The 121,659-nt window shown below is 33.7% G+C and overlaps 18 protein-coding genes across 21 annotated transcripts; 3 read left to right on the forward strand and 15 right to left on the reverse strand.

Moving 5' to 3' along the window:
* Positions 1-1,432: 1,432 nt before the first annotated feature.
* Positions 1,433-3,223, reverse strand: LOC122579323 (transcription factor TCP7-like). Its single transcript, XM_043751476.1, has one exon. The coding sequence runs from the start codon at positions 3,089-3,091 to the stop codon at positions 2,288-2,290; it is 804 nt and encodes a 267-aa protein (XP_043607411.1). The 5' UTR covers positions 3,092-3,223; the 3' UTR covers positions 1,433-2,287.
* A 5,018-nt stretch (positions 3,224-8,241) lies between these two features.
* On the forward strand, positions 8,242-9,712 carry LOC122578438 (thioredoxin X, chloroplastic). Its single transcript, XM_043750402.1, has 2 exons — positions 8,242-8,743; positions 9,362-9,712. Exons 1-2 carry the CDS (start codon positions 8,393-8,395, stop codon positions 9,566-9,568), a joined length of 558 nt encoding a protein of 185 aa, XP_043606337.1. The 5' UTR covers positions 8,242-8,392; the 3' UTR covers positions 9,569-9,712.
* A 2,532-nt stretch (positions 9,713-12,244) lies between these two features.
* On the forward strand, positions 12,245-14,850 carry LOC122579730 (pentatricopeptide repeat-containing protein At3g29230-like). 2 transcript variants are annotated; one of them, XR_006320685.1, is made up of 3 exons: positions 12,245-13,867; positions 13,994-14,276; positions 14,575-14,850. XR_006320685.1 is itself a non-coding variant. In XM_043751955.1 (2 exons), exons 1-2 carry the CDS (start codon positions 12,336-12,338, stop codon positions 14,154-14,156), a joined length of 1,695 nt encoding a protein of 564 aa, XP_043607890.1. In that variant the 5' UTR covers positions 12,245-12,335; the 3' UTR covers positions 14,157-14,397. The 2 variants fall into 2 exon arrangements, 1 of the variants encoding a protein (XP_043607890.1); XM_043751955.1 differs by lacking the exon at positions 14,575-14,850 and having other exon boundaries at positions 13,994-14,397.
* Positions 14,851-21,163: 6,313 nt separating this feature from the next.
* LOC122578555 (WD repeat-containing protein 26 homolog) lies at positions 21,164-27,223 on the reverse strand. The gene is made up of 6 exons (XM_043750535.1): positions 27,121-27,223; positions 26,331-26,467; positions 24,069-24,947; positions 23,370-23,471; positions 22,552-23,181; positions 21,164-21,521 (listed from the first exon to the last, which is right to left on the reverse strand). The coding sequence occupies exons 3-6, from the start codon at positions 24,852-24,854 to the stop codon at positions 21,291-21,293; spliced, it is 1,749 nt and encodes a 582-aa protein (XP_043606470.1). The 5' UTR covers positions 24,855-24,947; positions 26,331-26,467; positions 27,121-27,223; the 3' UTR covers positions 21,164-21,290.
* Positions 27,224-30,123: 2,900 nt separating this feature from the next.
* LOC122579837 (GEM-like protein 7) lies at positions 30,124-31,233 on the forward strand. The gene is made up of 3 exons (XM_043752087.1): positions 30,124-30,377; positions 30,479-30,753; positions 30,844-31,233. The coding sequence occupies exons 1-3, from the start codon at positions 30,206-30,208 to the stop codon at positions 31,027-31,029; spliced, it is 633 nt and encodes a 210-aa protein (XP_043608022.1). The 5' UTR covers positions 30,124-30,205; the 3' UTR covers positions 31,030-31,233.
* A 1,041-nt stretch (positions 31,234-32,274) lies between these two features.
* Positions 32,275-33,375, reverse strand: LOC122579426 (putative GEM-like protein 8). The gene is made up of 3 exons (XM_043751599.1): positions 33,106-33,375; positions 32,738-33,012; positions 32,275-32,653 (listed from the first exon to the last, which is right to left on the reverse strand). Exons 1-3 carry the CDS (start codon positions 33,338-33,340, stop codon positions 32,468-32,470), a joined length of 696 nt encoding a protein of 231 aa, XP_043607534.1. The 5' UTR covers positions 33,341-33,375; the 3' UTR covers positions 32,275-32,467.
* Positions 33,376-40,012: 6,637 nt separating this feature from the next.
* Positions 40,013-41,008, reverse strand: LOC122580044 (GEM-like protein 6). The gene is made up of 3 exons (XM_043752314.1): positions 40,853-41,008; positions 40,472-40,746; positions 40,013-40,387 (listed from the first exon to the last, which is right to left on the reverse strand). The coding sequence occupies exons 1-3, from the start codon at positions 40,971-40,973 to the stop codon at positions 40,214-40,216; spliced, it is 570 nt and encodes a 189-aa protein (XP_043608249.1). The 5' UTR covers positions 40,974-41,008; the 3' UTR covers positions 40,013-40,213.
* A 1,541-nt stretch (positions 41,009-42,549) lies between these two features.
* LOC122580271 (putative GEM-like protein 8) lies at positions 42,550-43,560 on the reverse strand. Its single transcript, XM_043752548.1, has 3 exons — positions 43,346-43,560; positions 42,961-43,235; positions 42,550-42,874 (listed from the first exon to the last, which is right to left on the reverse strand). The coding sequence occupies exons 1-3, from the start codon at positions 43,503-43,505 to the stop codon at positions 42,698-42,700; spliced, it is 612 nt and encodes a 203-aa protein (XP_043608483.1). The 5' UTR covers positions 43,506-43,560; the 3' UTR covers positions 42,550-42,697.
* A 1,484-nt stretch (positions 43,561-45,044) lies between these two features.
* On the reverse strand, positions 45,045-46,058 carry LOC122580530 (GEM-like protein 4). Its single transcript, XM_043752804.1, has 3 exons — positions 45,810-46,058; positions 45,447-45,721; positions 45,045-45,361 (listed from the first exon to the last, which is right to left on the reverse strand). Exons 1-3 carry the CDS (start codon positions 45,970-45,972, stop codon positions 45,161-45,163), a joined length of 639 nt encoding a protein of 212 aa, XP_043608739.1. The 5' UTR covers positions 45,973-46,058; the 3' UTR covers positions 45,045-45,160.
* A 2,266-nt stretch (positions 46,059-48,324) lies between these two features.
* Positions 48,325-49,258, reverse strand: LOC122580261 (putative GEM-like protein 8). The gene is made up of 3 exons (XM_043752540.1): positions 49,083-49,258; positions 48,712-48,986; positions 48,325-48,620 (listed from the first exon to the last, which is right to left on the reverse strand). The coding sequence occupies exons 1-3, from the start codon at positions 49,204-49,206 to the stop codon at positions 48,456-48,458; spliced, it is 564 nt and encodes a 187-aa protein (XP_043608475.1). The 5' UTR covers positions 49,207-49,258; the 3' UTR covers positions 48,325-48,455.
* An 884-nt stretch (positions 49,259-50,142) lies between these two features.
* LOC122578617 (F-box/LRR-repeat protein 3) lies at positions 50,143-54,338 on the reverse strand. Its single transcript, XM_043750613.1, has 2 exons — positions 53,857-54,338; positions 50,143-51,316 (listed from the first exon to the last, which is right to left on the reverse strand). The coding sequence occupies exons 1-2, from the start codon at positions 54,236-54,238 to the stop codon at positions 50,427-50,429; spliced, it is 1,272 nt and encodes a 423-aa protein (XP_043606548.1). The 5' UTR covers positions 54,239-54,338; the 3' UTR covers positions 50,143-50,426.
* A 1,231-nt stretch (positions 54,339-55,569) lies between these two features.
* On the reverse strand, positions 55,570-59,922 carry LOC122578640 (transmembrane protein 53). The gene is made up of 6 exons (XM_043750644.1): positions 59,798-59,922; positions 58,090-58,209; positions 57,158-57,900; positions 56,955-57,060; positions 56,504-56,673; positions 55,570-56,031 (listed from the first exon to the last, which is right to left on the reverse strand). Exons 3-6 carry the CDS (start codon positions 57,871-57,873, stop codon positions 55,764-55,766), a joined length of 1,260 nt encoding a protein of 419 aa, XP_043606579.1. The 5' UTR covers positions 57,874-57,900; positions 58,090-58,209; positions 59,798-59,922; the 3' UTR covers positions 55,570-55,763.
* Positions 59,923-61,716: 1,794 nt separating this feature from the next.
* On the reverse strand, positions 61,717-63,503 carry LOC122579207 (transcription factor SRM1-like). 2 transcript variants are annotated; one of them, XM_043751322.1, is made up of 3 exons: positions 63,402-63,503; positions 62,671-63,043; positions 61,717-62,374 (listed from the first exon to the last, which is right to left on the reverse strand). In XM_043751322.1, the coding sequence occupies exons 2-3, from the start codon at positions 63,027-63,029 to the stop codon at positions 62,110-62,112; spliced, it is 624 nt and encodes a 207-aa protein (XP_043607257.1). In that variant the 5' UTR covers positions 63,030-63,043; positions 63,402-63,503; the 3' UTR covers positions 61,717-62,109. The 2 variants fall into 2 exon arrangements, with proteins under 2 accessions (XP_043607257.1, XP_043607256.1); XM_043751321.1 differs by having other exon boundaries at positions 63,392-63,498.
* A 567-nt stretch (positions 63,504-64,070) lies between these two features.
* Positions 64,071-68,425, reverse strand: LOC122579048 (replication factor C subunit 3). 2 transcript variants are annotated; one of them, XM_043751136.1, is made up of 9 exons: positions 68,132-68,422; positions 67,810-68,026; positions 67,280-67,359; positions 67,044-67,203; positions 65,946-66,027; positions 65,461-65,590; positions 65,301-65,364; positions 65,039-65,107; positions 64,071-64,400 (listed from the first exon to the last, which is right to left on the reverse strand). In XM_043751136.1, exons 1-9 carry the CDS (start codon positions 68,304-68,306, stop codon positions 64,301-64,303), a joined length of 1,077 nt encoding a protein of 358 aa, XP_043607071.1. In that variant the 5' UTR covers positions 68,307-68,422; the 3' UTR covers positions 64,071-64,300. The 2 variants fall into 2 exon arrangements, with proteins under 2 accessions (XP_043607071.1, XP_043607072.1); XM_043751137.1 differs by lacking the exons at positions 64,071-64,400; positions 65,039-65,107 and adding an exon at positions 65,123-65,216 and having other exon boundaries at positions 65,300-65,364; positions 68,132-68,425.
* An 857-nt stretch (positions 68,426-69,282) lies between these two features.
* Positions 69,283-73,897, reverse strand: LOC122578168 (superoxide dismutase [Fe] 3, chloroplastic). Its single transcript, XM_043750070.1, has 10 exons — positions 73,754-73,897; positions 73,464-73,596; positions 72,583-72,672; positions 72,395-72,484; positions 72,005-72,196; positions 71,072-71,243; positions 70,447-70,520; positions 70,336-70,362; positions 70,038-70,061; positions 69,283-69,606 (listed from the first exon to the last, which is right to left on the reverse strand). The coding sequence occupies exons 2-10, from the start codon at positions 73,569-73,571 to the stop codon at positions 69,481-69,483; spliced, it is 903 nt and encodes a 300-aa protein (XP_043606005.1). The 5' UTR covers positions 73,572-73,596; positions 73,754-73,897; the 3' UTR covers positions 69,283-69,480.
* Positions 73,898-74,603: 706 nt separating this feature from the next.
* LOC122579385 (katanin p80 WD40 repeat-containing subunit B1 homolog KTN80.4-like) lies at positions 74,604-82,640 on the reverse strand. Its single transcript, XM_043751552.1, has 18 exons — positions 82,263-82,640; positions 81,755-81,885; positions 81,425-81,542; positions 81,116-81,342; positions 80,896-80,998; positions 79,922-79,992; positions 79,731-79,805; positions 79,508-79,651; positions 79,186-79,411; positions 78,583-79,086; positions 77,815-77,874; positions 77,595-77,716; positions 77,375-77,497; positions 76,526-76,600; positions 76,325-76,437; positions 75,657-75,773; positions 75,197-75,265; positions 74,604-75,113 (listed from the first exon to the last, which is right to left on the reverse strand). The coding sequence occupies exons 1-18, from the start codon at positions 82,291-82,293 to the stop codon at positions 75,050-75,052; spliced, it is 2,373 nt and encodes a 790-aa protein (XP_043607487.1). The 5' UTR covers positions 82,294-82,640; the 3' UTR covers positions 74,604-75,049.
* Positions 82,641-86,284: 3,644 nt separating this feature from the next.
* LOC122609967 (guanine nucleotide exchange factor SPIKE 1) lies at positions 86,285-99,630 on the reverse strand. Its single transcript, XM_043782926.1, has 30 exons — positions 99,366-99,630; positions 98,147-98,233; positions 97,826-97,988; positions 97,463-97,551; positions 97,248-97,360; positions 97,097-97,152; positions 96,892-96,989; positions 96,634-96,771; positions 96,218-96,529; positions 95,530-95,778; positions 95,264-95,431; positions 94,943-95,178; positions 94,702-94,771; positions 94,311-94,472; positions 93,735-93,842; positions 93,587-93,624; positions 93,358-93,502; positions 93,127-93,253; positions 92,733-92,926; positions 92,438-92,568; positions 92,092-92,167; positions 91,889-91,999; positions 91,484-91,666; positions 91,210-91,353; positions 90,580-90,753; positions 90,133-90,480; positions 89,076-89,408; positions 88,514-88,699; positions 87,462-88,436; positions 86,285-86,880 (listed from the first exon to the last, which is right to left on the reverse strand). Exons 2-30 carry the CDS (start codon positions 98,219-98,221, stop codon positions 86,626-86,628), a joined length of 5,457 nt encoding a protein of 1,818 aa, XP_043638861.1. The 5' UTR covers positions 98,222-98,233; positions 99,366-99,630; the 3' UTR covers positions 86,285-86,625.
* Positions 99,631-103,463: 3,833 nt separating this feature from the next.
* On the reverse strand, positions 103,464-111,702 carry LOC122611326 (endoplasmic reticulum-Golgi intermediate compartment protein 3). Its single transcript, XM_043784340.1, has 13 exons — positions 111,562-111,702; positions 111,404-111,447; positions 111,183-111,325; positions 106,849-106,931; positions 106,672-106,747; positions 106,513-106,580; positions 105,939-106,023; positions 105,089-105,210; positions 104,885-104,968; positions 104,586-104,732; positions 104,190-104,298; positions 103,966-104,085; positions 103,464-103,710 (listed from the first exon to the last, which is right to left on the reverse strand). Exons 3-13 carry the CDS (start codon positions 111,268-111,270, stop codon positions 103,637-103,639), a joined length of 1,056 nt encoding a protein of 351 aa, XP_043640275.1. The 5' UTR covers positions 111,271-111,325; positions 111,404-111,447; positions 111,562-111,702; the 3' UTR covers positions 103,464-103,636.
* Between the last annotated feature and the right edge of the window lie 9,957 nt (positions 111,703-121,659).

The raw sequence follows: 121,659 nt of genomic DNA on the forward strand, positions 1-121,659 counted from the left end.
ATTATTATCAATATCAATTATCAATTTTTCTTGGTGGGCTAGTGCACAAATCCGGTTAAGAATGTAGTCTACTTTTAGTTGTACCAGTCATTATATGGTGAGTTATATAGTGGAATTTGAAATGCATTTTTCCAAAACAAATCATTAATCAAATTTGTCAAACTTTTAAGTATACGAGAACGGTCGGCTGGTCGCTAAAATTCCACCACTTAGAGCAGTTGTTTTCCGACCTAGACGCCTCCAAAATCGAAATGAAACCTGCAATTCTTCGCATAACATTATTCACAATGTTGGTTGTAAACAAACTAGAAAAACTTATTAAGTGTTGGCTTTAAAGAAATTGAACAAGCTAACTAACACTTTGAAATAACTCATACTTTTAATACTCCGTACTACCTATCTTGAATGACCAATATTAGAAATCCAACAACCAAAGGCAATATGACGTTGACATGACCTTCCTTGTTATATGGTAACATACACGATAAGGGTGTGGCTTATGCGTCTATATCCATTCATATTCCTTCACGTTATCAAAAGTCATATTCATAGTGGTTTATTATTGACAAACCAAGACACGATAATATTCTCGCCTGAAGCTTTATATAATCGAGCAATCGATTATGTAACATGTATTTGGCGATAGTTACTTGACTTTTGAACTCTCAAGTATGGTACGTTACCGTTAAATATCAGTGTAAACCGAAAGGATCAACGAGGACAAAACTTCATATGTTTGGTAACATATGATACGATGTGCTAACAATATCACGGGAGACCCTTTCGATTAAGAACTGGATGTCGTAGAAGCTAATCCAAGTTTTAGATGCCATAACTATCGCATTAATATTTTTGTACGATATGTTCCAAAAGTTGTATAGCCCTCTGGTACACCCCTCTTTTAGTCCTACCCCTGTTTGAGAATTTGATGAAATTGATGCATGCTCTTGAGCACAATATCAGAAAAGCCTAAAAAAAATGTTTGACTCCATGTCAGATATGCCCCATTAACTAATACTGTAACAAACTAATTGGGATAAATATCTTAGGACATGGTTATCAAAAAAACAATTCTGTATCCAGTGGACACAAATGTGCAATATACCATCAAGGCATCAACACCTCATTTTCAGTGGCAGCAAGTGTGTGAAATTCCACTATCAGTTCAATTGAATAGCAATGAATCTGCACATCCCCAACAGTTCACTCTGAACAATAATACACACATGAACTGTCTCCAAATGCAATAAATGTGCAAAAGCCCGTAAAGAGAAAATGTCATCGGATGCGACAGCAACTAGAAAGATATGAACATCGACAAGAGCAAAGAGGCCCGTATCAATTATCCGATTTACAATGGTGCCAAATGTTACCGATGCAAGCATAATGAATGCAGCAAGACCATAACTAGAAAAATCACTGATAACAGGGATACTATGCAACAGGATATGAATAGATAATCATTCCAATAAGCAAAACAACATGATGTGGTTATTTATTCGCACCACAGGCAACCCCCCAAAAAAATCTCACATACATACAGATGACAAGATTACATTATTTCCACGCATAAATTAGTCTAACAATGAAATCACAAATTGAAAGTAACCAGCCAACCCCACAAGTCTTCTATCGAAACTGCATCGGTCTCTTTGAGATCATATGATTCAGTTAAATACAAAACAGTGCAAGCAAGCAAGCACACAAAGATAAAACAGAGAACAAGAAAAACAACGATAACAAAACAGGATCATGAATCCACAATAGCATTCCTTTTCCTCGATCAATTTGCCCAAAAATCGCAATATATATAACTTAACTTCCACTTCTCAATCACATCCTTGTGAAGAAAAGCTGCCTTGAAGAATCCCGAACCATATGCAATAATGCCATTCAAAAGTTTCAAACCCTGTAGATAGATTTCTTGACCCAATTTTCTCTAACGACTTCAATATGGACCAGATTTTAGACTAGAAAAAAATATTTGGATAAACCTAATGCAAAAAAAAATAAAAATGCAGTGACAAAAAGGGGGTAAAAACTTAACCCTAGAATCTAAACATGCTTAATTTCATCAAATTGGAAACCTAAAATCACACAGCAGCAGCAGCTAACAATAACTAAAACCCTAAGTTTCTGAAACCCTAGCAATCTTCCTGAATCTCCCACACACAGATTTCACAACTTACAACACATGGATATATATAGAAATATATATTGATTTTATATATATATATTGAGATATTGACAGCAGAGCACATCAAAGCAATACCGATTCGAACCAAATTCAACGATTATCATCATCCTTTCCGCCGGAAGATTGCGGCGGAGCACCGGAAAGTGAAGCAAGCAAATTCAAATGTCCCTGTGTTATAGGAAGGTAATTCCCAACCCTGGCCGCCGAAGCTTCGCCCATAGGTTGCTGCTGATGATGAATATACCTTCCTTGCTGCGCCGTCATCGCGTTAGGTGACGTCACCACCATCTCCGGCGGTGCCGCCGCAAAGCTCCAGACCTGACCGAAATCAGGCCTAGCTGGAAGTGCCCAAAATCCACCGCCGCCGCCGGCGCTAACAACCGCCGCCGACATGTTTAGGTTATGATTATGGTTATGGTTGTTGTCGTCTTTTCCGCCACCTCCGTCAAGTCCGTCGTCTTCCGGCCGGAGACGTTTTCCGAGAATAAACGGCGTCGGTGAGATTAAGTGTTGGTGATGGTGCGGCGATGTTTTGTTATCAAGTGCAGCTGAGAGTGAAGAATTAGGGTTTGAATTCCGTACAGCGACAGAAACAGTCGAAAAGCTGGCCGGAGTTGTACCGGTACCGGTGGCGGCGATGATAGAAGGTTCAGCTTGACGTAATAGCCACTCGATAGTTTGACCATCGGATTTGTGACCAAGTTCACGAGTGAGTTGGAAAACTCTGGCGGCACAGATGATCGGCATACGGATACGACGGCCACGGCCGTCGACTTTACTATGACGGTCTTTTGCCGGTGGTTTCTTAACGGCTAGAACACCGTTACCAGGTTGTTGTTGGATGTTTGTAACGGCGTTAGGGACGCCGTTAGCAGTGCCATCAGAAGTTGACATGATATAATAATAAAAATAATAATAATAGAGTGTATGTATGTGTAGGTGGGTGGGTGTTTGTATGGGTTGAGAATGAATGGAAGAGGAGATAAGGGTTTTAGGGGAAAATGGTGATGCAGAAGAGCTCTAATGATTGAGCGGCAGGAGCTGGTGGAGACAGGAAGGCACATGGTATGTGGGCCATACCCTGAGGTACTACTCACACTCTACTTCACGCGCTTCTTTACACTTCGGTTTTCTCACGCATTCACTCTATCCTCCAACCTGGGATTTTCATTTCAAATACTAGTAGGTCTTTTTTGGGGGTTATTTTTGAGACAAGTTAATAATTTCAAAATAATTCGAACAAACAAAAAAATTTCAACTCATAATCACACTATCAATCTATCTTATTTTTTGAACAGTATTAATCTATCTTATTGTATATCATTTTTGTCATATCTCAAATACAACTTTTTTTTCATCTTTTAGAAAAAAAAAATACTTAAAAGATAGTTGAATTAATCTATCTAAGAATTTAAATTTAACAAACAAATAAAAATATGTAGCTCTTATATACCGAAATTTTGGTATATAAAATCTCTTAAATCTTGATTTTTTTTGTTCTATAAAAAACATAAGAGCTCAATCAAGTTTTGTTATGTAAGACCATTCATAACCGTTTACCTTTTTACTTACATTCTTTTCTGCCAAATCAATATCACCTTCTCATTTCGTTCACATTCTACCTTTTTCCTTAACCATTCACTTATCATTTGGTCCTCACTTTCATTTAATTAAAAACACAATACATTTAATCAATATATAAAAATGGACCACACATTTTGTCTTTTTAGATAAGTGATCATAATCACTTTCCTCCCTTCACCTTCACTCATCACCTACATCCCTTAGTCATTCACCCTTTTCATCTTTACCTTTTACCTACCTCTTTCACTTACATTTTACAAATGGTCTAAGGGGTTTTATACTTATATATATATATATATATATAGGTTTTAGGTAAAATAAAACAAGTATTAAAGTAAAACAAATAAAACAATAGGTATTTATTCACTGAAAATCACAGTGCATCATTAAAATCGCTTGTGTATCAATTGTTTCGTGAATTTTCGTGCTTCAATCTAACCATTATCTAAGGGTCAAGATCTTGTCTTATTTATTTTACTTTAATACTTATTTTACAACACCCAAATTAAAATAGGAATTGATATATATTTGTAAATATTGTATCGATATTAAAACTTTTAAGTATAATTTTCTTGAGGTAACTATTGAAATTCACATATATTAAGTATTAACATACTAGATATATATCATACGTGATACGCGAGCTTATTGATAGAATTTTATTTGATATTGTTGAGAAAACCAATTTTTTATAGATTAAATATTGAATCACTATCGATTAAGTGACAGAGCTACATGAAGACTAAGGGTTGTTGTGCCGATCTCAATATATAAATACATATATATATATATATATGGAAAAGTGAGTACGAGGTTATTACTCATCTAAGTGTAGATAAGAACCCTCATATACAAATATTTTAATATTTGTTTGATTTTTAAATAAATACATGGCTACCCATGATTTTTATGATTATAAAAACAAAGTGTGAGAAGTTAGATGGGAGACAACCCCATACTCACTTCCTTCATATAAATATATATACATATATATAAAAAGGTTCATGATGTGGCTATCGGATACCTGAACTTGGCTATAGAGTACCTTACATCGCATATATTTTAATTAATAAAAAACATGAGGGATCAATAATTTATCCATTCTAAAATAAAATATTTAAAAATTTGTATGTGAAAGATTTCATACATAAGTTTAGATACACGTGCACTTATCTCATATATATATATACACACTGTACTATAAAAAAAATAACACTTTATACGGGGGTGTTGAAAAATATGTAATTTTTTACTTACCATCTTTAAAATATTTTTACATACATTATTATCTTATTATTAATATTAAATTTACACTATCAATCCTTTGTCTTTTAAAAATATCAATTAACCCTTTAAATTAATTAGTTGTACATCATTTATTTACACCACTAGACGTCGCTTTCACCAGCAACATTCGCTCCAGCACGATCACCGTCGTATTGTGCGGGTACCTTGCTATTAGTATATTATGATAAAACAACACTTTGTTTTTTAAAGTGTTGAAAAATATGTAATATTTTAACCTAGCACCTTTTAAAATATTTTCACATACACTACCTTTAACATTAATGATCGAATTGCAATATCAAGCTTTTATACATATACATACTTGACAAATCATCATCATAGCTTTTATTAATATGAATAAATAGCATATTAAAAAGTCATAAGCATGATTAGAACCCACAATCTCAAGTTTTTTAAAAATAATGAGATTTTTGTGAAACATAATGTGAAACATAAACAACTTGATCTAATGAGATTTTTGTTTATATTTTGAAAAACATGATAGATATTCGGTCTAAAATCCCACAAAAAATTATTAAAAATATTATTTATATAATTAGATGACACTTAACATATATATAAAAGAGATATATTTTACTTCATTACATAAAAAAATATCTTCGTTATTCGATGACAGTTTCTTTTTATATTGAACATTTGTTGAACTATTTGATAGAAATTTATGTTATCTCGTGCAACGCACGGGGCTAAACCTAGTTTAATATATTTCCATGAATCATTTACATCAATTATTTACACCACTCAACGTCGCTTGCGCCAACAACAGTCGCCCCACCACCACACTGTCGCCGCCACAACCACCAGTGTCCACCACCATATTACACGGGGTACCGTATTAGTATATACTTTAAATGAGTCATGACCACACCATCGCCACTATAACCACCACTACATTATGCGGATAACATATTGGTATATATTTTAAATGAGTAATGAATATTAAATGAGTCATAATATACTTGATAGTGATACTCCAATAATTTCATCTACGAAATACTGTAGAAAACAAAATCAGTTCCAAACATATCTCGAAGGGTTTATAGCTGATTATTATCATACATCAAAAAGAAGTATTTATTGAATAATTCGCAGACTGTTAATATCAAAAAAGAAAAAAAAAACAAAAAATATTAGTTATAGTCGATACTCAAACAAGTAAACAACAAGTAAACACCAATATAATAATCATGCCTCCATGCTGGGTACATGGTGTAGTAACGGTCTAAATAGCAAAACAAGACGAGCAAAACATACATCATCATTAATTCATTATCATTAAACCAGGCAATGCTGCGTTTAACATTTTTCAAATGATATAATATCCAAAATCAAGAAAAAACACCTACTTCACATTCCTAATGCAAGTAGAATCACTAGCTTACTTGATCCAAAATTTAACCGAAATGCCACGTAAAGAAAATGATACTGTGGTAAATTAAATTTTACTTTGAAGAGTGTAGGTAGGTAAATAAAATATAGCTGCTCTCGAGTCTCGACGATGGTTTGGACTTTGGAGAAATGAGATTTTGCAAAAGGTATGGATGAAATGTTTTTAGTATAATTAAACTTGTGAACGTATTAACATGTCAGTATGTCACACTCAGATTAGACAAATTTTACTAATCGAAGTCAAAACTTGGAACCGTTGATGTATTAAGCAACGTGTAAATATAACTCACTCTAATAAAGTAATAATTGTTAAAAACTTCATATAGAAATACAAATTAATCACATTCGATTAACTTGACTATTTAGTAGGAGGTATAGTTGGCTTAGTTGCAATTTTTCTCCCATCATTAGTCTAAAAAAATGGCTAAACAAAGCCCTTAGGCTTTATTTAACGTGCATAATTTTTTTTTTACATTTTCATATTAAAAACATATCTCTTGAATCTTATGGTAAGTGTACAACTAATTAATGCAATTTAGAAAAAGCCGGTAGAGCTTTGTTCAGGAAAAAAAAAACAAACCATATGCTAATTAAAGCATAAACTGATTTGTCGTAACAAAAGAATAGTAGCAGTGAATTAAATTATACATATATAGTGTATGTGTATCCATCAACATCCATACAACTTTTCCTCTTCTTTTCCTCGTGGATATATGAGCTGTATTTGATTTATATTCAGTCACTGGCAATCACTTTCATAGTTTCATTTGCATGCAAGAAATGCAATATAAGTTTGATTACCCATTAATGCATAGTTTCAATGAGAGACAGGTCGTAATTAACCATAAATGTGAACCTTTCTAGCCAAAAAAGCTAATCTATAATTGATTGATTAACAACAAACAAGTACAAACATCACCTTGATTGACTATAAAGACCAATCTTATTTCTTTAATTAGTAGGTCACAAAATTAGATCGTATAGCGATTAGTACAAACATCAACCCTATAAATAGATGAACTATAATCAACATAATTTCGACTCTATAATATAAAGTTGCAAGCAGTAATCATAGATCTTATTTTCCGATCATATATCATGTCGAATGATAATAATATGTCAATAACTTCGATCAACTTGACCTAAAACAACTCCATATCGATTTATAGTTAAAATGTCAGGCTAATTGATACAAACTATATATATGAAACGAATACACACAAATATAATTGATTATAACTTAAACATGGATAATAACATACTCTTATTATTGAACATAAAACGATAGCATAAAAATTAAGTGTCCTCAACTTTTATTGAAAATAACTTAAAAATAAAGGCGCGTTTGATTCACAAAATGTTTTGGGAAGGAATGAAATCTGTTAAAAGAATTGGAATATGAAGGAATGAAATTCGACGGAATGTTTTTGATTTTTTAAAGACTCAAGTGAGAGACGGAATGAAATTTCCTTCCCTCATCTCCAAAGAATGGAGCTTCCATCAAATGGGTAATGTTTACATTCCAACATAATGTGAAAACCTTTATTTTTAACCAACCAAACACGTTAAAGAATGAAATTCAATTCCAATAGATTCTATCAAATTTTGTGAACCAAATGCGACCTAAGTGTGTATAGGATAGGGATATATATAAGATTTATATATAAGATGTATGTATAGGATAGGGATATCATTTTTCCAAGTTAATCCGTGGTCTATATTAATCAAAGCTCAAATAATTAGAGGAGTGGTACAAACAAACATAATCTTGGTGGGAAAAGATAACTAATTGAGAGAACGTAGGTTGGCCACGTCATCAAAAGACTTGTGCATAGCATCTCCTCATATCGCCGCCGATAACATCTCAAAACAATTAATGAAGCATATTTCATTACCCCCAAAATCAACCAACCGATGGACAACGCACTTACAATCGCATCTCCTTCTTCACCAGCGTCGATCCTCCGACGCCCTCCGCCGATCGTTCCCGCCGCTTCTTCTTCTAATTCATATTCATCTTCATTGATTATACGAAATCCGTTACGTATTCGGAATAATCACATAATAAAGCTAAGTAAGCATTCTTCATTCCAAAATCGATTTTCATCATCATCGAAAGGTGAAATAAAATGTGTTAGGGAGATAAACGAGAGTGAATTCGAGGACGTGGTATTGAAATCTGATCGGCCTGTTCTTGTTGAATTCATCGCCGGTTGGTGCGGTCCTTGCCGCTTAATCGCTCCCGTCATTGAATCCGTCGCTCAGGTTCCTACTCTCTCTCTCTCTCTATTAATCATTAATCATTAGAATTAAACAACCAATTATTACTATATTACATGCTTAATTAGTTTGTTGAAGTGTTATTGTATTGGAAATGGAGAAAAATCAGGTAGTACTTGGAAATGAACCTTAATTAACTAGACATCAAAATCCTATATGTTGATTACACAGGAGTTTAGATACTTGGGGGTTTAATGTCGGGTTAGGATGTTTTCTCTCAACTATGGTGATACGTTTTCTTTGGTTGGTAGTGGAGATGATCGATCAGGTGTGCTAGTGGTCTTTGACCGATAACAAATTACTATTAAAACGAAGAAAGTTTGAAAGTTTCTTTTACCTTGTACAACATACACTTGTGTTACTGGCTTCTTCACTATGTGTTACTGTATACAACTATCAAACTGTCCGTATCAAATGTTAATAGGACCATCATCCTAGTTTACACGTCGTTAGTCATGCTAATTGCTAAAAGATCAAGTGTATACAATTAAACTCATTTCTGTAGCAAATAGTTTAAAAGTTAAATGTTTACCATAGCAAAACATCTATATATATCCCAATGAATAATTAGGGTTGCGGTTGTGCGTGTTTGCTAAATTTCAGGAATACGAAGATAAATTATTGGTTGTAAAAATAGATCACGATTCAAATCCAGTGTTGATTAAAGAGTATAAGGTATTCGGATTGCCTGCGTTGATTATGTTTAAAGATGGAAAAGAGATACCCAAAAGTAGAAGAGAAGGTGCCATTACTAAACCTAAATTGAAGATGTATATTGATACATTGTTGGATTCGGTATCAATCGCTTAACTTTAAAAGCTACAGCATTATTATTAATATTTTTTTTGTTATCATTTGTTACATGATTAATTATGATCAACAGATCAAGAGACTTGTAATCTATGTGCACAAAAGAGAATTGTACAAAAAAATGTAACACTCTCATGTTTTTTACGCTCTGTTGTGCATTTTTGGTAACAATAGCAGTCTAGCAGATATATTGTAGTGGAAGTTTTGGATTTTTTTCTCCTCTCAATATGTATACTTTTTGGATGAAAGGGATTTTTTAATTCAATTACTGCTTAAATTGTAGACGTTTAACATTGACACGAAAGAACCAAACATGATCAAACAAAAAAGGTTTCTTAAAGTGAGATTTAACTTCTTTGAAATGATTTATGGCAAATATTGTCTTTTTATTAGTGATTATCATCCTTATGATTATTATGAAATGCATGTGTGTAACACATGTTTCAAACTTTCAATTTTTATACATCAATTTTACAAAAAGTTCCGTGGAGGAATCAATTCCAATTAAAAGCCTCCTAGCGAGTGAGCGAGTACATCAAATCAACTTTTTGTACACGGCATTCTCCCATTTTTATGTGGATTTAATATTGATGAAATTCGTTTTTATATATACTAAGTTACTTTTATGTGTTGATGTATTTAACTCATTGATGTATTTGTGGCCAGATGAGATCAAGATCATTTTTAAGTTACTTGGTAAGTCAAGTTGAGTTTGTAAGAAAGAAAACTTAAACAAAATATTAAAAAGAAACGGAGAGGGGACCTTCATTCGAATATGTGAAAGTGTATGTAAGCAATATGGGTTAATTTGGATAATCAGTCTATAAAGGATGGAAAGAATTCTCTCAAAGTTATCCCACTAGTCATGTTAAAGTAATCTTGACTTTTATATAAAAATTAAGGGCCAAAATTCATCGATGATCAATAAATCTTAACCCTTAATTTTTATTGAAGAGTCAAGATTTCTCCAACTTGACTCAGGTTGAAATATAACTTGAGAGAATCCTCTTACCCAAGGGTCAAAATTTTCTCAATTTAACTCAGGTTAAAAAATAACATAAGAGAATCCTCTTAAAAGATAAAAGGACCAACATTATTTTGAGTCATTGACTATGAAAGGATAATAATCTCTATCAAAGGTGTTTATTTTATTTTTAAAGTTCTATCAAAGTTAATTAATTAATAGAAAAAGTAGACATACTGGTTAATTTATGTTTATTTTTATGGGATGAGTATTTTAAGATATAAACAATTTTACATGAATTGTCATAGTATATATCGAATTTCAATCTTGTACATTGTATGTAACAAACTTTCAAATCATGTACATTGTATGTATCCGAGTATATGTGACAATCACATACGTTCCCACTTATAAGTTTTGGATTGGTCAAGTACATATAATGCACATGATTTGAAAGTTCATTACATACAATGCATAAGATTAAAGTTCGATACACACTATGATGATTCATGTAAAGTTGTTTACATTTTGAAGTACTAATCCTTGATTTTAATATATGATAAGTGAGAAAAAATAAATAATTGAAAAAAGGGTATGAAGGATTAGATCAAGACCATCAGTAACATCGATCGATGCATGGAAAAACGAAAAAAGAATTCACATAGGTTACGGTATCATAAAGACTTTCAGTAAGAAATTTTAGCATGATCAAATAATTGAGATATAAAACGATGTCATCATTAAAATTACATCATATTGAATATCTATACTCCTTAACAAAACAAATGCTTCTTTTTCAAAAATTTTTTAGTTAACCTATATACTTAAAACACTCTTAATATAATAAAATTTAACACATATATCTATCTTTTAACTTTTGGAAAAATTAAGAAATCATCTTTATATAAATTACATTTATATCAATAACCACACCGTCACCATCCGTCGTCGCAAAACCACACCGCTATCATCATCATCGCTACCACCGTTCCCACCACATCTCGCGGGCTTCGTCTAATTTGTTATAAAACTTTAAGCTGAAAATGATATGTTGTATCTTCTTTATATAATTAACATACTCGTTTAAAGCAATCGACACTCTTTACTTATATGAAAACTTAGAAAAAAAATACTAAATAATACTATCATATCTTTTACAAATTAAATAAATATAAAAAAAATTTCAAATAATGTTAATTTTCTTCAAAGGTCAAGATTGTTGATAAGTCATTAGTCCATCCGATTATCAAGACTTTAAGAGAAAAAAAAGACCGTTTGACCCAACATAAAACTTTATTAAGTTCTTCTATTTAGCCTTCACATATGACCATTCCCAAAGTAGGTTTTGTGTTCAAGTCTTGGGGAGAACATATGAATTAATTTCCTTTACGAGGGTTTAGCTTGGGTATTTCATGTTCAAGTCTGAGGGGCAAAGTTTACCTCTATTAATCATCGTGCCTTTAGGTGGATTAGTAGGGGGTTTTCCCCCATCAAGTATTTAAAATAGGCATTCTACTTCGAGGGATCTCTCTAACGTGAATCCGTTTAAAACAACGTATGTTAGACCACGCATTGTCAAATCGAGACACAAAGTTTCTAACGAAATTCATTCCCTTTTAAAAGTTGTCTTAACCGGGAAAAAAAAAGAACATTTTTTGGTTGAGAAGTCAAATTTTCAAAGACGATTTCACACAATATGATAATATTATCCCGCAAACACGATTCCAGTGTATGTGTATGCAGTTTCTGTTAAAAAGTTCTTAACCTCATCATCATGTATCTAATATTCCTCCCACGAAAACCATGATTAGCAAGCCAATCTCCCCTAAATTTTCATCACTAAAACCCCAATTTGACTACTTAATAACCAATTCCAAAACCCTTAAACAATTCAAACAAATTCATGCCCAAATTATCATCTCCCAGCTTCCATACTTTTCATCAAAGTTAGCATCTTTTTATGCACTTTCACCTCATGGAAACTTATCTTATGCGAAAACCATATTCAATCAGCTTCCAAAACCATCTTTACAACTATACAATGCACTCATTAGAGCCTTTTCAACTTCCCAAAACCAAGCCCAGGAATCCATTTTCTTGTTTCTTGAAATGTTACAAAATGGTGTGTTACCGAATAATATGACGTTTCCTTTTGTGTTTAAGGCTTGTATGGTGTCTTGTAGGACTAAAGTTGGGATCTTGGTTCATACCCATGTTTTGAAATGTGGTTTTTTGTGTGATTTGTTTGTGCAGAGTTCTTTGATCAAGTTTTATGCGAATGGGAAGTGTTTGAGTGACGCGAAACGCTTGTTTGATGAGTGTTGTGTGAGAGATGTTGTTTGTTGGAATAGCATGATTGATGGGTATGTGAAATGTGGCGAAATGGAGCTTGCCCGGAAAGTGTTTGATGAAATGCCGACTAAGGACGTGGTTTCTTGGAACAGTATGATTAATGGGTATGGAATCATTGGGAGGCTTAGTGAAGCGAAGGAAATTTTTGAGCGAATGCCAGTGAGAAATGTGATTTCTTGGAATTCTATGTTAGCAGGGTATGTGAAGTGTGGGAATGTGGAGGATGTGGTGAACATGTTTCGTGATATGCCTTGTAGAGATGTCGTTTCGTGGAATGCTATGCTTGCTTGTTATGCGCAGAATGGGAAGCCGAATGAAACACTTGCGTTATTTGATGAAATGAGGGTTGCTGGAGTAAGGGCTAATGAGATGACTGTTGTTAGTGTATTGTCTGCTGTTGGTCAGTTGGGTGTTTTAGATCAAGGGTTGAGCTTACATTTGTATATAATTGAAAAAGGTATTAAGATTAATTCAATAGTTGCTACCGCATTGATAGATATGTATGTCAAATGTGGTAATATTCCAGAAGCTTTGAAAGTATTTGGTTTAATGAAAGTGAAAGACATTCTTACCTGGAATACAATGCTAATGGGTCTGGGAATGCATGGACATGTTAGAGACGCTCAAAATTTATTCAAACAGATGCAAGGTGAAGGAGTCCTACCAAACGACATGACTTTTGTTGCTATGTTTGGTGCTTTTCGGCACGCTGGAATGACGGAAGAGGGTCAAAAACTATTGTCTTCAATGTTATGTGTTTATGGTGTTGAACCTAAAGTTGAGCATTATGGATGTGTGATTGACCTGCTTTCTCGAGCTGGAAGATTGGAGGAGGCCTTGGAGATAATAAGGAATATGCCCATGGAGCCCAATGCTTATGCATGGGGTGCTTTGCTTGGAGGCTGTAAGATCCATGGGAACGCCAAGGTGGCTCAGATAGTGGGAAAGCATCTCCTTGATTTAGAACCACATAGTAGTGGACGGTATTATTAATTTACCAAATATATTCATTCCCGTATATAGAGCATGCTTATTTTTGGTGTATATACATGTATATTTAATTTCATTTTATGTCGATGCTGATAAAAATACATGATGAACTCTCTCAGGTACGTTGTTCTTTCAAACATATATGCTGGAGCAAAACGTTGGGATGATGCAAGAAGTACAAGGAAACTTATGCAAGACAATGGTGTAGCCAAAACACCAGGGCTAAGCGTGATAGAGTTAAAGGAAGACATGCACGGTTCTGTGGTTGGGAATCAGTCATAATTTGAATAGACACTTATTAATAATGGTTGGTATGAGATCATAATGCACTTGAAGAACACAATTAGATGTTCGCCTGGTACAGATGAATCTCTGTTTCATAAAGAAGAGTGTAGATAATAGGTAGTGTCTCCGTCAATTTTATATCTTGTAACATTGTGAACATGTATATTATGTATATATTTATGAAAACACATGTATAGTTCATTAGACAAATATACTACCAATTTTAGACTTTATTCAACCTTTTGTTACCCTCATTCAGAGGAATTTGTATAAGTTCCACCAACACCGCTAAATATCAGCAAGTTTTGGTAAGAATGACAACCTTGCCACTTATAAAAGCCCCTCGCTTAGCTAACTAGTTTGTGTTTGCTTCAAGTCTCCATTCTTATGTGGGTTATTTATTTGTGTATTCTAGGGTTATTAATGAAGACCGTGTTATCGTTTTGGTCAGTCAGGGATATGTTTGCTTGTTTGTTTTTTTACTCTCCATTTTCTGAAGAGGTGGCAAACTGGATGGGTCAGGCAGTTAACAGTTCAAACCGAAGCGGACTGACCCACAAGCCCACAGAGTATACACTATTATGTGTGTTATTACGTTGGTAATCTTAACTTTCGGTCATTGATAAAACTGTTTAGAAGCTTCAATGGGTTTGTATACATGTCAGATGACTTTCAACGGGTATGAATTAATTGACCCATTCAGCTTGTTTTCATTTTAACTGTTTCTTATAGCTTAAATTATCTGACTTGTTAGGGATTAAACATAGCCCAAATCAAATCATTTATCTATAAATAGGAGGAATTGCCACCTCTAGTATTCCGTGATTGTTTTTGGCAAGTTGAATTCAAAAATCACAAAGAAGTTTATGCAAACCAAAGGGTTGCAGAGGTGATAATGTTGAAAGAAGCTATGTCCGTTTTTATGGTTGGGGACTGGTTATTACTGTATCAAATCTTAACTAAAAAAAGTGGCATGAGACTCCAATGCATAGCGCACCAGCAGATACATATGAATCTTTGTTTAATGTAGAAGAATAGGAGAAATAGCAAAGAATTTCACCACAGCGTATGGCTTACCATTGCTTATCGATTGCCATGCCTACACACAAACCATGCCTACATAATGGTCAAAATCCCGAGAGCATGCAGAGACTGCCACCAAGTTGTGATACTGTAAATGTTTTTCACCATTTCAAAGTTGGTGACTTTCCATGCTTTACACGTCAGGTAAGTCGTTGTGTTATGCACAATTGTAAAACTTGACTTCAAGATCTGAAAACATCCTGCGAAGATGAGAAGCCACCATGGAGGGAAAATATGTTCTTGCATACATACACATGATCACATATTTACCTAAGGTTTAGCTAGAAATCAAACTAACATAGCTCATAAGGTAAAGTAACCATCTTGTAATGTTATGACATCCTAGATTTTTATGAACGAGTTATATTCTCTGATTATCGTATGAAAGCTACGTAATCAAAGCATAAAATCAAGGCATTATTAAATCTCATTTGGTTTTGGCAACAAGACTTTTGATTGTTCGATGATTCTGAAGCACGAATGAACCCAAATAAGTGCTTCACAATGCTGGTAATAAGTCATATGAAAGGTTGTCATGTAGACTTTTAGTTATTTCGTTTCATCAGCAATTTGCATATTGTTCCCGAGTTTCATCATCATCTTGGATCTTCTCCTTTATTTCATCAGCATTTTAAATGTTGGTTACTTAGTTTCATCAGCATTTTGGATCTTGTTCCTTTGTTTCATCAGCAAGTTGTGCTTTAGTTATGGACTTCTAGTTTCACCAGTTTATATAAATACATACTACCATGAAAGAGCTAAAATGCTATTTATTATTTTTGTAATAGTTGCATATAATATTGTACGTTTTTAGGAGCGTGATAAAAGTACCACACTATTTTGATACATTTACTATAATGTACAACTGTTAAAACACATTGTACATTTCAACTATACATAAATGTGTTACATACATCAAAGTGGTATTGACGCAGTTTCTAACGCAATCAAATGGCTTAAAGATTAAAAAATTAAATCAAAGACCGAAATCATTGACAAAACGTCAAATTTCATATAAACTCAATAATAATCAACTCCATATTGCAATAACTTAAATCCCTATTTATACTAATCCTTACCCCATTATAATAAGAAACAAATCAATTCATAATTATCCTTATTTAGATAACTTATAAAAATAAAAGATTATTTAATAAAACCGCATTGTGGGTCAGGCAGTGACGGAGCCAGAAGTTTTTATTCGAGGGGTCAATTTTAAAAATTGTTTGTTATACTTAGAAGAGTTATATCCGAGAATATAAAAAAAATGGACCCTAGCTTGAGAAAAAAAAGGACCCTCAAATAAATTTATTCACCACATTAGGTGTAACACTCATATTTAAAAATACCAATTTTTTTAAATAAATAGAGATCACACATGTCGGAAAAAGTCTTATTAAATGAAAACTCATTCAACAATAATGTATGAAACCAAAATAATATACCTTTTTAGGAAATAACTGGCTTGTAAAATATCTTTTCTACATTACTATTATGATTATCATTATTAGTTGTTTATGATAAATATATATAATAATTTGAAAGAAAAATATTTTTTTCACAAATAGCTACACTATTAATGTATTACACATTTACATATTTAGATTAAGAAAACTTTTTTTTTAACCTTTCTTCATTCTTTTTAATAAAAATCAAAACAACTCAAGTTTTTTATTCTCATAATGAAAAGATCTATCTCAAAATTAATGTTTTGATGACCAATGACTTTCAAAGAATAGGCTTATGACAATGAAGATAACATTTGTATTTATTTCATACTTATTTTTTCTTACTTTTAGAAAATAACTACAAATATACCATTTAAATTGTGAAAAATTACATTATACTAAAATTGGAGTGGGGGCAGGTGACCCCACTGCCCCTAAGCTGCCTCCGTCCATAGGGTCAGGTCCTGGGCCGAGAGTCTGAGACCCGATGGTACTGCATCATTCTTCTCCTCTTCGAAAAAACTCGCCCTCGAGTTTTCTTTAAATTGACAACAACATCTGACCCATAGCTACCCAGGTCGAAGGGGATATCATCTCGCTTCCTGTTGTGTTTATTGGAAACCATAATATTTTTGAGATCACCTTGTAAATCGACATTACTGTTGCCTTTAATACGAACATAACTACCGGTATTAAGGATGGGAGGACTTTGAAAATACATATTTCTTGAAATAGATTTCAAATACGAAAAGACTTGGTCCACTATCACGTACAGTCGGCTTAGCCTTTTGATGGAATTCTCATTCTCATTCTTTTAACCCCAACTAAATTAAATAAAGATCTAAGGGTGATTTGTTACCACATATATTGCAATATAGGACTCATTTTGAATGTGAAGATCTCGAAAATCCAGAAGAAACAATCCATTCTCTTTGCTTATTTGATTTAAAATAGCATCAAGATTACCACCCCAAAAATCTGTAGCAAAATTCCATAGATTTTTTCTATTCATACCCGAAATCATCAAAATCCCCGTAATGTCGAGAGCCTTCAACATCTTTAATGCCTTCACATGTAAAGTTTTAAAAAGATTAAAATAGGTATTGTAGAGAGACCTTCCAAATCGAACAAACCATGACATTCCCAATCCTGCTTGATTATGCCCATAGTAACATGCTAGATCAAATATGCATGGAAGGCTCATTGTTTTTGTCACAATTAATATTCCGACTCAATACATCTCCATGTAATAAACAAGGCTCAATCTTCCCATCTTCAAACAAAGCTACTCCTCCTACTCGAAGTTCTCATCCCGGACGAAAGCCTTTGAGTCGGTTTCTTGAAACTTGTAACCATCCCCGTTTTCAGGATGCTTCTCTTTCCCAATGATCTCATCCCAGATGACATCTTTTGGGTTAGTTTCTTGGAACTTGCGATCTTGTGAATAGAACACGATTTCATCGCTGCCTCGTTCGGCGATTCGGCGAGTAAAAAAATTGTTTTCATCACACAAAGTCATTTGAATTAACCTGAGCTCGGATACCAACTGATGCAGTTTCTAACGCAATCAAATGGCTCAAAGATCAAAAGATTAAATCAAAGACCGAAATCATTGACAAAATGTCAATTTTCATATAAACTCAATAATAATCAACTCCATATTACAATAACTTAAATCCTTATTTATACTAATCCTTACTCCATTAAAATAAGAAACAAATCAATTCATAATTATCCTAATAAATAAAATGATAACTTATAAAAATAAAAGATTATTTAATAAAACCGCATTGTGGGTCGGGTCCTGGGCTGAGAGCCCGAGACCCGATGATACTGCATCAGGTATCTTGTTTAGAGCTTCTTGTTAAAACTTGTAATTGTATAAATGTGTTTAACAGAGGACCTCAATTACTAGTTTATTTAGTAAAATATAGTGCCAATGGCGGAGACAAATATGCCCAATATTATACTATTTGTAACAACTAATTTTTAATCCTATAACTAAAAGAGAAGGTTGAGCTATACCCTATTCTTAGCCTAAAACTCTCCTAATTACTCTAGCTTTCTCCTTTTTTCCAAATTTTTTTTTATTTTTCATTTACTTATTAATTAGACAATTATATTTAAAACTTTATCATAAACCTTTTTCTATTAAAACAAAACCTTTTAAATTATAAAGATATAAACCTAAATTTTTATTAATCATTCTCATTCATATTATCTCTCTTTCATATCTTTAATAAATAAATCAAATTCAGTAAATTTTATCAACAAAAAAAACATACGTTATTTTTTATATTACTTTAACTTTATTTTTGGTATTTTGTTCGTGTTTGTTTTTTATTTGATATTGAATTGTTATGTTATTGTTACTTTTCATCTATTTTAATTTAGTTTGTTGTCAATTGTAGTTTTATTATGGCTTCTTCTTTTTCTACTACAAAAGGGTTTAGTCTTTTAAATTTGTTTTATTCATGTTTTATTATTTTTCACCTGTTTTGTTATTTATTATTTTGATATTGAGTTTTGATATATATTTTGAGATTATTCGTTAATCAGACGGGAAGACTACAATCTTATTAACATTTCATATATAAGTTACGGTAGGCAAAAGGGTTAGAAGCTAAAGCTATTGACTAGTGCTTATAGCTTGAGCTCCAATTGCAGGATTCGTCCCCGTGGTTTACTCATTTTCGTGGTTTACATCCCTGTTAAGTTTTTTTAAACAAATCCGTCCAAACTTGTCATATTTTTTGCAAATTATGTCCCTGTGGCTAACGACGTTATTATTTGGTCGTTAAATCGATGCACGTGAGGGTAGTTTTGTAATCTGCGAACCACAAACAGGTTTGGAATTGCACGATTCGTCCCTGTGGTTGTCCGTTTTAGTGATTTACATCCCTACTCAAGAATTTTCGTGGGATAGATCCAAAGTACGCAAATTTGTTGTATATTCCATCCCTGTGGTTGATGTCGTCAAATATTTTTCGTTAAATGGGATCACGTGCCATAAAAAGTTTGATGGGTTTTTCGAAAATTTGCAAACCGTCATTGATTTTTTGATGGTGGAATTAAACAACGTTTGGTGTATACAGCTAACCTGTTGAGGGATTGGTTAAAAATGCATAATCTGCATTGGAACCAACCACCACCAAGCTCTCAACATTACCACCACCACAAACCACAAACCACAAACCAAGTTGTTTAGAAACCCAATCGCGGACCACCACTAATTGGCGTCTCTATTACCCGAACAATTACTTTGTATGTTGTTTACACACACACACACACACATACTTATGGGATTCTACGAATTTACATATACATATTAACATATATACCCACTATATATATATATCTTTATGGGATTATAGGCCTTCTGGCTCTATACGTGGGTGTGTATTAATATGCAGTTTCTTTTTGTTCGAGCCTTAACAACCTAAATATCACAAGAACTAATTTCAAAAATAACTGGATGAGAAGGAAATTGAATAAAGGTGAATTTGATGATCTATGAAAGATATGTGAAAATAACAAAGAAAGAAAAACTCAATTGATTTTGGTGGAGTCGTAAGAAGTAAGAAAGAGAAAAAGAATAGGTGTATGATTGGGGAGAATGTACGAAAATACCTTCACATGTGTGGCACATGATTCCATTTAACGGAAAAAAAATTGACTACATCATCCACATGGATGGTACATGCAACAAATTTGCGTACTTTGGATCTATTACACAAAAATTATTGAGTAGAAATGTAAACCACTAAAATGGACAAACCACAAGGACGAATCGTGCAATTACAAAGTTGTTTGTGGGTGACAGATTACAAAACTGCCCTCACGTGCAGCTCACGTGCGTCGACTTAACAACCAAATAATAACGTCGTTAGCCACAGAGACGTAACTTGCAAAGGATATAACAAGTTTGGACGGATTTGTTTAAAAAAACTTAACAGGATTGTAAACTACGAAAATGGATAAACCACAGGGACGAATCCTGCAATTTCTTTTTAGAAAGTTAAATGTTAATAACACAACATCAATGGAGCTAGGAATAACATTAAAATAAATAAACTCGATATGCAACATACATCTAATTAAGAGTTGCACGTAATCTACCAGTAAGTTGATATAGCTACTTTAAGTGGTTTATGAATCAAGATCTTTTTTTTTTTTCATAACATGCTATAAGTTTTGTGAGGTAGACAAAACTTATAAACTTACAGAGTTTGAAAGCCATAAGCTTAAATGCCCATGTAAGTGTAGTTTAAAAAAATCACAAAAAACCCTTGTAAGATCTGAAAGCAAGTAGTGCATTTGACTTCATGATACGACATCCTTAACCATCGTTGTTTTCAAAAACTTCCAAGCATATAGTATGTTGCACCAGCTTTTGAATCAGTGAGCGAGCTTATGCCTAAGTCGGTCAACCCCAACATAGACCAACATCAAAAGTAAATAATAAACTAAGCATTAGCACACACAAAAGCAGTAGAGAACATTTATTAGGATGATAAAGATGGATTTGAGGTTCAAATTACAATTACGAATATCCAGCGGTGAGTAAGGAAGTCAAGTATTTACACAGAAAACAAGTTGTTCAAATTGTATTTCCATTGCAGTAGTGATTCCCATTGTCTGTTGGCAATTTTTCTTTACCTTTCCGTTTTGAATGTAACTGTTTTAGTCCCCATATGCGTATTGAACGATCATCACTTCCTGAGGCCAACATATGTGGATTTGCTGGATTCCAGCTGATACAGTTTACAGCCCCAGAATGACCTTCCAGTGTCTCGATTAGCTCCCCTGATCCTCTGTGCCATATATAAACCTACAACCATGTTGCAGCAATCATACATCAGCCAAGTCTAACTATGAGGTAAATTACAGGTCTAATGGTTAGGACATGTCAAGATAGGTTGAGTTGGTTCTTAGCTGACCTGCTAACTTTTTCATCCCTACTGATTATTTTCTTTTGGAATTTATAGTATCAATATATTAAATATGACCCAAAAACCTATTATTACAATAACGATTAACTTCTTCTAGAATATATATACTTGTTAAGAAGGGTATAAACACGTGATTTATGTAGTGGGGATTGCTGGATAGGGGAACACTTTTAACCAGCTCCAGTTGTTTGACCCATATTACCTTAGCCAAGTATTTAAAGTTTACTTGTTTTGACTCGATAGCATAGAGAAATAAATATAAAACCCAAATCAATCCGTTTTCTTATTAATAGGTCAAAATTGCCACCCCTAGTAAAACCAAATGGCTTTGACTTAATGGTATCAAGCAATCTCAGCAGCGCCATTAGATTTTGGTTGCAAGTTAAGCATCTAAGTTTCTAGAGCACTTTCAAGAATATAATAGATCAACCGAAACCCAAATTACAAGACAATAACAGAATTAGATTAAGAAATAACTACAGAGAAAATGAGTCAATAGTCACTCAAAGTCTATATCTGATGCATACAACCTACACAATTGCTTCATTTATTTTTTTGATAATATTTCGCTGCACTCATATAAAAAGCACAAACTTGACATTTATTTAAAAAATTGGAGGGATGTTCTGGGTCTTCCTGGACTGGTGTAGTTAATTTTTCTTTCCAAACAGCAAACTCACACACCCTAAATTCTTCGGCGCTCATACCAAGTAGTATTTGAACAGCCACCACTTGGTTGGGGAGCACATAACCTTAGATACAACTAGCCAACGGAAAAAAGCGGTTTGGGGAGCCCAAGCATTGCATAGCTTGTTTTGACAAATACCAAAACATTATCCATTTAGACCCATACCCAACCTGTCCAACCCCCACATATTACCACATGTACAAGACAAAAACAAAAGATACCTGAGAATCTTCACTGCCACTAGCAATAAATGCTTGCTCAAGTCCACCAAAGCAAGCCCTAACGATAAAACGAGACCGTCTATGACCTTTATACTTTGCAACAAGACGAATATGGCCCTGGATACTCCAAAGATGTAATTCTTCATTCGAGAGACTAACCAACAGGTACTTGTTGTCCCTAGATAATGTAAATGAAACTATCATCTGTTCTTCCTCTATGCATCTTTCAGTTCTTGATTCTCTGTCAATCAGCAGTATCATGGTTTCCTTACAACCGGTAATTATCAACTTCCCATCACTTGTTATTTGCAAGTCAGAATTTTTAATAGTTTTTTGACCCTTTAAACATTCTATCTCTTTTCCATCCAAATCCCACATTATTATGCTTTTATCAGTCAACCCCGAAAACACACATTTACCATCTGGAGACCAACTACATGAGACTAAACCAAGAAGGCCCTTTTCATAAACATGAAGGCATTCACCAGAGTTAACATCCCAACGCCTGACAACTTCCTCTACACCACATGTGAGGATCTGATCATCACCTGGGCTCCATGAAATGCTAGAAACTGATTTTTGGTGGCCAATTAATCTATGTTTTAATGTGACTTTACCATCCAAACCAACCTTTAAGAAACCAAAGAAAGAGGATTATATTTGGATGAAAGTTATTAAAGTTTGCAGACCACCACATATGTGAGGTGTCTCAATAATAATAAAATACCTCTGTTACCACATATGTAAGTAACTAAAATATGGGGAGAAAAAAGGAATAATGCAAGTAACTAAACGTTAACAGGTGGAGAAAGTGTTACCTCCCAAATAATTGCTGAATTATCACTTGACGATGACGCTAAGTATTTGCCATTGTGAGAAAATTGTAAGTACCAGACTTCATCATGGTGGTCTTGTAAGATCTATAATGCCAGTAATTGAAAGAAATCAGTGCTCATAGCCTGGAAATCAAATTACCATGCAATGTAACACACAGACACACATATAGCTTATTAAACATTGAGAATAACACCACATTAAAAGAGATGGAAAGTTGACCAACTTACTAAATAATGGGTCAATTAAAGTAGTATTTTATGATATAGAGGTCAAGGGGGTCAAATAATAATATTTAGCTAAGAAGGAAATCGGTCAAACGGGTAAACCGTGTTAAATGTTACCAAAGTCTATTGCTAATGCATAAACATTAAAACCTCCTTAACTGTTTTTACTCATATATTTACATAATAATGGTAGGAGCTTCATTTTTTAATAAAATGGAGCACTTTCACTATTAAAATCTTTTTCCTTGAAATTGAACAAAAGAATATCACCGAACCAATTCAACTCAACCCAGCCCATTTTGACATGTAATAAAAGTTGACAGGTTCAATGTAGACCCATCTTAATATGTTACCCAACTCACCCATCTTGCTAACTCTATGAAAAGGAAAGCCTCTTAATAGGCTAATACTGATTGCTGAGCAATCAACTACAGAAACGTAAAAGGAAACCCTGACCTGAACTGTTTGTGAAGGAATCTGATCTCTTCCACAATGATGATCGGTGAACAATGACATTTCCCCAACCGAAGCATTATGAAACAAACAAGCTTCCCGTTGCAAGTCAAGAGCTTGTTCTACTAAATGTAGCAATCTTCTATCAGGTATCATGACAGTTGGAGGAAACAATTTTTGCAATTCCTCAAGTAGCTCTGAACGAGGCTTTGGTTTGACCTTTCGCTGATCAGACATTCCATCATTAATCTTGTATGTAGGAGACAAAATAAAGGAAGAAAGCTCACGAACTCTATTGCTGTTAATTGAAAGAGGCGAAATCTCAGTCCTCAGTGTTTTCAAAGCTTCCATTAGCTTTTCACTATCCAAAAGTTCAAAGAATTTCTGTTGTAGTATTATAAAGGATGCCGACTTAATTATAGATTCATCCACTAAACCAATTTTATGTAAAGAAGCTAAACTTCCATCCCAATTTCCATCAAGGACTTGTTGGATGAAGTTACTAACAGCAGATGAGTGAAAAGGTATTCCTGACTCTTCTTCAAGACAAGCTCCAGTTTTACTATACCCTAGAGAATATAATGCATCGGCTATAATTCGAACAAACTCTACTTTTTTAACTCCTTTGGAACCAATAACTTCAGTGTCCCCTTGAGAAGCAAGGGGTCGAGCCATCGATGAGCAACTTGCAGGTTCTTTGAAAGACAAGCCGTTTGAAAGACCTTTTAGTTTTCTAGTAGATGCTTTCATGCGTTTTGAGGGTGGTTCATCATCCTCTACACCTCCCATGAAATGTGCATTCAGCCCATATATGATCACAATAGGAAGTCAAAGGAGAACGGGAGGAACTTCTTGGGTAACTTAGTGAATCACAATAACTACCTGGAAAACAAACTTTTCAGAATATGTATCAAATATTAATATAATATCACATTAGATAAGAACACAAGAAAACTTCAAAAGTGATGGCAAATCTATATTTTAAAGATAATTATGTATTCCGCATGAGATGTGTGCATCTGTCAAACCACGCATAAACTACTTACAAAATGTTATACTCCGTATTATCCAAGTTAAAGTTTAAACTATCATCATTATTTTGTAAATCAATAAGCTTAATAATATTCATAGAACAATATGATAGAGAATGTTAACCATCATATTGTATATCTTAAAAAAGAAAAGTAAAAGAAAAACAAGCATGTGAAAAGTCCAAAAAACGAATATAAACTTAACACCAAAAAAAACCACAGGTTGCACTGAAGGCCTGAAGCACTACCAAAGAGCTATATTAACAATGCCTGTTGGTGGTCCATGCCCAATGATGCCTAAAGTGACTGACTAGGGGGTCGAACATAGAAAGGTAGATCAAACATAACAAAGTGATGCTTCTCTCCCAACTAATGTCGGTCCCTCTTCTGTAATGTCATTACAGTATATCAAAAACCTATTTTTTACCTTCTTGTCTGCAACACCCCTAATATCTAATACCACCACTTTCTAATATCCTTATTTGCATCCTTAATAATAAAAGCTACAGCCTTTATGCTAAAAACAAAACTTGCATTCTGTGTTAAAGAACAAGAGTAAGCCAAAACACGAGTTATCAAAACATGTCGTAAAAGATGAAGACCCATAAACAAAGAAGTAAACCAAAACACGGACTGAAAAAGCAATAAAAAAAAACAACAGTAAGCCCAGTGATGTGATGGCTTGTCAATGTCAACCAGGTCACGAAAGAGAAGGGTTGAGATACAGCATGGACATGCTGTGCTACAGAGAGAAATGAAAAAGTAAAGTAACTCTCAATGCCATCTTCCACGGGTTTTGAGATGTAGACAACCTTACCCCTACCAAAGGTAGAGAGGCTGCTTCCAGGTTCTACCAAAGGTAGAAAAGGACCTCCAGCCTTGCTGGGCACGAGGATCGAACCCTTGACCCCTGTTTCTAGAGACAAGAGCTCCAACCACTGATCCAACCCAGTTGGTTTATAGAGAGAAATGAGAACATCTAAAATGGCTATGACAACAATTTCAAATCGACTTACGTATTTGGATCCCCAAACATAATTTCTTCGTTACAACCCTGATTACCAAGTAAGATCGAAAAGGAAAAGCAGAGCACTTAAGAAAAAAAACGGTTCCCCATATTTATGTTGTAGGCCCACAAACTACATACAGAATAGGCAATACTCTTACACTTGCCACAAAACTTATAAATATATCATTACTTCTAGCAACTCTTAAGGAATATATGGCACAATACCTAGGCGTTTCACTTTAGACCATTCAAGCAATGCTCAGATTCTGCCTCTTAAAGCGCCACACTCTATCCTTGACTCTCACAAACTAATTTCAAAGAGCCGGATAGGTTCAAACAAGCCGAGAGGTCGCCTCTACTCGCTGCAATATAAGAGAAGAAACAAAGTAAGAAACCAAGTGGTAAAGTTATTGCTTTTCAATGTAAATAGCGCTAACACGATAAGAACCCACTGTTTAACCAATAAACAACAATACAGTCATCAATATCCAAAATATGCATATATTTCCTACACAGATTACAGAAACTATAAGAAAATGGGTTGCATATGCCATCCCAAACTTGAAAGATATTACGCGACTCAACTTGGAAATTGGAGAGAGTTAAAATGGTCCTACACTCGATAAAAACGAATAGCAGAGAATACAAAATGTTTCTACTTCCTAACCATTTTTTCTCAAAGTTTTGCATCGAAAACGACAATCCAATCTTTTATTGATCATAAACAGACCAGCACCCATATATCAATATTATTATATATTATCTTTAAACCAATAAAAAATCACAAATTTTATTAGAAAGATAACACAAATAAATAAACCAATCAAACAATAATATGATAAAGTATTGTACGCAACAAAATAAATGGCAGATCTAGGGTTAGAATCACAAGTTACGTGTATTACAAGAATACATCAATGAAAAATAAACAAATAAATAAAAGAATATACATATGTATAGATATAGATACAGATATAGATATAGACAGTGCGTGAGGAGAATGATCGAGATATACCTGACGGTGGAAAAAGATAGGAAACTGGTGAAGACTGGGGATGATGATGATGATGATGAAGGAATTAGACTAGTAGTGAAATTTGGCATCAAAGGGATGGAGGCAATGATGGTGATATGGGGTCACTTTTGGTAATTTATCCAAATGGAAATAGGTATATTTTGATAACAAAATTATATTTACTTTTTACTCTTTGAAAAAAGTTTAACCGACTTTTAGCCGAATATTGGAAACGTGATTAGGGTACTAATATCATAACTAAAGAGATTAAAAAGACACGAAGATATGTATTGTGAATTCGTTTTTATTTTGTTATGTATCTATATCTATCACCATTACATTATATCTACTTTTGTTACATTTGAGTGGTATAATCTCATAATTATGTGTATGATTTGATCGATAGGTGTTTCGAGATGCTTAATTGTCTTCATTATGACACATAGCTAGCACGCTTATGAGATATGTTTAGTGTGGCGTTTTGGTGTAATATATTAGATACTTGTAAATTTATAATTACATTTATATAAATTTAATTTAATCATATAAACTTTCGATTCATGTGCAACAGTTTCATTTGATGTAACGATATTAAATTTTTTGTTATATGGCGACTCGAAATTTCTAATGATTTTAGAGATATCAAATTTAATTTATATAAATGTATTTTTAAAAAGGTATAAATTTCTCTTTAACAAAAAGCCTAAATAAACATTAACTTCTTAGCATTGTATGATATTGTTAGCATGAACGTGCCTTTAGCTAAGAAAATATATGTTAAAAGTGTTGTGTCTAAGCCTGTTCTTACTATATCGGTTTATATTATTTGAAATGAAATAAATATGAGGCTATTTTAACAACATAAATAAGCTTATGAACTAATTGTGGAAACCATCATGCTAGTGACTGTTTAAATGAAGCTCGTGATATTAGGTTCAACAACTTGGAAACAGTTTTTTAACTTTTGGTAAGTGTAAGCTTGTCTATATCTCAATATTTTTTATACATTGTCAAAGATGGTATTGAAATCAAAAACTCTTAAAGAGATGCATTGAGAGTTTTAGTATGTCTAGAAATTATGATGTTTGAGGGAACAACATTTCCAATCGGACCAATCCGATGCATTTTGCATTGCATAGTAAATGGGCCATTATAATAAGCCCGCTACGAATATCAATCTTTAGTAGACACACAAGTTAGTTTGTTTGCAAAGTTTAATTTGGTGGGCCGATTTAAAGCTTAGCTCAACTGTTTTCTTGAGCAACATTAGAATAGTTTCTTCATGCTTGAAAGTTGAAATAACCTTAATACATCGAGAAGACACTATTGTCTATTGACCACCTCCAATTTATCTCAAAAGTACAAATTAAAAAAAAATAATAAATAAAAAAATCACTTGTGTTGATATTAGAATATAGAAAACATTCTTTAGAAGAAAGAAACTTTATTTATTTGGCACCAGGGGAACATACATTGCTAGAATCAAATGATATGTATCAATGTATCATGTCTCATTTCTTTTGACCATGATGATATGGCATGGCCTATTCCGGATTCTTTGAACGCTAGAAAAAGTTTCCATATAATATCCTTGAAAAGAGACCGACCGAAAGACAATAAATTATAAAGCTATAGCTACCATATATTTTCGCTACTTTACAACTCAACCAGCTGATTGATTATTAATCAACTTAAAGCCATGCTAATTACAACTTCCGTTTTCAGGTTCCTTAGCCTGATTAACAACTCTTTCATGGCAATATAGACTTTATATAATCCGCTTTTCCCAATCTATAATATAACTAAAAGAGGGAGTTGGGGGTACATTTGGCACCTCTAATCCACCTCCTTGAGTCTAATTCTCCCTCCTTATTAATCCTCTAATTTTTTTAATATTAATCTAAATTAATTTACACTTTTTGGTTTTCCATCACCAATTTACACTTTAACCCCAATCTAAAACAATTAATTTACACTTTTTGATTTTCCATCACCAATTTACACTTTAACCCAATTTAAAATAATTAACTTACACTTTTTGATTTTCCATCACCAATTTACACTTTAACCTAATTTATATTTAATTATACTTTTATATATATATAGTTTACACTTTTAGAATATAAAAACTGTAAATTTTTTATTTAACTAAAGTTGAAAAAAAGGGTAAACTGAAATCAATACTTATATGAAGTTAATTTTCGTATGTTTCTTCGTTGGGCGGATAACTTTTGGAGTTTTTTGACCGATGGAGTGGCTATTTAGCTAGCAAATTTTCAAGTTGATTTTGGTATATCTATTTAATAAATTTGAAATCCAACTTTTTAGTTTTGATTAATATATTTTGAGACTACCCGTCCATTGGACGGGCCTGACCACTAGTATTATATATACAAATGCATGGGTTTGAAAGATTAAAAAAATCAATATTTTCCATATATTGATGTCAAATTTGGGATAGAAAACATATAATCTAAAAGCAAATACATATTATAAAAGATAATCTTTTTTGGCACCTGGTGAGCATATACATTGCATCATGATTGATCTTATGTCGATCCCATGTCTCTTTTGATCGACACGGCATGCCCTATTTGGGATTCTATGAGCAGTTAGCAAAAAAAAAGAAGAAAAGTGTCTGAAGATCTGATGATGCCGCACAACCACCACAGAATGGAAACTAAAAGATATCAAAGCTTCCTTTGCCATTACTTTACAGCTCAAATTAATAAAGCCATCTTATCACTTCCATGTGTGACTTGTTGGCAAGTAGCTAGACCATAATATATGTCTTAGAAAGTATAACGATGTCATGAAAGATCGAAAAAGCCAACAAACAGAAAAAGAAAAGCTCAACCGGCCACTAAACTTTCTTAATTAAGCTAGACCTCAAGTAATTCAATGACATTACTTATGGGTTCATGTCTAACCACAAATTAAAACTGACGAGACATAGATGACTCATGCATCCACCTTTTGTTATCTTTATATATGGCTATATAGCATTTGGCTTCAAATATAATTACTACATCTAATCAATAGCTTATTGCAGACTTAATTTGAACATTACTACATCTGTCAAAATATGGATCCGGGATTCTCAAATCTTGTTATTGGAATTCCGGTCAGATCAACAAAGGGACTACTATTGTGCAAGCCATATCAATCTGATTACACTCTTTCTAACACTTCTACTACTTCCAAGATCATCGGTGTAGAGAGAGAAGACAGTTTTGCAGTTTGGATTAAAAACTACGGTAATTTTCTTCCTCTAGTATTAATATTAATTCCAACTAAAAACAACAGACATTCACTAAGTTCAAGTTATAATTAATCGCTTTATTTTTGTTATATGCAGTGAGTTTAGTACCCAAGCTAATTAAAGTCATGAAACACAAGTTGAGTCATGGAACCAAAATCATCCAATTCGGCAGCCAAGATAAAATGTTCAGGAAAAACTTCAGTATCCAAGAGCAAGAGAAGCTACTGAAAGCTTCTCAATGCTACTTGTACACCACGGCTGGTGCAATTGCAGGCCTGCTCTTTGTGTCTACAGAAAGAGTTGCATTTTGCAGTAACAGGCCCATCAAAACATATTCTACAACGGGAAAGCTGTTAAAGTTTCAATATAAGGTAGGGGACTTCAAAATATCAGTACCTTCAGTATCTCTTGCTCATTTCGTCTACTTTAACTTGATGACACTTTGATTTTTTTTTGTATAGGTTTCAATTCCGTTAGATAAGATTAAAGGAGTAGATGAGAGTACAAACATTCAGAGGACATCGAACAACTACGTGGAGTTAAAGACAGTCGATGATTTCAACTTCTGGTTTATGGGCTTCATAAACTATAAGAAAACTTTAAGATACCTTCATCATGCAATCAGTTTTGACTGCTTACGCAATTGACTATGAAGATTATAATTACATGTAAATTTCAAAATATAACTTGTATTATTTAGTTCTAATTAAGTGATCCTCTTTTTGTTGCATAAGTGTTTTCTTTGATGTGCGAAAGAGGTATGTCGATATAGGACTTTAATGTCTCGATTGCCATGGCAGATGTGTTCTGATGTATATTAAATCAAATTTATGAGAAACCTTTGTCAATTAGCTCTAAAGTTCAAAGGTTACAATTACATCAACTAATCAACCTAGTTATAGTTCATGTCTAGATTCTTTAGTCTTATTTTTAATTATAAAATAGACCTTGAACTTTTGGAAAAATTAATGGTATCCATGTTATGATCTATATATCACATGCATGGATTGTTGTGGTTTGGTTGCTCTGCAGATATGAATGCTGAAATTGCTGCTTAGTGTATATTCGATATGATCATGATATATATGAGCTGATAAAGATGAAATCTTGACTGGGTAGTTCAATTGAGAATATTGTTGGTATACTTCACCTTTTTTCAAGCTACACTACTCTTCCTTTATCGATATTGGTCGTTCTGATAAGGTTTATACAAATTACTTTCTATTCTCATGCTGACTACTCATCCATAGATATTCATCAGTTGGTAATGAACACAAGTTGGAAAACGCATAATATAATCGACAAAGAAACAAATCACATGCATATTACATGAGCAAGAAAAGGAAATAGATATTTAAGTGATGAGTTGGCTTTAATTCTGCAAACATAATGATGTAGTTTCTGGTTTATGGTTACGGAACATAAGATTTATTTGGATCTTTTCCAATCCATATGTAGGACACTATATAGTACCCAAAATTAGACAATGCATGTGCCATGTCATTAGTATAGATATCTCATGGCTATGTTGTGTGATTTCATGTGATTACAAAGCATTTGCATGTGTTCACAAAAAGTTACATATGCTGACTTTTAAAAGCAAATAAAGATTAAAAAAAACCTGTTTGAGATCTAGAAGATTCATGGTAATTTGTTTGGAGTTCGGAATTGTATGATATTTTAACAGTATATTCTTATATAAAGTTAAGAGTATAGATATATTCTCCATTACATTGCTAATCCTTTATACTTAGAAAATATGTATCCTGTAATTTGTTGTCAGAGCTCACTGACGGTCAATCTGCAGATATGTGTGTTGCTCATGTTTAAACTTCCAATGTTATACAATACTTAAATCAAGTGGAATAGAATGAAGTAGGAATTCATGACACTTAAACAAAACATAAGAAACGATTCTTGAAGTTAGAATTAAAGACATCCAAGCAAATAGACAATGAGAAATGAGTTATCTTCAATGTCTCACATCAACAAATATATATACATTTTCACTCCTTTTGGAAAGGTATCCGTACAACATAATGTTGCTATATTTACATGGAACAGAGAAACAATTAATGTTCTATATTAATTACTTAAGCAGTTGTGACCAATTGTCTGACGAATATATCTTAAAGATTTTTTATAATTTGGAAAGCCCAAAAACCAGAAGCTGAAATCATCCACCGTCACAAATTCCACATACTTATTAGATGGCCTCGTCCTGTTTATGCTCTCGTCTACTCCCTTTAACTTTCCTAACGGTATTGACACCTGCAAAAACAAATACATCAGCATATATGCAATACGGGTCTAAGAACATTTGCCCGATATGTAAATACTTCAGAGGCTCCTAACCTTATATTGGAACTTTAACAGCTCCCCTGTTGCAGAATACGTTTTAAGGGCTCTATCGCTGCAAAATCCCACCCTTTCAGTAGAAATGAAGAGGCTTCCTGCTATTGCACCAGCTGTAGTGTATATGCAACATTGAGAAGCATGTAGCAACTTTTCACAGTCAATGGTACTGAAGTTTTTCCTGAAAATTCTCCCTTCACGGCCAATTGGTATGATTTTAGCACTATAACTTAACTTGTGCTTTACAATCTCTAATAGTTTGGGTCCTAATTTACCTGCAACAAAAAGAAAAGGAACTCTGTTAGATTGAAGAAGAAAACTAGAAATGCTTGTTTATTATCAATGTAGTATTAGAGTGAAATAATTACCATGATTTTTAATTGAGACTGCAAAACCGTCTTTTCTTTCTATTCCATTGATTGTAGAAGTAGAAAGAGTTAAAAAGGGTTGATAAGGTTTAGAAAGAAGTAGCGCCGATGTTGAAATCGTCGGGATGCCCTTGACATTGATTGAGAGTCTCTTATCCATAACTTGACCTTCAGTTGCTGCGATTTGGATGTGCTTAGAGCCGAAATTGCTTGGTATGTAATGTCTTATGATCATGATATTTATAAGCTGGTAAAGATGGCATAAATCAACAACTTTTTGTTGGATGAGTCATCCATGTGTCATGCTTTTTGGTGATCTGAATGCGAGGGCAAAATATCAACTCTGATATGTTAGGACCATGGGCTAATTTTCCTTTATTGATCTTGTCACTTATGATAAGATTTAAGGTTTTACCTTTTCTTAGTGTCGCCATGCTGACTAATTCATTAGTTTTTTATACATGGCAACAAGTCATATCCAAATGACATGAGCAAGTTATAAGAACTGGATAGTGGGATGATGGGTTTGTTTTGTTTAATCAGATTGATGTGTAAAGTGGTATAAATTAATAAGCTTTCTTATCCTGTAATCTTACGTAGGTCATGGGATCTTTTTGATCTTTTTTTCTCCATTTGCTGCAACCAAGACACACCATGAATGGCGTCATATCACATGGCATACATAATGATTCCAAGTACCCTTTACGTCCCAGACATAGATAACTAAAATAAGGATAAAGGAAAAAAATAAAGGGCAAAGTCTTAATGGTCCTCATAAAAAGTGTTCTATGTCAAAATCAGGATGATGTAGATTTACTACTGTCACCAATAAAAAAATACAGGTGAGTTAAGTAGAAACATGCATTCTTAGCCCCATAAGTTTTGCAATACAAGGAACTGAAATTGTGAGTATAGTATTTTTCCCTTACACCTAAGGTAATATTTCCCCATAATTTGTTTTTTATTATTCAGATGTAACATGTTAGGTTTTTAACTGAAGAAGTGGTCTGAACTCTAAAGGTCTGCAATCTAAATAAAGAATACTGCTTGTTTTGTAAATTTTAGTTTGAATGAATGTATTTTTTGGTTATTTGTCAAAGAAACCCGAAAAGTCAAAATTGGAATTATTCTGATTAAATAGAAGTCATATAACTATAAATTATCTCAAAGTGGATATCAAAATACAATAATAGAAGCGAAGTATATATTAATAACCCGATACTGTCAAACAAAACTCAAAGTTGCAGGTGGACTATTTGACTGGCTGGGTGGAAACGTGACCTCTACACTCAGCGGCAAAATAAGTATATCATGAAGTTTGGTTCCATTGCTATGCTATATCATGAAGTTTGAGTTCTTACAAAAGAAGTCTATATCATGAAGTTTGGTTCCATTGCTATGCTAGCTAGAACACTACCAAAACTGTATGTTGTGTAATACTCTTTATATACTTACAAGGCATTTTCTTTGTGTTTAACGAACCAATTACAATATCTGCTGATATTAGAGTGTTAGAATAGAAGATTTCGAGATCAGAACAATATCATCATTTCCCGGAATAAAAGATTTCGTCTTCGGCAACAAGAAAGCATTCATTACAATTGATTTTGTTTCCCTTTATATTTCATCATTCTCTTGTATAAATAGAGATAAACCATAATGTAATCATAATCAATCAATATACAAATCAGTTTAATCGACATGGTATCAGAGCCAGCAAGCCTGGCATCATCATCTACCCAATAATCCCACCCACTGTATCACCGAAAATCAAACCCAAGCCACCATGACAGATACTGCCGGCGGCTCTGGGTCAGATTTGGCATTACAGTTAGCCAATCTGTTGCAAAATCATACAAATCAACAACCTCAAAACCCAAAGATATCTGATAACCTTCAAATAAATTTAAAATTAAATAACCACAACTACGCCTTATGGACTCGAATGATTCGAGTAGCCATTGGCGGACGTTCAAAGCATCTGTTGGACCATTTAACCGATAACCCACCATCGAAAACAACATCAGAAAAATATGAGAAGTGGGAACAAGATGACCTGATAATCTTTTCCTGGCTCATTCAAAATATCGAGCCACTTTTAGCCGGAAACCTTACCGAGTTTGCAACTGCTAAGGAACTTTGGGATGCATTAGCAACCACTTACAGCAGTGGAACTGACAAACTACAAACCTTCAACTTGCATGTTAAGGCAAATGAACATAAGCAAAGCAACAAAACCCTCGAAGAATTTTGGATCTCGTTGCAAGGGATATGGGGTGAAATCGATCGAATCGATCCCAATCCAATGAAGTGTGCAGACGATATCAAAACATATGCCAAAATCAGATCCGATCAAAAACTATTCCAGTTTTTGAATGGTTTAGATCGGAAGTTTGAACCAATCATACGAGAAATTCTCCGAATCGACCCACTTCCAACCGTGGAATCCGCTTATGCTACAATTCGTAAGGAAGCCGCTCACCAAAATATTTTGGGAGCAACAGTGAACGAATCACAGGGTGTAGCATCCGGCTTAATCGCCGGAGAACTCGACGGCGGCGGTTTTTCACCAAATGATGGCGGCGGGTTTGTGTCAAAGAGTCTTCGTCGGAACGATGGCAAGAAAAAGATCCAAGATGATAAATCTCATCTTAAATGTGATAAATGCGGTATGTGGAGACACACCAAGGAACAATGCTTCGAGATCGTCGGATACCCCGATTGGTGGATCGGACCGAAAAAGAACAATAAGTCTGTCAAGGAGAAAAACCCCATCCCTACCGCCGCAACAACCTCCAATAAAGACAGTGGAAGTCGTCGATCAGATGGATTTGGTGGAATGGCGGCGGCCGGAAAAGAGGAAGAAGGAGACCATTTTTCGGTGGTAACAGGTAACAGGGAGAAAAGGGGAAACCCTAGTTTCCCAAACATAACAAGTTTCCAAAAGAAAATAAGTTTCCAAAATAAAACAAGGATATCAAATGATATACCCTTATACCGATCGGCATCTCTCACACACACATATGGCCCATCTTTAAATATTGGGGATGGGCTTGGAATTAAAAAACAAAGCCCAAAGTTGAATGGAGCAGCTCACGTGGCCCAAAATGATCATAACAAATCTAATGGGCCGTGGATTTTCGATTGTGGAGCCACGGATACAATGACGTATGATTTATCTGACTTCACAATAACATCGAAACCTCGAAAAACCCACATTGAAGCTGCGAATAAAGGGAAAATGGATGTAAAAACTGGGGGAATAATTAAAATTTCTCCGGACATTAAATTGTCTAATTGTCTTTATGTTCCCGCTTTGTCACATAAACTCTTATCTATAAGCCATGTGACAAAAGAACTCAATTGCTCAGTTCTAATGCATCCAAATTTTTGTCTTTTACAGGATATCAGGACGGGACGGATTATTGGGCGTGACACTGAGAGAGGGGGACTGTATTATGTTGATGAAGTAAATTCAAGTGGAAGTGTGATGTTAGCTCATGGAACAAGGGAAAGAGAAGCATGGTTGTGGCACAGAAGACTTGGACACCCTTCAGTTAGTTATTTAAATACGTTGTTTCCTGAACTCTTTCCATTAAATAAGCATATTTCCTGTGAAACTTGCATTTTAGCTAAGAGTCATAGACAAACTTACAAACCCAGTAATACTAGAGTTCAAGTTCCTTTTTCACTAATTCACTCAGATGTGTGGGGCCCTGCACTAGTACTTGGGGGTCAGAATTTCCAGTATTATGTAATATTTGTTGATGATTGCACCCGGATGACTTGGATTTATCTTTTAAAAAATAAATCTGAGGTATATGATAGGTTCACTGTTTTTTATGCCATGATCCAAAACCAATTCCAACAATCTATCAAAATTGTAAGGTCAGACAATGGTGGAGAATATATAAACTCACAAATGTCACTGTTTTTCCAAAACAAAGGGATAATCCATCAAACCACTTGTCCACATACCCCTGAACAAAATGGTGTAGCTGAACGGAAAAATAGACTTTTATTAGAAATGACTAGAGCAATTTTAATCGAATCATGTGTTCCAAAACATTTTTGGCCGGAAGCTTTAGCCACTGCCACCTACCTGATCAACCGACTTCCAACAAAAATTCTCAATATGAAAACACCACTCAAAACCCTCACTAAATATCATATTCTTCCACCAACATTAACTCTTCCACCAAAAGTGTTTGGATGTAATGTATTTGTGCATGTCCCAAAATCATACCGTGATAAGCTTGATCCCTGTGATGAAAAGTGTGTCTTTGTGGGGTATGGAATAACACAGAACGGGTATAGATGTTATAACCCACAAACTCGACGTATGTTCACCACAATGAACTGTGATTTTCTTGAAACAAAGTATTTTTACTCCTCGCCACACAGTGGTCAGGGGGAGGAAAATCGTGACACACTGAGTTGGCTAGGATATACTTCGGGAGGAATTCCTGAAGTTAATAAAGGAACGTCTCTAGATGAACAATCTCCAGAAAATGAACAATATCTAGAAAAAGAGCCTCAATCTCCTGAAGAACAGTTCCCTCAATCTCAAGACATCAGTGTCACCGAAAATATGAGTCCAAACCTGATATCCGAGGTACGTAACTCTTCACTAAATGATAATGCTGTACAAGATCCCACAAATGAAAATGTGCAGGAAAGTGAAGAACAAGACAATACTGAGGCACCAGGAAAATATGTACTTCCAGCAAGATCAACTAGAGGAATTCCAGCAAAGCGATATTCTCCAGAAAAGACTTTGAGAAGTTCTAAATATCCTCTAACTAATCTAGCAAGAGGAAATTTATCCTCAGAAGCAAGAGCATTCGTGGCAAAGTTATATTCAGAAGAAATTCCATCTAGTGTAGAACAAGCTTTGAAAGTAAAAAAATGGAAAGATGCAATGAATGTAGAGATGGATGCATTAGAGAAAAGTGAAACGTGGAACAAGTGTATGTTACCTCAAGGAAAGAAACCAGTAGGATGTCGGTGGATCTATACAGTTAAGTTTAAGCCGAATGGTGAAATTGAAAGATATAAAGCTCGATTGGTTGCACAAGGATACACTCAGACATATGGCATTGACTACTCTGAGACATTCTCTCCAGTTGCAAAACTAGATACAATAAGGGTATTATTTTCTGTGGCAGCAAATCAGGGATGGCCACTTCATCAGTTTGATGTTAAAAATGCCTTCTTACATGGAGAATTAAAGGAAGAAGTGTATATGGACCCACCACCTGGGTTCTCTCAGAGTTTCAAACCGGGAGAGGTCTGCAAGTTAAAAAAGTCTCTGTATGGACTGAAACAGTCACCTAGAGCGTGGTTTGGTAGGTTCACACTGGCCATGAAGAAGTATGGATATAAGCAAAGTAATTCTGACCATACTCTCTTTCTTTATCACAAAGGAGATCGGATAACATGTCTCATAATCTATGTTGATGATATGATTATCACCAGAAATGATGAAAATGAAATCAAAAAGCTAAAAGGTGATTTATGTGCAGAATTTGAAATGAAGGATTTGGGAAATTTAAGATACTTCCTTGGTATTGAGGTGTTGAGATCACAACAAGGAATCTTTATTTGTCAAAAGAAGTATATTCTGGATTTCTTGGCAGAAACCGGGATGATTGATTGTAAGCCAGCAGATACTCCTATGATTACCAATCAGAAGCTGTTTATGAAGTTAGATGGAAAACTCGTTGATAAAAATGAATATCAACGAATGGTGGGAAAATTGATTTACCTGGCGCATACTCGTCCAGATATAGCATATGCTGTGGGAGTAGTGAGTCAATTCATGCATCAACCTCAAGAAGAACACATGAATGCAGTTCTAAGAATTATTCGATATCTCAAAGGAACTACTGGTCATGGGGTATTGTTTAAAGCAAATGGTCATCTAAATATTCAAATATATACAGATGCTGATTGGGCTGGAGATAAGGGAAACAGAAGATCAACTTCAGGATTTTTCTTTGGTAGAAGGTAATCTTGTCACATGGAAAAGTAAGAAGCAGAAAGTTGTTTCTCTATCAAGTGCAGAAGCTGAGTTTCGAGGGATAGCTAAATGCTTAGCGGAAGCATTGTGGCTGGAAAAACTTGTGACTGAGTTAGGATTCGCTCCCAAAGAAAGTATACGGATCATGAGTGATAATGAAGCTGCCATTCAGATATCAGAAAATCCAGTACAACATGATAGAACCAAACATGTAGAAGTTGATCGTCATTTCATCAAAGAGAAGCTCGAAGGTGGAATTATCAAACTACCGTTTGTCAAGTCTGAGGACCAACTTGCAGATATTCTTACAAAAGCGGTAGGAACCACTATATTCAGCAAATGCCTAAACAAGTTGAATTTCGGTAATCCCACTATTCAACTTGAGGGGGAGTGTTAGAATAGAAGATTTCGAGATCAGAACAATATCATCATTTCCCGGAATAAAAGATTTCGTCTTCGGCAACAAGAAAGCATTCATTACAATTGATTTTGTTTCCCTTTATATTTCATCATTCTCTTGTATAAATAGAGATAAACCATAATGTAATCATAATCAATCAATATACAAATCAGTTTAATCGACATAGAGCAAAGGGACGGATGATTATACTCCATATACACAGATGATTTCCACATTATATGATCATCAAAATTGTTGGTTCTTCACATTTATAGTGTTCTATCATGGTAGATAAGTTTTTGGCATATACAGCTCATCCTGTGAAACTGGGATAACGTATGATAAGTTCACGCAAGGAATACCCCAGTACGATAATGACTGCAGATATATATGTATGTGTTCATCTTAAATTCCATTAATGTATATACAACATTTGTTGACCAAGTATAATAGAATAGAGTTAGAACTGACAATAGTCAAACATATGATAAGAAATGATTCTTGCATTTTTATTTAGAGGAAATCCAAGTAGACGAACAATGCAAAATGAATTGTTGTCTATGTGCCGCATCTATAAACAAATATATATACACATCTCCTTCCTTTAAGAAAAAGAATCCAAACAACATAATGTTGTTATGTTTACATGGAATTGAGACCTAATGTTCTATATATGTACTCCTCTATCAATTGCTACTGATTGACTGACGAAGATAACTCAAAGTTTTTTTATAACTTGGAAAACCCAAAAACCAAAAGTTGAAATTATCCACCGTCACAAGCTCCACATACTTATTTGATGGCTTCTCTGTGTTCATATTCTCCCCTGCTCCTTTTATCTTTCCCAATGGTATTGACACCTGCACAAACAAATATGTCAATATACTACTTTAGAAATCTAAGCATATGTGTCCAAGATGTAAATACTTTGAGGGTCTCCCTACCTTATATTGGAATTTGAATACTTCCAATGTCACAGAATACGTTTTAATGGCCCTATCACTGCAAAATCCTACCCTTTCAGTGGAAATGAAGAGGGTTCCAGCGATTGGACCAGCTGTAGTGTATATGTAGCATCGAGAAGCATGTAACAACTTCTCACAGGGAGTGGTATTGAAATTTTTACTGAAGATTCTTCCTTCACGGCCGATGGGTAGGATTTTGACACCATAACTCAACTTGTGCTTCACAATTTGTAACAGTTTGGGTCCTAACTTAACTGCAAAAACAAGAATAATAAATCTGTTAGATTTGATGAGAAAAACAGAATGCATGTTTATCATGATTATTAATCGAGACTGCATGATTATTTTTTCTTTATATACCATTAGTTTTGGAAGTAGTAGAAACAGCGCAAATGGGTTGATAAGGTTTAGACAGAAGTAGCCCCCTTGTTGATATCATCGGGATGCCAATGACGACATTGCTTGACAGTTTATTATCCATAGCTTGACCTCTAATTGTTGTGATTTGGTTATGCTTAGAGCTGAAGTTGCTTGGTAATGCCTTCTGATCATGATATTTATAAGCAGGAAATGATGGCATAAATCAACAACCTTTTGTTGGATGAGTCATCTATGTGTCAAGCTTTTTGGTGGTTTGAATATGAGTGTAAATAATCAAATCTGATTTAGTAGATTCATCCCTTTTGACTTGTGAGCTCATTTTAGAAGGGCCATGGGCTAATTTCCTTTATTGATACTGTCTCTTATGATAAGATTTATAAGTTTACTTTTTTTTAGTGTCATGCTGACAAATCCATTAGCTTTTAATACATGTAAGTTGGACAAAAAGCATATTATAATCAAACTGGCAACAAGTCACATGCAAATTACTTGAACAAGCTAAGAAAACTGAATGGTGAGATGATGGGCTGTATTTTATTTAATCAGATTGATGTGTAAAGCCTGTAATCATAGGTCATGGCTACAGAATATGGGATTTTTTTGATCTTTTCTTGTCCATTTGCAGTGACCAAAATATGCCATGAAAGGCGTCATAGCGCATATATAACAATTCAGAATATACCTTTTATGTCTCAGATTTAACTAAAGGAAAACAATTTCAAACTTTTAACGGTCCTGTAAAAGATATTCTATCTCAAAAATCAGGATGCCGATACAGAATTGTCTCCAATGAGAACTAATGCAATGGAGTTACTATAGATATCCCCTAAATACCATATTGAAAATATCGATATCAATTCACTCTTAGCCCCATGAAAATTTTCAAAATATAATGAACTGAAATTCTCAGTACTTTCCCCCTACATGTGGTGACTACTGACTATTACACGCATGTCTTGTTTCACTCCATTGAAAACATTACTAGCTAACTGGGTAGAATTGTAACCTTCACTAGACGGTAAAGAAAGTAGCAAAACGATTTTCTACATCAGTTGTAGCCAGATTTGCGATACAACGTAAAATTCGAATCACAAGCTTTGTATTGTGATAAAATGTGATGAGATTGTTCTTGATTTTTACTGCAAAAGGCAGAACCTGTATTCTCTAGAGGTTTTGATACTGTATGTGTTATTGTGTATTTATAGACAGTTAGGTGGTGTTTGATAAACTCTTAATTAAAAAGTCATGACTTAATTTTAATTGTCTTAATCTATTAAGTCAAGAAAATATGTTTGTTTTTGACTTAATAAACCAAAAAATAACTATATTGACTTAATCTATACAGACATTGTATATCCATTCAGTCACTTTCTCCATTCAGTCACTTAAAACAAACAAGACACTCATAATCAGAAAGATAAGTCACCTTTTCCGACTGCCCTAACTGTTCGCAGAGAGGTTATAGGCAGTTTAGGCTTTACAACAACATATCAACAGCTAACTGATTACCCAACTGCTTCAAAAGACTGCCACAAGAGGCGCGGCTCTCTTGACCCCCGCAATGTGGGTCATTAGCACACAACCGATGTACACTCCATACCTCCTGACCCTTATCGAGTATAGTATCATACCGTCATATATTACACTAGAATACCAACACAATGAAATATATCATAGGAACCGAATAATTAATTAATTGTCATTAGTTGTCTTTCATCAACCAACAAATCTATATATACATCTTCCTCCCTTTAATTAGGGAAACCAATCGTACTACACAATGATGAATATCTTTAAAGTTTACAAGGAATTGAGAACATAGTTTTAGCAGTTGGGACTGATTGTCTGACAGAGGTATCTTAAAGTTTTCGTGTAACTCGGAAAGCCCATAAACCAGAAGCTGAAGTCATCCACTGTAACTAATTCCACGTACTTGTTTGATGGCCTCTTCATGTTCCTGCTCTCTGCTACTCTTTTTATCTTTCTCAATGGGATCGAAACCTGTGAATAAAAAGTTATGTCAATGCACTAATTATAAAATAAGCAATTGTGAACTAGATGTAACAACTTTTAATCTCCCTAGCTACCTTATATTGGAACTTCAAAAGCTCCCCGGTGGTAGAATACGCTTTGAGTGATTTATCACTACGAAATCCAACCCTCTCAGTTGAAATGAAGAGTATGCCTGCAATCGCACCAGCTGTTGTGTATATGCTACACCGTGTAGCATGCAACAACTTCTCACAATCCCCGGTACTGAAGTTTTTCCTGAAGATCTTTCCTGCGCGGCCAAGTGGTAGGATTTTGGCACCAATAATAAGCTTATGCTTCACAATTTCAATTAATTTGGGTCCTAAACTCGCTGAAATCACAGAAGAAAAAATCTCCGTTAGATTGCAGAGTTATATATATATATATATATATATATATATATCAATGCTTATTATCGCTGAATCAGTGTAAGACTATTACCATGATTTTTAACTGAGACTGCAAAACCGTCTTTCCTTTCTGTGGCATTTGTTTTGGAAGTAGAAAGAAAGTAATGGGGTGTATATGGTTTTGACAAAAGTAAGCCCCTTGGTGATATGATCGGAATGCTCATGACATTGTTTGAGATTATGTTATCCATCTTTTGACACCAGATATTGATGTAATTTAGCTGCCTTGCAGATATGTTTGGAAGCTTGGTACTGAAGTTGATGGGTAATGTGTTGTGAATCATGATATTTATTTATAAAGCCTATAAAGACAACTTTTAGTTGGATGAGTCATATGCTTGTCAACTCGTCGTATGTGGTGGCTGGATTGTGATGCCATACAATAAAGCTAGCCTGACTGAGTTGATTTACTAATTTTGACTTAAAAGCACATTTTAGATGGTATAGGCACATCAACCTTATCTGGAATGCTTCAGCTTAGTTGATACTGGTCTTTCCAATAAGGTTTAAACATCTACTTTTTATTGTCATGCTGACTACTCTTTTCATAGATATCCATTAGTTGGTGATGCAGAGAAGTTGGGAAAAGGATATTATAACCAACATGCCAACCAGCTAGTCCACATATATAAAACATCAGCAAATAAGGATCGACGCAAGTGGTAAGATGTCCTTTATTAAGCTTAATCAGCTTGAGGTGTAAGAGTAGTTGGAAGGTATCTTTCTCATCTTCAAAATTCTCAGTTGATGGTTCTAGAACTCAGATTTTGTGGATGTTTCATTTCATTTGTACTTGTAGCCCCCAAATTCCCAAAGATACACCAAGCATGCCAATGTCATTAATACACATAAGACATCTGGAACATGACATACATAATGATTCAATATATGCCCTTTCTGTTCTATGAAGAAAAAATCAATTGAATATAATGGTCTTGTATTTCAACAACATGTAAGGGTACTAATTACCCGTCGTAAGAACCTATATATACTGATCTCTAGAGATTACGAAGAGATCGATCACATTTGTTAAATTCCATATCCACAACATCCATACCTAGCCCCGCTTTTGTACAGTACATAACTAAAAGTTGATTGTAATTTTTCTAACTGGTTCTCAAGTTCTATATCATGGAAGTCGATTACTCGACGACATGAGTGGAATTACTACCACCGTACCTTATATGAAAGAAGCAAAAGATCGTTCTACCAAAGTCTTGGAGAAAATTTTCTTCAAGATTTTACCTTAGCAACCAAATATCTTGAATTTGGCACCATATATAACTGAACCATTGTTTCACTTTTAGTTCACTTCAGGTCTTAAGCTCACAGCAGATTGGATTGATATGGTTTAGACCTTGGTAGTCCTCTTCAAGATCTTATTGGACTTCCGTTGCATAACATGCATGTTCTGGGAATTTTCCATCAATATTTTAATGGAATAATATATTTACTTCACCAACTTTTTAGTTGGATGAGTAATATGTCTCATTGTTACTGGGAAGCTACTTTTTACTGTAAAATATTACTTTCTGTTTGGGTAATACGAAGCTGAGCAGACTAATGTGGAATCACAGTGTTGGAAATTTCGTAGATGAAATTAATTCATATCATGACTTCAATATTGGCAGCACAGTTGGTTTTTCCAATTTTTGACTCCTCATTAACGATGGGAACAAATATAAACAAAATTCCTCTTGAAGTAAAATTGTAACTACGAAGATGGTCACTGGTAATGATACATTAAAATCATATATGAATGAATATACATAAGTAGAATAGTTGTTCTACCAAAATGTGAAAAGAACTACAAAGAATTCATTTGAAATTTACATGAAATAACGGATCATTCTTCAACGTCAATTGAGTAAGTAGTCCAGACCGATTGCCTGATGGAGGTATCTTTTAATGTTTTCTTAATATTTATGAAGCCCATAAACCAGAAACTGAAATCATCAACGGTTGCTAGCTCCACGTAGCTGTTGGATGGCCTCTTCATATTCTTGGCTTCTAGTACTCCTTTAATCTTAGTTAATGGTATTGACACCTACAAACAGCACTCATACATCAAGACACTGTTTGGAAAACCAAGTATTGTGAAACACATAATAATACTTTGGAGATTCCCTTACCTTATATTGGAACTTTAACAGCTTGCCAGAAGTGGAATATGTTGCAACGGACCTATCACTGCAAAATGCAACCCTTTCTGTAGACACAAATAGAAGCCCTGCAATTGCACCGGCTGTAGTGTATAAGTAGCATTGGGAAGTCTGCAACAGTTTCTCTCCTTCTTTAACACTGAAGTTTTTCTTAAAGATTTTATCTTGGCTGGCAAATTGAACGATTTTGGCACCATTACTTAAGTTGTGTTTCATGATTTCAAAAAACTTTGGTTTTGAACTCACTGCATATTTCAATAACACCATTAGTTCAATAATATATAAATATTAGAACTTTCTGTAGCTGGAGTATTATAGAGAGTCTGCAACTACCTTGATTTTTATTTCTCAGGACATTTAAACTGCCTTCTCTGTCTATGCTATACATCTTTGAAGAAACAGGATAATGGGGTTGATTATAAGGTTCAGACGGTAGTAGTCTCTTTGTTGATTTCATCGGTACTCCGGTAACATGTTTTGGGAATCTGTGATCCATATTTTGATGACAGTTTGTGGTGATTTGGTACCTTGTAGGCCTTTTTCGTTACTCAAATGTTGTTATTATTGAGCTAAATGCTGAAGTGATGGTTAATGTGTTCTAAATGAAGCTTATAGGCATATAAAGATGGAATATACTGACACCTTTTAGCTGTACGAGTCATCCGCATCTCATCTTAAATTCTTTATGGTAAAAAAAAAAGGTAATACAAGTAGTTATTAGTTGAGTCTTTTTTAGGGGACTACCTTACCTTCTCGACATCGTTCTTTTGACTGTGTATGCTTAACCTTTTTTGCAATGCTGAGAGTTTAAATCAAAGTTATCAAATGGCTCCTCATTCACAAAAAGTAAGTAGTGAATAAAGATGATTCTAAAAGAGACTTATACATGAATTGATGTCTTAACTCACTTTCTAAACAGTTGCAGACTGTAACACCAAGCTAAGAAAACTAACAAGAAAGTGGTTAGGCCCTTTTTTTTTAATTTTATTTTAGTTGATCAGATTGATGTGTAAAGTAGTGGAATGGTGACTGTAATTCCCAATTTTGGATATAGGCGATCATATGCTACTTTTAAGGATATTTTCTTCTCCATAGCCATGTCATGATCAGACGTTAGTCTGAGTCAAAAGACTCGATCTCCCTAATAGTATCAATATATGCATCTATATTTCTCACTTACGACTTACTTTCCCAAAAAATGTCTTGTTTGATCATTTTGTGTTAACTTTTTTAGTTTTTTAGTGAGGTGTGATCATTTGAAAATTAAAATTTTCGTGAAAACTATAAAACTGGTCAAAACAAACTGTGATCTGAATGTAACACAAAGTGTTTTTAATGTGTTTTTAATGTGTTTTTAGAAAACACATTGTTGTAAGTTATATCATAGTGTGTGAACAATATTCTAAATTTTCACGCGTCATCAAAAACACACTGTGATTTAAAACTTAACACAATGTGTTTTTAGATTACACAATAAGAACACATTATGGTTTTATAAAACATAATTAAAACACATTGTGCTAAATTCACATCTTTTGTCCAGTTTTATAGTTTTCACAGAAAATTTAGTTAACATTTTAATAACTTCTTAAACACTAACTACATCCCATTATATTATAGTATTCATTAGATTATAGTATTTGATTATGATTTTTGTTATTCAATATCAGATAATCACCTGTATAACACATCCAAACATACCCTATATGTTTTCTTATTTTATTGATTGTGCCTCTAATCAGAATCATCTATTGTTAAAGGATCACATTTGATACATCAAGTTTGTATATTAATAATAATAAAAAGAATAAATGGGGGAAAGATGTAAATAATGAAAGTTGGAGGGTCATTTGTGTACAATAGAAAGAAGTGTTGTTGGAGGCGGTTACTAGCCGTTGTGGCTATATGTATATAGATATACGTTGTAATTCTCATTTTAATGAATGAAATATATCAGATAATTCTCTCTCTTTCCTTTGATTCATTTCTTCCATATCAACATTGCATCAAGGAAATCAATGTTAGAGGGATCCCATATATTAGCGATAAACGTTTTTGCCTACCAAGGTTTGTTTAAGTTGTCATATACAGCATAGTGCCTCCCTGACCCTCCACTGGGTAATATCTTGACTTCAAGGCCATTATAATGCTTTGTGAAAGTATGTGGCTAATGATCTTTAGGCTTTTAAATCATCCCTGAGTACATGTTCAGTTGTGATAACAACTTATATTTGCTTATAAGTTCATCTCCCACAATGGTTTCCCTTACAAAAAAAGATATTACAACTGACTGAGAACTAGAGTTGGCAATGTTTCAATAGTACCTCCCAATTTGTCATTCACGCTATATAACAACTTCGCAACATAACCAACTCACGGTGTTGATTTGATCTTGAATCTGAATATGAAACTCATATTTAACCAAAAAATTCTGAAAACCAAACAAGTCCAACAAACAAACAATTTCAAGCAATAATATGCAGACAAAAAAAATACAAAACAGAACTGATATGATGAATAACGATTGTTTTTCAGTTGGCAGGATTGTTAATGAACTACAAGTATCAAATTAACACATCGGCCCCCACAAAACCCCCAGTAATCCACTTTAAAAGATTCAGGAAACCTCAAACCAGTATCATTATAACCGTCTATAAACCATATTTTGACCACAACATTGGGCGATTTGTAGATGAAATGAACTAATTTTTTGATTAGAATGTTGAGAGCATGCAGGATCAGTTTTCCAATATGCATGTTGGATCATATCACTTAAACGGATGACAACACATATACTCTCTATCAAGTAGACAAAATCAACTTGAAGCTCAAAAAGCTGATGTCAAAATACTCTTGAATAATGAGATATCAACTTAAATAATAAGATTTCAATATACACCCTTTTTCTCATATGAGAAGTTTACCAAAATATGGAATTAGCTACAAGAATTTACATTTGATGAAATCAAGGATCAAATTTCAGTTCGCAGGATGGAGGTATCTTAACGTCTTTTTAGAATTTCCAAAGCCCATAAACCAGAAGTTGAAATCGTCTACGGTCACTAGTTCCACATAGTTGTTAGATGGTCTCTTCATATTCTTGATTTCATGTGCTCCTTTTATCTTAGATAATGGGATTGAGACCTATATACAATACAAAGTATATGTCAGGACGCTGTTTAAAAAACTCAAAGTATTGTGAAGCAGGATGATTATACTTTGGAGGTTCTTTTACCTTATATTGAAACTTTAGCAGCTCGCCTGTCGTAGAATATGTTTTAATGGACTTATTGCTGCAAAATGCAACTCTTTCTGTAGAAACAAATAGGAGCCCTGCTATGGCACCTGCTGTAGTGTATAAATAGCATTGGGAAGTCTGCAGTAGTTTCTCTCCCTCTTTGATACTGAAGTTTTTCCTAAAGGTTTTACCTTGGCTGCCAAATTGAACAATTCTAGCCCCGTTACTTAACTTTTGCTTCACGATTTTAATTAGTTTGGGTCCAAAACTCCCTGCATATTTCAGAAATAAGAAAAATATAAGATCACCAACAACAATTGACAAAGATGGAATCATTTGTAATCAAAGTACTATAGAGAAGTAATTACCATTGCTCTCCCAATGAGTTGCAGCAACAGGGTAATGGGGTTGATTATAAGGTTTAGATGATAATAGTCCCCTTGTTGATTCCACAGGGACTCCAATTACATGGTTTAATAATCTTTGATCCATATTTTGATGATAGTTTGCTGTGATTCAGCTGCCTGCTTTAGATTGTCTAATGTTATTTTTAAGCTGAATGCAGAAGTTGGTTAATATGTTTCTGAATGAACAAATTTATAGGCATATAAAGATGACAGAAATCAACAACTTTTAGTTGGATGAGTCATCCACATGTCATCTTTACTGGTGGTTGGTAGTTGAATCTTTTATAGGCACTACTTTATTACCTTGTTGATGCCATTGCTTTTGACTGTATATGCCAAACTTTTCGTGTCACACTGACGGTTTCTGTCAAATTAAGTTATCCTGTGGTTGCTAATGCAACAAAGTTTGTAATAAATATGGATTAGCATGAAAATGTGGAGTACACCCCTACTTAGTTTGTTTAACCAGGCTAGCTTTCACTACTTAGAGGCTCAAATCATTCACTTATGTCGTGTCGAATGTATTAACTAAGACGCTGAGCTACATAACTTTCACTACTTCGAATTTCTGCTGACTAGTGTTTTGTCAAGAAAGCTAAAGCAAGTGGTTAGATGATCCTTGTGCTACTTAATCAGATTGAGGTGTAAAGTAGTGATATTCACTTGAATTCATATATATGGATATATATAGGTCGTGTCACTCTATGGAATTAACACCTTAGATATTCGTATATAATATAAGACTAAATCAAAAAATTATATGTAATTCGATCAATAACTTTCTCTATGCACTATGCTACTACTCTCTAGTTATGTACATATATCTTGCACAACATTTTTATTACAGTTAATGATGATGGACATCTGCCTAACAAAGTTGACACTGTTTTGGATATTTGTCAATTGTCATATCCAATACATTTTGAACATGAAAAACCAGCATGGGTAGAATATCATACGTAAATGCATAATATGTTACAAAAGTTGACAATATCTCATCAGCACCAACAAGGCAACAATGTAGCTACTCAAACAAAACAACACTTTTAAATTTATAATCTAAGAAACAGCACACCTGTCAGGTTGATCTTGAATTTGAATCTGAAAAAATTAACACACTTTTCAAAACAGGAAACAATCCAAAAAAAAAAAAAAAACTTTAAACAATTTTGACCAACAAGTTATAATCAGCATAATATACATACACAATAAAGTACACAAGAGAAGCAACAAATGACCAACGAACATCCAGAATGCCACATCCTTCCGTTGGCTGGACCATAAATATACTCCCATCGCGTGTATTTAAATTAATACATCGGGCTCCACTAAACTCCCAGTATAATTCACCTTACAAGATTCAGGAAATATCAGTCCAGCTTCATCACAACCGGCTTTAGTAATATGAGGACATGACCGCACATCAAGATATTCCAGTGACCTGCATGACTCCAAAACCATACTTATTCCCGACACAGTAATCTTTGGACAATTGCTGATTTTCAAAACCTTCAAACCCAACTCAAACCCCTCATTCCTCAATGCCTCAAAAGCAGCATCTGTCACCTCCTCACAGCAGCCAATATCAAGAACCTCTAGACAAGTGCATTGTGAAAGAATGCGATTTAATGACTCATCTGAAACATTTAAACACCAATCCATTCTTAAGATCCTGAGACTTTGAGTAGAAGCAGACAGTGATGTTATTGATTCACTGGATAAATCCCGACAGCCTCCAATTACCAGAGTCTCAAGATTTTTGCAGAGATTAGCAACAGTGAATATAGATTTGTCTCCAAGTTTATAACAATCGAGCAACTTTAATGTTTTCAGGGACGTTGAGCAAGCTTCTGCAATGGTGGATATTCCAATATCTCCGATATTAGTACATTTGTTTACATCCAAATGCTTTAGGTGTTTACATCCGTTAACTAGAGCTATGACTCCAACGTCAGTAATGTTGGTGCAACCTTGCAAACCCAGTTCTTCTAAACTACGACAGTTTTTAGATAGAGATTCTAAAAGGATGTCCGTAACAAAGCGGCAACCAGCAAGATGTAAGCTTTTCAGGTCATGGCAACCCTCTGCAACAGCTGATAATCCTTTATCCGTTAGCTTCCTACAGTATGAGACATCTAATGAGTGCAGAGATGACAGACCAGATCCAATGGCTGCCATTCCAGAATCGGTGATACCTATAAAATCATGATCATTGTTAGTTGTCAAGAACTTAAATTAACATGCTATTGAAGCATAATGATTTACGAAGTCTGGTGGTATGGTATCTGTGGATGAAATAAACAAAATTGATTTATTTTCATATAAAAAATCGTGTTATTAATCAAAGGTAAGTACCATTTATCAGGAGATCATAGCAAGTTTCTGTGCCATTCAACCACAAGGTTCAAAAGATCATATTATGTCCTATCTTGAAATCGGTATAGTACTACTAATTTAATGAGTCTTTTGTTTGAGTATTAGTCAAACTTTGACATAAGAACAAGAGAAATAAGCACAATTATAACAGTAAGCACTTTAGCAAACTACAAAGACATGCCAAACAATAGTATTGTCACCATGGCTTATGAGGGAAACACAAAATGCCAGACTCTGCTCCCCAGTCATAAATTTTAACCAGATGAGTAAGATCACCATAAGAACCAGTTGTTCAACACACATGCAAAAAACATATAATGAAACTTAAACAGGAACAATCGTTAAAAAGTTTCTGGTAAAAAGATATAATGAACCCTACCGAGCCACAAATATGATTCCATGAATTCACTCAACATGGAAACTATTAGCCAGTAAAAGTACCCTAATGACCCTGATGATAACAAACCCTAATACCCTATAAGTGCAAAATAAGAAACGGTTAAGCAATTACAATAAGCAAAATTTTCACTCCACAATTCAACACAAAAACATTCAACCAAGACACAGGCAGGAAACAAAATTCTTGACCCCTGATATAGATGATCAACACAGGTAAAGCACAAAAAATTGCAAAGTGGTCCATCAAGCCGAAGTCAATGATACAAATCTACAAATGAATGAGCATTTCATGTAACTTATAGCTACGGTTCTAAGACTTCCCCACAGTTAAGTCAAAGAGCAAGCATAGCATTTAAAGTAGGTGATCATATTCAATAGCATTGGAGTGTCAATACAACATTACTTGTTCCCACAATCAAATAAAAGAATGTGAGGACTCCCACAATAGGTTTACGGTAATTCAGGTTAGAGAGCGGGAGTTCTTGCAGCAAAAGGTCTGCAACCATATAAATAATATGCAATGCGAACAAAACCACTGTCAATATTCTAAGACAAGTTCAAATGCAGGACGTATACAACCTAAATATATTCAAGTTTTCAAAGTATTCAGAAAAATCAAGAACTCTTCATCTTTGATCTTTGGGTACAAAAACCACTTTAGAGATTGCAGGATCGTAAATTTCAGCATGTTTAGCAACCTGGTATAGTAAACCAACAAATACTTCTCATTTCTTTCAAAACCACTTAGAGACGAATGGAAGTAACAAGTTGGATCATAATCAATAAGATGAGAAATGACAAACTTTAACAATTTGGTGGAATGCAACTGAGGAATGAAATTATTTTTTCTTTGGCATACTCTGTGTTAAGTTCTTTTTCCCAGCCTATGAGCTTATCAACTTGACTTGATGCCCTTTTTAAGCCCATGAGATCGAATTGATAAACTCATATAAGCGAATTGGCTTTTGTAATTTCAATAAGCCAATAAAGACAGAAAATAACGTAAACTTATATAAGCTTATTGGCTTATAGAATTTCAATAAGCCAATAAAGACAGAAAAACGTAATACAAACACACCATAAATTAGGCTAAAAGTCTAAAACCTCACACAATCCTTAACTTCATACAACCCAAATTTAAGAATACCCTGCAATCAAAACCATAACTTTCCCATGAACCCTGATTGACCAATCCACAAAAGGCACAAACTTTCTAATGAAGCACAATTCACTACTAATTCACAAGAATCACAAGAACTTTTCCATGTCACCAATTCACAAAAATCACAAAACTTTCCCGCAAACCCCGATACACTAATCCACAAAACTTTCCCAAAACCCAAATTCACTAATTTGCAAAATAGCACAAACCTTTCAGCAAACCCCAATTCACAAGAATCACCCCAAACTACCAACTCACAAAAAGCACAAATTTTACTTAGATTCCACTTTCTAGTCCATGAAAAGCAAACGGGTTTCGCCCTACAATTTATGAGGTGACCCATCGGCTAATAGGTTGTATATTCTAATCCCATGATTATGTGAGGTATAATCGCCTTTATAAAACTTACAAAAGCACAAAACTTTCCACGAACACCAATACTTTCCCACAAACACCAATACACAAACATACAAAAAAACACAACTTTACCACAAACCCCAATTCACCAATCCATTAAAAGTACAAAACTTTCCATAAAGGGTCTTAGCCTCTTAGGCCTAACGGCATTTCAGGTAATTTATCAGCTTATAGGCTATGGATTATAGTATTATGACTGAAAAGTTGTAAATATATGTGAGATATAATATAATCGCCTTTCTGTTATGAAGTAAACAAAAACCAATCCACAAAAGCACAAAACTTTTCCACAAATTCCAATTCACATCAACACAAAAAGCACAAAACTTTACCAAAAAAACCATCAAAAAGAAATTATAAAATATAAAAAATTGATCCAACCTTTACAATTCTGAAGCTTGAGCATCCTCAAAGCAGTAAACCCAGAAGCAATAACAGAGAGATCTGAATCAGTAACACCAGGATAAAAAGATCTTGATGCTGACTGACTCAGATCAAGATCTTTAAGGCGAGTGAATCTTGCAGCCATCTTTCGAAGCATATGTGGGCCTGCACGTGCACAAAGCTTCTTCCTTTCTGTGCTTTGAAGATACAACCATTTCTTACAAACAAGACCAAATATTTCCTTATCCTTATCTGATTCAAGTTTACATAAAACTGCTCTCAGTTCATCATCTCTTAATCTATCATTTATACAGCAATATATATTTTTATCATTATTGTTATCATCTTCTACATGTTTTTGGTTGATTTTATTATCCATTTGAGAATGATTGGATTGAGGGAAACAAAACCTAATGAGCTGTTTTGTTGAGTTTGGGATGAGTTTGATTGTTTAGTGAGTGAATGAATGTGGACCCAACAAAAGAGGTTGGATCAATCACTGACAACACCCACATGGTTTTGTACTTTTGTGATTTTGTTCGGACGCTACGTTTTTACCTTCTGTAACAAACTACAATATTATCAAGATTATTATAATTTATAATCGTAGTTATCAACTCCATATCTTGATTCGACTCGAAATCTGACTTTTTTTTTCTATTATGGTTCGATTCAAATTCTAAGATATTTGATAATATATAACTTTATAAAAAAAATTATTATAAAAATATAATATTGTATTAACATATTAAGTTAAATATAATAAACATTATTAAAATAAAAATCAAATTAAATTATATAAATAAGTTATGTTTTAAAAGAAAAAGAAATATCTAAAAATAAAAACTTTATTTTATGACTCGGATCGACTCGCACAACAAAACACGAGTCATGCTACGAGTCTAGAGCAAAGCCGAGACATCCATTAAGTCGCCTCGTTTTCATTTGATTTGACTCGAGTGGTAATAATCATTTGAAAGTTAAAATTTTTATAAAAATTAGAAAAATTGGTCAAACACATTGTGATTTGAAACATAACACGATGTGTTTATAGCTAATTAGTTGCCAACACTATTACCACCATTGTCAGAAATTGTGATACGGTACGGGCGAAACGCTTAATTGAATGGTTGCGCCGTTCAGGTGGTTTTGCAATTCTCGGTAGCCTACCTCGAGTCATTTATAAAGGGTTGGAAGCTGAACATATGAGAATTGTGTGAATTTGATGGACAACGATCTAAAAAATAGTTTGGTGGTTTAATACGGTACAGGCGTTGTGCCATGGATCCACCATGGTGTCGGGAGGAGCAGAAATAGAGAGATGGTGGTGGTGGTGGTGGGCAGATACAAACACATTGCGTTAAGTTTCAAATCACTTACTAGTAAATGGACATTTCACATCAATATAATTAAAATAAATTTCTAATAAAAATAGGGTAAGAAAAATGTTAATGGAATAATTACACATGTATTTTTTTTTAGGTTCCTTAAACTACTGATTGGTATTAAGTATTAACCCGACTTTTCTTTTTTTTCCAAAAAGAGTCTTCATTGACCACCATTGTAAAGATAATTCCGCTATAAAGATCTCATGTCTATTCAATTGTAGTACGTTAAAAAAAAAAAAAAAAAAGATCTCACCTAACGGTATGAAAGGAAAAAAAAAAAAAAAAAAACACATCTCCCTTGTGTATATTTCACATCTTGGAATCATTTCTAACATCATAATTTCATATATTGAGTAACGTCAATTACATAAAGAATTTAATTCGAGGGTAAGTGTTAAAAAGATGACACTTATTCTCCCTTGTGTATATTTCACTCCAAAAAATAACTTGGATTATCATGTCAGAAATTAGAAAAAATGAAAAAATTGAAGGTTGTGATCAACCCGTCATCATGTTTCAATTTTGTCTGCAAGAGTTAAGCACACACTCCTTGAAAAACTGTGAGAGCTGAGTAGTGTACAACTCGGGTTCATGCCTAAAATGATCAACATGTGGTGTTGATTTAAAGTTGCATGACCTGACCACACGCCCCGTTCTCTGCTGTCCCTCTATGAAAGACTCCACTGATCCTGCAGGAATGACTTTGTCCGCGCTGCTATATATATACAACTGTGGACAGCTTGGTTGTCCAAATTTCAGTTGTAATAATACATTTGAGAGCCTCCTGGTAGACAATCCATTGTTAGCTGGTATTATTGCAAAAGCCAGATATGTGCCAAAAGTAGTGCAGGCAATTTCGATCTATTTACTTATGAACGCATCCATCCGGATTGAATTTTATCTCAAACGAGTCAAAATAACTCTTGTACTGCAGATCAAATAAGCTGAAAGTCCCCAAAAGTCTATTTCAAATATATACAACCTCTTAAAAGCATTCTATTAAAAAAATCCAGATTATGATCGCAATAAAAGTGTTTTCTAATCATAACCAACAAATCAACTTAATTACAAATGGACAAAGAGATGTTAACTCAATAAAACCCAGCCCCTTTTGTCCCATACTACAGTACTAGAAACCGAACTGTTCCAAGTTTCCACCTCAAGTCATGAGTTGTGACATAACTCTTGTATGTATGTTGTTGATAAACACAACTAACATGTAGAGGTCCAATAAATGCTATGATAACTCAACTTACTTGTGAACTGCGGGCAAATTTAAAATCACGTCAAAGAACTTCTCCAGAATCACTAATAGAGCTGCTTCGCTCATTGCTGGTTTGGCAGCAATGTCGTGTGCATTTCTATAACCTTTTGATGCAATACTGTTCTTCTTCAGAAAAGCAGCAGAGAATCCAGAAGCCCAAACCTTCAAGGAAAGTATATAGTCAATTCATCATACACTGAAATGAAAGAATAAATATGAGGCCTAATATTTTCTGGATGTAAATGTGTAAATACCCTTGTAATAGAAAAAAAAAAAAAAGGTAGTCAAATTTGTTTGGTCACAAAATCAAAATGCATTTAGCATTACCATTTGTTTTTATAATACAAGTTAAATATACAAAACAAAAATTCTTCATAAAAGTCAGATAGCCGATGAATGTTTTTGTCAACTGTGAAAACATCAAGAGGAAGTTCACTTTATACCTGTGAATCTGCGGCGGCGACTGGTGCAGAATCCACAATACATCCCTTAATTCTTCCCATTAAAGAATTGTCTTGCCTCTGAAACTTCTCCAACATAGCTCCATATCTGATATAGAAACACACATACCCATTTTAAAATTTGATCAAAATAAAAAAAACAAATTCTATACATATATTAAAAAAAGAAGTCAAAAGGGTCTTACATTAGCCATCCTGTATTACTAAATGTGTGGAAAACCAAATTCTTTTCACACTCGTCTTCCAACCATTCAGCAAGATGGTTTGCAAGTGAATCTACGTGTTGTTCGGCTTTCCCTCCAACCTGATAGCTTAACACCTCGCTCATTGGAAATGTAAAGGTAATCACATGAAATCCTTTGGAGGTATACCAATCAGCATATTTCTTAAGGTGCTTCTGTTTAGCACCTAACCACCCAAGTAAAACCACTACCATCTTAGACTTTTCGGATAAATCAATGGCATTAGGATGTGGCAGATGCCATCTATAAACCACATCCGTAGACGCCACGTTAGGTAGAGAAGAAACATAGTCGACGGGTCTAGGAGCTTTTACCAACTCTGCTGACCGATATGCGTTAACCAAAGAAGGAAAAGATGCAACATTAGAAGCCATGTTATTTGAAAGATGATTATTGCCTATATCAATCGAGGGGAATCTAAATTTGGGAACAGGTATTGAACTAGTCACAAAAGACCTAGAGACGCTCATATCCAATACCCGTGCCCATTTCATAACACTACTCGAATCTGAAGTACATCCGTTCGACTGTTCTGATGAAATATAATAATCCACCGGGGTAGAAGGCCAGACTTTGTCACGAATATCAGTAGAAACAGAAGCTAATGCAACAGCAGAGGCTGCAACAACCGGTCTTTGAAGACCAGACAATGAACCCATAATCTTGGAATCAGCTATGCAAAATCTCTGATACATAAAAATACAACTTTATTATAGATCATATATACATACACAAGACAAATACCCCACCAACCCAGAAGGTACAAAACAACCTTGAATTAGTTGGAATGTAACAGCCATGAAACACGCGGATATAAAGTCAAATAAAAACGTGTCTGTTCAATATTTGACTGCTTGAGAAACATAACTTCTTACCTGTAGTGGGTCTAGAAGTATTCTTTTGGGCTGCCAATAAACGTGTGTATTGACAGCCCACGTGAAGTCTTTTTATATACAGAAGTCAGCTAAGCTAAGCCAAGCCAAGCTTCTTCCTATCTACAACAACAAAGATTCTCAATAAGAATCCGAACAACACAACATAAAATATAAAAAAGCAAGCTTTTTTTATCAACATAAGGTGAGAAAGAATTTCATGAAGCAATAATATTGAAACAAAAAGGGGTATAAACTATAGAAATATTCTTGATACTGAAGACAAAAATGTCATGTTGGTTTAGAAGGCCATTTTACAGCCATTAAAATTGCTGACCTTTAGAAGCATAATAAAGGAATCCAGGAAACGGATACCAAACCTAAAATAAAGTGGACAAAGTATGGGCCAATGAATGTGATGGATAGAACTAGATATGGAGAATTACACTATACACCCCCAAAATATTTAGGATTGTACATTTTGTAAACACCTCTAATAATACTTGTGGACACAACTCAAAAGCCACAAAACAACTTGTTCCCTAGTCAGGAGGATACATACCATTTCTTTGGTTTCTATCTTATCCAATTTCTTTTTATAACTCAGTACCAAACCCAATAAGTATCGATTTGAATCGCCGTTTTTCATTTTTGTTACTCTTGTTCTTTCTATATCGAGTAAAGGTTATTACCCCAAAAGTAAAAAGGTTAACTGATGTTTGAGAGCATCTCCAAAACATAATCAGCATTCCAAAAAAACAAGTCTCAACTTACGTCTTAAAAATCACATTTTTATGAAAGAAAACACAAAACAATCACTAATTTTCAGGTGAGGACAGGATGATCATTCTAAAATCACTAATAATCCAAAACACACTCCAAATGTTAAAATCCATAGAGCAAAGTTGCACCTTAGTAAGTACCATTTATTGTCATGAGGCCCAAATATAGTTGTTAAAAGAGTATTATTGTGAAAGAATGGAAATTTTGCATATAAATGACATTTATTTAAAACATGAAGAGGGTACATATAAAATTTTGTATACACTGACACCTGTAAAAAAGTCACTAGCCACGACGTAAGACGGGCTTTTTTTATAAAAGTGATTTCTCTATTTATTTATTGAGCCACCGCCCATCCCTAGTCCCTACCAATAATAAACAACAACAATAATGAAAATATGTTTTGAAAGGAAGGAAGGATTATGCAAAATGAAAATGATACTTTATTTGTCTTTAATTAAATAATTAAATTAAATAATAGTATACAAGTTTTCTTACGAATGTGATAGTGCACTTTAACGATAACAAAAAATAATAAATAATCATGTTATGTTATGTTATGTGGTCGTCAGACTAATAATATAACAAGATTTTCTTAAAGACACTAATAATAGTATTAATTAATGGAAAACGTATAACCCCCTGCGTGAAAGCAAAGTGTGCAGAAACGTGAAAGAGTCTACCGCTTTAAACGTGTTGTACCGTACAACAGCGACATCAATTCATTCTCGCATTCACCGCCGCGCCAACAAAACTTTCATCATAAAATAGAAAATGTAGCTTCTTTTTATATATATATATAATTAGATTTCTCAATCCAGCGTTTCTTCTTCATTTCAATTCACACACATATATTTATACAGAGATAGAATGCAATTATAATTGAAAGAAAATAAATATTAAGATAAAACAATGGGGGAGGGGGTACCTGAGAGAGAAGCGACGGCGGAAAGTATAGAGGAACAGAAAATATGTTTACCGGAATTTGTGTGTGTGTTTGTGTGAGAGAAAAGAAAGAAAGCAGAGAGAAAAAATGGGAATTATATGAATTTTTTATTTTTATTAGTTGAATGAATAGGGGGTGGTTCCAGAAAAATAGGGGATTTTGACAACCTTTGGTTGGTTTGGAAGTTTCATTTTTACCCCTCGGTGGTGGGTCTTTTCGTTTCAACTCTCCTTCCTTCTATACTCTTTTCCCCCACAACTCCTCTTCTTTATCTTTTTACCCACTAAATATGGAATTTATATTTTTTTTAAAGAAAATATGGTTTTTTTATACAAGATTTGTTTCTATATATAAATGTATATCTATAACTATATAACCTATATTGACATCTTATATTTTAAGAAATTCAGCATTTTTTTATATCAAAAATACCCTTATTTCTTAATCTTAATTCCCTTATACATCTAATATATACTTTTATACTATTTAATAAAGAGTAAACGACCGAAATCGTCCTTTTGGTGGTGGAAGCGGCGTCGAGTGGTGTACATAATTGATGTAAATGGTTAATGGATATATTTCAAAAAATAAAGAATTGATAGTGTAATTTAATCATTAATATTAATGGGCTAGTATATGTGAAAATATTATAAGGGGTGGTAGGTGCAAATTTTATTTATTTTTCAACACTTTTTGTTTATTTTATAATATAATATAGATAAAATAATAAGTTATGAGATAAAAATGTGTCTGGTAATATTGAAATGGTTTATAAACATAATAACATGAAATATATAATAACATGACTTTCTAAAGTTTCATCCTCTTAAATTTCTCCATAATTTAGTGTCTATATTACTTATAAAACTAGATTTACTAACCAAATAAGTTTATAGTCTGATAAATGTCAAGGTTATAGATCGATAACAATGTTTATTACTGGAGACACTCTCTGAAAAAGTAGACTTGATCTACAACAAAATAGGTAGAAAAAAATCCTTATCGACCCGTTTCAATAAAGTAGACTTGATCCACAACGAAATACATGAAAATGCTCTATGAATCGTTTTAGATCGATAACGATGCTTATTATTGTGGAGGCAAAATTTTTAGGTTATATATAGTTTGTCACGTAAAGTTGTAACTTTTCAGCTAAAATTAACTGGCTTTGGGGTGTTCCTAAAGGTAATGAATTGTGATTCGTCATGAGCTTGATCTTTCGAAGACATTTGTAATTTTTCTCAAGTCTTCGTTTATATTTTGTAGCTTAGTTGGGTGAATCTTGGGGTTTTACCAATTAGATCTGAGTTCAAGTCTTGGTTGGCATATCAACATCATGGATACATAATTAATTCTTTTAAATCAAAAATCCTTCTCAATTTCTGGATTCTATTATAACAAAAATGATAAGTACATCAGCTTGTCTCTCCATTTTCTGTGAAAGAGGGGACAGAGAATCATTGAATCCCAAAGAGGTTTCCTCTCTTTTTTACATGTTAAAATTATTTGGCTTCATCTAGAACTAGAGAGCACAACCATGAATGTGCTCTTTTATCTCTAGCATTAGTTAGTTTTCTACAGAACGGTAGTGAGACTTCCACCGCCAGTCATGCCTTCTGACTGACTGTGCTGGTGACGTGATCGATCTCTACCAGACGATGAAGAGGCATACCGTTGAGTCCAATCACCACTGTTGTTAAAAAAAAATATAGTCTAAGTAAAAGACCATGAATTCAAGTGGATACAATAGCAGAGTGGACCGAAATAAAACATAAACAACAATAGTAGAGATAAAAGTGGGAACAATCAAACCATATATAGTCTCATTGTAGAAAGATTAAGCAAAGGAGTTATATGTTTCGTGACAACAGAAAGAAGATTCAAACAACCAATCGATAGTGTCACACAATAGTGCAGACTCGCACATGCTTCCATTTTCATCTGTACAAGTGTTCACACATGGTTCAATCATAAAAAATGCAACAATGTTCCGGTGGTCATATTGTCACGCTTCATGGTACCACACTACCACACGAAGTGTATAAACATTTGGTGAATCCTTCACAGTTCTTCCATATTTGTTTAGGGTCAGTCTGCGGAAATTTCACAATTCAGGCATTCTAGCATAGAGTGTCATATGATATATCCACTATATATTTAAATAAAAATCGTCAAGCCTATCTAATACAACTATGTTCTCAAAAGTTTTGTCACACCGGACTACAAATGGAAGATTTTCTCTGTAGCTATATTATTAGAGTTGTAAAGAAAAACGGCAATACGTCCTTACATGCTTAACCATGATTTGGTTTGCTTGGTTTACCTACAGAAGAAGTGTTTGTTTGACCCGTGATTGCAGCTTTAGGAGCTAATGATGTGTCCCCGTTAGTAATATCATGAATGCTTGATCGCTTCCTTTCTCTGTTGATTGAATTCAAGCGGATGAAATACTTTTGGGCATGACTTGCAACTTGAGTGGGTGTTCTTGTTAACACATGTTTCCTGGATATACTTCTCCAATCGCCTTTCCCATATTCTTCCAAACCAACAAGAAATAGCCTGTTATGAAATCGATTGATTATCAGGAAAAAGAAAAAAAAATAAATCTAAAAGTATCATTAGTTGATGGCATTTCAACCAAGATGATGCATATGTTAGGAATATCAAGAAAACCAACATATCACATAATATATGTTTCTCAGTACCAAGTGGTCTTTTAGGTATTCTATTATTTGTTGAAAGCCATTTTAACGTGAATTCACGAGTTAAACATATTAAGGGGCTCAAATAGACCTCTAACATAAATATATATATATGAAAAAGAAATGATTCTTATAATGAAATAACAAATTAACCTGTGTTCATCCTCGGTCCAAGGAACACCTTTACGACGCTCCTGATCTGCTTTGGAAGCCTTACTTTTATAATTGTCATTGCTGGTTCCATCATGATCACAACCAAAATATGATGAATGATGAGCAGAAGAGGTGGCTGTATAGCAAGGCAGGGGAACTACACCGGACTCAATACGGTCCAAATCATCAAGTAACAACTCATAGTGATGCTTAACTTGTTCTACCGATTTTCCTGGAACTTTGGAGGCAATATTATCCCACCAATCTTTTGAACCCTCTTTTTCTTCAGGATGATCATTTGCAACCAAAGCATTCTCAAAAGCCAAATCCTGTTCTCTTCTCCATTTGGAATCCATCATATATATATATACTCCTTGCAGTGCGAATATGTTTTTAAGTTTTTAAGTAGTCACCAGTAAAACAAAAAACTAGAAAGTTTCTAAAATAACAATTAAAAAATCATGCAAATAAATAAATAGGGAAATGATAGGACTCAATCACAATGATATATGTCTGCATTTTCCAAAAAAATAAAATAAAATCACAATGATATACTTTCCTTAGACAATAAATCAATCTAGTCATCATTTACTCACATATGAATATATCATTTGGCGGAGCCAGTTGTTTTTAGTTGTAACAAATATATGTGGAGTATATATCAAGAAAGATCTAATTAACCAAAACTGAAGATAAGATGAGATAATGACATATTACATACCCTTACTTACATCTTATACATGATGACGTTTTATCAGCAGGATGGTCAGCAATGGTTGGAATTAATGTTGTGTCGTAAGAGTTTTTTTTTTTTTTTTTTAATACAAGAAACAAGGCATATACATACAAGTGAGTCAATTTGAGGTGTCAGCTATACATAAGAGTTGTTTTTTTTTTTTCCCTAACTATGCCAAAAGAAAATGGTGTGAAGAGTTGGCATCTTTGTTTGTTTGACTAATAAATTAATTTATCCTCCATTGGCTGTGATTCCAAAAAGCGTCACTATTATATGATTGATTCCTGTTCAAACTCAATACCATACGTTTTCATTTTTACTTTTATTTCTTAGACTACTAAAAACGAAAAAGTTTATTCTGCTTTTTATCAGGATTTATTCCTCTTTTGGTAACGATTGGAACGATATTACCAGAAAAGGATAAAAAAATATATATATTCAACTTTTTCTAACTACACCAGATAAGGATACTATTTTTTTTTTCCCAACTGTCTCAAAACTACATGACGTTGGTTTTACTATTGTACATGGTGATACTTGTTATATTTAAAGAACTATAACAGAAGTTTTATTTTAGTGGACCTAAGATAAGTACATAGATAACCCTAAAATGGCCACCAAACAACTTTTCTTGCTTTCGACCGACTTAACTGAGATTTGAGAATAAACCAGCCCCCGCGAACGAGAGTGATTGTCCAAAATACTTACTGCTCACTACTACGGAGTACAATGCAAAAAACAACCAATCAACAGAAGATGGTCACTTAATAAGGTCTGAATCCCTACAGATTCAATGTAGAAAGACACACTTGACAAGATCACAAGAGTTTCAAAGCTGATTACATGGTGACCCATACTATTTTCTCACAAGATGCTAACCGGTAGAACAATTCCCTATTTTGCTGCAGCAACAAGTGCGGTTCTAGCTCGGGTAAAAGTAGAAATCACAGACCCCAGTTGCAACTTGTCATTGCACCCAAAACTCAATCTGTACCTGCACAACCAAGTAATAATCCACAATAATAAATTTCAGCAACAGAAACTTTGCATCAAGTTAAGCTTGTCATAAACAAATTTCAGCCACAAAATAAGAATTTGTGGAGTTTGGCATAAACAAAGTTAACCAATATATGACGCTTAGAAGGAATTATCCATCTCTACTACAAAAGCCACAAGATAGAAAAATAATTACTAAAAATGATGCATCAAACTCCAAACCTTGTCAAACCATTTAACGATAAATGTGTCGGGTTAAATTATTCTACAAATGGGTCAAACAGATATAAGTAAACTTTCAAGCTATGATAGAATTGGGTCTAATGTTACCAAAGGTGTATTCAAAATTCATAAACCAACTGAACAGTTTTATTTCTAAAATATATTACTTATGTAGTTATGTAATATTACTTGATATTCAACATCTTTATTATCTAGAGTTTGGAAAACAAATCAAAAAGAAGTGTTTATGAGCCAGCCCAACACAACGTCTTTCCACCAGTACAACAAAGCTGCACTACCCTTGACATGTTACCAAACCCATCCACCCCGGTCATTTTCCACCTCAAGTAGACAGGAACTTGTGTTCTGCTATCCCATGAAAAGATAAATGAAATGAAAGAAGAAAGCACATACTCGATATCAGCCAAGTCATTGATCAGCTGGACTCTAACATCCGAAGGCATCTTGATTCTAAAAACAAACCTGGAAGCAGATATATTCTTGCAAGATGAGCTATAAACAAGTACTAAAACTTACTAGTGAGATATAGATATATTCTAACATCCGAAGGCATCTTGATTCTAAAAACAAAACCTGGAAGCAGATATATTCTTGCAAGATGAGCTATAAACAAGTACTAAAACTTACTAGTGAGATATAGATATACTAGACTTACATAGTTACTTCTCTTACAATGTCCACTAAAGCCAAACCTTTTGTTGCCTTCATATGGGATATTTCTACAAAGAGTTAAGCACAAACCAATCAAAATCACTAGTAAAGATAAGTAAAGAAACTCCTACTGTTAAATACTACACATGTTCTTATAACAATACTTTGAAAGCTATCCGAAAATGGCTCATTCAGTAGCCAGTATGATATTTGCTCAATATCCTTGGGCAATGGATTGCCAGTGCAGAGATAGACAGCTTCTTCAGTTATCTGCTGAGAAGCCATATGTGTTGACTGCATAAATCAAGAACATTGAAGCTATTAGTTTGACTATAAATGTGAATCATCATCATAGTTAAGCTAATAAACGAATCATATTCATTTTGCAGACTATGTATGTTTGCATATGTAAATACTTCAAATCCAATGTGCTAGACTACTAAAATTTACACGTAGTCACGTATGTAACTTCTTACTTCATCCATGACAGAATATTAAATATATGATATAAAAAGAAGAGACCTGAGACCCAAAATCAACAACTCTCCATTGGCAATTAGAATAGAACAATTAAGATTACAATATATACATGCACAAAATCAGAATTGAAGAAACTGTAATTTAAAACAAACAGTAGACAAGAAATGACCTGCAAAATGTTCAAAGACTTCCTCATATCACCATTGCTAAGCCGTACAAGAGCTGTTAATCCGTCTTCCGTCACATCAAGCCTAGATAAAAAGATTTACTACTGAATTAAAACCAGTGCTTTCTTGAAAAGACATGTCAACATTACCAAAGGCCAAAAACATAAAACGCTTGACGTGAATAATGTGTAGTTTTGCAGTTCAAAAGAAAAAAAATGTAGTGCATAGTCAGTTCTCAGTTGTGTATCAGCATTAACTTTACCGGAAAAAGAAATGGTGTCGTAGTTGTTATAAAAAAGTGGGACATGATATGATCTTGCAAATATGTTTTACTGACTAATTGGCAGATGTAAAATAAAAATTTTATTATCGAAACAGGTTGGTGACGTAGCACTTCAGAAGTGAACATCCAATTGTTATATCCCAAATACGATGACACTCACCGACTTCGTATTACCAGTGAGGTAAATATTAAATTGAGTGTAAAATGAAATATTTGGACTAGTGAACATAAATCATTGAAAGGTCAACCTTCTATAATCCAAAGCTTATCAATAATTTAAGAGGCAATATGTGAAGTAAATGTTTCAATATAACTGAAAACAGGAACTAACCAATAAAAGCCCTCAGAGATCTCGAGCAAGGGTTAAATACTAGAGCTGCTAGTAGAGGACAGTATGGTCAGGTTGGGTAATAGATTAAATAAGACAATTTTGTGTACAGGTCAATTGGGCCAGCTATACCAACTTTATTAAAAACAAATAATTATTGGCTGAAGGTTCTGTAAATAAAATATTACAAACTATAGTATCAACACAGATCAAAATGCCCCAATTGGTGCATTAACTAATAATCAGATCAAAATGCCACTTCTAGATGTTAGGTATAACGTTTACTAATATGCCAAAAGCATAGTAAAGTAGTAAAGACATCTACTTACAAAAAGAATGTGAATCAAAGTAACTCTAAGTCTAATAATGTCATAATTATGCACTATGGAGAGACATGAGTAGGCAGTAAAAAGAGTATAAGAAGGATCATCCAAACAAAATGTCAAGATTTACTCATTTAAGACTTTAAAAGAAAGTTCATAAACTTACCCTTCGGCAGTAATAACATGTTTAAGTCGCTCATTGACATGGACAGCATCCAAGGGAGCAAACCGAAATCTAGTGCATCTTGACTGCAGTGCTGGAATAATCTTGTTTACATTGTTACAGATAAGTGCAAACCTGGTGCTTTTCGTGTATCTCTCAATCACTGCAGTAGACATTTATTGGAATGAGCACACAGATTATGGAAGTCCAGCTAAGTTACTTTAAAATATAAAAATTACCTCGACGAAGAGCAAATTGTGCATCCTTCGTCATTGCATCTGCCTCATCCAAAAGAACCAGTTTTACCGAGGCTTTAGCACTGAAAAAAGAAACACATTAAGGAGTGACCACTTGACTATAAACCCAAAAGATGTCATCCTAAAGAATAATCAAGATGGTAAGGAATATAACAAATGTAGAGAAACAATTTGGAAATTAACGATTCTGAAGTACGCTGCGGGTGATGTTTTCCTATACATGGCAGCAATCCTAATTATCTCATAATAATATATATCAAACAGGTAACAATAACTCCAGAAGTATAATATAAGCATATTATAAACAAGTGTTACTGTTTTTGAAGGTATCTAACTTTAAACAAACATCTAATATATGTAAGCTACGCTACGTCTTGCAACCGTATTTAATTTATCAGACTTTATGACCGATATCTTATATGGTTGTCAAGTCAACAAAAATACCAGTTACCAACAACTAAAAGTTCAATACATACTGTAACAAGTTTTAGAAAAAAGGAGCAAAGAATTACCCAAAAGAAAAGCTTTGAGTACTAGCAAAATCTTGAATTTGTTGTCTAACAACATCAATCCCACGTTCATCAGAAGCATTAAGCTCCAAAACCATATTATGCATCTGACTCCCGAACAGCTTTCTGGCAACAGCAAGGATGGTAGACGTCTTTCCGGTTCCGGGGGGTCCGTAAAGTAACAAATGGGGCATTTTGTTTTCACTGGTAAGCCTGTCAACTGTTCACCGAAATGCCCCAAAGAAAAAAAACACACAATTTATAACTTTTTCAACATAAATTAACAAACTTTAAAGTCAAATAAGAGCTAGTAGTGGAGTATTACTTGTATCGATGATATCGCGATGAGCGGCGACGTCGGCGAGAGATTGGGGGCGGAATTTTTCGACCCATGGAGTGGCTTTAGTGTGGGCCGGTGGGGAAGTGATTATGGATTTGCCCTTGTTGTTTTTGGGCGGTGGGGATAGAGTGTCGTCATCGATTTCCATCACTTCCGCCATTTTTTGATCTGTCAAGAAAGAGAGAAAGAAATGGGGAATGTGTGTGTTTGGGCGGGAGGAAGAAGTAGACTTGATTGGCGCCAGACGAAGGCCAAGCTAGGGCACCAACTCAATCAATGCATCTATATAACACATTTTATATCTTCAATCTCAAAAAAATTGCAACTAAAAAATACTTATTTTTTTGAACAGTCAGATGTAGACCATAGCATAAGCCGTTACAAGTTATCCAAGGAAAAAACTCACGGACTTGTCACTCCTAAGAATTGAACCCAAAACATGTTAAAAAAACCAGGAACGCATCGGCCAGTTGAGTTAAATTTCATTTGCAACTAAAAAGATACTTAAAAAAATGTTTTACTTATAGTTATACCGGTGGATTGTGTGTTAGAACCAAATTAATTAATTTTGCTAGTTCTTTTTATTTATTAACTTTTATTTTATAAAATATAACATGGGATGATAAGTTTTTTTTTGGTAAGTTGTAATGTTACTGTTTTAAACATAACCACTTTTTTGGTTAATATATTTATTTTTTTAACCGTTTGGGCAATAATTTAGTGGTCACTCACTAGTCTGCAGAAGCCCGAAAGGTTGTATAGATCAAAATGTTACGAGTTTGAATTTCAGACAGTTTTCTCAATTACTTTGTGGGTATCATGTGAAGGCATTTCACAGATAGTGATGATAGATACCAAATGGTATACATGATTAAAATGTTCTTACCAATCCAATTTTTTTTATTATTCTAAATACTAATGAATTTTGACTTGGGGAGTGATCAAAGAATATTTAACAATGATTTAAATATGTAGTTGAATATAAGAGTTTATATATAATGAAAAATAAAACATATGTTTATATATTTATTATTATATGTGTGTTTGATTTATGAAAAATGGGTATGAAAGATAAATGTTAAATGTTTGGTTAATGGGTGGGTTTGAAAATTGGGTATCAAACCCATTAGCCAAAGTGAAAGAAGAATAGTCCAATACTCAAATAGTCCGAAAGAAACAAATAAGCCCAAACAAGATTACTCGAGTACACTACGAAGTACAAACTACGGCAGCCTCAAAAATTAGATGGTCAAACAGACATTTTCCTAAATAGAAGTTACACTAATACTGACAAAATCTGCTATCTAAAAAGGAGAGAGAAAGAAAGAAAAATGCTAAGCAACTGGAATCTTGGGTTCTCCTAAATTTACAAAAGCCTGTGCACGAGCCATGCGAGCCAAAGCCGCATTCCAAGATACAAGATGGTCCATGAAAGTGTTGGCATACCGGGCTTTGTCATTCTGTTGACAGAAAAACAGAAACAGATAAACATGACCACGTGAAACAGGCAAGTACAGGTGGTACATAGGCAGATTGAGTGACAATTGTTAATGGTAACATTAAAGCGAGTCAAGCAGGGTATCCTTTTGCTCCGAACTGTAACCATTCGTTTTATCTACAAAAGGATATTTGACAATACTGCAGCCCATATTTAAATAGAGTGATAGGATGTTTAAACATATGCATTGCATAGGCCTTTCAAACGGTTTAACTCATTTTGTCACAATTTGTTTTAGTCAACTCTTATACTCCTATAGTCCTATATCTCTTAACCCATTTCAGGTTCTTTAGATAAAATATAACCAAAATGGATTAAACAAGTCAAATTTGGTGCCATACAGAAAATTCATTGTCTGGAAAGGAAAAAAAAAAGATGTTTGGGAACATGTACCTTATAATCCAGATAATAAGCATGCTGCAAATTAGAAGAAACGTGTATTAGCACAAACACTCAATGCCATATGAACTCTCAGCCCCAAAGGGGAAACTAAAAAGTTTACTTCCAGATGTCTCAAACCATATTGAACTTATAAAAAAGTTGGGAAAGAATTACAAGTTCATTTTTGGCTGTTATTCACTACTGAATACTGATTTTAATATTTGGCTAATACAATGGTCGACCTATTCTAACGATGCGTGACTTAGAGAGAGAAAAACACACATAGACACACAGATTGAGATTGCCATACCTCCCACATATCCAAACTAAGAAGAGGCTGCACAAGTAGAGGAGATCAATGAGTTAGTATAAGGAAAGAAAACACATTCACAATATAGCAAGATACAGGGAACTCGCTTACAATATCGTCCCAAACAATTGGAGTTATAGCATTCGTTGTTGTAGCTATTGCGAGTCGTCTCTCATTCCGCTTTACTGAAATGGGATAACAATGAAAGATAACACATAAACCAGCATTTCAGACCAATTTTACCACACAAAAACAGATAATACAACTCGATGATCTTCAACAAAAATTGTTCAATCCCCATGACTATAAGAACCATTCATCTTGGTTATACAACTATATACCCTCCAATAGAAACTTGCAACACATATATACACTAAGATTGCCTGTATATAGCTAGTGGCCCTCCTGAAGTTGTAACATGAAGGGATCAACTTATATATATCGCACATCTTCTCATAATGAAAAGTGCAGAAAATTAGTGGTGGCCAAGCTACACGTGGTAATTTAGACCCATTAACTCAATAATGACTCAATTCAGTTACGCTTAATCCCTACCAGAATATGTTAAATTAATAAACATACCATAGCCAGGCAAATATCTCTGAATAATGTAGCAAGAAACTATCATATACGGAGTAACTTTTTTATAGTGCAAGAACGAAGTAATTACTAGATATCTAAAATGCTAATATATTAAAGTAGAATAGGATATAATTATATGTAGCAAGAAACGTACAAACAAGCCAAACCCAGCCAGAGCCAAATAATGTGACGGCAGTTTCAATGAACTCTTCTCTGAAATTTGAGAAGGAGCCAAAATCCTTTTCAATCTGCTTAAGGAGACCCAATATCGGTAAGTTACCACCTCCTGGTTGCATGGATTCCCAGAAGAAATCATGATTCCAGACCTGAAAAGTACGATTTTCTAGATGATTTAAAAAGAAAATCATATTACAGGACTCAATGAAACTAAGCAACCTAATAAGATTCAAGCTGCATCTAGATTTCTAAGTAGAATAAGAATGAAAAAAGATTTTGATGTTCCATCACTATCATCTAAAATTAACTATCTGTTCGTTGACCTGCTATACTAATTCAAGGGCTTATGATGCATATTACTTAAATATTACCTTTTTGTGCGAATGACTTGGAAACGTTTGTGACCATCATCTTTAGTTGGATAGAAATCTGAAATTACCTTATTCGTTTGGAACACTTTAATGAACTTTTAAAGCTTATGTTTGAGAGGCTTTATGACATGTTCTATTTTGGTGATCCACACTAATAAATGGTGCTTGCAGAAATGCTAACCGAATTACATACAACTAAATTAGGCATACATCAACATATGGGATAGCTGTTACAAGCATATAATAGTCAACTATTTTGTATGCATGTACATGAAAATGATGAATTGTTTTCTTAAGTAACAACATATCTGAATCAACCCTTTCACCGATGATCCATTTAAATAAAAGCTTAAACATCAAGGGACATAGAAGGGTGATGTCGCCGGACCTATAACAACCTAACTGAATCAACCCTCTTCGCTGTTAGATTTTCGGGGGCTATAATTAATGAATTGATAACAGCAAAGAAGGGTGATGTAGCCAAGACGACAAAGCGAAAATTCTGCAAAATTGAAATAAAATTTCTGAGTTGTTCAAACCTGAGCAGCAACATTAAATTCTGGTAATGGATTTCCATTGTTGTATGTTATTCTGATCAATTCATCCAATGTGTATCCGTACATTATATCGTCTTTCTCTAAGAACTTATTCAACCTTTCAACATAACCACGGTGATGCTCTCCCCAGTGCACCTCAAGAGTCCTTTGACTCATATATGGCTCCAGAGCATCCTGGAAATTGTAGAAGACTATCAATAACTACCAAATATGACATAAAGGTGAAGCCTTAAATTTCCTACCCCGAAATCAACATCTCATATGTTCGATAGCTTAAACAAACAGCGTCTCTAATATTCTTATGTCTCAGTACACCAGTCCTCAATTCCACATTTGGCAGTATATAAACAGGAAGATAATAAAGAAGCTTACGAAATTATAAGATGGAGGTTTCAAGCTATAATAAGCATAGATGTTGTTTGGCTTATTCAAGACATGACTTTTCCTTCTTTGACCTATATCCTGACATTTCATAAACCAATAAAGAATCATCAAATGAATCTGGCAAAGGTAATCAGAAGAGCCAAATAAAACTTATAGATAATATTAATAAAACTTACAAGCTTAAAAGATGTTGGTCTCAAACCATTGTAAGCAATAAAACTTGTTGGGGTTTTGAAGTCATGACCTTTTTTTCTTTGCTCCTTATACTGCCATGTCAGAAAACCATCAAGTGGATCATTACATGAAACTAGTCAAGAAAATCAGACTAACCAAAACCACAACCTGATATATTCAACTTAAACTGTTAAAAAAGTCATATCCAGGAGGGCCTAGTGGTAAGGCATCAGAAGAGACCCGGATTCAAACCTTGTTGGTGATTCTAGTGTCATCAGTCATTTTGTGTGATTGTGATTTACTTGAGACTTGAGGATTTCGGGTTGATTTTGAATACAAGTTAGAAGAGTGCAGAGTACACACTCGTTTTAGCTAATTCAACTCACCAAAAGTATAGGGTTGTGTTGGTTGGTGCTTTTTCACCATAAGAGACACCTATTTGTCAAATGGGTGCAACCATTCATGACACATCTTTACACCAAAGGGTGTAAACTTTCATGTATTTTATCGTCCCAATATTTGATACAAATTTCCACACATTTACTCTTTGTTCTTAACTCTAATTTGAATTGCCTATATTGAATTTGTAACCTTTATCTTATCCCCTATAAAGATTTCATGTAACCAAAGGCAATACTGTATATAGTGTCAAAATACTTCATTGCGAAAGTGTTTACACAATTGAAAGGTTTATCCGGTCCTCTCCGAATTTCTTAACTTCTTAAAGAAAAAGCCAAGTCCTTTAACAAGATATAAGCATAATATGGACCACAAGGCATATAGAAGTAATAGAACACAATAACAGCACAAAGTGGATTAAAAGTTAAAACACACATATGGTTCAAAAAACTTCGGCATAAAGAAATGAATTCAAAATTCTCACCTCACAAGCCAACTTGCAGCTATTAGACCTTGTAAGTTCATTGGAACTTCTAACAGAGCTAGAACTTGAAGTTGATATGCAAAGATAGCTACTACATGACCAACTCATATCTAGCAGCTTGAAAGAAACACAGCTGTAATCAAATGGGCATAAAAATGTCAGTTCATGTTATATATATAAAAAGTAACAAGAAAACATATAAGCAAGTTATCTGTTTAAGACATTGTCACAAACAGGTGGTGTGCAAATAATCTAAAAATGAACACCCAGTATGGAACTGATGTGCAAACCTAAATAGCTTTTATTGGCTTTGGTGTGTTGGGTAAGGTTTAATGATTGTGGGTGTTTCAGCTTTTGTTGGGTATGCTTGAAATATAGAATGGAGTGTAAAAGGAGGACCTTCTTTTTAAGTAGAGAGATTTTGACTTGCAACATATGTAACAAAGGGTTTACGTATATGGTTTTTAAATTGAAGGCAAAGTTTCCTCAAAGCTTATCCATTGACAAACAACCGGGGTGGGGGTTCAAATCATATGTTCACTCCGCTATCTTCAACTTAATTGATTAGCTTAATGCTAAAATTAAATTTAATTACCAATTGATTTTGTATGGGTCTTAAATAATTGAAACATTAATATCTTCTCTTAAGAAAAAAGAAAACATCTTGGGTAGAAAAGTTGCTTTCATTTTCTATCTAAATAGTAGAAAAAAAGTTGTTTTCATTTTCTATTTAAATTTAAATAATAGAAAAGGCTTTTAACTTTTGTATGAAATAATAGCCTTAGTTAAATTGCGTACATACCAAAAAATTAAAAAATGGACTTCCAAATTTTTTGCATTTTTTTTTGTTCAGGGCTAACAATGCATAATTAATTTATAATAATTTTTTCATTGATCATTTTAAGATCAAAAACTATTACTAAAATTAATTTTTCTTGTCCCAATAGTTTAACAAATCTCATCTATCTCACCATCTTTTAAAATGATCATCATCGACCAACATTTTAAATACTTACAAGCGCATGTGATATGGAACAAGTAAAGCCATAATCGGTGGCTGTGTGAGATCTATCTTATCATTGGAGTAATGGATGCCAAACGAAAGTGAAGCGCCTAGAGATCATATGACAGGTCCATGTGTTTTGAGGAAAAAGTGGCAACATTCACAACTTAAGATATCCTTAGCCTACAAACAACTTACACAATTCAATTACATTTAAGGTTACATCAGCACTGAAAAAAACTCGTATTTCATAAATAAACCAATGGATCAACTCCTCACTCGAATTGACACGTGAACTCAGAATATTTACTGGATTGGGGTTGGGTACGGATGGATACATATGGATTAGTCAGCTGTTCCTCGACCAGAAGTCAGGTATACATGTCCGCGGCTTGGCCTCCAAAACTCAATTACTCTTTGAAGGATATAGCTAGTTAATGCTTCTTCTGCACAAGTGCATAGAATCAAATGTACATAAATCTCCCATCAGCGCAACACCGCAGTTGAGTCTTCAATTTCCTATCCTAAAAAGAGACCAAATAAAAAACCTAACTTCTATTTTAAAACAATCCTTCACTCAAACTCATGAGACTTCTTGAAGTGCAAGATTCAACTCATGCGCTGACTTGGCAATCGATCCGCCCCTTCTAAAAGATCATGAAATATCACATTTAGATACATGTATTTTACCTTTTAAGAAGAAAAACAATTAAGTAAAGGAAACACCCACCTGGTTAGGAGTGCCAAGGAATGCTTGACCTTTTCAAGCTCTAGATAGCAGAGGTTGCAACGTTCCAGCCTGCAACCAGTCATTTCATTAGTACGAGTACAGAACAAGTAGAAACTACTCAACTAGGCAAAAGAAGTGTGGGACGGGCTGACTAACATTTTCTCTTTTCAGTTATGTATTTAATGTACTACACGCAATGAAGTAACTGTACTACTACAATCCTAAGTTTTGAAATATAATATTTGCCTATTTGGGGACATCCATGCATTTATGTATGCTTTTGGTGATGACTAGCCTTTCGACTTGCTTGTCCAGCCAAACCTATATCCATTTTGCTCTTAACTTAAATGTCCATTAAAGTCGAACTGTCGAAGCATAATTTGAATCGACCCAAAAGTAGCTAAAATTACCATTCCTACAAAATAAAGCTAAGTTAATTCAGCGTATATCCCAAGCATACCTTTGTTCTGCCTCGATGTCAACACCAACAGAGGATGACGCTTGTAAAGACGAATAAATCACAGAACCAAATATCCGCACCAGCTTAAGCAACAATTCTAACGATACTCCTCGATGCCTAAATTGGAACCATGTTAAAACTGGCATCATAGTAATGATATGGTCGGGGAGTAATAACATGAAAGGAAAGGGATATGTTTTTAACCACTTAAGCAGCAACCAAACAACTCTATTAATTAGGCTATTAGGAAGTCAAATGTTGAGCTTTGCTTTTTTATTTTGCATTTTCTTTAGAATGTTGAGGTCTAGATTTTTGCAGCAAACAGCTTTGTAAAAAAATCTAATCAAGTAAACAAACTTTTCTCTATAGTGTAAAATAATCATGTTGTTCAGGGGGGAAAAAAACTGGGGAAAAATAAATAAAAAATATAAGTAGTGTGGACTGCGAATCCGACAGAAACCTTATGGAGTTTGCTATCCATAGCCCTCGCAGTGAAGTGTTGTACATGGCGGATGATAATTACTTTAGCGGGTGATTAGTCTTATATAAAACATTTTACTGCATATTATTCAAAGCCGTAAGGGCTAAAAATAGCAGAATCCAAACTTTATAAGTATATATAAAACTTACAAAATACTAAAAGTTATCGGATAAGACCCATTACATACCTATCCATGTCACTATCAAGGAGACTGGTGAGAAGAGGCAGCAGACAAGAGCAAATATCCAGGGTGATGGAGTCTATTTTTCCTGTCAAAAGGCTCACTATATCTGCAGTTACCTGCATTGTTATAGAAAAGTAAATGTGAAGACACATCTAACATGAGTGAAACATAAACAAAGAGAGATTCTATCAAAACTTTACTCACAGCATGATCAGCCATTCTCTCCATTGCTCTAATTGCTCCTTTAATATCATTCCTATCCCAGCATCTATGAATCATCTGCACACAACATAAGTTAGCAACTGATTTTAAGTATCCTTGCTAAAAAAATTAGTTCATTATTCAGAAAATTATAACCTTAAAGTCCTCAATTTTAAGCCTGTTAAGATATTACCATCAATATTATTATTTTTCCTGAAAACAAACTGGCCGGTCACGGGTCACCGTGTTGACAAAATAATAATAATAATATCTTACCCAGTTTCTAAAATCCAGTGGCCAAGCAATCACTTTTCAAGTTGGTTAAATGAAAGTCAATACCATTGAAACTCTTCTGGTAACACATAATACATATTGGCTTTCAATTTTCAGATTCCATTAAAAAAAAATTCACCCAATAAGATTCTTTGTGAAATAGTAAATTTGTACATCCCCACAACTTTTCAAAAATTTGTGAAATACTGATTATCTGGGTCCAAATTCCAGAAGATTGCATTATTTTTTCATAGCGGAAAGGCAATCTTCTAATCTTGTCGCCAGTCAAAGAAATCCATCCATTAAGCTCTGTTTTAAGGCAACATTACAATCTTCATAGGACCGACCAAGTATTTCTTAACGGAAAATTTACTCTTTGGATATTTAAACCAATTCTATTGATCTCTTTCAGACCAGGGAAAAGTATTGATAGGAAAATAAAAAATATCAAGCATGGAAAAATGCTGTGAACATTAGGTCAGCGCATGTCAGACCCACGTTGTGGAGTGTGACAACACATGAATAAGAGAACAAAACTTTAGAGTGCAGTGCAATAAATAAGATTAAGATAATACCAACCTGTAGCTTTGCTAGACGAGACTGCATTGAAGATACAAACTGATCGTGTCGTCCCATTATCTCTGCAAGAGCATCTTCCTCTGTAACAGGCTGAGTTTCCTTAGTAGGTTCAGATAATTGTTTCTGCAAAGATTGGGTATTATAGCAGGCAAATAAGAAAGTGAAGACATTCTATATAACAAAAACGAGAAGTATCTATCAGCTTCAAGAAGTGGCATACCACAGAACTTGGTAGCATGTTGACGGCAGAGACGCTATCAGGGAGATTTCTGGAAGAGAGACTCTCATGATAAGAAGACCTTTCTTTCCTGTCCCAAGTAGAAACAAGTGTACGCGTTCTTCCTATATATATATATATATATAAATTGAATACAATCACAACCATTCACACTTGTTAATAACTTAAAAACAAGAAACATGAATAAGAATCGGTATAATACCTCTTCTTTTACTTTCCATAGAGTAAGTATCTCTAACTGGTCGGGGCAGACGTCCTTCATCTGCAACAGATTACATAACAATGTAGTTACTTAGCAAATTTGTAAATGATGCCAAATTATCATGCCAAGCTAACAAGTAGCTGGAGGTGCTATAACTTTTGGCAAAAAAAAACAAGGTAATTGTAGTTCTTCCCCTACGTAGTTAGGAAACCAATGGCAATAGCTGACATTCGTCAAAATGAGGAAAATGAAATAATAGTTTTTACTGTTGCTTTCTAATCAGATTAGAGAACAAAAACACCCACTTGAAATGACAGTGATGAGCCAAAACTCATGAACGTCCATATAGTGGAAAAATACATCTGATTAATTAACTAATGATGTATCACCTCTGAATATATGAAGCTAAGAGTCTCTTTTATTTATCTCATAGCTTTCAAACTGTGATGACTTTAACCTACTTGTATAGGATACCAAACAAGAATAACTTTTCCATAGTAATGATAAAAGATGCTAGTGCAATAATGACTGAATTCTACCATTATATAGGCTATTGGTCCATCAAGACCCTGTTATATTAGTAGATAAGAATCTATTCAAGAAAAATACGATGACGGCCACAAATCCTAAACTGGTGCACTTACATATAAATGAGATAAGCACTTTCAAAGATTATCATTATAATTCCATACCCCTTAGAACCTCCAGCCAAGCACCACCTATATCTTGTAATGATTAAAACAAAACTTTGGAGTATTAAATACGTACAAATTTCAATCTGGTTGCTTGGAAGTGACTCTGTCACTACATTCGGTTCTGGCTTTCCAGAAACCACGCATCTGTCATCTTCAAAGCCTGTCCCCTTCGCAGTTTTTCCAAAAGCCGAGTCTTTCAGTGAATTGAAACTAATTCCATCAGCAACTCGACTTGAATCAATGTCACTTGCATCAGTCACAGACTGCACAGAAGATGGTGGCTTTTCTGCTTCATCCTTTATATTTGAGAGCTTTCGAGAATCTGGAGGTTTTGACATTACCATTGTTGGTGTCACTCTTCCAGGAAGACCTTCTCTTCTTGAATCAACATTGTTTCTAGGCACAATTACAGGTGCAACATCTAATCTACTAAAAGTTGATGATACATTTTGTGTTGACTGGCTCTTTGCACCACTTCGCTTTAAAACTGCCGGGGCACTTGGAGACGAAATTGAACCCGTTGGGCTGATCTTTTGGACAATATTTGGATACATCTTTTGAGGGACATTTCCTGTGGCTTCATTAAGCACACAACATATAGTAATGTCGTAAGCAGCCTTAAATAAATTACAAGGAGACATTGAAGAGACAATAAATTCAAGAGAACAAGACATACATGAAAAGGTTTTAGAATCCTTGTTGGTCAGCTCTGAATTTTGAGTAACTGAAAGCCTACCCAATGATTTTGTTTCCTTCACAATTGGATCTGAACTTTGTGAAATGGATAGCCTGCCTGAACTGGTTTTTGGGGTATTCTCAGTAAGAACTGAAGCGTTTCCACTTGAGTTGGGCATTTGTTCTTGACGACCATTAATCTTGGAAACCTTATTTGGTTCAGTTATCTGCATGAAAACAAGAGTTGTACAAGAAACCTCGGTATAAATTTAAAAATAACAAAAAAAAAAATGATAACTCATATGCATAGATGAACCGATTACCGATATATCTACAACCCAAACTCCTACACAGCTTTGATTGTAAGAACAGGCGAGAAGCTTCCCTTCATGCATATTAAGATCTAACAACTTTGACCATCCCACATCCACAGCATCATGAGTTCTGATTGGTTCCCATGAAAACACCTGAAGCACGAATGGTGAGTGTACTTAACATATATGCAACCTTTTAAATAAATAAAAAATGTCTATAAGAATATCCGACCTTCAGACTTTCATTCAGACCACATAGAAGGGTTCTCCCATCAGGATTGAATTGCATACAACGAACTCCACTAGTCTGAAATAAAAAATAATAATAATAAGTAGTGTAGGAAAATCATATACATACAGATACTCATATTTCAAAATGGAAGAAATGAGAATAGACTGGTCAACTTGACCCAAACAATTTACCTCTGGACCAGCAGAACCTATAAGTTCCAAGGTCTCAAGGTCCCAAAATTTAACAGTTTTATCAGCAGAACCTGCCATTTAGGATATCAAACTAAGTGAATGATGTAATTGGATAACAATGTATTTATCCATATAGAGATATCTATAAAATGAGACTCTGATAGAAAATTCACCTTTGAATATCTACAAAAGGCATATTATTAGTTTATTACAATCATGTAAAATTAGAAGGAATAGGAACCAAAAAAAACTAACAATCTAACATTTACGGAGTATTTATCTTTTATTCTAATTGTCGTAACGGTAACATCGAACAACAATAAAATCAACAACAGCTAAATAAGGAAAAATAGTGACTACTGACAAGTTGATAGAAGTCTATCTGCTATCATGAGCTGCCGAATTTTACAAGAAAGTAGTAATTGCATTGCACACATCGCTTAATAAGATATGCGGAAGTGATATTCGTACTACACAACTTAATAAATCTACCATAACTGTGCATTAAATACTTGTACAGTATGTTATGAAATGTATACAGTGTGATAAATTGATCAAATTATGTGGTGCAAATATCAGTTCCCTTAGATAAGTGCAGTCAGTTATTATCTAATCGACTCTGTAACCAATATTTGCAACTACTGTGCAAGTGAGTATAAAAAGAACTAAGATTCAATATGATACTGTCAACCACAATATATCGCTCATCAAGTGTTACCTAAGTCATATATTTACGTAGGTAAATATTGATAGAAAAATGTGTTGCTCGTTGACATCATATAGGGCCAACAATTAAAGGTATCCTCAAAATTAATCACAGGCGAACTAGTTATAAGGTCTAACAATCACAAGCATATTGGCAATTAGATAACAGAAAGATAAAACAACAGACAGTTCAAATTTCTGATTCTCTCTACCAAAACAACAATATTAAAACCAATGAAAACAAATGTTTGCAACACATAGGTACCAACCTGTGGCCATCAAGAACTCATTTGGATGAAATTCTATACATTGGACCTGGCCTTCATGAAACTTGAAATCATGTAATAGCTTTCCGGCTGTTAAATCCCATAGCTGTCATAAAAAAAACCACAGTTATGGAAACAGTGGTATTTGTACAGATAATATGATATGAAGCACACAATTTATATTCTACAAAATCCATTTGAAGATGAAAAGCATTGGTCTGACCTTCACACTGTTGTCCTCTCCACCAGATACCACCCAACGACCATCAGGTGTAAATCTTATTGCATTGACCCCCCGTGTGTGACCCTTATATGTATGTATACACCCTTTTCGCCTAATATCCCATATCTTTAAATTCGTGTCCAGGGACCCAGAAGCAAAAAACTCCCCAAACGGATGAAAGTCCAAAGATATGCAATTGGATCGATGACCAGTAAGAGTGCGAACAACTGAGGAAACCACAATCAAGTTAAGCACATTCTTCAACACAACACACAAAATCCACTAACAAAACTGTAATAACTAGCATACTTTTTGCCTCGTCTAAATCCCACAACTTAATAGTACCACTTGCAGCTCCAGCAGCTACCATGTCTTCAGAAGAATCAAAGCTTACTGAATCAATTCCACTTGAATGGCCAGACAAGCTCTATGACAACAAGGTAAGAATTCAGATTCAGATATAGAAGATACTACAACACATGTCATGACTCGTGATTAACTAACATATGTGTACTTGAAAGAAAGGCTGCCCACACATAACCAGTCAGAAGCAAAATGAAAAGCAAAAGAAACAGAATCCATAATCGCTTGATTATAAATAGAACCGAACGTGTGAGAAGGATAATGGTGGTAGATTACCAGGATAGGATTCGGTTTTCCGATAGCCCATAGATTAACCTTATGATCTTCTCCACCAGTAACAAGTACTCTCGAAGACTTCCTCCCAATCTTTAAACAATTTACACTTGATTCATGAGCTACGAATTCCTCTATATATCGTAACTAGTCAAGTCTCACAATCATATCCACATAATAAACATATCTCCTAACCGAAAAAATAAAGAACACTATTTTTGGTGTGTGTGTGTGTGTATAAATATATTTATTTATATAGATGCATATACATATGTGTATATATACACACACAAAAAAAAATAGATCAAAACACGTCCATAGATCATTAAAATGCCGGCCCAAAAATAGATACATACATAAACAAGAATACACACACACTTTAACACCCCCCCCCCCACCCACCCACCACACACACACACACACACACACACACACACACACACACATATATATATATATATATATACAGATATATATTATGTACAAAATGTAAGAAGATATAAAAGGATACGTAGCTTATAAGCACGTTTTGTAGAAGCCATGGATATGCAGAATCAGAAAGAAACCCTAGATCTCCATATTCACATACATTTGTAGCTAATAACTCCAAATTCTTTGAAACCCCAGAAGATCTTAAAACCCTAGAAACACAAACTGCCAGCCAAGCAGCTACCTTTTTCAACTTATATATATAATCTATAGATACAGATTTTATATTGAGCAAGAACAACAAATATACTAGATTCAAGAATCAGTCACCTGAAACACAAGTGACTATTTAATTTGAATTTTTTTTTTTTTTTTAAATTATATTTGGAAATAATATAATAATAAATGAAATAAAAGGAAAGGAAGGAGGGAGAAAGAGGGGTTTCAAGTTATTTCAAGATCTCTGAAACACACAGTGTGTGTGTGTGTGTGAGTTAAATTTATTTATTTAATAGTAAAAATAAAATTAAAAGTTTGTTATGTATTTTATTTTAGTTAGTAATTGATTAATGGAAAATGATATAAGTGAGATGTCTTTTTTACCACCAACCTTACAAAGATAAAAGGTTTAGATTTATAATGAGAGGGAAAATTACTTAAAATAAATGAACGGATATGAATATAATGATAATGATGCTTATAAGTTAAAGATGTGACCCCATGAAAACTTTTAAAAAATGATAATTAAAAGTGAATCTAACCATGGGGAGTGGGGTGTGCAAAAAGCCAAAAACCAACTTATGCCCACAAAACTTAATAATAATTTAAATTCCAACTACATCATATCATACTAAATTATCTATATGGTAGATATTTTTAATTTTGGTTTTAGGTTATTGAGGTTTTTTTAAAAGTGGCATTTGGATTGTTGTAGACGTTTTCATGGGTTAATTAACAAGTTTTAGGTCACCTTATATGTAGTTTGTTATTTATTACAACATGGGTTATTAAAATAAATGTAATATATAAAATTCGCTTCAAGTGTATTTATGTTTTCTTGTTGTTTTCGTGGCAATAATACATTGTTTTAAGTTTTAAGAGATAAAACTTATTTTACATTAAAAGTTTAACAAAATATGGGGGAAAAAAAAAAGTATAGAATGATACTTTTCAATTCAAGAACTTTAAAAAACCTTAGTGTGTAAAGGTTGAGTATGGTGGATTAGTGAGACACGGATTTAGTGTTGATGTGTATGCATATAATAACTTTTTATATTTGATAGCCGTTTGAAAAGGAAAATGGTTTATTCTATAAAAAATCGATTTTCGGAGCCTATTAGAGCCCAAGCAACTCGGACATGATGTTATCGCATAGAACTTTGAGGAAAATTCTCACAAGTTTGTTACTCCGCCGGATAGTTAAATTCAATATTCGTGGGGAAAAGGGATATCAAATCTTTTCATAGTCTCCTAACAATTGTCAGTTGATTTATGCTTCGTTGACAAAAATAAATAATAAATGATTTGAATATTAGATTAAATAAAATAAAATACCAATAAATTTGGATCGATGTTGAGAATCAATGTACTATGAGGATGACATATGGTCAAGATACATAAAATTGTCATATTTAACAAAAATTTAATTTTCAAAAAGTAAAATATGAAAAAATAATCAAAGAAAAATAAAGCATAAGATACATAATAATTTGGTGATATCCTTCACGTGCGAAATTATAGAAGATCTCCTTTAAGATCAAACAATTCCCAACTCTCGATAGTCTTTATCCAAGAAGATAAATGAGTCCCGTTCGGCGGAAGAGATATGTATAATATCTTTTGTTTCGCTAACTTATGGTCATGGAATATAAAAGCACAATATCACATTTGAAGTGTTGCTTACTATTTTTTGGACTACAGATAGTGAGATGACTTTGTCTAAATAACTCCCAGACGTCCGTGAAAGATGCTCTCCACACTAACCAAGGGGCATTTTTTCCCAAAAAATATCCCTCTACAATACATATAATTTGCCCAAATTCTCCCCCACTTTACACGTGACACTATCTACTCCCCCGTTACTTTTTCACATTTCTATCTTTCCAACCAATTATACAATGTCACCTGGCAACTAAGTAGTTAAGGACCGAAATTTCGATATTTCGGTCAAGGACCGATAAGCAAAATATCGGTTTTTTCGGTGATATTTCGGTAGATTTAAATATTAATATTTTATATATAATTTTACATACTTCACATAATATATCTATGATATTTTAATATATAGAAGTTTACATATGATATATATAGTTTAAATAAGAATTTTAAGTATTTTAATAAGCTAATTTAATATATAAGACACATATAGTAGATACTATACCTAATTACCTACACATAATATTTCTACATTTTTTATTTGATGATACATAATCAAATAAACTCCAAAAAAGAAAAGTTGGCAACTACATACTCTCTCTTTTAATATTATTTATATAATTAATGTAACATAAGTGGTTTTTTTTTTTTTCTTTCTAGTCTTCATATCCGATTGAAGATGTAAACTCTCCGTCTCTGTCTCTTCATTCTTTCTTCCTCTTCTACTTTAGAAGAATCAACTGCTGCTTAATTACTTGAAGAAAAAAAGGTTAGGAAAAGTTTGTTTTCTTAAATTTGGCTCAAAATAGTCAAAAAAAAAAAAATCATAACCAACAAAAGCACCGGTACCACCGAAATTGGAAAGGTTGGATTTCGATTAAATTTCACTCAATACCACCGATAATCTCGTAAATGAAATACTAACCGGAATTTGAAACCGAAATTGTATGGAAGCACCGAAAACTGGTATACCACCAGTATCGATAACATAGCTTGGCAAAAGTTGCCTCCTACAAAGTTGCTTCACTCCATCAAAATATGTTGAAAGAATTAGCAAACGTTTGTATATAACAATTGGGAAGCATTAGCTAAAAAACATCCAGTTAACTATGTGTTTTTTAAGATAGAAAAATATGTATGAATGATTCAAATTTAAGTGAAATTTATATTTGAAAACTAAATTTGTGTGAAAACAGAAAAGTTAGTCAAACACACTTTAATTTGAAGTTTAACTCAATGTGTTTATAGGTGTCCACTATCACCACCATTATTATCTCTCTCTTTGCTCCTCCTCCGACGATGTCATGGCGGAGCCACAATAAGGGCAACACTCATACCGTATTAAATCACTCACTATCTCTTGAATCGCCTTCTATCAGATGCACATCATTCCCATATGCCTTTGGCTTCCAACACCTTTATAAATGCCTCGAGGTAGGCTACCGAGAAGGGCGAAACCCCCTTGAAAAGCGTATTCGTTCAATTAAGGGCTTCACCTGTCACATTTTCCGGCGATGGTGATGGTGGACAACTATAAATACGTTAAGTTTCAAATTGCAATGTGTTTAGCCAGATTTTTAGTTTTCACACAAATTTTAGTTTTCAAATGATTACTACCTTGAGACCTCAACTTAAAATAGTAAGAATGAACTTTTAGATTGATATAATAATCATTAGTTATATTCATTGATTTTTATAAAAAGCTAAAGTTCTTTAAAAGCCCAGTAAACATTAGTTAACAAATCCCATAATAACTATAACTATTATATAAAAAAGATTAATGACATTTTTTTTTAACATTAGTTATTAGAGATTATAGATAGAGGATAGTCGACTATTTAAAAAAGGGTAAATGGGTCGTTTAAAAAAAAGATGACTATTTTAAGACACCATCATCCAATGTCTGACGAAATATAGTTGGTTCGTGCCAAACATGCAGTCACAGCCATCAAATTATATGTATTTTAATCATGATCATTAGTTAACATTTCCTTTGATTTGATATCACTTAAATTAAAAGAGAAAACATCTATTTTTATTTGGATACACAGATAATAATGAAAATTTATATAAGCTGGGAACACGTTTAATGACAATATATTTGAAAGGGACCCGTAAAATGTCTGTTACTCGTATGTATTTGTTTTGATTATAGATTAGCAGGCCACTGTCAAAGCCGTAATTAGACAAACCAGCAATTCTTAAGGCCAAGAGCCCAAGACAACTAACTTAAAACAACCCTAAATATGAAGTCAAAACAATTACAAATCATTAAGTATCGAAGTTATTGCCCCTGTATGGTTGTATCACTTGGTATGCTTATCTAAACCCTGAAAAAACCAATGACTAATTGAGGACCTGATTACTCACAGACGAGGCAAGCCAACTATGGGGATTTGCTAGGGGGGAAATTATACAAATGATAAAATATTCTATTTAATAATATCCAAAAAACCCTACAAACATTATGATTTATCAAAACCTTGATACATGGAAAATGGCAGAAATGTAAACAAGCAAACCATCAAACAGCTGCTGATCAAAGCAGAAACATTGACACCATGATACAATTAAAGCTCAGAAAGAATTGCTGGGATGTAATGGGACAACTCAGCTGTGAGTGACTGAAACCCATTGACCAATTGTGTGTGGAAATCCTGGTCTTCATCACCAATGAGTCTAAAATGTACGCGTATAGCACGCTTGCACACAGCCATGAATTCAAGAAGAGCAGCAATGAGTTGCTGCAATTCTTGTGATCGAAGTCTTGTCGCTGGTTCACCCGATAAGAAAGCTGTGCAGACACTCAGTACTCCACTGTTCACCTGAACACATCAGTTAACTCATTAGTTAGAATTAAACATATTTTATCCCCTTTTCAACTGATAAATATAAGATTTGGGTTGTGGTTGCTTAAGTGAATGGAGGACGCAGAAGGGAAGAACTGTGAACTCTAAATATTGTCTAGAACCTATAACACAATGGAAACTGGACATATATTAAAATATAAAGAGAAAAGTGAGTATGGGGCTGTTATGCACCCAACTTGGGTAAAAAAAACCCTCACATACTAATTTTTAATTATTTTGAATAAATATTTGGGCCCCCATGTTTTTTACCTTTTAAAAAAAGGTATGTGAGAGGTTTTTCACCTAGCTTGGGTGCCTAACAGCCTCATATTCCCTTCCCAAATATAAAAGACTTGTAAAGAGACTTTAAGCAATTTCCATTGATATAGTCAAAAGGACATCAACCAATATCATGTTATAGCGGGGTAGTATTAGTGGGTTCAGCCACAGCACTTAATGCTCTTTTTTCCATACACTTCACTTCTTTTTTCCATACACAACTCTAGTTATAACAAGATACTAAAAAAGGTACAATTGTTTGGGTAAGAAAGACTCACTTGAACTGCAACGGATCCTTGAAGTATCCTCTGCAAACTCTGGAGTCGTGGAAGCTGATCACCGTCAGAGCTACGTGGCTCCTCAAGTTCATTCCTTAATGCAGCTGTTCTAGTTTCAATCATACCAATAGCATTCTCGACAGGAGAAAACTCAAGCGACTCAGATTTATTAACCAAAAGCCTGTTAACTAAAGCCGGAAATGAGCCTTCAGTTTGAACCACAGTCCGTCGTTTCCATTGGTCTTCCAGCCCACCTTGCGTCTTACCATTTTTGGTAAAAGGAGTATCAAACAAGAACCGATCAAACACACGTGCACGAACTGATCCAGTAGAAAGAGAAAAAATCCTCTCCCTCCTGCTTCCAAGATCCTCATCTTCCATCACCGGATCTACAGCTGTGATTTGCAAATAGCATACACCGGGCTGCAGCTCATCAGCTTTTACTTGTCTGGAATCAGGAATTATGTGTAATGTATGATTACCGTCCATTCTCAACTCATATATATGACTAAGTTTTTCCATTATGTCACCTAATCTTACGTCACGGGGCTCTCGGTACACATATTCTTTTTTATCAAGTTTCCCGAACTTTTCACCATAAAATCCAACTCGATAATATGTTGCATCTGTAAATGGTATTGGACTAGATTCTTGTTCTAGGATTGATTCATAAATATTTGTTAGCATACTGTGGCATTTGGCTAGTTGTCCATAAGATCTTCTGCTCTTATAAACTGGAATTACGAGTTCTAAAATGCTTCCACAAAAATGATATAGTTCAGCTTGAGAGAAAAGTTTATTTGCTAGCTGCAAGTACTTTACAGCAGAATCAACAGTTAGTTTTGAAGCACCATATCCTTCAACTTCTGCCGCAGAGGTCTCAGATGTGATCTCAGTGCTAACCATCGGACATATTTTGCGTAAGGCAGTCACGTGATTATTGCTCCAGACTCCATCATTTCTGCTAACAAGAGCCTACAAGAAAGCACACCATATCATACTAAAATAATCTACGCATCTATTATTTTCACTTATAGTAGTTCGGTTATTACCTGCATTACAACGCCAGCAACTGCAACAGCACACTGTGCCGCTTCAGCCCATGATTGCATCTCCTGATGAGCATCACATAGATGTAATAACCACATTATATGGAGATCTGGCACCGGAGCAAATGCCATTGCAAGTTTATAAAAACTTTCGGCAGCTGCATATCTATCTGTGTTCACAAGTGATCCCTGTAGTACATCAACTAAAGTTAGAAGATCACCAAAAGAAACTTTCAAGGTTGGTAAAATCCAGGGGTCAGGTAAGACGAAGTCAGTAAGTTCCGGTAGGAGTCGCACTCGGTTGACCAAAAACATGTTTACCAAATGCATTATCACTGTTTGTAATAATTTAGTGTGAGCGTATGTTCTGTTATATAATTAATAGCCTAGTTTTCTAAATCATACTGATTTTGAAGGATTTAAGCATTAAAATCACTCTATTAAGCACTTTCAACCCTTTTCAGTTACTTGTAAATCAATCTTTGAATAAGTAACTCGGCCAAAATAGCTATCTCCACAATTTTTTATCTGTTATCAGACATAAAGTAAAGATATTCAGACTTACCAAAAGTGCATGTTCCAAGCTAGCATCAAGAGCCAAAAGGAGACTATTAGATAGAAACTTCACTTCTGACCATGACCACCGACTTTCTGCGGACCCTTCGAGTGCGTTAACAAGCGATGCATCTGGAAGCCCACATTCCTTTAGTAAACCATCACTCTTGCTTTCATCTGCCATTTCTTCTAATGATTTTCTAAGACGACGTGCTTCACCACTTTCTTCAAGTGTTCCATCAGACTTCATTTGAGTCACTTGAACATCAGACATCAGTTCTGACAATGTAATTGTAAGCATGGCCCTTAGCCTTGCCGTTTGTGTAAAGTGGGAGAAAGAACTCTGCCAAATTTAAAGCAGACAAGTAAGCGCAAGTAGGAGTTCTAACACAGGATTAATCTTATAAAGATTCCTCATCTACTTAGCAATGGGTTGATCCGGTTTATGTGTTATTCTTGGCAGAACAGCTTACGACAAAAAAGGTCAAATAGAAGGAATGAATCGAACGTCATCCAAAGTGTATTATTATGCAAATGGAAAAAGGTTTTCCTAACAATAGCCCTAACGGCTATGGTAAAGAAAACATTTTCATGACCATTATGGGAATATTGGTGCAATATCGGGTTTTATCCAATCACAAACAACTCGTAGTTACGCCTCACCTTTTTTAAGGTTTATCGTCTAATGATAATCATTCTATAGTTACGATGCTAATATATATTTACTTTTAAACATCACTCGTAGTTACGCCTCACCTTTTTTAAGGTTTATCGTCTAATGATAATCATTCTATAGTTACGATGCTAATATATATTTACTTTTAAACATGCCCGTAAGGGTAGGGTAAGCAAAACCAAAAATTAATTATCTTTCTATTAGTAAAGAAAATTCTGTGATCTTAGATGGCACACAAATTATTTCAAAAAAAAAAAAAAAAAAAAAGCTTGGACAAAAGGTGTTCCCAGTCAAACCAACCTTACCCATACAAATAATCACCATTTTGACCCCACCCTAATTTGGCACCTTTAAATTTCTAACCCAATATATTTGAAGTAAAAGAACATACCCTGACAAGGATTTGCAAACCAATGACAGCCCTTTTTCTGACATTTTCATTACGGAAAACAGCAAGTCTAAGAAGATGAAAAGCAATTTGTTTTAAGAAACGGTCGTTTTCCCTTGCCATTAGTGTTGATCCGTGAAGCTGAAATACACTATTGAATACTGGAAATAGCGATTTCCAGAAGGCAAGTGATTGACTGCGTGAGAAGATACTGGTAAATATGGATGTAATGCAATCCAACTTTCCATAATCAGTTGCAATACTATGTGATGCAGCAGCCTTAGAGAATTTTTCTGTAATTTCCAAAATTTGGAGACTGATAGCAGCACTTAGGTTTTCTTCCCAAAGTTCCTAAAAGACAACCATAATTTTATTGTTTACAGTAAGTATAAAATTCATCATAAATATTATGTACAAGATTCCGATAGCTGCATATTTCATGTGACATACAAGTTTTTGCCTCAAAACTGGATGCAGTGATTCCCTCAGTGCTTGGCTTGAAGCGCCAATTCTGGAAGACTGTGCCTGAGCAAGAGCTTCCCTTAAGGAAAACGGCTGGCTCGGAGAGCTCAATTGGGAGTTCACTCTTTGCCATAGATATCCATTCTCAGATGCACCTTGTGGCTGCATTTAACAAAACAATTAATTATACAATAACCATGCAACAAAGAGGTCGGGCTGGTTGAGTAAGGGTCAGAACAAGGGCTTAGATTAAAATGATCCACTTTAAATATGGGCCAAAAAGGCTAGGGAAGAACTAAAAACACTTTTTTGTCCAGCTTCTTGGTTATGATATACAAAATAGTGCATTAGTTATGATTACAAAAATGATACTGTTATAAAATATTTTCTCTGAAAGAAAGAATTTAGGAGTTTGTATGTTAAAAAACAAAAAACTACACGCGACTTTTAACCCATGTGAATCCTTTAATATGAATATAACCCAAATCAACCCATTGATAAATTTATGGATTGGAATTACCACCTAAACCAGAATGCCAAATATATATGACAGCATGCAATAGTATTATTAATTCTAACTTTCTTATACATCTAGATGAAAGATTATATAACATATACCCGAATTTCTTGACGAGATGCCTCAGATAGATACTGATTAATGGCAGGAGAAAGCCTATCAGAGTACTTTGCAGACATAGGTGAATCAGCTACTGGGCTCCGAGAACTGCCGCCTATAAGCATGCTATCAACACTTTTTTTGTGCTGCATTTGTACCATAAACAAATATAAATCACAAAATGACAAGTATTCCCCTCAATATAAGCTTTTGATATCTAAAAGTTACTTCTAACAACCAAGTCAATAGAAAAATTTTGGTAGTAGGTATCATTACTTCAAAAAGAATAAGGCAATCCTCCAGTAGTTTAAAAAAAAGTCTTGTTCGAGCAATATTCTGCTGCCAAGCCTTCACAAGTGATGCATCATCCAGATTACGTAATATTTGTAGAACTACAATCAACACTTCACGTTTTTCAACAGCATTCAGGTTATAAAATACAGGCATTTCATCCAGCATCTGCACAAATGTAAGAGGGTGTAAAAATAAAATATTCACCCTATGTATTCGACTAATGAAACTACCATGCTCACAAATGCACACATGCTGATATAATGGAGTGAAAATGACAGCTAACGATTTATATAATTAGTTTACTTCAAGCCAGGAAAACATTTTAAATAGAAAAATGAACTTCTCGATAAGTATGCAAAAGCGATTTTCATAACAGAAGGTATTTACCTGTCCCACTAGTGGAAAATACAATTGAGCAATATATAACTTATCCTCCGGCTTTTGGTAGCGAGAATCAAAATCATGCTTGCATAAGAGGACTACCAAAATCCTAGCCGCCTAGGGACAGTAAAAAAAAATAGCAATGAGTGAAAGCACTAGCTTATTAGAAAGGATATCCATCCTGAAAAATGAAACATTATTGATCTCACTTTTGCCCGTTGAGACAAATCATCGTGGTCCCATGTGAGAAAAAGTTCTTGAATTAAAACAGATGATAGGTAGTTCCTGTAATAATAGCAGTCAATGTCAATTACTTGCATACTACAAATGACATGGTGCTATTAGTGAAATGGTAAGAGGCTAAGAGCACAAACATTAAAAATAATCAATAAAAGAAAATACCCCAAAAGTAACTATATATAAGTGAACCATAACCACAAGGGATGGCTAATACGTCAGACCACTAAATACATCGGACCTACCTCAAAGTCAAAATTAAATCTAGTAAAACTGAACTAACTGTGAAATAAAGTAAATTACTACCAAATAAAATACCTATCAGACGGATCCCGCCCTGGCATCTCAACAAATAGATCGTGGTCACAGATGATTTGCAGAAAGGTAAGCTTGCAATCATGTAACACTGATTGACATACCCCAGAAAACTTATCTAGGTACAATGACACCTGCAGTGAGAAGTATAAATACATCATTCAAAAGGTTGATGCAATAAATTGATTGCACCTATCTAGATTTTCAGCAAGATTAAAAAATAATGAGACTTTACAGTGATTGGTTGACAATTGTTATGATACGCGAAAAGATCCTAAGACTGAATAGCAAAACCTACCAGTTCAAAAACTTGGCGCGGCTCGATGGTTGACAAAAGATCATAACAAAAGAAAGCCAGACTGCTGTTTAAACGTTTCGCTAAACTTAACCCCCTTTTACAACGCTCATGCACCTCCGTCAAAAGGCAATCATACAATTGCATGATACACCTAAATACACCTTCTTTTAACTGCATCGGTGGAATATCTTCACCTGCCATGCAAAAAAAAACATTTGCTTGATAACATCAACAAGATTGGATTCAGCTGATTAACATGCTAACATTCATAAATAGTGTAGATTACTTTGTGTCGGCTAAACAAAATACGGAGTACTTCGGAATATTCCTATGATAAATTCTAAACAGAATGAATGTATCAAAAAGCTCCATTAGAATATTCAGTAAAAGATACCTAGAGGCAAATTATGATATAGCAGTCGAGTCTGCTCTAGTGCCATGGACTTCACAATCAATTCAAGGAAGAACCAAGCCATCGACAGTACATCATCGTATACCGGTCCAACCCGGTAGCCTTTGGCCTACATTTTAAATTATAACTTAAGTTAGTGGAGTACGCATATGAAAGCATGTCAAGTAACTAGAGAAACCTTGGCTTCTATACATAATTAAAAGAAACAGTTACCTTGCTACGGGCCAGACTTCCCCACACAGTTGACAAACCAGGATATACTGGAGTTTGCCGGCCACCAAAATCATCAAAAGCATAATCCACATAATTGACCAAAAATATATTTCTTTCAGCTTCATCCACCGACTCTTGTTGTACTCTACAGAATATAAACAAATTACTTTTGGATGGTGGAAAGAATAGTATGTAAAAAACATTTTAATCTTAAAAATATCTCGCATACCTTGTCAAAATATTAACCATGGCTCTGAAAGCAGCAACCTGTGAGAAGGCAGATAATGAACCTAGATCAAAAATCAATGATGAAGGACATGCATTCACTTGTATATCCCAATTATATATAACATATTCAAAAGAAGAAACTGGTTAACCTGTAGAGTTTCTCCACCATTCCCAATAAGATGGAGAAGCATATTCAATATTGGGTGAAGAAACTGCAGCAAAGCTGTCGAATCAACATTTTTTAAACTGTTGATTGCCTGAAAAGGAGTTCGAAGCACTTTAGATTGCTATTGGTTGATTAGAGAGCATAAAAAACCCATCTAATATGCACATAGATACCAATGCTCTTTTAGTGGAACAAATAGCTTGTACAATCCACAAGCATGTGATTCTGTATAATACAAGTTAGCCGTACTATCAAAACATGTGTAGAATAGGAGCACAATTAATCAGACAACTTGTACATTTGTAGGTAATATCTATATTGTTTTGATCATGAATTGCTACATTCATACAATCAGAATTCTTTAGTGCAATGCATATCAAAAGATATAACATAAAGAATTGAAGAAAAATGTATTTTACCATATCACAAGTCACATTCCCCACTGCCCCCCAATAAGAGATTTGTCAGAAATCCGTACAGCGGTTATTAGCAAGATAAAAAAAAAAATATAACAATTACATTAAATATTAGGAATGTAAATAGGAAAAAGAAACAGTACCTCAAGGAGTTCAGAACCCCAAGGTGGGCTTGTGCGGAGAGTGTGCCTGTCATATTCAAGGAAAAAATCTCTGATCCGCTCACTAATAGGATATAAAGATGAGCAAAGCCGTAACCGTAGACGAAACACACTTTTCCCGTCTTCCAAATAATCCAGCCTCTCCTACATGATACATATACAGGGTAAACTACAGTAGTCATATAAAATAATAGTTGTGCCTAGACAAACTGTTAAACTCAAGATTAGCAATTTGCATTTAAATACCCATGGTAACAACTGTTATAATTAGATGCAGAGAGCAACGAGCAGAGAAAAATAAAAAAGATGATAGATAGTAGGGTAAAGAACAAAGTGACTGTTATATAAAATAGCACATACAAAAGTAACATACCTTGCCACTATCTTGAAGATAGTGTGGAACCAGCTCTTTCATGATTGGTAGATTGATGTCGGATCTTAACCTACACCAAAATGTAAATATGAGCAATTAGCTTGAAGTGTTGGACAATAATGTAATGAAAATAATGAGACTGTTATAACATGATAGGAACAGATTACAAACACACACAAAACTGTTTCCCACTGTTAGCAATATTCTATATAATTAAACAGACATGCATGTAAGAACTTACTGGGCGTGTGTTGATAATGGAAGAGCCGCGTATCCGATTATTACTGGTTTTGGAGCCTCCAACTTTGTCTGAAGGTCAACATGGAAAAATGTGAACAAAAGATGATGTTGTGGTGTCCACATAGAAGGAAGTGAAACTTTGATCTCATCATGATAGCTAGCCACCCTACTTCCAGGAGCTACTTGAGTGTGAACCCATTTTTGTAGGGACCCTCCTGGCTCCCTTGAATATATTGCCTGTTTTGATAAAATTATATTTCATGTTCGTACATAAAGAATTTTAAAGGGAAGTACTTGTTCCGTATAATATATTTTCACCAACCTCAAGTGACTGCTTTCGAACATCAGCATCATCCTTTCTGAGCTCAATTCGTATAAACAAATTTCTTTTCCTACTCAAATGAACAGTCAATGGATAGACATATAGACAATGAAAAAGCTGTAAGAAAGGCTCGTTTCTTATTGTTGTACGGAAGTCAAAAGCATGAACCTGTAAACCCAAAACAAATCCAAATATAAACATCTTGTTTACACTATATATATATATATATATATATGTTATATGTGAAATCTTTAAACAAATCTTACATCATTATTAGTCAAATCTGCATGTCCTGTTGCAATAGATCCATTCAATGGTTGTTCTTTATGTCTACTTGAATGAATGTTGCGCCACTCACTAACAGTGGAATCAGTTAGCCGGTCCCCATGGTCCAATTCATTGGTTGTACTGGCATTATCAGAAACATTGTCATATTCGGAGTTAGGAGCTTGAAGCTTTTCTATTTCCAAACGCAAGACACCTTTCACGGGTTTGTGGACCTTCCGTTTGGGATCCTACAAATGATCAGTTTGAAAAGTAATTAACTTTCATCAAAAAGTAAGATATACGAGTTAGAGGTAGCAATTTTAACCACTGATATGTAAACGTGTCAACTCAGTTCATATTTCATTAGAACAGGTCAAACATAGAAGGAAAAAACAGGGGTCAAAAGTTGTCTAAAGTGTAGTCAAATACTTACAATCTGGAAAATCATTTATAAGGTAAAATAAAATAGATTATTAGGTTTATAATGTAGCATTTGTAATTCTAATTGAAACATTAATTACTTCAAAATTTCCAAAATAGTGTTGAAATCGTCAACTTTGGCCCACCTTGATCTGAACGTAAAGCTGTCCGCTTTGAGCCATTACCCAACCCACCCAAATTGCCCATGCTAGCATCTCTATATAATAAAACACTAAGTACAAAAACTATAAAATATAGAAAGTTTACCTGGAGAGAATCCTCGGTGTAGCTCTCTTTAACTTTATTTAGGTTCGATACTTCCACCACAACAGAATTTCCACTTGAATATCCCAACTGACTATCTAAGGTGACCTTTGCAATAGGCTCAGAAACACCTTCCTGCAAACTTGCTCCTGATAAACTATGAGCCAGCGGACTGCTGGGGGAAGCAGATCCACCAGAAGCTGGACCAAGGTTGCTATCAAATAATGGAATAATTGCCCATGAAAATGATTCTCTGTAAGGCATCATCCGAGACCAAACTTGTAGTTTTTGCTTTTCTCTCTCGGTGAGATGGACCTATTTCATATCACAAGAACAAAACAATAACAAGAAACTCATAATTTATTGCACTTATGTTATACACATATATAAAAGGTAATGTTAAATTTTGCAATGCATACAGGTTCTTTACGTGAATAAACGGATGGAGTCACTCCGCCTTCTTCAGTAGCACATTTCTCTAACTGTATAAGCAGGCAGACTGATGATGACGGGGCATCTAGATAAAAAACTCCACGGGATTCAGAAGAAGTGCTAGCCTGGTAGGGTAAATAAAAGGGTTGCAAATACTTCAGCTCTTGACATGAGAGCCACTTATACACATAACTAAACATAAAGTTGAAACAAGAAAACGAAATAAAAATTTAGCTGATGCTTACATCCTGCATTTCAGATGGAAGAACACGAAACATGAAGTCCTCCGAGAGCTTTTCTCTTCTCTCTTTATTATACAATGATATAGTACCATAAAACGGTTCTACAAAAAAAATGCTGCTAACATCAGATTTAGATACACATAAAAAGCAATCACCAAAATAGGAGATATTTGTTGAAAGAGTTTGTCAGGAATGGCCAGGAACTCACCTACCAATCCAGCTTGAAATGAAAGAGAAAGGACTTTTACAGAAATCTTCAATCCACTACAGATATGAGAAATATTATAGAAATATAGTTGAGGGGGAACAGAAAAAAGCAAAACTTGTCTGCATATTGCTAAATTATAGTAGTTTTAAACCTCATAGACTGTGGCATATTAGATTCTGGAATTCTTTGTCCAAATATCATTGACCTCTCATTTTCCCAGTCAAATACAGGTTCATAAGCAGGCAAGGGGGATTCACCGTAATGCTGCATAAATTTTGTTATTACCACAAAGGACTTTTATGCAACAACAAACAAAACTATCTTACACATCCATATTAATATGAATGAGAATTTGGAGCAACTAACCTCCGAAAGTTGTCGACCAGAGGTGCTGGGTACATCATCATCAGTGTTGTCTTCAATCTTATCTTGCCTAGCATTGGCGAGATGCATTTCTGCGAAGTTTGATAGAAAGATAAAAATATAAAGGCTGCCAACAGACATTACATCTTTGCAAGAAATAACATATACTAATAGTAAGTACGGTTTTTTTTATTGCATTACATATGTTACTCTGTTCACTCCATATAAACTGCATGAACCTTTTTTGGCACATATTTATATGAGTTCCTCAATACGTTCACACAAACTTTTCTTTTGCTTTAATAAAAATGTTTCATACTTGCACAGTATATAACTGAAAAAAACTCGATTTATTACTGTGTTCACCTGTTTCAATATCAGTATCGGGCCCTTCAAATATCTGGTTCTGAAAGGATATACTACCAACACTTTCATAGTGCCCATACTTGTTATCATCCTTTATCCAGTCAGTTTTGTAGCACTGAACAAGTTCATTTAAATGAGGCCATTGCTCTAGATTTTCATCAAGCTGCCAATAAGCATATACAATGTCAGCAAACAATAATGGCCACTCAATTTTCCATAAAACAGGGTCGTGTATTGCATAGCACACATGTTGATCGTTGAGTCTTGATAGAAACCTAAGCCACCTTAATATCATAATATAATATAACAATTGTGGCATACCAATGAGTCAATATTCAAATTCGCAGCAACTGGTTGGCGTGGCTTTCTTCTAAAACAATGACCATTAGATGACATGTTCTATGTGGCCTGAAAAAAAACGTTCATGAGTACAGTTATAAATTTCAATCATGAAAACATCCGCTCAATGGCGTTTCTCTTCTCTCTTTCTTTCACAGTTTCCATATACAAAATATCAAAGAATATTCACTACCCAAAAACTACAATACAACATAATATGATCACACTTCAATCCAACCCATTAAAATTCCATTACAAAAAAGAAGGAAAACACTTTCCCAATGTTGTAAAACTACGCAGAGTAATCGATGATTACTCGTTACTAAGTCAGTGACAAAGGCAAGTTGAGCCTACTTGGCCTCAAAAGATCCGTTTGGTCCAAAATTTGGATGAATCAGTCGAGTGTTCGGTCAAACTTGGTCAAAAACCGGTTAAAGTTTTTGAACAACTGTGTTACTGTTCATATCCTATAATTATGTATCTGTGTAAACATACGATTTCAAACACTCATCTTTCTAAACACAGTTTCAAACATAAAAAATTCAGGTGGGGGTTCCTCAACTAGGTCGAGTACTGGCTCCAAGGTCCCCAACCAGTCGAGAGCCAATCTTTTACAAGCTTGCACTTCCCTACAACACAAATTTTCCAAGTTTCTATTTTTCCTACAAGTATTTTTGTACGCTCATGCCTTCCATGTCAAAGTAAGCAGTTCCATAATCACATCATATCTATAATCATATTTATGTCCTTCAACATTCCGCTTTCATTTTTGGTATATAATTCGTATTTAGATACAGCTTACCCACATTAAGTAAACAGAAACGATTAAACAGCTACGTTCGACATAACCAACCACGCTCTTCAACATCTTAATCATTATTATCCAACCCTCCAAAACCCTAACCCTAGTTAAAAACATAATCACATCACAATGCAAACTACTTAACCATCACAAAACCTAGAAATCAACATTTATTTATAATTATTATTAATTAATTGTAATAAACAACAATAAAACAGCAGAAATGCGGTCAAAAAAAGTCAAACACAGTCAAAGAAGTAATTAAGTAGTAAAACCTAGGCATTTGAAAGTAGCAATAGATCTGGAAGACATATTATAGATATAGATATACATATATATATATAAGAATGCAGTGTATGTATGGATACCATATATATATATATAATGGAGATAACTGACCTGCAAAATGAGAGCTAACTGAAATGAAGTTTTGAAGTAATTCCAGATCTAAGAAAAATATATAATATAAATAACTGGAGGAAGTAAGTTGAGATGAAATGGCTAAAGTTAGTAAGGGATTAGGAATATAGATTAATGGAAGTAGCTGGAAAGTTGGGTGAGAGTATGTAGTCGGATGATGCTTAAAGCTTGCTCATTCCCCATACATACAAAGATATAGTTTTTGTTTTTGTTTTTGTTTAGCTGTCAGTGGTGATGGTAGTGACCCTAGTGGAGTTTGGTAATTAATGCTTCTATAGTTCTATTCATTATATTTTGGATTTAATACCGTATATATCTATTAGAATCAATTTCATATATCTCTTCCCTAAACTATGTATATATCAGATATATCCAATTCAAACTTTAAAATATTAAATTTCTCCATATTAGAATTAAAAAATATCATATATCCCCAAATTGTTATTTTAATTACTATTAAATCTCAAAAATCATTAATATTAATATTTATATTTGATAATGACCACAATACCCTCTTGATATATTCCATGAAATTTATAGTACATAGGTCGCGTTTGTTTCCAGAATTTAATGAAATCTGATGAAATTGGAATTGAATTTCATTCCTTAGTGTGTTTGGTTGTTTAAAAAAAGAGGAATCTCATTCCATAAGAATGTAAACATTTCATCATTTGATGAAATCTCCATTCCTTGGGCATGGAGGAAGGAATTGTCACTTGAAATCTCAAAAAATCAAAAACATTCCGTCAAATTTCATTCCTTCATATTCCAATTCCTTCGAAAGATTTCATTCCTTCCAAAAATATTATGTGAATCAAACGCCCCCATATAATTTGAAAAAATCCAAAGCCTATAAATATATAATACAAAATAAACATAAATGTACGTATGATTTAATTTAGTGTTTTTTTATTGTATTTTCTAATACCCCATAATATAATCAAATTAGGATCTTAAATTATTATTTTTTTACTCGTTCCCATATGCATGAATATTGTTGGAAGTAATTTGTTTTTATGTCTGTTGGGGCATGCTTGATCGAGAATTGGAATTTGGTTTTATGTCTAATTCAAGGCTAATGTTATTTATTGTTTTGTCGTATAAGGTGGAGGCCATTGGGAAACATCATGAGTCTCAAAAGAAATCAAGCGAAAATTGAATTACTCACCTTCAATGTCGAGAGTTTTTGTTTCTATCAAGAGGGTGTGGAGGTCATTAACATCAATAGGAGATAATATTATTGATTTTCTACATTTAATGGTCATTAAAGTAATAATTTGGGCAGATATGATATACTTAAATTTAAGATGGGGAAATTTGATATTTTAAATTTGAATTTGGTATATTTGATATATAAATAGGTTAAGGAGGGTATATATGAAATTCTCTCTATTTATTATATTATTTATTATACAAATATGAATTTGAATATGAATATAAATACTCCTTATGTCCCATATTAAGTGTCCTAGTTTATTTTTTGAATCTTTTCTTTCAACTTTGACCGTATATATTTTTGTTTGTGATATATAACACTTGGTATGACATATATGAATTGATTGAGTTTTAAATGTACTTTCCATTAATATAACTTTCATCAACAAATATATAACACAAACAAATATATTTACGGTCAAAATCGGAAGAAAAAGACTTGACCAATCAAAATATAACAATTAAAATAGGACAAAGGGAGTATAAATTTCGTGTGGGTCGATAATGACGCCTGCGAGATGTGGGAGGTGAGCGAAGACGAATGGTGGTAGTGGTGACGGTGATGGTGATGGTGATGGTGTCGGACAGAAAATGATATTGTGGGTATCAAAAGTGTTCTATGTGATATTATAAAAAGAGGATAGTAGTAATTTAATAGATGAAAAATAAATGATATAATAAATAAAAAAGCTATTTTAGACATTTCAAAGTATACCAAAAATAAAAAACCATATAAAAACCAATATGTATTAATTAAGATATGTGTCCATTAAGAAAAGTGAATTTAAATTTAAGATTTTGGAAAGCATTAAAAGTGTTTCGGGAATGCTATATATAACATTTCATGCTATATAACAGATGCATGAAAGTGTTATATATGTTAGTTAAAAACTCTATTTGATAGATAAATATTTTCAAGGATCATGAATTACATCTCAAATATTCGTGTAATTTAAGATTAGAATTGAAATAGCATGTCATTAAAAAACAATGATTTTCATATATAACAAACACTATAGAGTATAGTTATTCATAATCATAAAAGCTAAACCATCGATAGATAAATTGATATGTGAGGAAACATGAAAATTTGAGATTTTGGATTTAAATTTATGAAGATAGGATTTTTTTTCTTCGAAAATAAGTTTTTTTAAGAATTGTTATTGAGTTTAAGGAGGAATGAATCCAAATTTTACATTAATTTTTTTTTTTTTTGTTAAATATATACATATTTAATTAAGCGTTATCTGGTTTTTTTAAAACATATTTATACGCATTTGATCATGAATGAATGTATTTTAGGTACTTATTATTTACATAAGTGTTTTCTATGTAAAAATAAAGATTGAACAAGAATCGGTGAAGATTCGGATAAAAAACAAGTCAAATGGAAAAAACCCGTCAAAGCTGCACTAAAAGACAAAAAAGGAAGACCTCTACAGAAGGATTTGGCCCCATTAGAGGGACGTGCAGATTCAAGATTTTGAATTTAAGTTTCTCGTCGTTTCTGCATGATTTGATTTGACTACACTCAATGGAGTTGTTGAAGACTACCATTATTGTTCTTAATAGGGAACATGTTACCCCAACAATAACATCATAGTGACAAGGCTTGTTTGCTTTCCGTGGCTATAAAACGAATAAGCATTCGAAGATGAAGAGTGTGCACCGGGGTATCCAAAGTCATGTACTACTAAGTTTTCAGTCACAAAACAATTCCAAATCGGTGCCAAAATTATTACCCAAAGTCTCGTTAAGTTTCGTTGACCATTTCTAAGTTATCATTAACGACCGCGAAGCTCTTGTTCTCAAATCATCAACACCTAAAATCATTTTATATTACTTAGTTACTGCATTTGTAGTATATTTCAACATACAACAAGTTGTTTCGTTAAGTATAGCTCTCGTTTGAAGTTTACGAAAAACAATTGTTTGTAAATTTCGGTTTAAGTTTGTGTAAAATCTATAAGTCAAAATTTCGTTCTGAAAAGTTTCTTTAAGTTTATTTATGATCCATATAGTTGTGTAAAGTTTAACGAAGTTTCATTACGTTTGATTGTTCGCATGAAAAATATTTACAAGTTTCCTTTCGTGATTTTCAAAATAGTTTATGGGTTGATTGTGAAGGATATAAGGTTGTTACTTAGTTGATTTAGATAGATTGGGTGCCTATAGTATACATGTGTGAAAATCGTTTCGTTGTAAATCAAGACAGTTGCAAGTTATTAACAATCAAAGTAGTCCGCACGAACAAGTTCATACTTGTTTGTTGACTCTTAAAAGTCATCTGGGTTTTGTGATAATATTGCCGAACAACATTCAGCTTCTTATTTCCATTCATACACAATCTCATTTTCATGAGATATTGCCAAAAAGTTAAGTTTTCAGTCCTCAACCGATGACTGCTCCAAAATAGTGGGATAGGGTCATGACATCAGTGAGGGTGCACAAGTGATGATAGTCTAGTTATGGGCATCTAGTACTTATGATTTGATGTCTAATTCAATGGGATGATGCACTAGCTAAAAGCCTAAGATGCATCAGCGTTTTCAAGCATAAACAAAATAAAACCGATCATGATTTTCAAAGATTTCTAATAGCAAAGCAAATGGGCCATCCAAATGAAACACTGGCAACGTTTTAGCCATAGTTCAAATCCCCTTTCAAAAATGACCAGACTTGAGAACTAAGTGATAATTGAGAACCCCACTACAGATGCAACTAAATGACATCTGAAGCAAAACCCATAATCCTTATCATACCTTCCTTCGTTTACATTGCTTGATCTCGTCCTCCTATAACCTACGATGTGCGGATTTCACTTTGTTTCCCCTATTGTCACAGCCAACACCCTTAACCACAAATCGAAAAATGTTGCTTTGATTAAACCAACAGATCTGTAGTTAGATAACACATTTACCAAATAAATATTGCTACACAAGGATATCAAATACTAAAGTTGGTAAAAGGTAAACGGGGGCACATTTTCTCTGATATGGACTTGCTTTCTAATTTCCCAGCAACTTTGGCAATTTCTACCTCATGGAACGCCTGGAATTGGGTTTTGTCACAGACTCCAGAAATCTAAACATCCACCGGTCAAGCATTCCTGACAAAGATAGTACCAAAATTATACATATACTTGTCTCGGTAAATATATTTAGCAATTTTTTTACTTTGGGACTTAGGGTTGTCCACATTCTACATGGAAAGAAAAAGGGGATTATCACCTAAAGAATGGGTCATTCCACAAGCACTTTTTTTTCCCTCTAATGTGGGTCCACCTGCCCCCTTTTGTCACCCCTCTTATTGACCATTTACCTTAATGAAGGTTCTAACCTCTAGTAAAAGAGCTTGGACAAACCTGTTAAAGCAAATGTTCCGCCAAGCACTGCACATAACCGAGTTATGAAGTGGAGAAAACTGCGTCGTTCTTCCTTGATGGTAACAGTAATTGGCGAGAGGTCATACAAGAAGTAAACCGCTGAATCACATAAAAAACAGTGGTTAAGACCCCCACATAAACAGGCTTTTCATCAGGTATCATAATAAGCAAGTGAAATGGTTAACCCATTTTCGAAAACAAACCTGGCCATGTCCTGTCGTATTCATTCATTGGAGAGAAATACTCGGTAACAGAGAACTGATTGGTAGGCAAGACTTCTTTAGATATGTATTTATACTCGGTTGGAACAATCTGCAAAACCATATTATAAATATCATATTATGATAAAAGTAAAGTTAGAAAATTCTGTAATAAAAAACTAACAAATAAAAGTAGAATAAGAAGAAAAAGCCTTTCTTGTAGAAATATGAAATTGATAATTCCTCAGTAGAAAATTATATACGATTGAGTTAGAAAAATACAGCTGAGTAAACACACCGAAATACAAGTTTCAAGAAATATCGTGTATTCAAAATCATAAGAGTGGCAGTCACAGAATGGAAGGGGAATATGGAAAATGATAATCACAAGTTAATTACCTTTATGTAGTATTTAAATGTTCCGCTTGCACCATGGAGAATTCTGTTAGTATTATCAAGAGGATTGTGCAGTCCCGGATACTTTGGCCCAAAAGACAAATCATGAATCACGTGGCTAACATTGACATGGGTAGCTCCTTCAAAAATCTACCATAATCAAGCGTAAGTTGACTTCAAGCAAGTATCAAATTCAAAAACAAGGTCAATACAAGTAATAAGTGTGACCTGGGAATCATTAATTGGCTCTGATACTATACCATTATTGTAAATAATAGATACAAATGTCATGTTTTATTTACCATCTGTGCAACAAAAATGTTCAAACCATGAACTGAAATATGGAAGTTTCCAGCAACTCGTTGAACATCCAACACTCCATAAACCTAATTAAGTTAAATGAGAATATAAGTGCCTTGATTATTAATGATGTGGATCCAAAAGACCATACTACTATTACCAGTGTCTTCAGCTAGATAAAAGTTACAAATCTGTAGAGCACATACCCGGCAACCTTCTCCATTAGCTAATGCTTGTTTGACCTTCTTAATCATATTTTCAGCCTCATCGTCAAACTTATCCAGATGAACCTTCTTGTCTGAATCATCGTGATGATCAGACTCATTCCCTGGTAAAACTAGAATGTAAGAACACTGCCATTAACAGTATACAGTATATATATGCACTAAATATCACATTCAGATTCATTTTTGAGTAAGGGGTGATAACTATCATATAAAGCAAGAAACAATTGAAATATTATAAGTAGCATTTAGGCAAGCTTATGTCTATAATATAAAATAGGCACAAATAAGACTAATTTATACTGCAGGTAAAATACATAGACTGCGCCACTGCGGATAAATTCTAACATGTACCAAATAATACTTAATTAAGTATGAACACCAAAAATTATAACCCTCTTTCCTCTGAAATTTGTGTTGCCGACAAGTGAAGCAAGGAATAACAGCTTTGTCCTAAACACTCCAAACAAAGTGGATGGAAATATGAGAATCACCTATAGATGGTGGCTTTTATTGAATTAAAAAGACATAAAATAATTTCATATGCTAACTTCAATAAATCAGCACTAAGTCACTTCTGATGTTTCATTCAAACCTTATTTGGAATATGCATAAATGAATCAATATTTCTACCTCAATCAAGAGAAGAGGTCATTTTAAGTTAGCACTAAAAAACAAAATGTAAGAAAAGGGCTAAAAAACAACAAAGGCAATAGATAATATGGAAGCGATGTCAAACTCATATATAGATCAAACAAGGAATAATAATGAAATAAACCAGATCACAAATTCACAGTTACACCAGAAAGAACTAAAGGAGAGAGGCATTTACCATGCTTATGAGATGTATGCCCTTTTTCTACTAGATCAGAAATATACTCTGTCCCGATGATCACTCCTTCTTTACTCAACCGAAGCTGCAATAACACTTATCCGTTTAATGAAATATGTATCAAGTAGGACAAGGAGAAGGAACTAAAGAAAGCCTTTAAAGGGGACTTGACATTAGACAGTCAGGGGCATAAAGCCCTACTATCATGGCTTGCAGGCTTGGGAATCCTAATGTCACAATATGAAAAGGTAATTATCTTATACTACTTGGGTCAGTTATATATAAAACTAAGAGAAACAATAAAAACCCAATGTATTAAAATAATTAGAAGAGAACACACAAAAAAGCTTATTTCAGGTCAATGATGGTTTAACCAGGTGCATGCTTAAGCGCAAAAAAGAGTGGAACTCTCAATCAACCATCAAGTTGATCACAATCAATCTCTGTTTGATATAGGCAAAACCCAAATAAATCACTACTTATAACATCCGACCTCAGTAGATGTTAAAATATGCAAACTTTGTGCGTCTTCATAGGAATACATTAGATTCTAACATCATCACGAAAACCATACCTTCCATATATTTGTATCTAAATCCACTTCATGTTTGCCAGACATGTCAATAGCATCTACGCTCAAAACTGACATAAGCAAAACAGAGAAACTAAAACGTTAGTTGTATAAAACTATCAAACTAAACACTGGAGTCAAATTGACTTGAGAATTCCTAACCTTGACAAGGTAAAGAAGGGAATGACATGTTTATATGAATTGGTAGTGTTTCTCCACGTTTCAGGTCAACTGACATCTGCCAACATATTAAGTTTTACATGAACATGTGTTCGAATAAATTTGAAAGCATGCCATCACAACCTAATAATTATAACAATACAAAGAGAAAGAACAAACCTCGTGAACTTCATACGTAGATATATAGTATGTCAACTCATGCAGAAATAACGTTACCATTATAATTAAACCTACGATTGAAACTGGACAAACAAAAAGGGTCAGAGAAATTAATAGACTTCAATTACTGGTACAAACGATTGAACAGATTATAATGACAATAATATATAACAAAACGAAACCACTTCAGATGCTTCTATATTGTATGACTTTACTAACATGACTGAAATTCCAGATAATCCTATCAATAACCGATGTATATGCTTTTACAACTCATAAGTGCATCATAATTGAAACACCATAGGGTCGACAAATGTTGACAACTGGCAACAATAACCGGTCTACATGAGCCTGTCCAAGAACAATATGTGGAAGGAAATCCAACTAAACTCAGAGGCCACTAAGAAGATTGTCTGCCCATCCTAAGATACATAAGCATAAGCTTATTTGGGAAGTCGTCCTCTTAGACCAACCGGGCGACACATCTAACGGCTAGCCCCAAAGTTGTAGCCTACGGGATTAAATTTGGGTCTCCACAGGAGAATTCCAAGTTCCAAACCACTAAAAGATAATGTACATCATCGGACAGTGAAATTCAAATAAAGGAGTGTTCAGCCTAACCTTTTTCGGAAGAGCTAAATCTAACAGAATGCATTTAGGGGTTTACAAATGCTTATACTTATATCTGTATGATTAATTTATATATCTATATATATATATAGGCACATTTACTTAAGCAACTTATTACACATATCAAGAAAATTCTAGCATTATTTATATATAACAAATAAGGAACCCTTAGCTACAGTAGCTAAGGGTTAATGACATTTTGTCCCTTATCTTTTAATAAAAGATTAAATAATATTTTTGGCTTTAATTTTACAACTTCCAGAAGTTTCTACCTTCTTCACCTCTTCTCTCCAATCTCCCCAACCATATTATCCCCTCCCTCTTCTTCATGTATTACATCAAAAAAAAAAAAAAAACGGCCGACGGATCCATTATCAGCTTTTTCTCTATCTTCTACTTCATACTGGTGATTACTCCTCAATATATCCTCAGTGCCACTCTCTTCTCACATACAGAATCAGGTTAAAGGTAAATTACTTAAACGAAAAATGATGTTGGATGAAATGCTTTTAACCAAATTGTTTGTAATCTTATTTAATATGTTGTATTTTACATCGCATGAGGTTTTTGGTTTTTGTTTTCTGCGATATTTAAAGGGAGTTGTAAAATTGCACCCCATGTGTTTGATTAATTGTCTCAAGCAAATATAGGTATGTAACTTTATACTTAAATACTCTTTTAGGTCTCTATGGTATTTATCTGCGAAGTATTTATTTTCATGTTTTACTTTAGAAATTGATGACTACAATGGGGATAAAACTACATCGTATTTTCTAGGTATAAGAGATTTGTAGAGGGAAATGACAACCTTGGTGAGTTTGATAAGGCTATTCGCATATACAACGAGAAATGTGCATAACCTATGTATGGATGGAGTATGGGAAAAACTGATGGCTTGTGATAGAAGAAGTGTATATTTAAGTAGCTCTTGCGGTAAGTCTTCTGTTTTTATGGTGCACATTAGGTTTTCGTGAAAAAGCCTAAATGAATAGAATTGAAATTTTTGTGAAAATATATATGTGTGTATGTGTGTGTGCAACTGTTGTTGTGTAGGTGCATGGAATATTGGCCAATTACTCCGTTTGATGGGTGTCCAAACTTGCTTAGTTGCTTACCATCAGTGTTGTCAAAGGCGAGCGCCTCTTGCGCCTAGGAGCAAAAGGCGGGCGAGGCGCACCTCCAGCGCCTGAAACCCTAGGCCCAAGTCGACCATGAAAAAGGCGGTCAACGACGGTCAACTGTGGTTGTCAACGGCGGTCAAAATGGTCAAATGGGTCAAGATTCGACCAAATCATTCAAGATCCAACCAAACTGAGTAACCATAGTCGTTTAAGAAGATAAAAGAAGAGAGTGAAAATATAAAATGGGGGGAAGAAAAATTATGATATTGTTTATATATGTTTATAATAATTTGAAGTTTTTGGTTGAAAAGTTTGTATTTTTTTGAATGATATTTGGTTTTATAACTCACATCTGATTTTTTTTACTATTATTTTTCACTATATATACATATTTTATATTTGTTTACTTAGTGTGCCTTTTTTTCCCGGGCGTGCACTTTTTTTGCGTCTCTCGCCTTCGCCCTATTTGGGGTCTTTGCGCTTTGAGGTCGCCTTCGCTTTTGACAACTATGCTTACCATCAGGTTAATTTTGAGGCTTTCAATATTGTGATCATTGGGTGATCAGTTAAACCTACTTGGTGCTTATTGTTGTCTCTCAAATAATGTTTCGGTCTACAGAGGTTTGTAGTTTTGTTAAAAATTAGGTGTGCTTTTTTTAGCTAATAAGCATGACGTCCCTGGGTTACATATATACCATGGTTTCGGTTTCAGGCTGGTCTAGATAAATCATGCAAGCTTCGCAAAACCTGAAAAATGCAGCTTTTTTCATCATAGTCTTAATATGTATAACACACTTAAAAGTCTTCGATTTAAAATTACTATGGAAGAATGTAATTCTTAACAGTTCCTTAATGTGGTTTCTTCATCATCTCTATGCAATCTTAATTCATTTTTATGTGCTTCTACTTAATAAATGTAAGATCATGGGGTAAACTATTCTATTTGGTGTGAACATATTATCATTCTTATATGCATGAACCAAAGAACAACTATTGATTTTATACAAGAATATTTTTAAATCAAAGAAAGACGATGATCATCTCCCAAAAGTTATCAAAGGTTTGTGCTTCCAGTTTTTTGTTTATTAATCTTTTTTGTCTATATGGGTTGTCCGGTAGTGAGCAATTTACAGTAGATGCTTATACAATATGTGGTTGTGGTTAGTCTTCTACAAACAACATGATGTGTGGGTCTAACTTATTCGCTAATGTTTGGATCAGAGCTCGGGTTACTGATGTGATTTTGGGGTTCATCAAGCTTCTAATGTGAATGTTGTCACTATTTGCTGTGTAACCTGTGTTCAACAGTTACTAAAGCTACTAGTGCGGTTTTCGTCAACTATGGTCTTGGGTCATGATACATATTCTTCAAAGAAAATGTATATTCGTAATTATCTAAGGGTCATTCAGTTACCTACCACTATCACTACCACTTTCTAACATGAGTAAGCAATACTGCTGTTGCTTTGGTAAATTTTGGTGAGTTTTGGGATGTTGAAACTCTGTTTGATGGACTGATGATTTCTGCATTTACGTTTTTGATTTAGTTCCTTAACAAAAGTTTTCAGTTTTTGTTTGGAAATTGGCTTAAAGGATTCACTTTTAGACCTCTTCTTTATACCAGTTATTAAATATTTGATTATGTTAAGGTGTTTGACAAATTGTGTTAAAGAAACCCAGGGCTATTGAAATTGATTTACTTTGTTCCATTTAAATTTGAAGATGAGCTCATTTTTCAGGTGATATAAGTGAATCAATTCTCATATCAATCACAGAAGCATACTGTGAATGATGTAAAGGTAACAAGTCTTCAACCTTAGCTTTCTTTGTTTATATATGTTGCTTATTCTATAACTTTGCTATCCAAACTGTATTCTACTTTACCAGCTTGAAGCTCTGTCCTTTAATTTACACCATGTAAATGTTATAGTAGGCAAATGTACGCTCACTCATGCTTATATTCTTATAATTTTGCTAAATACTTTTCTTATTGACCATGTGATTCACATTCTACTTCCGAGAGTGCTATCTACTGTTTATCAGTTATTTTAATGCTAGATGAGTACATATATCTTTAAAGTGTATACGAGCATATTTCAGGTACGGAGCAGTAAAATTGTACAAACCAAAATGCCCTGCTGCAGTTACGAATGACTTTCTAAGGAAAACAAAAGCCAACCTGCTTATTTCTGTAACAGTGAAGGTAAATTTCATCTTCTATGATAACTAATACACATACATAAATATGGAATCAAATTTATTACTTTCTTTGGAAGAAGGGATATAAAAAAATGGCATGGATCGCTTCATGCCACATGGTTTGAGGTTATGACACAGAATTTCAAGCAACAATATGGCCATATAGTTCCACTCATGCTAGAAAAAGCTTATTGATTTAACTATTCCTTAACATTTGTTTCCCAAGTCCAAATTCCCTAACACTCTACATCTTCTTTATTTTCTAGAACTTAAGGACGATACATCTTTCATGGATAACAGCGAAGACTCGATAGGCTTGGATGTAAGGAATGGTTAACACACTAGTTTAACATAAAAAAAAATAACACATACATACATACATACCTATAGCGCCGGATTGTGTTTTCTGTAACAAATGTTCTTCTGCACGCGGAAACGCATCCAGATTCTTTATAACTTGTTTCACCCCCATTATTATAATACAATTTCTATTTGATCCTTTCTACAATAACTTACAGTACATACACCTACAATCAAAACTAAATAACAATTAATTCAACACAAATATTGAAATCAATAACAAATTCATCATGGAATCAAATCACCTTATCAGTCACGTTTTCCGTGACGCTCAATTTTCAACCAAATCCTGTGATCAAACACTTATATCAAAATTAACTACAAATCTATATATTATTATATAGAATTAGGTGTGAACATAATCGTAAGGGATACAATTTGTAAGAAAAGAATATGCGCTGACCTGAAATTGTGAATCGAATAAAATAAAGAGACCGGGAAGGGAGGGGAGGAAGGATTTGACCGGTGATAAATCCAAAGAGGAAGATGATTTGAAACAGAAGCAGCCTTTGTGTATTGCTACAAAGTCCGATACTGATGGTGGGTTGTGGGTCGGAGATCAATTTTAATTATTTTATTTTTATAATATTAATATTCATACTTTTTATGATTATACAAAACCTTTAAGTTTAATTTACACTTTTTAGTTTTTTATCACAAATTTATATTTTTTACCCAATAATTTTAATCAAAAAATAATAGCTAATATATATATATATATCCTTTAAATTTAATTTATACTTTTTTGTTTTGCATCGCAAATTTACACTTTTTACCCAATAATTTAATCAGGACATTAAAAATAGTAGCTAATGTATATATATAATAGAATAATAGTTAATATTATTTTTTTAATATATTATTATATTAATAGCTAATATATATCCTAACTAGATTAATAGTCGCGTAATACGAAGAAACATATATAATTAATGACATATTAAATTTTTATAATATCATAAGTTAACAACTGTATACATATATGAGACTCTTATTTTGAGAACCCATTTTTTTGTATGAACCGTGATAACTCTTAAAATTCATACTGGAACACATTTTTTTTGTTCATTCACATGTGAAACGTTATAATAAAGGTTCATATTTCTTTAATTATGAATTAATGTTTCTATTTAATATACATTTAAAGATAATAAAATAATACTCTTTATCTTCTATCTTATCCAATAGAATAATAGTTATGTCATATAAAAATTTCAATTAAAATATTTAAGATATGTTTCATACAAAATACATAAATCAATTTTATATTTATAAAAATAGTAAGTTATATTTTAAACCATAATAAAGTAAAATTGTATATTAATAATGTTGTAACACTCTGTATCTACAATATTATATATATATATTGTCGGTTTAGTCAAATTATCAATGACAGTGTTGAGAAGGCTGAGTTCATCTTAGGTGAGTAACAACTTTTGGAACATCAACCTTTAACATTTATCTGCAATTTTGGAGCATGTGGTGACAGAGAAGTTGCGCTCTATTAAATAAAATAAAATAAATTATCGAAATTAATGATATATAATTTAACTTGTAAATATGAGTGGCTATTGTGATTACTATTATAAAAGAGTTTGAAAAAAAATATAACATTTTTACATACAACTATATTATCAATGTATAGTACATTTACCTAAACAAAAAAAAAATTCAACCTCTTTTCGCGTTATACGCGAGCTAAATTATATAATTAATTACACATGATTTTTATCATAATGTATAATAAGTTATTTAGCTGCATTAAAATTTGTATTTTGTCAAGCGAAGATTCAAAGGGGTGATTTTTATGTATAAAGTATTACTTTGTATGCATGTAACAAGATATTAATGATAATCTATAGGGCTTTTATTATCATTTTCCTTGTCATTATGATAGTGTTTTATAATAAGCATAGTCCAATATCAAATTACATAATTTTTATTTTATTAAGAAATAAATATTTACTTTATTGTAAAGTTAAAAAATACAAGTTTCAAAACAAAATTTTAATAGAAAGAACAATCTTATAGATCAGATATATGATAAGATATTCAATCTACATTTTTAGTAGAATTTGCAATATATATATATATATAAGGAAAATGATCCGTACTACATACTTTACCTAAGCTTATGTACTGTTACTTTAAAAAATGTTACAAATTTATAATTTCATATATTATCGTACACAATAAACATTATGTCTTTTGGGGCACGTCCATGTGATAGATAAGAGTGCATTAAATGTATAACGTTAATACGTTATCGTTGTCATTTGTTTTTTCTCTCTGTTTTGTCACACTTTCATTTCTTTATGTTACTGTAACCATTAAACGTAATATTTTCTGGGGCAACGCCCAGGTAACATATCTCGTTTTTTCTAATTTTCGTGTCTATGTTTCCATTTTAATTTTTAACTAGTCTTGTTAATGTTGAATTAGGGGCGTTGATGGGTCGGATTAATTGGATTTCAAGTTATTTGGGTTTAATGAAATTATATATTAACCCGTACCCTAAACTGAATAAGATTTGAATTATTTGGGTTAACAACCCATAAACCGAATAACCTAACCCGTTTCACCCAAACCTATTCAGGTTGGGTTGGATCGGGTTATCTGGGTTTCGTTATTTTCAACACCCCTAATTAATAGGACATCTCCTTATAATGTTTATCATGTATCGGTGTATGAAAATATATGTAAAAGTATATTTTGTTTGTAACAATATATAATGTATTATGAAATTGACATATAGCAATTATAAAGATATATTAAGATGACAACAAACTATATGAAAAAAGAGAAATAAAAATAGTTTAGAGATTAAACAAAATGAGTGGCGAATCCACATTCGTCTTAGTGGGGGCTAAAAAATCTTCCACTCATGGATATTTGAATAACGTTCAATGATTTTAGTTTAAATAAAGTAATGGAGGAAACCCTAGACCGAATATTATAATAGGATATCCATCGACTCACTTTGTATAAGCTACATGATGTCGGTATAAAACAATCATTTTAATCCCCACATGATATAGACACCCAAAGGATGCATTTTTATAACTTCACATGTGAGCTTATACTTTATTGATAACCGGTACCTTAAGGAAATTCTTATTTTTGTATCAAAAAGGGATCGAACTTGAAACCTTAAAACCACCAAATACTTCCATTATCATCAAGTCAACTCCTTTATGGTTCAACAATTTTAAATATACATACATATATATATATATATATATATTTTCAACGGCAAAATATTTATTCTATTTGTATAAGACACCATCCAGCATAATGCTAGGGGCTACAAGATACAATTACAACAAATTCTAGATACCCAAATAATTACACTATCTAGAATCATTCCGAGACTTTAACTGCAAAGATTATAAAAAGGTTGAAGAAAACTTGTATCAAATACAGACACAAGAAAAAACCCCATCAACAAAGGTCGAGCCACCGGTTTTCACTTTGTGATGTTTTTGTTACAATCTCATACAAGTCTCGAGGCTCCTCTAAATGAACAAAACCTACAACAAAAGTAGTAGGAAAAAAAAAGAACAAGAACTACTACCTATTCAAAATTGGATTCTTGCACCAGCTTTCCCAAGAGTAGTGGCCTTTCCTATCTCAACTTTCGATCCACAAAAACGAGCAGGTTACAATAGAGTTAAAGATATTGTAGCCACTTTCACGAACATCATTATAGATCAAAGAATTTCTTGCTTTTCATAATTGCCACCACCAAATAAAAATGATAGCTTGGACTCTATGTTGAATATGCACCGGTTTATCCAAATTGTTGCACCATACTAAAATGCCTTCTGGTGGAAGACTTGGAATCATACAATTCAACCAGGTTGCCATGAGTTGTCTGATCTCAACGTTGAGTTCACATTTATCAAAGATGTGTTCAACGAACTTGACATCATTATGACAGAATTGACAATTAAACGAGTTGACATCAATACCTTTAGCAAATAGGTTGATACTTGTCGGGAGACAGTCTCTTATAAGTCTCCAAATGAATAGTTTAATCTTCTTTGGAACAGGAGTATTCCAAACCGTTTGAATGTTGTTATTTGGCAGCCGATATTTATCCAAGGACCTGCGCAAAACATCAATAGAGAAGTCTTTTTTACCGTTAAGAAGCCATGTCCATTGGTTATCATCGTTTTCAGCACCATAGGGAGTCTGTTAACAAGCTGTTGAAGTATGTCTCTTTCCCGATCAGTTCTTAATGCCCTTCTCCAATTCCATCTCCAATTATCATTTCCCTACCAATTTGAGATAAGACAATCTTTATCCATTTCTAACGCATACAACCGTGGGAATTGAATTCCAAGAGAGTAGTATTACTGCACCATAAATCTTTTCCAAAACTTTGTACTTCTGCCATTTCCCACCTTTAGAGTTGTAACCTTATCGGTGATACAAGGGATGTCATTGATGTTCTTAACAACTTGAACTATGTTGTCCCATAATCCTTTGCATTTGGCGTTGAGGTTAGAAAAAACAATCAGCACCATGTATTGCACTTATAACCCGAGCCCAAAGACTATGTGGATCGTTTAACGCTCTCCACCGCCACTTACAAAGGAGCCCAAAGAATCCCATTTGATCCAAGCTATTTTTCTTTTATCCTTTGTACCCCCCCCCCCCCCCCCAAAAAAAAAAAAAATTGATCTAAGTGCCTCTAGAATGTTGTTTACTTTCTTTGGCATTTTAAAAATAGATAAAAAAATATATCCCCGTCGACCCTAGTACAAAAGTAATGAGAGTAGACCTACCACCAATAGATAATAAATTGGCTTTCCACTTGGATAGCCTTTTCTGAAATTTGGAGATGACCGGTTCCCAAGTATTCACCCTCACATAACTGCCTCCAATCGGAATACCAAGGTACTTGAAAGGAAGTGTCTCAACTTTACAACCCATAGAATTCGCCAAAGCATCAATATCAGTAGAAGCAGCTACAATCCCAATAATAGAAGACTTTTCAAAATTAATTTTTAGCCCCGATATGTAGAAAAAGAACCTGAACGCATTGTTAATGACTTTGAAGTTTCTTTTGGACCATTCACCAACCAACATAACATCATCTGCATAAAAAAGATGAGAAACAAAAATATTGTTAATGTTAGCACTTTTAAAAAACCCTTTTGAAACCATTTTCTCAATCGCCACATGAAGACCCCCCATAGCGATAATGAACAAGAATGGGGCTATTGGGTCTCTTTGTCGTAAACCTCTCTCAATATGAAACTCATCGGTAGGGCTACCATTAACAAGGACCAACAATCTAGCCGAGTATAAGCACGCTTTTATCCATTGAATCCATTTATTGCCAAATTTCATAGATCTAAGAATAGCGAACAGATCATCCCAGGAAAGCGAATCGTATGCTTTAGCAAAATCGATCTTGAACAACATCAACTTCTTTCTTTTCTTCTTATACGAGTCTATGACCTTATTTAGAAGTAAAGGGCAATCTAAAATTTGCCTATCCTTAATGAAAGTCGTTTGTTGTGGACTGATAACAAAATTGATCACTTTGGCAAGTCGGTTAGCAAGACTTTTAGCAATAATTTTATACGGAAGACCAATAAGACTTATTGGTCGAAAGTCTGCCATAGTCATTGGATTACCCACTTTTGGGATCAAATTAATAAAAGATGAATCTATTATCGATTTAAGTTAATATATTAATAACATCCCAAAACTTTTTTACGTTGACCGTTAACTTGTCGTTAGTGTCGTTAGTTAATATGTGACTTAGGTGTGCATATGTGAATTGAATGATTAATGTGGAATATGTGTTAAAGTGATTAAACTAATGAAATTAAAGTTGATAATCATTAATAAAGTCAATTAGTGTTCCCGATAAGATATTAGTGATCGCTTGAGTAATTTCTTGTGGCATAGTTATGTTGATCTAGTATTCCGGGTGGAGTGACTAACCACCAATGTTAAAAGCGTTAAAGGATGCTTAAAGTTGATAAGTTTTTGTAAATTCAAGTTTTTAAATGACGGGTGTTACATTAATCAATCTTCAAACTTTCATTATTTGAATTTTGTTAGGGGGCAAGGGTAGAACGTCGATTTGCTAAATTTTAGAAAAAAAATATCCACAAACAACTTGCCACGTGGCAATGCAATTTTGCCAAATTGGAGCCAATTTGAGCCAATATAAATGGTGTAGTGCCGATTGGACCAATTTGCCAATGTCCTCACTTTATATATAATACATAAATATACTACACTCAAATTTTTATAAAGATTCTTACCCAACGTTCATGTGGATCGCACAAATAGAGCTGATTTGTGTTGCCGATGTTGCTTGCCAATTTTTGCCAAAAGAAAGGGTGCAATGAAGCCAAGGAGCCAATATTTGCCAATAGAAGTTGGCGATTCAAAGTACCAACTACACTCTTGCTCTTATAAACACATTCAAGTTATATATGAACAATAATATACAATAAACAAACCACTTGAAAACAAAAATGAGAATATATAATATGTAAGATAGAAAACATGAAATCAAAAAAGTTACATGTAAGCATACATATAATATTTATAAAACATCATAACATTACGAAAAATTGTTGATATGTCATAAACATATCGTATATTTGTCACAAATCAAAATCTATTTAATACTTGTATCCATTTTGCCATGCTTTCTATTATGACCACCGGTTATGGACCACTTACCATATCTTTTATATTTTTTCCAAAAAACAAATTATTAAACCTGAAAAAAAACACACACAATAAAACACATTATTATGTAAAAAATAATGATAAAAAAAGACCACTACAACAAACTAGTATGCAACAAACATATCACCAAATATCGGAAATATATCACAATGCTCGTTCACTTACTATGTTAATATATTTGATAGCCAATGTTATTTATGTAGATTAAGAAGTCAATAATGTACTCAGTGGCGGAACCAGAATATACTCACTGAAAAGGGTCATTTCATATAACCCGTTGAAGATATCTGATTGAACTATAGAAAATCGGTTGTGTTTGCGCCTATAGGCTATAACCAACAGACAATTGTATTGTGTATAAAAACACATGTGCACACAACACTTTCCTATTATAGTTGTTTCCTATTAGATAAACTCTTAGCTCATGTGTGTGTCTCACATAGTAGCATACTTATATGCCTAATCACATGTTTACCAATAATTCATATATTATATGATCATCTAACTACCTACAAGTTATACCTATTCGTTAATAGATTATTCATAGTAATTGTTTTCTGTGTAACATAACATAAAGATATTGATGAAGATATTATTATTAAATCCATTGGCCTGCTACTATATATTATATAAACACTTGTTGAATTTATGAAATTATGTGATAAATGGAAAAGGATAAAGTAATAAAGAGATCTAAAAGAAAAGGAAAAAATGAGACACTAATACAATGAAAGGTTCAATCCAGATAGTTTTCATAAACTAAATATGTTTGGACTTTTTGGTGACGACTAAGATCATCTAAAAATGGTGAAAACATATACCTAACTAGCCGTGCCCATCCAAACCGGTTTGGACCGACCCAGTTTGACCAAAACCGAATTCGAGTTTGGTCAAAACCGATTTTGACCAAATCGGTTCGGTTTCTAAGCCAAACCGGTGGTTCAAAACCGGTTCAAGGTTTCTAGGGCCAAATCGGTTTCAATACCGGTTTCACCAAACCGGTTTCGCCAATCCGGTTTGAGAAATCGGTTTCAAACCTATTCAATCTGAGATACCGTTTTCACTTAACTTCAAGTGTTTTTTGTGAAATAACTTGGAGTTTTTTGTGTTAATTCACTAGATATTATTCATTAGAAGGTATCTTGGGTCCTAGTCTCGAGTCATTAGCAATCACGTGGCTGAAAAATGATTTACGTAGTTAAAACTAACAAGTTCGGTTTTCGAATCGGTTTGGACCCAAACCAGTCCCAAACTGACCCTATCGGTTCAAAATGGGTCGGGTTTTCAAGCCTCCAAATCGGTTCCAAACCAGTTCGGGTTTGACCTCAAACCGATTTGGGTCAACACCCCTCCAAACCGTTTAGACCGGGTTGGGCCCAAAACCGAAAAATGCCCATAACTATACCTAACATATATTGATCGTGTTGATCCAAATGAAAACTAAATTTTTTTTGGCATGACAATATTGTTTTATTTTTGTTGTATCTTCATCGATTTAATAATATAATTAACAAGTTACTCTTGCAATGTAACGGAATTAACATATATATTATTTTTATTTTTTATGGTATATATTGAGAGTTTTTTTACGTTTATCGAATAGTTTTTCTATTGTAGTTGTCTATATTCCCTTATAAAGTAAAAGTCTCTTTTTAGAATTACCATAATTGTCTTTGACTTTTTATGTTTAGCCCTTACCCTTAATGAATTAATTTACACTATAAACCTTTATTTTAATAATTAACACTTTAAGCCTTTATCTTCTATGAATTTCCACTATCACAATTACATCAACCTACACCACTTGACACTGCCACCACCCCCAATTGTACCATTACCGACACTACTAAACAGTCTTCTCCACCACCGCTGTCGCATTGTACGGATACCATGCTCGTAAAAGATGATATAAATGAGTAAAGAAAAAGAAGATATGACTTCACAAAAACTCAATTGACAAAAATTCATGTCAACCAATATATATAACAATATTAAAAAATTCATGTCAACCAATATATATAACAAGCTTCTAAATTCATTCTTAAATAAACAAGGAATGTTGGATAAATTTCATCTTTAATTTAGAATCATTATATCAAATTTAATTATTTTATCTTTGTTAAATGACAATATTAACACTTATAGTTTATATGATTGGTCAAAAAATCCCTTCTTTTATTATCTATATTATATAATAAAGAAAATAACCCCCATGTTGAAAGTTACATGAGGAAAAATGACTAAAATATATAATAAATAAAATAACTCCCATGTTGAAAGTTACATGGGGAAAAATGACTAAAATATATAATAAAGAAAATAACCGCCATGTTGAAAGTTACATGAGGAAAAATGACTAAAATACCCTTAATGGATATATAACACTATCAGCCATTTTTCTTTTAAAATATCCACATTAATCCTTTACATACATCAATTATCTAACATCATTCGACGCCGTAACTACCACTAACAGTAGTCGTCTCTACCACCACACAGTCGTCGCCACGAAAACCGCCACATTGCGCGGGTAACGCGCTAGTGTATCGTAAATAATATGCATATTATCTCCATATTTGGTAACGTAATTTTGCTAACTATTTATGGAAAATTAAATGTTGCTAAGTTAAAACCACATAATCCAAAGTTATTGTAATTTGACATCTTACGATTGTTTATGCGTGCCGTCGTGAGGTATGTATATTTTATTTAAACATTTTGACTTTTCTCGGTGGGTTACAAAGTTACTGTATTTTTTTATGAATAACTATAGGAAAATGATAATGACAGTCTTAAGGGCTGTCACTAACAACTTATTACATGCTTAAAAACTTGTACATTATATATTAAAAATCACCCCCTGATTTTTCTAACAGCAAGGTACAAATTATAATGCACCCAATTAGTTTTTACTGACAACCCTAAGGGCTGTCACTAACAAAACCCATAACTATAACTATGTTTATTTAATTATCATATATATTTTAGATTTTTCAAAAGTTTGATAAAGGATGATATTTAATATTACTATTATTAGATTATTTTCCGTGTAATACACGGGTTAACACATATTAAATTGACGTTGTAATAAATAAGACATGTTGAAATTTGACGATACTATTGTTTTTTAAAAATGTTTTGTATCAAAAGTTATTAGTAGGACGATATGTGTGTTAATTATATCTCCTGTGACGATATAAAGTTAAATGTAGATATTACTTGCTAAATTTTTATATGTTAGAGATACTATGACATGCTAAAGTTTTATAATATTGTAATTTAACAAACATAGATAAAAGATGTTGAAATTTGTGATCTTATCATTTTTACAATATTTTATTTTTTGATTATTTTATACACCATATACATATTGGTAATATCTTTTATCTAAATATCATATGATATTAACGATGTAAACTGAATGCTGAAAACCAATATTTATTATGTTATATGATAAAAATTCAATATAAACTCATAATTTAATAAAATGTACGTCATAAAAGAAAAGAAAATAGAATAATGTAAAAATAATCAAAAAGTTGATTTTAAAAAATATAAATAAAACTTAAATTATTTTCCATAATCATATCTTTAAAACAATGACTTTCTCTAATTACAAAATGTAGGAATTGATTTTCATACTAAATAACCATATTTAAATTATTAAATTAAAATTAAATCTAAAAATGTTATACAAAAATATATGACATCATCATTTTTTCTGATGACTCTAATTAAAACTTAAATTTTATCTAAAGGTACAAATTTTCCCATTTTT

This window comes from Erigeron canadensis, chromosome 8 (genome assembly GCF_010389155.1).
Source record: "Erigeron canadensis isolate Cc75 chromosome 8, C_canadensis_v1, whole genome shotgun sequence".
Classification (NCBI taxonomy): domain Eukaryota; kingdom Viridiplantae; phylum Streptophyta; class Magnoliopsida; order Asterales; family Asteraceae; genus Erigeron; species Erigeron canadensis.

What these genes read in the sequence shown, in the direction of transcription:
- LOC122579323 (XM_043751476.1), bottom strand. Translation starts at nt 3,091, where the DNA reads ATGTCAACTTCTGATGGCACTGCTAACGGCGTCCCTAACGCCGTTACA.
- LOC122578438 (XM_043750402.1), top strand. Translation starts at nt 8,393, where the DNA reads ATGGACAACGCACTTACAATCGCATCTCCTTCTTCACCAGCGTCGATC. An exon ending in TCATTGAATCCGTCGCTCAG is followed by an intron (nt 8,744 to 9,361) that starts GTTCCTACTCTC and finishes GCTAAATTTCAG; the next exon opens with GAATACGAAGATAAATTATT.
- LOC122579730 (XM_043751955.1), top strand. Translation starts at nt 12,336, where the DNA reads ATGATTAGCAAGCCAATCTCCCCTAAATTTTCATCACTAAAACCCCAA. An exon ending in GAACCACATAGTAGTGGACG is followed by an intron (nt 13,868 to 13,993) that starts GTATTATTAATT and finishes GAACTCTCTCAG; the next exon opens with GTACGTTGTTCTTTCAAACA.
- LOC122578555 (XM_043750535.1), bottom strand. Translation starts at nt 24,854, where the DNA reads ATGGGAGGTGTAGAGGATGATGAACCACCCTCAAAACGCATGAAAGCA. An exon ending in TTCCTTCACAAACAGTTCAG is followed by an intron (nt 23,472 to 24,068) that starts GTCAGGGTTTCC and finishes CTGGCATTATAG; the next exon opens with ATCTTACAAGACCACCATGA. An exon ending in GTGGCAGTGAAGATTCTCAG is followed by an intron (nt 21,522 to 22,551) that starts GTATCTTTTGTT and finishes ACATGGTTGTAG; the next exon opens with GTTTATATATGGCACAGAGG.
- LOC122579837 (XM_043752087.1), top strand. Translation starts at nt 30,206, where the DNA reads ATGGATCCGGGATTCTCAAATCTTGTTATTGGAATTCCGGTCAGATCA. An exon ending in AGTTTGGATTAAAAACTACG is followed by an intron (nt 30,378 to 30,478) that starts GTAATTTTCTTC and finishes TGTTATATGCAG; the next exon opens with TGAGTTTAGTACCCAAGCTA. An exon ending in TGTTAAAGTTTCAATATAAG is followed by an intron (nt 30,754 to 30,843) that starts GTAGGGGACTTC and finishes TTTTTTGTATAG; the next exon opens with GTTTCAATTCCGTTAGATAA.
- LOC122579426 (XM_043751599.1), bottom strand. Translation starts at nt 33,340, where the DNA reads ATGATCATAAGACATTACATACCAAGCAATTTCGGCTCTAAGCACATC. An exon ending in AGTCTCAATTAAAAATCATG is followed by an intron (nt 33,013 to 33,105) that starts GTAATTATTTCA and finishes TTTTTGTTGCAG; the next exon opens with GTAAATTAGGACCCAAACTA. An exon ending in TGTTAAAGTTCCAATATAAG is followed by an intron (nt 32,654 to 32,737) that starts GTTAGGAGCCTC and finishes TTGTTTTTGCAG; the next exon opens with GTGTCAATACCGTTAGGAAA.
- LOC122580044 (XM_043752314.1), bottom strand. Translation starts at nt 40,973, where the DNA reads ATGGATAATAAACTGTCAAGCAATGTCGTCATTGGCATCCCGATGATA. An exon ending in TACTACTTCCAAAACTAATG is followed by an intron (nt 40,747 to 40,852) that starts GTATATAAAGAA and finishes TTGTTTTTGCAG; the next exon opens with TTAAGTTAGGACCCAAACTG. An exon ending in TATTCAAATTCCAATATAAG is followed by an intron (nt 40,388 to 40,471) that starts GTAGGGAGACCC and finishes TTGTTTGTGCAG; the next exon opens with GTGTCAATACCATTGGGAAA.
- LOC122580271 (XM_043752548.1), bottom strand. Translation starts at nt 43,505, where the DNA reads ATGGATAACATAATCTCAAACAATGTCATGAGCATTCCGATCATATCA. An exon ending in AGTCTCAGTTAAAAATCATG is followed by an intron (nt 43,236 to 43,345) that starts GTAATAGTCTTA and finishes CTGTGATTTCAG; the next exon opens with CGAGTTTAGGACCCAAATTA. An exon ending in TTTTGAAGTTCCAATATAAG is followed by an intron (nt 42,875 to 42,960) that starts GTAGCTAGGGAG and finishes TTTTATTCACAG; the next exon opens with GTTTCGATCCCATTGAGAAA.
- LOC122580530 (XM_043752804.1), bottom strand. Translation starts at nt 45,972, where the DNA reads ATGGATCACAGATTCCCAAAACATGTTACCGGAGTACCGATGAAATCA. An exon ending in CCTGAGAAATAAAAATCAAG is followed by an intron (nt 45,722 to 45,809) that starts GTAGTTGCAGAC and finishes TGAAATATGCAG; the next exon opens with TGAGTTCAAAACCAAAGTTT. An exon ending in TGTTAAAGTTCCAATATAAG is followed by an intron (nt 45,362 to 45,446) that starts GTAAGGGAATCT and finishes TGCTGTTTGTAG; the next exon opens with GTGTCAATACCATTAACTAA.
- LOC122580261 (XM_043752540.1), bottom strand. Translation starts at nt 49,206, where the DNA reads ATGGATCAAAGATTATTAAACCATGTAATTGGAGTCCCTGTGGAATCA. An exon ending in AACTCATTGGGAGAGCAATG is followed by an intron (nt 48,987 to 49,082) that starts GTAATTACTTCT and finishes TGAAATATGCAG; the next exon opens with GGAGTTTTGGACCCAAACTA. An exon ending in TGCTAAAGTTTCAATATAAG is followed by an intron (nt 48,621 to 48,711) that starts GTAAAAGAACCT and finishes TATTGTATATAG; the next exon opens with GTCTCAATCCCATTATCTAA.
- LOC122578617 (XM_043750613.1), bottom strand. Translation starts at nt 54,238, where the DNA reads ATGGATAATAAAATCAACCAAAAACATGTAGAAGATGATAACAATAAT. An exon ending in CAAGCTTCAGAATTGTAAAG is followed by an intron (nt 51,317 to 53,856) that starts GTTGGATCAATT and finishes ATGATTTTATAG; the next exon opens with GTATCACCGATTCTGGAATG.
- LOC122578640 (XM_043750644.1), bottom strand. Translation starts at nt 57,873, where the DNA reads ATGGGTTCATTGTCTGGTCTTCAAAGACCGGTTGTTGCAGCCTCTGCT. An exon ending in AGTAATACAGGATGGCTAAT is followed by an intron (nt 57,061 to 57,157) that starts GTAAGACCCTTT and finishes TTTCTATATCAG; the next exon opens with ATATGGAGCTATGTTGGAGA. An exon ending in AATTTGCCCGCAGTTCACAA is followed by an intron (nt 56,032 to 56,503) that starts GTAAGTTGAGTT and finishes ATTGTCTACCAG; the next exon opens with GAGGCTCTCAAATGTATTAT.
- LOC122579207 (XM_043751322.1), bottom strand. Translation starts at nt 63,029, where the DNA reads ATGATGGATTCCAAATGGAGAAGAGAACAGGATTTGGCTTTTGAGAAT. An exon ending in TGGACCGAGGATGAACACAG is followed by an intron (nt 62,375 to 62,670) that starts GTTAATTTGTTA and finishes ATTTCATAACAG; the next exon opens with GCTATTTCTTGTTGGTTTGG.
- LOC122579048 (XM_043751136.1), bottom strand. Translation starts at nt 68,306, where the DNA reads ATGGCGGAAGTGATGGAAATCGATGACGACACTCTATCCCCACCGCCC. An exon ending in ACAATTTGCTCTTCGTCGAG is followed by an intron (nt 67,204 to 67,279) that starts GTAATTTTTATA and finishes TGTCTACTGCAG; the next exon opens with TGATTGAGAGATACACGAAA. An exon ending in ATTTTCGGATAGCTTTCAAA is followed by an intron (nt 65,365 to 65,460) that starts GTATTGTTATAA and finishes AACTCTTTGTAG; the next exon opens with AAATATCCCATATGAAGGCA.
- LOC122578168 (XM_043750070.1), bottom strand. Translation starts at nt 73,571, where the DNA reads ATGAGTTGGTCATGTAGTAGCTATCTTTGCATATCAACTTCAAGTTCT. An exon ending in AATTTAATGTTGCTGCTCAG is followed by an intron (nt 71,244 to 72,004) that starts GTTTGAACAACT and finishes CGTACTTTTCAG; the next exon opens with GTCTGGAATCATGATTTCTT. An exon ending in TGGCTGGGTTTGGCTTGTTT is followed by an intron (nt 70,521 to 71,071) that starts GTACGTTTCTTG and finishes ATCCCATTTCAG; the next exon opens with TAAAGCGGAATGAGAGACGA.
- LOC122579385 (XM_043751552.1), bottom strand. Translation starts at nt 82,293, where the DNA reads ATGGCTTCTACAAAACGTGCTTATAAGCTAC. An exon ending in AAAACGTGCTTATAAGCTAC is followed by an intron (nt 81,886 to 82,262) that starts GTATCCTTTTAT and finishes TACGATATATAG; the next exon opens with AGGAATTCGTAGCTCATGAA. An exon ending in TCCTTGGCACTCCTAACCAG is followed by an intron (nt 75,114 to 75,196) that starts GTGGGTGTTTCC and finishes ATGATCTTTTAG; the next exon opens with AAGGGGCGGATCGATTGCCA.
- LOC122609967 (XM_043782926.1), bottom strand. Translation starts at nt 98,221, where the DNA reads ATGTCATCTAATGGTCATTGTTTTAGAAGAAAGCCACGCCAACCAGTT. An exon ending in ATTTGAATATTGACTCATTG is followed by an intron (nt 97,989 to 98,146) that starts GTATGCCACAAT and finishes GCTTATTGGCAG; the next exon opens with CTTGATGAAAATCTAGAGCA. An exon ending in CAGTTTTGAGGCAAAAACTT is followed by an intron (nt 90,481 to 90,579) that starts GTATGTCACATG and finishes GTTGTCTTTTAG; the next exon opens with GAACTTTGGGAAGAAAACCT.
- LOC122611326 (XM_043784340.1), bottom strand. Translation starts at nt 111,270, where the DNA reads ATGGGGGTGAAACAAGTTATAAAGAATCTGGATGCGTTTCCGCGTGCA. An exon ending in AACACAATCCGGCGCTATAG is followed by an intron (nt 106,932 to 111,182) that starts GTATGTATGTAT and finishes TTGTTTGTCCAG; the next exon opens with TTTCAATCGTAGGTTTAATT. An exon ending in CGGAACATTTGCTTTAACAG is followed by an intron (nt 103,711 to 103,965) that starts GTTTGTCCAAGC and finishes TATCTTTGTCAG; the next exon opens with GAATGCTTGACCGGTGGATG.